This window comes from Saimiri boliviensis, chromosome 1 (assembly GCF_048565385.1).
Source record: "Saimiri boliviensis isolate mSaiBol1 chromosome 1, mSaiBol1.pri, whole genome shotgun sequence".
In the NCBI taxonomy this organism is placed as follows: Eukaryota; Metazoa; Chordata; class Mammalia; order Primates; family Cebidae; genus Saimiri; species Saimiri boliviensis.
Window position 1 is genome coordinate 282,345,094 of NC_133449.1, and position 144,179 is coordinate 282,489,272.

At 36.9% G+C, this 144,179-nt stretch overlaps 2 pseudogenes; both read right to left on the bottom strand.

Moving 5' to 3' along the window:
* Nucleotides 1-22,036: 22,036 nt before the first annotated feature.
* On the bottom strand, nucleotides 22,037-54,980 carry LOC101046610 (U4/U6.U5 tri-snRNP-associated protein 1-like; annotated as a pseudogene).
* Nucleotides 54,981-77,120: 22,140 nt separating this feature from the next.
* Nucleotides 77,121-109,352, bottom strand: LOC101046296 (60 kDa heat shock protein, mitochondrial pseudogene; annotated as a pseudogene).
* Nucleotides 109,353-144,179: the final 34,827 nt, after the last annotated feature.

Genomic DNA, 144,179 nt, shown 5'->3' on the forward strand with positions numbered 1-144,179 from the left:
CAAATGTGTGGGAAGGGGAGAGATGAAAGAGAGGACAAGCATTTTAGAATACTTCCCAAGCAATGCTGTTACAACCTCACTCCTCATCTCTGGACAATTTAGAACATTTTTAGTAGTCTGCTTCATAACAGGTAACAATTTTTCTTACCAGTGACCATCGTTATTGTCAATATGAACAATATTCAAATATTACACTCAAATGGGCTCATAGAACATTTGACCCAGTTATATCTACTATCCCTCCTTATAGGGAAAATAATTACATTATTTACATTATGCATTTCATATTTCTATTATATTAACAGTTAAACTAAGCTAGTGTTGCCTAGCTAAAATGTTTGTAGAATGATCAAGGTAATCCTTCCTTAATAGACACAGAATTGTTCCTTTGGCTATAGTAATAGCTGCTTGTCACAGATTGATAAGATCTGATTCACTGGTTAAGACTGAAATAACCATAAAATTGCAAAGTCAATTCAATTAATTTAACAATCCTAATGACTAAATCAGATTGCATTAATGTACGTATGTTGGGAATGTTCTAAGTCAAAGCTGTTGGCTATCACTTTTGTTTAGAGATGGAAATTAATCAGTTGTGGAAGATCCTCATATAAACAGGTCTATTGAGCTAGTTGGAGGTGAATCTGGTACTCTACAAAATTAAATGTAGGCTTTTCTCTGAGTTAGGAAGTTGAATAGTGGTGTGAGAACAATCCAGGTTTTCAGAAATTGAAATGTTTTACCATTTTTATGGATATTAGAAAATAATTCAGAAAAAATTGGTTATGTAAAAAGGTTCTCAAAGTGTCTATTTTCTGGAAATAAGATAGTAATACAGATTTTTGTTCCTGCTGTTTCCAATCAGCTGCTCTCAGTATCATAATAAAAATCAATCAGTAATGATAATGATTTATACAAATAAAACTCCTCAGATTGTGACCATTAAAATGAACATTGTCTTGTCGAACTGCAGCCCATGCTACCATTGGTGACAATGGGAGATTGACTAAGTAAAACTCAAATAAGCAAAACTTAATTAGAAATATGTATTTTTAAATTGTATTTTACCAATATTTTCAATGGATAATGATAAAGCTTTCTGACCTAACCAGAATTAAACTATAACATCTGTGATATCTCAGTCCCAACCCATGTCGAATGAGCCCAGCACTTAGAACATCTGTTCTGCAATAAAAGAAGGCTAATTACAGCAATCTCAATGACAGTCAGTAGAAATTGCCAGTTTTCAAGAGAGAAAGAAAAAGCAAGTTGGAAGAATTTAGCATTCCCTAAAGTAAAAAGCCTTTTTTCTCTAAGATTAAAAAAATAATAATTTTAGAGTGAATCATTTTATAATTTTCAAGTGTTCAAGCATACTTGGAAGGTTTATGCTCTTAATAAATAAATGAATAGATAAATATATAAACTGACATAGTTTGTGGATTTCTCAAAGTAGAATCAGAAGGCTGGGTCAGAGCTGGGTCACAAGCATTTCTGGAAATCTTATTCATGCTTTTCAAAGTAAATAAAATGTACATTAAGAAAATATTTTCAAGGAGGCATTCCTGATTCTGACATTCCCATGCTCATGTATGTAAGATCAAAACATCTGTTTTAGAATGTAGGTTTTATTTGTGTGTGTGTGTGTGTGTGTGTGTGTGTGTGTGTGTGTGTGGTCATGTGTTAGGAAACAAGAAAAAAGTGATGAGCATAAAGGAGCATAATATCTATAATTAAAATTAATTATATTACAGTGCATGGCCCCTTGATTCTGAACTTCCTACCATCGTTCTGTATACATCATGCTGTTTATTTCCTCCAGGTTTTCTTTTAAAGTTCTTCTGTGTGATTATCTGCCATTTTCAATTTTTGTTATCACTCATCCGTTTCTACAAAAAGAATGTCCCTCAACCTTTTCTCTGTAAAACTAATTGTAGTCATTCACATCTTTTATCCCATGTATATATGACTAAAATTGACACTTGCCATTCCCTATTGTAATGAAATGTAATAATGACTTCCCTCCCACCCAGTTGACTGCAATCTTTTCTTAGCGAAAACTGTTCTGTTGTATTTTGTAAATCTGGCACCTAGGAGAAAACTGTGCACTCAACATGTTGACTACATGGATAAATTCAATTCAGAGAACCCCCTGGTGTGCTGAAAAGAGTATAGGAGCTTTGGTGTTAGATTATTCTGGGTGAAAACATCAACCCTATTGGTTAACAGTTCTGTGGCATTAAGTAAGGAAGGTAATATTTCTCTGTCACAAGTATTTACACACTTGGAAAACTGGGCTAATGTTGAACATAACTGTGAGATTGTTTCTCTTTTTTTTTTTCTTTTGAGACGTGCTCTGTCACCCAGGCTGGAATGCAATGGCACGCTCTTGGTTCACTGCAACCTCCACCTCCCAGGTTCAAGTGATTATCTTGCCTCAGCCTCCCAAGTAGCTGGGATTACTGGCATCCGCCACCAAACCTGGCTAATTTTTTGTATTTTTAAGTAAAGATGCGGTTTCACCATGTTGACCAGGCTGGTTCCGAACCCCTGACTTCGTGATCCACCCACCTAATCCTCCCAAAGTGCTGGGATTACAGGCGTGAGCCACTGTGCCCAGCTGATATTGTTTCTTATAATAACAATAATTATTTTAGTGTAACAAACACGGAGAAATTAAATAAATATTATTTTTCTCTCTTCCCATTTCTAGTGTGATATCAGTTTACTGAAATTAAAAAGAGAAAACTATAAAGGGAGATCTGACCTTTTAAAAGTTAATTAATCAAAGTAAGTAACCAGTATCTATTTGCAGTTGCCTTAATTTGTGGTTATTTAATGCTTTGGACTCTGGTAAGAGGGCAGTTATACTTCTTATTTATAACTCAACTACATAAAAATTATAGTTTGTAGTAAAATTATACTTTTCAGTAAAAACATAAAATTATTTTAAAGTTTTCAATTTTAAGAGATTTACTTTATAATGCCCTTACATTTATGAGTATTTTTAGAAGTTTAGGTTTTGTCGCTGTATATATTAATTCAAGAGACTTTTTAAGAAATCATAATAATTTACAAAAACTGTAATATAAATATAATGAGATTTATTTTACGAGAAAGCCAAAGCAAACGTTGAAATTGAATTTGGTAAGGAGTGATCAAGAATATACAATTTTAGTCACAACATTTTTGCAATACTTTTTAAAGTTTGAGGCAATACAAAACTTTGGTCTAGCACATAATAAGGCTGTTTATAAATAATTTTCCTCACTGTTGGGTGCCAATAGACTCAGGATCACTCAGCCAAAAAATTCCAAAATTACTACCTTACGTGAGCATTTTTTGTCATTTAGGTTTTCAGAGAACCCGCAGTAAGTACAAATGCTATTTTGACAAAAATGTGTGTTTCTCAGAAGCCATCATCTTAAAACTTGAAACTCAGAATATCAGAGGTTTTTGTTTTTTGTTTTTTGTTTTTTGTTTTTTGTTTTTTTTTTCAATTTCAAAAGTAGATCATGATTATTCTGGATGACTAAAAATGTTTACATTATAAAGTTTCTTAAAAATTATTCTGCAGATGTTTCAGAAGATAAGTTTTGGAAGTTTTATTTTTCTGTAGTTTTACAGAAAGCAAATTGACTCATAAGAATATATTTTTGTTAAACATAGAGATAATAATATGAACCAGAAATTTCACTCCTAGATATCTACCCAATACAAATCAAAACATATCTAAACCAAACTTTTATACAAATTCTTATAGCAGCATTGTTCTTAACTGTCAAGAAATAGAAATAGCTCAACTATACACCAATTGATTAATACACAAAAAAATGTAATATTGTCACATGATAGGTTACTATTTATCAATAAAAATGAGTGAAGGATGTATGCGTGCCACAACGTTAGGGCATGTGAAAGGAGATAGTCACTGAAGACAACAAACCTTATAATTTGTTTTGTATACAGTTTCTAGAATTGACAAATCTACAGAGGCAGAATATAAAGGCATGATTTTCAGGAGTTGAAGGAATGGTGTTGGGGAAGGACATGATTATTAATCAGTGCAAAACATATTTTTGGGATGATGAAAATATTCTGAATTACAATGAATTAATGACTGAACAACTTTGAAAACATACAGAAAATCATTGAATTATATACTCAAAACAGATGAATTTTATGTTATAAAAATATCTCAATAAATATTTTAATACATATTTTGACATATATGTATTAAAAAGAAGAAAGCAACATATACTGTGTAGTATTATATTTTAATAGAAAACACAATGAAAGATGAATATTAGTTTCCAATGATAACAGTAAGTCACCTCCTCAGAAACTTTATTCTAAAATATTCAAGGTTTAATATTTTAATGAACCTATCTTTATAAATATTAAAATATAATTATGGTAAATAAAAACTAGTTATTAGTTTCAAATATATAGAAGTTTAAATGCTTGAAATATTACCTAAATCTTCCTGTTAACAGATGTAGATTTGCTTTTCTATTTTTTTAAATATTTTTTTCATTGTACTTTAGGTTCTGTGGTACATGTGAAGATCATGTAGGATTCTTGCATAGGTATATACACGGCAATGTGGTTTGCTGCCTCCATCCCGCCATCACCCACATCTGGCATTTCTCCCCATTTTATTCCTCCCCAACCTCCCCACTGCCCACTGCCCCTCCCTTGGCCCCAACAGACCCCAGCGTATGATGCTTCCCTCCCTGTGTCCATGAGTTCTCATTGTTCAACACCTGCCTATGAGTGAGAACATGCAGTGTTAGATTTTCTGTTCTTCTGTCAGTTTGCTGAAAATGATGGTTTCCAGATTCATCTATATCCCTACAGAGGAGACAAACTCATCGTTTTTTAATGGCTGCTTAGTATTCCATGGTATATATGTGCCACATTTTCCTTGTCTAGTCTATCATCGAAGGGCATTTGGGTTGACTCCAGGTCTTTGCTACTGTAAACAGTTCTGCAATGAACGTACATGTGCATGTGTCTTTATAACAGAATGATTTATAATCCTTTGGGTATATACCCAGTAATGGAATTGCTGGGTCAAATGGAATTTCTATACCTAGGTCCTTGAGGAAATGCCACATTGTCTTCCACAATGGGTGAACTAATTTAAACTCCCACCAGCAGTGTAAAAGTGTTCCTATTTCTCCACATCCTCTCCAGCATCTGTTGTCTCCAAATTTTTTAATGACCACAGTTCTAACTGGCATGAGGTGGTATCTTAATATGGTTTTGATTTGCATTTCTCTGATGACCAGTGATGATGAACATTTTTGTCATGTTTGTTGGCTTCATACATGTCTTCTTTTGAAAAGTGTCTGTTCCTAACTGTCCCCCATTTTCAAATGAGTTTGTTTGTTCTTTTCTTATAAATCTGTTTTAGTTCTTTGTAGATTCTGGATATTAGCCCTTTGTCAGATGAGTAGATTGCAAAATTTTTTTCCCATTCTGTTGGTTGCCAGTTCACTCTAATGACTGTTTCTTTTGCTGTACAAAAGCTCTGGAGTTTCATTAGAGCCCATTTGTCTATTTGACTTTTGTTGCAAATGCTTTTGGTGTTTTAGTCATGAAGTCCTTGCCTATGCCTATGTCCTGAATGGTTTTGCCTAGGTTTTCTTCTAGGGTTTTTATGATGTTAGGTCTTATGTTTAAGTCTTTAATCCATCTGGAGATAATTTTAGTGTAAGGTGTCAGGAAAGGGTCCAGTGTCTGCTTTCTGCACATGGCTAGCCAGTTTTTCCAACATCATTTATTAAACAGCGAATCCTTTCCCCATTGCTTGTTTTCGTCAGTTTTGTCAGAGATCAGATGGTTGTAGATGTGTGGCATTCCCTCCAAGACCTCTGTTCTGTTCCATTGGTCTATATCTCTATTTTGGTATCAGCACCATGCTGATTTGATTACTGTAAGCTTGTAGTATAGTTGAAAGTCAGGTAGTGTGATACCTCCAGTTTTGTTCTTTTTGCTTAGGAATGTCTTGGCTATGTGGGCTCTCTTTTGGTTCCATATGAAGTTTAAGGCGGTTTTTTCCAGTTCTATGAAGAAGGTCATTGGTAGCTTGATGGGGATAGCATTGAATCTATAAGTTACTTTGGATAGTATGTCCATTTTCACAATATTGATTCTTCCTAACCATGAGCCCATGAGCATGGAATATTTCTTCATCTGTTTGTTTCCTCTCTTATTTCATTGAGCAGTGGTTTGTAGTTCTCCTTGAAGAGGTTCTTTACATCCTTTGTTAGTTGTATTCCTAGGTATTTTATTCTCTTTGTAACAACTGTGAATAGGAATTCACTCTTGATTTGGCTCTCTGTTAGTCTGTTATTGGTGTATAGGAATGCTTGTGATTTCTGCATATTTTTTTGTATCCTGAGACTTTGCTGAAGTTGCTTATCAGTTTAAGGAGATTTTGGGCCGAGATGATGGAGACTTCTAAATATACAATCATGTCTTCTGCAAATAGAAAGTACTTGACTTCCTCCTTTCCTAATTTAATACTTTTTTTTTCTTGCCTGATTGCTCTGGCTAGGACTTCCAATACTATACTGAATAGGTAGTGAGAGAAGGTATCCTTCTCTGGTGCCAGAATTCAAAGGGAATGCTTCCAGTTTTTGGTCATTCAGTATGATATTGGCTGTGGGTTTGTCAAAAATAGCTTTTATTATTTTGAGATACATCCCTTCAATGCCTAGTTTATTGAGAGTTTTTAGCATAAAGGCTGTTGAATTTTGTCGAAACCCCTCTCTGCATCTAATGAGACGTCATGTGGTTTTTGTCATTGGTTCTGTTTATATGGTGGATTACATTTATAAACTTGTGTATGTTGAACCAGCCTTGCATCCCCAGGATGAAGGCCTACTTGATAGTGATGGATAAGCTTTTTATGTGCTGTTGCAATTAGTTTGCCAGGAACTTATTGAAGATATTTGCATCTATGTTCCTCATGAATATTGGCCTGAAGTTTATAAATGTATTTTTTGAGACTCTGCCATGTTTTGGTATCAGGATAATGATGGTCTCATAAAATGATTTCAGAAGGATTCCCTCTTTTTGAATTGTTGTGAATAGTTTCAGAAGGAGTGGTACCAGCTCCTCTTTGTACAGTTGGTAGAATTCAGCTGTGAACCCATCTGGACCTGGACTTTTTTGGGTTGGTGGGCTACTAATTGCTCCCTGAACCTCAGCTCTTATTATTGATCTGTTCAAGGTTTCAACTTCTTCCTGGTTTAGGCTTGGGAGAGTACAAGTGTCCATGAATTTATCAATTTCTTCGAGGTTTACTGGTTTATGTGCATAGAGCTGTTTGTAGTAATCTCTGATGGTAGTTTGTATTTCTGTGGAATTGGTGGTGATATCCCCTTTATCATTTTTATGGTGTCTATTTGATTCTTCTCCCTTATCTTTTTTATTAATCTGGCTAGTGTTCTGTCTATTTTGTTGATCTTTTCAAAAAACCAGCTCCTGGATGTATTGTTTTTTTGTGTCTCTGTCTCCTTCAGTTTTGCTCTGATCTCAGTTATTTCTTGTCTTCGGTTAGCTTTTTCTCCTCTAGCTCTTTCAACATTGATGATAGGGTGTCGATTTTTGTTCTTTCCTTGCTTCTCACGTCAGCATTTATTGCTATAAATTTCCCTCTAAACACTGCATTAAATGTGTCCCAGAGACTCTGGTATGTTGTGTTTTCATTCTTGTTGGTTTCGAATAACATCTTTATATCTGTCTTCATTTCATTCTTTATCCAGTCGACATTCAGGATCCAGTGCAGTTTCCATGAAGTTGTGCAGTTCTGAGTTAGTTTCTTACTCCTGAGGTCTAATTGTATTCCCCTGTGGTCTGAGAGACTGTTTGTTATGATTTCTGTTCTTTTGCATTTGCTGAGGAGTGATTTCCTTCCAATTACATGGTCAGTCTTAGAGTAGGTGTGATGTGGTGCTAAGAAGAATGTATATTCTGTGGATTCGGGGTGGAGAGTTCTGTAAATGTCTTTTAGGTTTGCTTGGTCCAGATCTGAGTTCAAGTCCTGGAAATCCTTGTTAATTTTCTGTCTCATTGATCTGTCTAATGTTGACAGTGGAGTGTTAAAGTCTCCCACTATTATTGTGTGGGAGTCTAAGTCTCTTTATAGGTTGTTAAGAACTTGCTTTATGTATGTGGGTGCTCCTGTATTGGGTGCATATATATTTAGGATTGTTAGCTCTTCTTGTTACATTGATCCTTTTAGCATTATGTAATGCCCTTCTTTGTCTCTTTTGATCTTTGTGGGTTTAAAGTCCATTTTATCAGAGACTTGGATTGTAACTCCTGCTTTTTTTTTTGTTCTCCATTTGCTTGATAAATCTTCCTCCACCCCTTTATTTTGAGCCTATGTGTGTCCTTGCAGGTGAGAGGGGTTTCCTGAATACAGCACACTGATGAGTCTTGACTTTTTATCCAATTTGCCAGTCTGTGTCTTTTGATTAGCCCATTTACATTTAGGGTTAATATTGTTATGTGTGAAATTTGATCCTGCCATTTTGATGTTAGCTGGATGTTTTGCCCATTGGTTGACACATTTTCTTCATTGTGTCAATGGTCTTTACCATTTTGTATGTTTTTGGAGTGGCTGGTACTGGTTGTTACTTTCCTTGTTTAGTTCGTCTTTTGGGAGCTCTTGTAAGACAGGCCTGGTGGTGAAAAAATCTCTCAGCTATTGCTTGTCCATTAGGGATTTTATTTCTCCTTCACTATGAAGCTGAGTTTGGCTGGATATGAGATTCTGGGTTGAATGTCCTTTTCTTTAAGGATGTTGAATATTGGTCCCCACTCTCTTCTGGCTTGTAGGGTTTCTTCCAGGAGATCTGCTGTGAGTCTGATGAGCTTTTTTTGGTGGGTTACCCAACCTTTCTCTCTGTCTGCCCTTTGCACTTTTTCCTTCATTTCAACCCTGGTGAATCTGATGATTATGTGCTTTGGGGTTGCTCTTTTTGAGGAATATCTTTGTGGTGTTCTCTGTATTTCCTGGACTTGAATGGTCATCTGCCTTGCTAGGTTGGGGAATTTCTCCTGGATAATACACTGAAGAGTGTTTTCCAGCTTGGATTCATTCTCTCAGTCACATTCAGGTATACCTATCAAACGTGGATTAGGTCTTTTCACATAATCTCATATTTCTTGGAGGCTTTGTTCATTTCTTTCCACTCTTTTTTCTCTAATCTTGCCTTGTTTTATTTCATTGAGTTGATCTTCAGTCTCTGATATCCTTTCTTCTGCTTCGTCCATTTGACTATTGAAATTTGTGTTGGCTTCATGAAGTTCTTGTGTTTTTCAGCTCCATCAGGTCATTTATATTCTTCTCTAAGCTGTTTATTCTTGTTAGCATTTCATCTAACATTTTTTCAAGGTTCTTAGATTCCTTGTATTGGATTAGCACACATTCTTTTAGCACAGAGAAGTTTGTTATTACTAATCTTCCAAAGCCTGTTTCTGTCAATTCATCAGACTCATTCTCCATCTAGCTTTGTTCTCTTGCTAGTGAGGAGTTGTGATTTATCTACCTATGGTCTTTGTAGTTAGTGACTTTCAGATGGGGTCTCTGAGTGGACGTCCTTTTTGTTGATGTTGAAGCTATTTCTTTCAGTTTCTCAGTTTTCTTTCTAATGGACCTTTCTGTTGCAGGATTGCTGGAGGTCCACTCCAGACCCCGCTTGCCTGGGGATCACCCACAGTGGCTGCAGAACACTAAGAGTTGCTGCTGGTTCTTCTTCTTTTATCTTTGTCCCAGAAGGGTACCAACCAGATGGCAGCCTGAGCTCTCCTTTAAGAGGTGTCTCTTTGGATATATGGGGGTCAGGGAGCTTATTGAGGAGACAGTCTATTTCTCATAGGAGCTCCAGTGCTGTGCTGGGATCTCCGTTGTTCTGTGCAGAGCTGCTGGGCAAGTACATTTAAGTCTGCTGCAGTGAAACTGCCCCTTTTCCCAGGTTCTCTGTCCTAGGAAGGTGGGGCTTTATTTATAAGTTCCTGAGGTGCTGCTGCCTTTTTTCAGAGATGCCCTGCCCATCAAAGAGGTAATCTAGTCACAGTCTGCCAGCAGAGATGTTACTGAGCTGCCACAGGCTCTGCCCAGCTGCTGTGTGAAATTCCTTACGAGTTGTTTACAGAGGTACCTTTAAAACTGCCTTGGTATTGGTGGACTGCTTAGTAGTGGCAGACTGTCTGGGTAGTGGTAGATGCCTGTTCCCCCCCACTGAGCTGGACCATCTTGGGTCCAGCTGCACTTGCTGTGAAACTCTCAATCCAGAGCATTTCAGATTGCTCGTTTTGTGGGGGTGGGACCCACAAGCCAGATCACCTGGCTCCCTGTCTCAGCTCCACCCCTTTCAGTTGAATGGGCAGCTCTGTCTCCCGGGCTTTCCAGGTGCCAGTTGAAATGGTTGTCCAGATTTGTGTGAATTTCTTTGCCAAAATCTGTGGCACCAGCCGAAACACCTGTGCTGGAAACTGATAGTGTTTTTCGGCCCAGGAATCTCCTGGTCTGTGGGCAGTGAAAACTCATTTGGAAATTTGGTAATTACTTACCCTACACATTGTTCTTGCTGGGAACTGTGCTCCAGAGCTGTTCCTATTTGGCCATCTTCTTTATTTTCTGCTTTTCTATTTTAATATACAAGAAGGTAATTTCTAAGTAGGTTTTTGCCTCATTGGAGTAGTTTATTAAAATAAACTAATATTTAAGGAATTACAATCGGTTATCACAAAGACTCTTGCATAGCAAAGGAAGCTCTCTATTCTTTAATAAAATCATATTTTATTAAAGATTTGCATTTACTCTGTCATAATTTTCTAATTCTTTCTTCCATTACAAGTTAGCCTCATTCCTATCACAACACTAAAGTTTATTGTGACAATATCATGGACTAGCTGTTCTTCCAGGTATTTTCAGTTTCTCTTGAATTGAAGATGTCCTTGCATCATCTCTGTCAGAGTCTGTGATACACTTCCATTTCCCATGAGGTCACTGTTTCTGGATACAGCTTAGTTCTACTTGGTAATACTCTGAGGAAAGCTCAATTTCAAGGACACCAGCTCAGCTTGTCAACTACATTCAGCTGGACACAGAATGGACTGCATCCTACCAGTATTCTAATCTCCAACAGCTCTCCTTCCAACAACCAATGATGTCAAGGATGGTCAAGTCAGTGTCTTTCTTTTCCAACGTTAATACATTCACCTAAGATTTTCTTATCTTTATCCTCAAACAAACAAATATTTTGTCCTTATGAACATTGTGGCTGATATTCTATCAAACCACTTCACTCTGTTCAGAATTTCTTATCCACTATGTATCTTTTAAAAAAAATAAATAAAATGTATGTTATAGGAATTGTTCTCACAGTAGGATTACAAAAGGCTGAAATACTCAGATATGGCACATAAGCCTCCCAGGTTATTATGACTAAATAACTTTGTGAGGAAATTTGTTTAAAACAGAATCTGTGTGGAAAACCTGATCTAATAAAATTTCCCTGAAATTTCAAAGAAGAGACTCTACAGTAAAAAGTTTGCTCTTTTTTGTGATTGCCTTTTAGCTGAGCTCTCTATTGATTTTTATACAGGATGAAAAAATGAAAAAACAAGGCCAAGACCAGTGGCTCACACCTGTAATCCCACCACTTTGGGAGGCTGATGTGGGCAGACCACGAAGTCAGGAGTTCAAGACCAGCCTGACCAACATGGTAAAACCCCATCTCTACTAAGAACACAAAACTAGCTGGGCATGGTGGTGAGTGCCTGTAAAACCAGCTACTCAGTAGGCTGAAGCAAAAGAATTGCTTGAACCCAGGAGATGGAGGTCACAGTGAGCAGAGACTGCACCACTGTACTTCAGCCTGGGCAACAGAGTGAGACCTTGTCTCACAAAAAAGAAAGAAAAACAAACAAAAAAAAAGTTTAAACTTTTGTCAGCAATCTCTGTGGAACTAAAGGCACAATACCTTAAAAGAGTGGAACACTAAGGCAAATGAGATATAAAAATCTCCCTGACTTTTCAGATTGACTATGCCTTATCTTTTAAATGACACTAATATATCACCAGAGATAAAACACACTGGTAGTTTTAGAGGTAAGTCTGTAGGGTAGTGAAAGTTTGGTGGGCAGATATAACAATAAGTCAGAGATATTAGGGGTTCAGTTTCAGACCATGACAATAAAACAAATATTGCAGTAAAGTGGGTCACACAAAATTTCTGGCTTCCTAGTGCATATAAAAGTTACATTTACACCATAGCATAGTCTATTAACTGTATAATAGCATTGTCTATAAAAGCAAGGTATATACCTTAAAAAAAAAAAAAAAAAACTTTACTGCAATAAAATGCTAGTGATTGATTATATAAACCTTCAATGAGTCCTAATCTTTTTGCTGGTGGAGGATGTTGCCCTGGTGTTGATATCTGCTGATGGATCAGGATGATGGTTGCTGACAGTTGCGGTGTCACTGGCAATTTCTTAAAATTTAACAACAATAAAGATTGCTGCATCAATTCACTTTTCTTTTTACAAAAAACTTTTCTGTAGCATGTGATGTTGTTTGATAGCATTTACCCATGGTAAAACTTTCAAAAAAGTAAATCTTCTCTTACCTTGCTCCTGCTTTACAACTAAGTTTACCTAATATTCTAAATCAGTTACTGTCATTTCAACAATGTTCCAAGAATCTTCACCAAGAGTAGATTTTATCTCAAGAAATCACTTCCTTTACTCATCTATAAGAAGCAACTTCTCATCGTTTGTTTTATCACAAGATTGTAGCAATTCAGTGCCACGTTCAGGTTCCACCTCAAATTCTAAGTTATCTTGCTATTTCCATCACATCTGCAGTTACTTTCTCCACTGAAGTCTTGAACTCTCAAAATTATCCATGAGGCTTGTAATCATCTTCAGCATTCCGGTTAATATTGACATTTTGATTCCTTTCCATGAATCACTAATTTTCTACATGGTATCTAGCATGGTAGATGAACTACTTCCAGATTTTCAATTTTCACCTGCACCCATTAGAGGAATCACTATTAATGGCAGCTAAATCCTTACAAAAAATATTTCTTAAATGAGACTTGAAAGTCAAAATTGGCCAGGCATGGTGGCTCGTGCCTGTAATCTCTGCACTTTGGGAGGCCAAGGCAAGTGGATCATGACGTCAGGAGTTTGAGACCATCCTGGCCAACATGGTGAAACTCCATCTCTACTAAAAATACAAAAAAAAATTGCCAGGCATGGTGGCGTGTGCCTATAGTCCCAGCTCCTCAGGAGGCTGAGACAGAAGAATAGCTTGAACCTGGGAAGTGGAGGTTGCAGTGAGCCAAGATTGTGCCACAGCACTCCAGCCTGGCCACAGAGCAAGATGCAAGACTCAGTCTTAAAAAGGAAAAAATAAAAAGTAAGTCAAAATTATTCCATGATCCATGGACTTTAAAATGTATGTTGTTTTGGCAGGCATAAGTAATACAACATTAATCATTCTATAAATTTCCATCAGAGCTCTTGGGTGACCAGATGGATTGTCAATGAGCAGTAATATGTTGAAAGAAATCATTTTTTGAGCAGTAGTTCTCAACAGTGAGTCTGAAATATGCAGGAAATCATGCTATAAACAAATGTGCTACCATCCAGGCTTTATTTTTCTGTTTATGGTGTACAGGAAACATCCATTCAGGATAATTCTTAAGCAGCCTAGGATTTCAGAATAGTTAATGAGTCTTAGCTTCATCTTCAAGATACCAGTTGCATTAGCCCCTAACAAAAGAGTCAGGCTGCCTTCTGAAGATGTGAAGTCAAATACTTCTTTCTATCTATAAATTTCCTACCTTACATCTTCTTCCAATAGAAGACTATTTTTCAAACATTGGAAATTTGTTGATTAGTGTGGCCACCTTTATCAACGATGTTCACTAGATTTTCTGAATAACTTGCTGCAGCTTCTATATAAGTAGTTGTTTCTTCACGTTGCACATTGAGATTAAGGAGATGACTTCCTTTCTTAATTTCCTGATCCAGCCTCTGCTAGCTTCATGCTTTTCTTCAACAGCTTCCTCACCTTTCTCAGCCTTGATACAATTAAGGAAGTTAGAGCCTTGCTCTAGATTAGGCTTTGGCTTAAGGGAATGCTGTGGATGATTTGACTTTCCATCCAAACAACTAAAACTTTTTTTTTTTTTTTTAATGTATCAGCAAAGTGGTTGTTTAGCTTTCTTATCATTTGAGTGTTTGCTTAAGTAGCTTTTCTAATTTCCCTCCATAGGTTTTCCTTCACATCACAACTTGGCTGACTGACACAATTGTTCTAACTTTGGACTTATCTTGGCTTTTAACATGCCTTTATGAGTCAGATAAATTATATCTCTCCTTTGATTTAAAGTGAGAGATGTAAGTCTCTTTCTTTTACTTGAACACTTAGTGGCCATTTGTATAGTAGTTATTTGACCTAGTTTTAATATTATTGTGTATCAGGGAATAGGGAGGCCCAAAGTGAGAGAGATGAGGAAGCAGCTGGTATATGGAATAGTAAAAAGATACACAACAGATATCAATAAGTGCTTTCTTACAAGGCCAGAGATTCACTGTGAAATAAAAAATTATGATGTGAACGTCAAAGATCACTGATAACAGTAACAACTGAATGCAGAAGTTTGAAATGCCATGAGAATTACCAAAATATAGCACAGAGACATAAAGTGAGTACATGATGTTGGAAAAATTGCACCAATAGGGTTGCTCAACTCAAGATTGCCACAACCTTCAATTTGTAAAAAAACTCTCCATTTCTGAGGAAGGAGCCAGGCTGAAACTTCAAGATGGCTGGCTATAGGCATATGAATGGAACTGAAAGTCATATTAAGTGAGATTAGCAGGCCAGAAAGACATATTTCATTCTTATTTATAGTTGAGCTAAAAATGTTGACCTCTTGGAAGTAGAGAGTTGAATGATAACTTTCAGAGGCAGGGAACAGAATATGTGTGTGATGAAAAGAAATTGATTAATGGGCACAAACATACAGCTAAACAGAAGTAGATTCTAAGGTTTGATAGCAGAGAAGGGTGGCTCTAGTCAATAACATTGTGTTACCTATTTTAAAATAGCTAGTGAGGAAATGTGTTCTCTTTCCAGGTCCACAAGGGGGCGTAGTTTCAAGGGCAAGAACTTCCCAGAGCCATGCCCCCACCCCCATCTCTCTCCATTCAGAAGATTTAATGGTTTCTGTTTAAATTTCATGGTGCGGGAAAGGATCAAACAACCGCTCCAGTGGAAGTTCTAAGGAATTCCTTTCATTGGCCAGAAGTCTTGGAAAAGGTGGGAATTCCTCCCAGGTTAAAAGTCCCCTTCTTCAACACCCCTTCAGACTCCACGTTTGGATTTCGGATCCCCTTCCACAAACTCTCTCGTGGAAGGTTTCTCTCTTCTCCTCTTTCTCTTTCTCTGCCTAAATAAATCACGTCTCTGCAAAAGTTTTTTGGGTCCGGTATTTACTTTACCAGTGCACCACGTCCGGGTGGTCCCCTCTATCATTCTTGGGTGAGTGAGAGACCAAGAACCTGAAAAAACATTCTCTTGGGGGAGCTGTGCACCCTAAAACCGGGTTACAAGACTGACAACCACGAAGGGATGAAGCCAGCTGTGCAGGGTAAGAAACTATTGCTTCGGAGGGGTGAGTGAGAATATCAGGCCTTTCTCACTTGCTTTCTGTCCTGTCACTTTAAAAACACCTGAATCAGCCACAGCCAGGTAGGGCTGAGGGAAATTGGAAACCCTGCAGTCAGCCAGGTTTAAATAAAAGCTCAGTTCTTTCCCTCCAAGTTGTCTCTCTGCTTTCCCTCTCTCTGTCTCCCCCCATTCTCTCTCTCTCTCTCTCTCTCTCTCTCTCTCTCTCTCTCTCTCTCTCTCTCTCTCTCCTTCTTCTCTGGGCAAAGCAGAGAAGAAGCACCTGTGGGAGATGGGGCAGGGAGATGCCATCTGCAGTTACCGGGCATGCTGGCGTGGCTGGCTGCTGCTGGGCTTGAACACGTAGTGGCCATTTGTATAGGGTGGGGGTTGGGGTGGCGGAGCAAGCGAGCCCTGTCCCTGGGCTTTTCGCTCCTTTCTGGCTGGGAACTGGGACCGGGGGGTGCAGTGGCCTGGCATAGCCCGGCAAGCTTCTCCAGCATTTCCTACTTGGAGACGGCAGTGTCCAGGGTATACACATGGTCCCGGCATCAGGGCGGAACGGAATGCTGCCGGGTGGGCCATGGTTCCAGGACTCACACAGCCTGCCCAGCCGACTTTTGAAATCACAGCGGCCAGCAGTTTTGTTTTTGTTTTGTTTTGTTTTTTCTCTCTCTCAGTCTGCTGTGAGAAGACAGCTGCTGGAAGAAAAGAAACAGCCTCTGGCTGTGGGTCCTGCCCAGTTTTGGGGCCAACACCCGGATTCAAATTCCAGGCGAAGTGAGCCATACAACTTCAGAGTGCAGCATGCTCAATCAAATAAGGCTTATGAAGGCTTTCTGCCGCACTGCAATGCAAGTGGCCTGTTAGCACACTTGATTAAGGTGTGGGGCTGGCAACTGCAAGGCTATTGGTTCAAGTCCCTGTGGAGCCCATTGTAAATTGGGGAAATTCAGAAGTTGAAGGCTATGGGACCTTGTGTTTGGTGTATAATTTGTCTCACTTAGAATTTGCTCTTTCTCTATAGCAGAACTTTTTCATCTAGAAGATCATAGTTAAACCGAGTCTAGGGCCCAAATTGTCAATGTCTCACAACCCTAAAGACATTTTCCTACAATAGAAAATGGGTTGGAGGAGAAGGCCCAGGTCCTGAGGGTGTAGTTCCAGCCTCAGCCACTCAGCCTGCCTTCTTTAAACTGTGTGCTTTAATGGCCCCTCCCTAGAAGTTTACCCTTCTGGGGCAGTTTTATAATTTGGCTTGTGTAACCTAAACTTTTGCTGGGGAATATTGATACCCATCTCCTGAGCCTCACTGGCCTCGTCAAGGACTCATCGGTAGGAACCACTCAACCCAGCAGCCCTTCCTGCCTCTATAGTGGTCACTGGAGGTCATGCAGACAGTGAGTAATTAATTCCCATGATGCTGGTAGGCATGATTTAAATCCAGTACATGGGAAGCCCCCCCCAAAAAGATGATCACACATTTTGGACACATGGAAATTTCGAGATGCTAACTGGAGACTGCTCCATTTCCAGTATCTTTACCTGAGGGATACCTCAGATCAAGCGGCTGTAATTATTAACTGGGGATACTGGCATCCCTTGTGTTTGATTTCAGATGGATGCTAAGCTTCCCAAACTCAAGTCCCCATTAAAATGTATCCTGGAGAATTGGGACTAACTTGACACACGACTTTTGAAGAAGCAGCAGCTCATCTTCCTCTGCTGAACAGAGTGGCTGAAATACCCGCTGCTGAGTGGAAAAATCTGGCCTCCAAAAGGAAGTATAGATGATGACACTACTCTACAATCAGACCTGGATTGTAAAAGTGAGAGTAAATGGTTTAAGGTCCCCTATGTGCAACGTTTCATTTCCTTAAGGACTAAGCCTCAGCTCTGTTGGGCCTGTACCCTATACCCTATCAGCCCTCCTCAAGACTACCTCCATGTGTGGGACTCCCTGCGGCAACTACCTCCACCAATGACAACCAGGGCTCCTCAGCTCCTGTACCCCAGCAGGAGCCAGGGAGGGCCAAGATGGCCAGGGCATCTCAGGCTACTGGGATTACCTAACTCTGCCACCTACAGGTAGTGGGAGAAATTGGTCCCACCAAAATAACTCTTGAACTCCGCTCCACTTGTCTCTTTCTAGGAAAAATGCAGCTATTTTGTAAACCAGTTAACCAGTTAAGTGCTGTTTTAAACATAGTTAAAGAACTCAGGAATCAATCAAACACAGGGCCGAAAAACCTTCAAGAAACAGTATCGTGAAGCTTGTTTAACAACTGACTGTCCTGGCTCTATTCTCTCCTAAGATCGTTTACATCCATTCTATATTTGTTGACCTCTGGGCTTTTCATCTTTAACCACCTTGCCACATTCATTTCTTCTAGAACCATAGGGTCACAAATAATCCTCCTGCTGGAATCCCGAATGTCCTTGGCTCATAAGCTCTATCATGGTCCTCGTGATCAACCTACACCCCTGAAAGGCTCCCCTCTGCAGGAAACCTCAACTGCAGGGCCCCTTCTACACCCCATTTCAGCAGGAAGATGTTAAAGAGTGATTGACGCCTGTAAGAAGTTGGGCTTTCCTGTTGATGGTGGAGTGAGGGAATGTGTTTCTCTTTCTGGGTCCACAAGGGGGCGTACTTTTAAGGGCAAGACCTTCCCAGTGCCATGCCCCCCTCCCAGCTCTCGCCATCCAGGAGATTTAACGATTTCTGTTTAATTTTTGCGGGCACTGGAAAGGATCAAAAAGTCAGTCACTCCAGTGGAAGCTCTAAGGAAATCCTTTTATTGGCCAGTGGTCTTGGAGAAGGTGGGAATTCCTGCCAGGTTAAAAGTCCCCGTCCTCCACACCCCTTTGGACTCCATATTTGGATCCCATTCTACAAACTCTCTCGTGGAAGGTTTCTCTCTTCTTTTCCTTTTTCTCTTTCTCTTCTTGTATAAATCACTTCTCTGCAAAAGCTTTTTGGGCTGGGTATTTATGAGTGCACTGCTTCTGGCGTCTTCCCCTCTCTCATTCTTGGGTGAGTGAGAGAGTGAGAACCCAAAAAAAAACATTCTCCTAGGGTAGCTGTGCACCCCAAAACCCGGTTACACTAGAAGAGAGGTCTTGAAATGTCTAATACGTAGAACTGATAGATACTTGAGGTGATAAATACCCTGAATTCCTTGAATTTATCATTGCACATTCTATGCACATAAAAACTCATATGGACTTGATTACTATGTACAGTTACTATGCATTAATTTAACAAATAAGTTCTGCGAAGTGCAATAAAGTGTAGAAAAATAAAATGAGATATTCCTGGAAAATGTTTTTAAAAAGGGAAATATTAATGCATTTGAGGACAAATGATACTTTTTGGCATTCATAATATGGTTGCAAAACATTCTGAAGAAGTTCTCAACACCCTCCAATAGAAAAGTCACAAATCTGTTCTTTGAAGTGCAACGATTGATCTATATTTTAAACTTAAAGGATGACTCTGTCTCCCCACACAAATATTGCAGTATCCATTACAACTGGCAGTTGAAGTACTATCCATTCTGCTTCCACAAATCACAGTGAGTTTTAAAAGTATTCCTTGAACCACTTTAAAAACATGAAACTGTATTTTTTTTCTTTTGTTTATGACTTCTGGTCATACAACAAAATTCAAAGACTCTGACAATATTTTATAACCTCTTGATGATTGCTACTAATTTTCTTAGGTTTTGAAAAGTGACTTTCTCTCTACATAAATAACACCACCATCTTGCCTTTGTTCTTTAATGATTATCTGGTAAATTTAACTGTTTAAGCCACGTTGTTGTTGAAGTAACAAAATCTCACTTACTTAACTAACACAAGTCTTTTGCTTTTGAGACTGAGTGCATTACAGCTTTTCTGAGCTCTGCTTACCTCAACTAAGCTCTTTTCCTTGGACCCAGGCTCAAAGAGTTGCTCATATCTGGGATGTGCTGATCTCACGGTCAGGTGCAGAAACAAAACGATGCAGAACAAAATCACACAAATGTACTGAATGCTTCTGCACAAGTGTGGGAAAAAATGTCTACTCATACACTATTGGACAATCAAGTTGTATGGTTAAGCTCAAAGTCAGAAAAATTATACTCATCATACAGGAAAATGTGGCAAGAGTGGGGAAAAAACAAAACCAGCGAATAATTAATACAGCTTACCACAGTGGAGAACGTTCATTCAAGTTGTATGGTTAAGCTCAAAGTCAGAAAAATTATACTCATCATACAGGAAAATGTGGCAAGAGTGGGGAAAAAACAAAACCAGCGAATAATTAATACAGCTTACCACAGTGGAGAACGTTCATTTTCCTCTAATGCAATTTCACTTCTCCTCTCAAAAACTCCAAAAGCTTCATCCAGTTATTCCATCAAACTCAATTTGTGGCCTTATGACCTGCATCAGGTTGGGATGCAGCTACACATGTTCAAAAATATGTTATCTGAAAGGATCAGGTATCTGTTTCCTCCGATCTCTCTCCCTCTCCTCCTCCCCCCAGCACACACACACGTATGGAGAGTACATAGAATGGTGGAACCGGAGCAAGACAACCACATATATTCTTAAATTCTCACATTTGGAAAGAATAAAGTAGTAGACAGATACAGGTCACTTGTGAATAGCAGTTTTGAAAATCTGGCAGAAGTTATGTTCTTGATAAATGAAATAATCTTTGCATAGGTTCCTGTTCATCCTAGGAGCTCCCCGAAGCATTGGTCTCTGTGGCTCCTAACTCAGTCCTGTATGGATTTATTTTTTATCAGTCTCCTTGGGTATATTTAAAGAGAAAGGAAGGATACATTTTTCTAAACACGCTTCCTGTACCTAGTTATTTGAGACCCTTTGGGGCCATTTTTTTCAAACCGTGGATAGTTAAAAATACTTTTTTTTTTTTTTTTTTTTTTTTTTTTTTTTTTTTTTTTTTGAGTCGGCGTCTCTCACTCTGTCACCCAGGCTGGAGTGCAGTGACATGATCTCGGCTTACTACAACCTCCACCTCCCTGGTTCAAGTGATCCTCCCACCTCAGCCACCAGAGTAGCTGGGACCACAGATATGCACCAGCACACCCAGTTAATCTTCAGATACTTTAGGCAATAAAACCCAGAATCAATCTTTTTTTAAATAATTGAATACAATTTGCTCCAGTTACTTATAGCCACGTGCCTCTCTGTATATGATTAGAGATATCTTTAGCTTCTCAAAATCCCATGAGATAATATCTTTGTTGTTTTTTTCCTTCCTGGAGCCTTTGTATTTGAAGAGAATTTCAAAGAGCAACAATAATCCAATCAGATATTTTAATAAAGGATGTGATGATCACATTTTTGATATTTAAAAAAATCTTTTACTACCTAGAATTGAGAAGAAGTAAATGTTCAAATCTGTCTTTCTAGTCCTGATTGTCTACATCCTCTCAATTTCTTTTTTAATCCGGATTACAAAAATGGGTTTCTTTCTGAGTTAAACTAATTTTTATACTATTTATCAAAGGCAGCTAATAATAATCAACTAATGCTACCAGTGTTCTATTTTGAGTAAAACCTTATTATCCAAAGCCACAAATTTATTTGACAGTTTCTGCTTTCCAAGTTGTTAAAGATTTTAATCATACGCAAAGATTTTATGATACATAATATGAGTTGACATCTTAAAAAACTGAGTGGTCTTTTCTTGCTAATTTGTACCAAGAACCAAAGCTTATGCTGTATATTTTAAGTGTTTGCTGTGACAGCTCCCCATTTTTGTACCCATCTCAGTATTATGCAACTCTGACCATGGAAACAAACGACACCAATATTTTGAGTGACATAAACAAGTATGTTTCTATCACTTGCATTAAACGATGGCTGCAGGTTAGATGTTGTTCTTCTGAGTTCTGCCAGCACTGCTTTTCTTCACAAGCCCTTCGTTCCAGAATGCATGCTGAAGGAGGAACGCCGATAGAGGACAGGTATGCATGGCAGAGGGCAGAATTTCAAGAAACAGAGGCAGAACATATGAGGGAATTAAAAGGTTATGACTGGGCAAGTAGCAGATTTCATCTACGCACACTCCGTTGCACAGTAAAATCTCATGGCCAAGGTGATGGTTAACTAGCAGTATTCTCAACCTAAAGGGAAGCATGTTATACGGTAGAGACAAGCAACAATTGTGAATCATTATACACGTAATAAGTCTCACCACCTACCGTGGGCTGAGTTGTGTCCCCACCCTATCCATACATTGAAGTTCTAACCCCTAGTTGTTGGGAAGGGCATTCATGCACAGCTTGGCCATCCTTGGATGGCTGCTTAAGGGTGTGCCATGAGCCTGGACCATGTTTTACACGGAGACATGAGCTCTGCGAGCCTTTGCTGAGTCGTGTCGGGGGAGCTCATCTTCCTCAGGAGCGCCTCCTCCTCCAGCTTCATCCGCGGCTCCGTCTTCATCTTGCCTGAGCCCTCGCAGAGGACACGGCGGGACAGCCGCGGAAGGCCTCCTTGGGCGTGAGTTTCCGGCCCGTCTCATCCGCACACTCAGTTTTCACATCGGGTTGGTAGCCGTCCTTCTCCCGGCAGTCCCGCCCGAAGCCTCCAGCCGGCTGTGCTCGTCATCCACGGCCATCGTGTCCTCGATGCAGCGCACGGCTGAGGGCCTCGACCCGGGCCACCACCTGCACGGTGGCATCCAGCAGCCCTTTGTTCTGACCCAGGAGCAGGGCAGCCTCCAGCCCCCGGTTCGCGATCGGCTCCTCGTCCAGGACGGGGGGTGCAGGAGGCAGAGACACCCTGCTGCTGCTTCCCCTGGTCCGGGTGCACGGCGCCCCAGCCGCCGCTCTCCTCCGCGGGCCCGGCGCTCCGCGTGCAGCCGGCAGGTGGGGCTCTCCCCCGGGGTGCGGCGGGACTCAGAGGCGGCGGGAGCGGCAGCCTCCTCCCAACCCCGACCGCGAGACTCCGGCTCCCTCGCCATCTCCACCACCTTCTCGCAGCGGCGCCCGGTCTCCAGCTGCTTCTGCAGCTCCCGCTCCGCGCGGTCCTCCTCCGGGACCTGCGGGGACCCCGCGGCGGAGCTCCACTGAGGTCCAGGGTCTCCGCTGGGTGTCGTCCCACGGCGGGGTCCGAGGCACCGGCTCCTTCTCCGCCTCCACCGCGGACACTCGGCGGTGTCCCCTGCCCCCCAGTCTGGAACCGCAGTCCCCACCATCCCGAGTCTGGTCCCCGAGAGGCAGCAGGTCATCCGTCCGCACAGCTACCTCCTTCTCCTTCTTGCGGATTTTCTTCACCTCCTGCTTGGTGGTTTTTTTAATTATTATTTTTATTTTATTTTTTTTTTATGAGACGGAGTTTCGCTCTTGTTACCCAGGCTGGAGTGCAATGGCGCAATCTCGGCTCACCGCAACCTCCGCCTCCTGGGTTCAGGCAATTCTCCTGCCTCAGCCTCCTGAGTAGCTGGGATTACAGGCACGCGCCACCATGCCCAGCTAATTTTTTGTATTTTTAGTAGAGACGGGGTTTCACCATGTTGGCCAGGATGGTCTCGATCTCTTGACCTCGTGATCCACCCGCCTTGGCCTCCCAAAGTGCTGGGATTACATGCCTGGTGTTTTTAAAGGTTGCCATCTCCTCAGGCGTGAGGTATTCGGAGGCCAGCCCTGGCGCCACCGAGCTCAGGGACACAGCCTGCAGCCGCAGCTTGACCGGGATCTCCTCCAGCTCCAGCTCCCGCAGGCCATCGGCCGCGCCGCCCTGCTCCAGGCGGAAGGAGTGCGCGGCTCCCTCTCCAGCTCTTCATCGTACTTGGACAGGGTAGAGCGAGGGTTTTGCTGCACCAGGTCATCCAGGCTCTCATCCTCCGCATAGGGCAGGTAGTCGGGCTGCTTCTTCCCCAGCTCCCCATTGTCTCTGCCTGCTCCTTATCCACCTGGTTCACATGCACCATCACGTCCTTCTCCTCCTCCTGCAGCACACCTTTGTCCTTGAGGGTGAGGATCATGGCCTCCCCTTCTTGGAAGAAATCAATGGCACGCTCCACGGTGAGGCCCTGCAGGTCCCGGGCACCATACAGGACCTGCCGCCTCTGCCCGAACTCCTTCTCCTTATGTGAAAATATTCTTTTTTTTTTTTTTTTTTTTTTTTTTTTTTTTCTGTATTGGGTTTGATGTGTATTCCTTCGTTCCACTTACAGTGTACATCATAGAACACCTAGTGAACTCCCCTGCTGTATTTCTAGTGGAGACGGAAAGGGCTCAAAATTCCTCTCCTGTGCATTGAGGCAGCACAAGAGGGCTGCTTGCAGACTATCTGTATGCACTGGTTGCAGTAACAGACTGGTTAGCTGTGGGGAACTTGCGCTCTCAATTGAAGCTGATTTTGCTGTCTCTTCCCCATGTGAGTTGAGCGGTGTTCCATACCATGCCTGTCTTTAAGTGTCTTGGAAATCCTGACACCTACAAATTATGCAGGGATGAACAACATAGAACTGATGCTTCTGTTATGTTCTTTCGCATCCTTCTTGTGATAAGACTCATCAAGCCCTCAAGAACAGGATTGCTTTTATAAATGGAACGGAGAGAGCTCCCTTGTACTTTCTGCCATGTGAAGATGCAGAGAGAAGATAGTTATCCCTGAACCAGAAAGCAGGCCCACACCAGACAGCAAATCTGTTGGTGCCTAGATATTGAACTTCCCAGGTTATAAAAGTGTAAGAAATAAATTTCTGTTGTTATAAGCTACCCAGTCCACGTGGGATTTTGTTATAGGAACCCTAGTAGGATAACAAGGATACCTCCAGGACCTTGATTCTTTCTCAATGTATGTAAAACATTGAAGACATATGTATTAACTTTCTTTCCTAATTAAGGAAATTGCTTTAGTGCAACATCAATGAGAGGAAACACCCAGGTTCCTCCTGCCTTGCCCTTCCATTGTATCTGCTTTTAATATGGCCAATGTGATTTACATCTGTCTTTGTGATTGGATGTTTCTAACACCAGAATTCTATTGAAATTAGTTTAAATAAAGAGACGATTAAAAGGAATCTCATGGCATATAGGAAGTAGAGTATTATCTTTACCCACACTGAAGTTGAGAGCTAGCTACTAAACTAGAATTGCCATATTCTACCTACTCACCTTATTTCTTTCCTCTCATTATTCTTTCTTGTCTTAGCCCACATTAGCACCTAACATTAGAATATTAGACACATTAAGGGAGGGTTTTGTCTGTTTCATTCATTGTTTTATTCCCTGTGCTTAGAATTCCATGAGGAATGTAGTACACACCTAATATAAATTAAAACTAGGCTAGAACAATGAATGTCTGGCTAGAGACATAACCTATAGCAAATATTACTGAAGGTTTCCAGTAGAGAGAAGTCAGCATTGATTATTGACCTAGACTAGACAAGCTGAAGACATCTTGCTGTTAGACCCACCAGGTACTAGCTTTTTATCTATCTTATTTCTTTATTTACCCAGTGTGTCTTACAGTTTACAAGCTGAATGATAAAGAGATCTGCTAGGACACAGAGAGAAATTATCTTTCCTCAACTCTCCCCAGTACAAAGGGCCAGTGTATGTTGTTGGACAAATTAATTAAAAACAAAATTTCCTGCTCATTTCAGAAACTTATACACAAAGATAGGAAATAAGGAAAATTGTTTTCTTACCGAGTAAACATTAAACAAGAATGACCATCATAGGCAGTCTGCTAAGACACTGCGAAGACAGAACCAAATCTTACCTGTTGATACATCCATGCAGATACCACAAAGTACATACATGTTATAAAGACTTGACAGCAGCATTTGTGACACACAATTCATCCTAAATTCACCTGGTAATTGGAGTGACCATTTGTTACCTAATGGCTTTGTCCAAATGAACGATAAATTTCCCATGTCTTTAGAGTGGGATGCCTAAGTTAGGATCCTGCCCTCCCTCAGAAACTGGAATAGGACCACTATTTTCTTTGATGATTATATTTCAAAGAGATGGTTTCTAGGTCTGAGAAAGATATCCCTGCCTCATAAAGCTGATGAGAAGCTTATTTAGCTTGTGAAAAGATTTACATCCATTTCAAAGAGTTAGAGAAAACTCTTACAATTTCAAAGAATTAGAGAAAAATACTACAATCATAGGTTTCTTAAGGTAAATGTTCTAACATTAGGAAGGGAAGGAGAAGTCTCTTCCTTTATTTTCAGCATAGGTACTTAAGCCTCCTATTTTTAATTTATACTTCCCTTTACAATAACAAACTCCTGCTATAAAAATGGCTGAGAGGTTAGGGGAAGCTCAAAAGGTAACAGTTTTGAGCTGATGACCTGGAACTAATCACATTTGGTCATTGTGTTTATGACGTAAAATTACTATAAGAATAATTCATGAACTTAGGATGTTTGCTGGGATTTTCATGGGGGAATAAAAGAAACGGTATAGTCACAACAGAGTTGAAGAGACACTGGGCTAAATCAATTGTTTTCAAAATTACATCTCTTAATTAAATAAAGTACTCAAGCCTACACCACCACCCCACACACACACATACACACACACACACACACACACACACACACACACACACGAGCATGTCAGAACATATCCTCAAGACCAGATAAAAAATATTTATCAAACAGGAAACTTGTTTCTATACTCTTTACTTGTTTACTATTTTACCAAAGGCAGCTGTCATTTTTTTTAATGTTATTGAAAAACAAGTTAAATGTATAAGTGTACATAGATGTGAAGACAATGAAGAAATAACGTTCATCATTATTCAATCAAATGCTCACCATTTCCCCTTCAAGATTCTTAAAAGAGAGGAACTATTCTTGCTTCTTGCCCCACCCACCTAGAAGAGCCACCCCACAGAAGAAGACATTGATTCCTAAATAAAAAGACAAAGAAGTGACAACTGTTTTTCTGAACTTTTTATTGTAAACCCTCAATACATATTCCATGTGTGTGTGTTTACATACAATCCTTCATCATGTTTGTGTGAAATCAGTCAAGTGAACACACACACACACACACACACACACACACACACACACACAGACACAGACACAGAGTTGCATATTGCAAATTTTTGGGTTTAAAACAGCTAGTTACCTAGGCATACTATCTAAGAGTGAATGCTAAAACTGAATGCTAAATGTTCTTAGTTGAGAAGCTGTATCTTGCTGATGATTTATGGAAGTAGATAAGTAGAAACAGACCTTTAGGATCTTAATAATAGCTTCTAAACCCAGGCTACAAATCGGCAGCTGTGATTGGAAATCCAGTGATTTCATATTCTTTCTGGCAGAAGAACTTGATGATAAACAACACAGCAATGCTTAAGGAAAATGCAGAACAGAACCTTGATACCTGGGTGTATTTCATGAACGCTGGTTTACTGCAGGGCTTTGGACTCACTTAGCTCGAACATGGGTTTCAGCTACCATTTTTAACCTAACTCAGTTCCCACTTCAGTCTCAAAAATGTAATAGTTATTTTATAACTACTCATGGTTTCCTGAGGACCTTCATCCTCAAAATCCTAGTAGTTCTTCATTCATAACAGTGATAGTTCTGCAATAAACATGTGCCTCAACAAGTGTACAACATATACAGATGTGAAGACAATGAAGAAATAATGTACAGCACTTTCTAACACAATCTGCTTAAATTACTAGGATATTATCTCCTCCATCAAAGACAATTTTATTTGCATAATAATGTCATGGAATTGTAAGGGATAATAGGAGTTACCTAGTTCCAATCTCCCTACAAGGCAATTCCTCTCTAATTTCTGCTAATTTCAAATGCAGAAACAATCTTATAACCTCTCAGGCTCCTTCACTTAGATATTACCTGCAGTTTTAGTATAAAGCTGATTTGCGTTGAAAAAATGCTGACTTCTTGTAGCTAATCAACACCCCTCATAAGTGCTATCTGCTACATTTCTTTAGTAAAATTGCTTTATAATAAGCTTTAATTTCAGTCTTGTCTGTTAAACTGATTTCAGATTCTATAAATAAAAACCTTTGTTGATCTCATTTCCTATGGTAATAAGCTCCAGTAGAGTGTCTCTCATATAGTAGATGATTAATAAATATTCTGATTTGATGAATTAATAGTTCTATAAAATTGACCATACCAAATCTACAGATATTTTTGAAAACAATATGGAAGGCCTAGGAGTGTACTTTTTTCTGAATTTTGTACCAAAAATAATGTTTTTACACACTTGATGTAATTAATTACAAAATTAATGAAATTTTTTTAATTTTAGGTTTGATTGTTGGAGAGTTTAAGATGTGGTTTACACATCAAATATGATTGTGTCTAACTTATTGATGAACCCAACTTAAACCACTTTCTTTTAATTTTTTTCATAGAAATTCTCACATGACTAATTTGAGGGATCTTAACATTAATAAGTGTAACAGATTATCATGAAGTACCTGAAATTCATTTTGGGAAAAAAAAACAAAAACAAAAACAAAAACAAAACAGTGAGTACATATGCATATTCAAGACAGAAATTGACATTTTTATTTCTAACTTATAATCAATAATACTTGCAAATCTAAATCTTGCTAATTGTAATATATTTAACATTGTTTAGATTCTTTCCCAAACCTCTTGTAAATTATTTAAATTACTTAGGTTTCAGCATGAGTGTAACACTAGAACTTTAATCAAACTTGGTAAATGTGTATTCCACAACATTAGGCCAATTATTCACACATATGTTCATTTAAAGGCATCATCCTCTCTGTTTTTATAATTTCTTCTTTCAATTCCTTATCTTTGGCCACTTTTAACAAACACACTAAGTATTACACATATTGCTACATATTTTTCAGAACTATTACTTATGTCATTATTGAAAGTCTGAAAAATACAAAGTGGCTTGATAAATATCTAGTAGAAAGTTTTGAAAAGCTGTAATGTAAGAGACACATCAGTTATTTTCACACAACAAAATCAAAGAGTCTTTTCTCTTAATAATTGGAATCATTTTTAAGAGCTTTTAAAATATGTTAAGGTCTTTTATCTTAGACCTTCAAAATATGCTATAAATTCTAGATTTCACACTTGTGCATTTATGCAAGATTATTTGATATTAGGCAATGTAATTCTTTATGTACAGGAAAATATTTAAAACTGAACAAAAGTTAATACTGATCTTTTTTAAAAGTATGGGTTAATTAGAGACTGCTTTTCCTGATAACAATAACAACAACAAAAAAATCCTCTTTCTTATCTAAAATATATTCTTTAGACATGAACTACAATTCACTAAAATCTTAGCTGGCTAGAGAATATATATAGTTCATTAACATATGTGCTCATATAAATACCCCTAACAACTTGCAAACAAAGTCCTTTAAAAAAAACAAAAACAAAAAAGCCTGTGCATAAAAATGTTATAAGTGCCAAAGGTCAACTAATAGACTAGATGCCAAATTCTCACTTATTTAACTAAAGAAAGAGTTTGTATAACAAAATAGTTTCAATAGTCCACTAATTTTTAATCTATGATGCCATGAAAACAGGTTGTTGGAGTGACTGTCTTAAAAGCTTCTCAATAAGAAGACTAAAATGAATTCTACTTTCATGATTACCTATCTGTTATCTGTTGAATTGTGTTCTCTCAAATTTATATGTTGAATTTTTGACTGTTGCTACCTCAGAAAAATACTTATTTGGAAATACAATCACTGCAGCTTTAATATGTTAGATAAGATCATATTGGAGTAGGGTGTGTTCCTAATCTATATGACTAGTGATATGGTTTGGCTGTGTCCCCACCCAAATCTTATCTTGAATTCTATCCCCATAATCCTCACATGTCACAGGAGGGACTTAGTGGGAGGTAATTGAATCATGGGATTGGGCATGGGAGTCCCTCCTATTCTCATGATAGTGAATAAGTCTCATGAGACCTGATGGCTTTAGAAAGAGCAGTTCTGCTTCAAATGATCTTTTTGTCTGCCACCATCTAAGATGTGCCATTGCTCCTCTTTCACCTTCTCCCATGATTGTGAAGCCTCTCTAGCCATGAGGATCTGTGAGTCCATTAAACCTCTTTTGATTTATAAATTACCCAGTCTCTGGTATGTCTTCATTAGCACTATGAAAATAGATTAATACAGTAAATTGATACTAGTAGTGGAGCACTGCTGTAAAGATACTCAAAAATTTGGAAGCAACTTTGGAAATGGGCATCAGGCAGAGTTTGGAACCACCTGGAGGGCTCAGAAGAAGACAGGAAGATGTGGGAAAGTGTGGAACTTCCTAGAAACTTGTTGAATGGCTTTGAACAAAATGCTGATAGTTATATGGACAATGAGGTCCAGGAAGGAACTTGTTGAGAACTGGAGTAAACGTTATTCTATTTATGTAAAGAGACTGGTGGCACTTTATCCCTGCCCTAGAGATCTGTGGAACTTCAAACTGGAGAGAGATTATCTGAAATTGGAACGTGTGTTTGAAAGGGAATCAGAGCATAAAAGTTTGGGAAATTTGCAGCCTGACCATGCAGCAGAAGAGAAAATCCTATTTCCTGGGGAGAAATTCAAGTTGCTGCAAAAATCTCCATAAGTAACAAGGAGCCATGGGTGAATTGCCAAGGCAAGCTAGAAAATGTCTCCAGGTCATATCAGATAACTTCATGCAGCCCCTCCCATCACAGGCCTGGAAGCCTAGGAGAAAAAACGGTTTCCTGGGCTAGGTCCAAGATCCCCTTGCTGTGTGCAGCCTTGGGACTTCATGTCCTGCATCCCAGATGCTCCAGCCTTGGGTAGAAGGGGCCAAGGTCCAGCTCAGGCCATTGCTTCAGAGAATGCAAGCCCCAAGCGTTGGTAGCTTCCATGTAGTGTTAGGCCTGCAGGGATTGTGGTTTGGGAACCCAAATCTGCCTAGATTTCAAAGAATGTATAGAAATACCTGAATATCCAGTCAGAATTCTGCTGCTGGGGTGCAACCCCCATGGAGAACCTCTGCTTGGGGACTGTGCAAGGGAAATGTGGGGTTGGAGCTCCCACACAGAGTCCCCACTGGTCTCTGCCTAGTAGAGCTATGAGAAGAGGAGCACCATCCTTCATATCCCAAAATGGTAAATCCACTAATAGCTGTCACTGTGCACTTGGAAAAGCTGCAGACACTCAACACAAGCCTATTAAAACAGCCAGGAAGAGGGCTATTCCCTGCAAAGGCATAGGGGTGGAATGGCCCAAGATCATGGAAATGGTCCTCTTGCAACAGTGTGACTTAGATGTGAGACATGTAGTCAAAGGAGATCATTTTTGGAGCTTTAAGATTTTACTGCCCCGCTGAATTTTTGACTTATATGGGGCCTGTAGCCCCTCATTTTTGCCAATTTCTTCAATTTGAGACAGGTGTATTTACCCAATGTCTGCACCCCATTGTATCTAGGAAGTAATTAACTTGCTTTTTATTTTACAGGCTCATAGATAGACAGGACTTGCCTTGTTTCATATGAGACTTTTGGCCGAACTTTTGAGTTAATGCTAAAATGAATAAGACTTTGCAGAACTGTTGGGAAGGCATTATTGGTTTTGAAATGTAATGACTTGAGATTTGGTAGGGACAAGGGGCAGAATAATAAGGTTATGCTGTTTCCTCACCCAAATCTCATCTCAAATTTAGCTTCCACAATCCCTGTGTCATGTAAGGACCTAATGGGAAAGAATTGAATCATAGGGGCGAGTTTTCCCTTGTTGTTCTCATGAGGGTGCATTAGTTTCACAGTATCTGATGGTTTTATAAAGGGCAGATCCCCCGCCCACACTCTCTTACCTGCTACCATGTAAGGTGTGTATTTGCTTTTCCTTCACTTTCTGCCATGAATTTGCAGCCTCCTCAGCCATGTAGACCTGACTCAAGAGTTTTTATTTTAAAAACTCTTTTTTAAAAAATAAATTACCCATTCTAGGGTATTTTCTTATTAGCAGCATAATGAATGGAGTAACATGTGAGAAAAGATGTGTTTGCTTTTCTTTCCACCATGACTGTAAGTTTCTGAGGCCTCCCCAGCCATTCTGAACTGTGAGTCAATTAAACCAATTTCCTTTATAAATTATCCAGTCTCTGGTATGTGTTTATTAGCAGTGTGAGAATAAACTAATACAACTAATATCCTTAGAAAATTGAAACAGACATATAGACAGGTAGACACATGTGAACGTAAAGTCAGAGCTGTGTCTACAAGCCAAGGAAGGTGAAAGATTGCCAGAAAATCACCAGAAGTAAGTGGAAAGGCATAGAACAGGTTCTTTTCTATAATTCTCAACAAGGAATCAACCCTGCTAACACATGAGTTTTGAACTTGTAGCCTCTAGAAGAATGAGTCAATAAATTTTTGGTATTTAAACTACCTATCATATAGCACTTTGTTACAGCAGTCCTGGACAATGAATACATAACGTGATTCATCATCTGTCATTGTTCTGCAGTAATTAAGCCACTGCCTACAGACAAAACACCAATGCACATTGATTATGTTTTTTCTGTTATATGTCTATTGTGATGAATTGATAATCATATATTTGCATAGTCAGCAACCTATTTATGTAGCTTTCACTTACAGTGGGTGATGTTTACAACATTCTGAGTATTACTGATATGTCTGTACCAATCCAAAGATATTCTGAAGTGTGTATACATTCTCAGTTTTGCTACTTCTGAGGCAAAATACTCTATGTTTTTTGAACATTATTTTTAAGATGAAATGCTTCTTAAGCTATAACTTTTATTGATTCAGTCTTCTTTGATACAGTTTTTTCTCCTTCTTTATTGCTATATCTGACCCAGTACAAAGTGGTTCTTGGAATAATACCAAGATGATCTACCTGTGCTAGAGCTTCCTGCCTCATCAGCTACAAAAATTAAAAAATAATAATAATTTAAAAATTATGTTTGCTATGGTTTATGATGTACAAAGGGATAGACTTATGAGGCTTTTGTACCTGCATGCAAAGTTTAAAGCAATTGATACCACATGTATGTGATATATAAAGGTGGGTATGCTTACATATGTCTATAAATAGATAGATAGATAGATAAATGGAGATATGGACCTAGATATAGATATAGATATTTTTAAATAGTCCCACAAGTTGCTTAACTATTTTGGTTTTACTAATCATGATATGAGAAAGGATTCTTGTTTATCTCACTTTGCTCACTTTCAGATGTTATGTCTCTTTGGTCGATCCATTTTTGGTGGCAAGCTATCTCTAATGAAATGATTTACTATCACACACTATGGGCTTCTTAATACCAGAGATAGTACAAATTCCAATATGGACAACATACTTAATTGCTTTTATTATTTTAAAGGGACATTTAATACCTATTGTTTTATATTATTTTTACACAATTTCTCAGTTGGACCATACAGTAAACCCTAAAGGATAGTAAGGAAAACAAACTATAGTTGTTTTGGCTGGAATTGTCTTATTTAAAACAATCTGTCAATGAATGATTGTCTAGTTACTATGAAAAGCAAAATGTTAAAAGTCAGTTACAGTACACCCTCGTATCACCTAGGATTCATGGATAATAGCTCTTCCCTTCACATAAGATGAAATCATCACTTAATTTATTTTGTTTCAATAACATAAAAATGTTCTCAGTATCAGTGAGCACACCTCACACCCAAATCTTGTTTCTAATACCATTCTCCAATAAAAGAATTTAGGCACCATAGAAAAATAAGTGATTCTAAGATTATAACATCTCCTACTGCAAGTAAATAAAAAGAATGCATGCACACACACATTCATATAATAATGGGAATATGTCAGAGAGTCACAGGAGCCAACTTAAAGAACTCCCAAAGGCCAGAGATGGAATAATTTGAAACTCAACATTGACAAAATAATATTGGATTAAAACTCTGTGTTAGTGTGATTGGGCTATTATAACAATATACTACAGGCTGGGTAACGGAAACAACAGAAATTTATTTTCTTATAATTCTGGAGGACAGAAGTCCCAGATCAATGTCTCAGCAGAGTTATTTTCTGCTGAAGCATCTTTCTGGCTTGTTTATGGCTATTTTTGCTGTGCCTTGTATTACTTCATTTTCACTCAGCTGATAAAGACATACCAGAGACTGGGTAATTTATAAAGAAAAAAGTTTATTGGACTTAGACTCACAGTTCCACGTGGCTAGGGAGGCTTCAAAATTATGGTAGAAGGCTAAAGACATATCTTAATTGGTGGCAGGCAAAAGACAAATGAGAGCCAAGCAAAAGTTGAAACCCCTTATAAAACAATCTGATCTCGTGAGACTTATTCACTGCCACAGTATGAGGGGAAACAGCCCCCATGATTCAACTGTCTCCCACTGGGTTCCTCACACAACATGTGGGAATTATCAGAGCTACAATTCAAGATGAGATTTGGGTAGGGACACACCAAACCATATCAGTCCTCAAATGGCCCTTTCTCTGTGTGCAGAAAGAGAGAGGGAGAGAGAGATTCCGCATTACTTCCTCTTCTTTTTATTTGCTTTTATTTTTCTTTTGAGAAGGAGTCTTGCTCTGTCACCCAGGCTGGAGTGCAGTGGCACAACTCAGCTCACTACAACTTCCACCTCATAGATTCAAGCAATTCTCCTGCCTCAGCCTCCTGAGTAGCTAGGACAACAGGCATGTGCCACCACACCTGGCTAATGTTTTGTATTTTTAGTACAGATGGGTCTCACCTTGTTTGCCAGGATGGTCTCAATCTCTTGATCTCAAGATCCACCTGCTTTGGCCTCCCAAAGTGCTGGAATTACAGGCGTGAGCCACCACCCCTGACCATCCTCTTCTTATAGGGACACAATAACAATTCCTAATGGATTGAAGATCACCCTATGACCTTATTAAATATCAATGGCATTTTTGATGTCCCAATCTTCAAATACAGTTAGGGATCAGGACTTTGACATATGAATTTTGGGAGACAGAAATATTCAGTCTATAGCAAACCTAAAATAAGAAATAAATGCCCATTAGTTTATATTGATAAACAAACAGGGAAGAAGATAGAAATCACCCATTCAGAAAATTTCAAACAATTTGTGTGGACACTTCATTCTCAAGGAATGTAACATAACTTTCAACTTTTGAAATGTGGGCTACAGAGTGGTTTCCCTCCGAAAAGTAAACTATGAAAAAAGAAAAAAGGATCAATCAATGTTACTATGGAGAAACCTGGCCATACTACCTCAGCAAGATGATAACGTTCGATATCATAAGTAATAATTGCAGCTCACAGTATGTTCCTTTGATGTGATGTGATAAGAACTGCAATTTCCTATATGATTTTCCTCTCCAAACTCTATAACCATAGTTGAGTAATGAGAAAAACATCAAACAAACCCATTTGAGGGATATTCCACAAAATAACTGGCTAGTACTTCTCCAAATTGTCCAGGAAAGTATGAGAAACTTACAGCCATGATAAGCCTAGAAGACATGATTATTACATGTGTTATTGAATCATAGATGGGATCCTGGAACAGTAAAAGGACATTATATAAAAAGTAAGAAAGTATAAAATCAGTATGTTGAAGAGATACCTGAATTTCTATGATCATGGAAGCGTTATCTACAGCAGCCAATATATATGATCAATGTGTGTTCATCAATGAATAAATGAATAAAGGAAATGTGGTATATATGCACAATGAAATACTATTCAGCCATAAAAAATGGACATCTTGTCATTTGTGATGACATGGATGAATGTGAAAAACCTTAGTTAAGTGAAATAAGTCAGTCCCAGAAAGACAGATACCACATATTGTCACTTATATGTAAAATCTCAAAAGAGTTTAACTGATAGAGAAAGAAAGTAGAATTGTAATTAACAGAGGGTAGGAGGGGGTTGACGGTCAAATGATACAAAATTCCAGTTAGACAGGAGGAATATTCAAGAGATTATTGTATAACATAGTAACTCTAGTTAATAAGTATTTACTTTGCATTCAAAAAATGCTAAGAGAGTAGATTTCAAGGTTTCTTATTTAAAAAACTAATGTGTACGGGGTAAGGCTTCTGTAAATTAGCTCAATTTAGCCATTCCGCAATGTGTGTATATATATATATATATATATATATAATATGTATATAATGTATATAATTAAAATTGCATAAAGACATGATGAGATGACATTTAGAATTAAATATTTTATATTGATCAGAAGATTGCTATGAACTAAGAGTAAACTGAAGCATTTTCAGTATCACATAATGCTTTCATTTTATTTTTTTAATTGCTCATATAACAAAGAAAATTTCTCAAAATTATCATCTATACAAAAGCTAAAAGTTGTAATAATCAAACTTGTAAAATTTTAAGATAAAAGGAAGGAATTTTTGACTGCCATTTTCACGGTTAACATTAAAGAGAAATAGATATAATACAATCAGGTGAAGAGATACATAACACAGATTAAGTGAGCACTCTCAGACTGGATTTCATTATACTTATTCATGAAAAATGACAATATTTTATTTACCCTGCAATGGAGGCAAGAAAAAGTCTACATAAGCCTCAAATTGTTTACATCATAAATCAAAGTTCTATAAAGTTGGAAAACAGAAAACTTGCCTTTCAGCATAGAAACCATGAAAAAGTCAGTTTACACATTTATCAATTTTTTGATGAGAATGTACATCATTCTGGCATTACAAATTCTCTCAAAATCAAGTTAGCCTCTTTTGGACAATTCTACTACCAAAATCAAACTGTTTTCCATGAAAAGATAAAAAATAATGTTACATAGGTTTTGAAATTTATTTCAAAAGGAGAGTGCCACAATCCTTCTGAAACATTGCACCATCGTTGGCTTTACATATGCTCTATCATGGAGACTTTTATGAAGATGATCATAAAAGTATTTGGAAGGAAATATTACAAGGGTATAGAAATAAAAGCATGATTCATAATAATACCTAATGATTCTACTGTGGAGATAAATGACATATACTAAATTTTAAATTAAGGATATTTTCTTTATTTGCATGCCCTTAATAAAGGGAGGAGAAAATACACAATCAGCTATACTTACTACCTTGTTATTGAAAATGTATTTTTATCTACACCTTTGTTCAGACCAAACATGTGGCACTAGTATGTCTCATGGGACCTGTTTCTGAGAATGATATTTCTCTTATATTGGGATTCTCTTATGGCACAAAAGAAATATGGGGTGGGTTACTTTGTGATACAGGGATAACTAGTATAGTGACTTGAGCAAACTCTGAAGGGCTCTCTCTGAGGACTATGTTTCAGTACTTGCCAGAGTGTGTGGTGTTACAAGATACTCTTACAAGACCACACTTAAACACATGGTCTAGGGATAGTAGTGAATATGTCTTTATCATTTCCTACTTTGTGACTTTTGAATTTCACAAGGTATGGATTTATTGGTAAAGGTTGGTATGACTTCAAGTATAGTTAAATTAGTGGCAGATTTAAGGAAAACAGACTTGGGTAGGCTCAGACTCCAAGGAACCCCCCATCCACCATCATATTGAAGCAAGAGGCAGTTGAGGTGGAAGTGGGCATCAAGGAACGGGGAAGAATAACCTCCCTTTAAGGCAGTGTTACACCGGGATAATTAAAAAATAAAAGCTTCTAAGAATTCAATGGGTGTATTTTCTTCTGATTTCTCAGTCCTTATCAGAAGTCCCAGGATAAATTTGCGTGTATCTCTCTGCATATACTGGAGAATTCCATGGTGGTTTTCATTCCATCTAATTTGGATTCCATAGGATAATCTTTTCTTTCTCTAAAGTGAAACTCTTAACAGGGAGGTGAACAGCTTTGCTTCTAGGCCTCTGAACTCAGCTTGAAAATGTGTTTTATTTTTTCCCTATGTAAAAGCCTAGCAATATAAACTGTAACTTTTAAGCTACTTTCGAATAATGTTTGATTCTTTTATGTTAAAAATTCCTGAGTATTAAATAATTGTTATAATTTAAAAATGTATGTGAGTTGTTGCAGTATTGTGTAAAAGACAAAATTTTTTTGTATCTTTTATTATGTAAGAGTATTGTGTAAAAGATACAATGTTTAACTTCTCATTCTATATTAGTTATATGATTGTACATTTTAAATTGGAATTACAAAGATATTGTTCTAATAGTCCAGATTTTCTAACATATTTATAAATATGTAAAAAAACAAATTTGTATTTTTTTCTCCTGAATGCAAAATTGTTAACACTGTGGGTCGTGTATCTTAAAGTTATGTTATCTTCAAACTTCTAAACCTGTGTACTCCCAGAATTTACATGTTTTCACCCAGGCAAATCACTTGATTCCACTTTAAACTAGACTTCAAATATGTAAATGCATTTGCCATTTAGTTCTAAAAATAAAACCTCTGAAATTGATGAGATATTCAGATCTATGAATCTCTTTTCATATATTTAAAGATTCATTTAAACCTGATAACATTTTTAATTTTAAAATATTTTTATTCACTTACACATGTTAAGAATTATTGAAAAGAAAATAGTAATTTGATGCAAAGTTCCACATTTCAAAGGAGATACCTTCTAGGTTATCTGATTCTAGCCTTTTATTATCTCTGAGCTATTTTGCATCTCTGAAAATTGTATGTAACTGAGAGCAATGCAAGATAATTCTTTTTCTTTTGATCCCTAACTTCTTTTATCATTTTTTATTTTTGCACAGTAATTCCTGCCTATAGACATGTAAATCCTGTCCTATTAAGGTTAATCTGTCATTCCTCTCATGCTATGAAAATAAGAGCTGTTTCTTCATTTACATATGCATTTTAATATTACTGGTCTATATACTTGTCTGTTCTTTGAACTGTCTTTGGAAACAGTTGATTATAACATCTGCCTGATTTGCTCATTGATTTATGAGTAGAATAAGATCTTTAACATATGTGCATTGTTATATCTGTGCAAAAGTTATGATTTTAGCCTTTTAATAGAATAAACTACAGATTGAACATTACATATTCACAGGCTTTGTCTTGTGTTTACAACTAATACATTATTCTATTGATATCCTTAGATCAGAAAATGTAATTCAACTGAGGCTCTCTTTAATTAAAGGAATTGAAAATATATCTTTTGCCACCTAATATTTGGTTTATTGCTAAGGTTTGTAAAACAAAAAGATTTTTTTTAAGAGAAAAGCATACACATTTATTTAGCTTAAACGTGACTGAGGAGACTTTGTAAGGAAATGAAGACCTTAAAGAAACAGGTAACCTTTGTACCTTTATGCTTAGATTTGATGAAGAGTGGACCATCCTGGAGAAGCAGGATTGGATAAATAGGAGTTTGAAATAAAGGCAACAAAACCGGAGAACCTAGGATGGCCTGTTTGTTCAGACTCTTCTATCTGTCCCACTCTATCTTATCAGAGATAAGAATATTCCTTTCCTCATGTCCCTGTGTCTTCAGAGATAAGAATATTCCTTTCCCCATGTTCCTGTGTCTTCAGAGATAAGAACATCCCTTTCCACAGACTATAGGAAGAATACCTTTTAAATGAGAGTCTTGTAAACTGCTTCAGGGAAGGAGGGCAGAAGAGGTCACAGAGTGACCTTCCTAGTTTTTATGACCCGATGTAGGGGAGAAGGACAAAAGGCATGTTACAGTGACCTTCCTGTTTCTGCTATTTTCTCAGATGCCAAGGTGTGATATTTTGGGGTAGCATAAGCTGAACCCCATTACAGAAACAGTCAAGATTACTAGTATACCATTAGCCCCGATATCACTAGAGGCTCCTGCGTGTCATGGAATCAAGGTGTTTTAGTCCACTATAGGCGTTATTCTCTTTCTGACATTCAAATTGTTGCAAATTTTCCAGTGGGAATTCACTTAATCCTGCATGCTTATGATAGGACATTATTATTTTGAATTTTCTCTATTCTGGCACAATAACATGCAAAAAACCCAACTTTAATTTTCCCTGCCAGGCATTTAAGTCATGATTTCTCCAAGGTCCCCAGTCCCTTTTAGTTGAAGGATGAAGATGGCATTAGGTCTTAAAATATAGATGAATACGTTGTATATTATATTTGTCCCATCTGAAGAGATATGATTCTGGGGATATTTTGGTAGGCAGACATAAAAAAGATAATACAATATTTTTAAAAATTTTATTTAAAAGCATAATTCACAGATATTTTAATCATGTTTTCCTATTTTGACATTTATGCCTAATATTTTTTAATAATAGCACCTGCTTTCTGTTTTTTTTAACTTTATTTTTTAACAAAGTAATTCTAACAAAATATCTCCCAAATTAATAAATAATACCAAGACAACAATACTGATACTAATAACAGTACAACTACTATTGAAGACATTTAAATGTTTTCTTTGCAGATGTGATTTGGTGTGTGCTGTTTTCTCTATGTATGACTCCCCTTTCATGTATCCCATACATTTGATTAAATAGATATTCTGTTTTATAATTATTCATAATGCTGCATGTCACATTGCTATATAAATACTTTTCTAATATGTGATTTTTACATTAAAAAATTTCTGTTGTTATCTGAGAGCTTAGTGGTATGGCTTTTCAGAAAATGATGCCTTTCACCTCTTGATTTATTGACCCAATGCAATATTGGAGAAGAATAGTAGAAATGCATTTAATTATTTGCCTTATTAATTAGCATTGAAGGATTGGGCAGAGCAGAAACAATTTAATCTCCAAAGTTTTATACAAGTATTTTAATTAGCTACAATTTGCAATAATTTTATATGTGTGTGTGTCTATATAAAACTTCATGTAGAAGATATATATACACATATTCTGATACCAAAGAATTGAACAGTAAAACTCTGCACTGTATTCACTTTATAGAAACACATATAATAGGTAGATTTATATATATACACACACATATATATATATATATATATATATATATATATACACACACACATTTTATTAAAATTTAGCTTTACTAAATTCTATCTTGACATTACAGGTCTAAAAATTATCCTTCTACTTTTTTCAACAGAATTATTTTATTTTCATTTCAGCATTTACATTTATTTGTCAACTTAGTTTTATCACAGCACGTGTACCAAGGGTTACAATGAATGTGTTCAATTGATCACTCAAGTTAGTATCATCTTGAAAGCAGCATTGTCTTAAACTTCAATTTTTCCTTAAACATACCTACTATTTAGAATGTAGTATCTTCTTACCGATTCGAAAGCTAAATTTCTTTTTGAGCTGCTATTTATGCTTTTAAAAAATACATATTTACTGATTTTTAAATTAATTTGTCTAATTTTAACTATATAAATATACATGTTTCCCTTCTGAAAAGATCAAGAAAGTAAATCAAATTTTAAAAATGTGAATAAGTGAGTAAGTGTCTTGAAACAAAATCCAGGGAAAATGGAGGAGCCATATTCCAAGAAATACTGCATTATCAATGCTCTCATTCTATCGTACAAAGAATCATGATTTTCTTTTTAATTTTAATGCAGAAATTAAAGTAGCCTTTTACAAACAATAGCATCTTTGATTTGGTAAAATTATAGCACTCTAAAATTTTTAATATGAAATAAACATTTATCTATAAATTAAAAGTGTCTTCAAAGGTAAAGTAGAATTGAATGTATATTAAAGCAAAAATTAGATATAAGTACTTGTGTGTAATGTGTGTGTGTGTAAGTTTAAAGTTTCTTTCTGTATTAGGTTTCTAAATAAATACAATTCCTCAACTCTCCAGTTTTTCCATGTAGGCTTACTGTAAGGAGTGATTTCATTTTTGATCTATTAATTTAAGCTATATGAAATTATTGGTATTTGGGCAATTCAGACCTACAAAAGCAGCAATTTCATAAGGTCCAGCTAATATTTCCTATTACTCAAACGTCTCATATTTGATAGAGCATTATATATAACTCTGTACATTCTGCATTCATTATTCTGGGTCTTTATAGGAAGAGCCTTATGGGTCTAAACCTTGCTCAATCAACGTGAGAGAGGTAATTCTCTCTCAGAGAGGCTACTGAGGACAGGGTGGCTCTGAGTGATGGAGGACAGAGACAAAAGAGGAAGGTGTGTCTCACTTACCTGCCCTTACTTAACTAGTTGTTTTAAATGGAAATGAATACATCTGTTTGAGAACCCATACAATTTCAAACCGTCCTTTGTATACCATTTCTTCTTTGGAAAAACCTATTTTTATGGATCAGAATCATAACAAAATGCAAATTGAGCAACACTGAAATTCACCTCCTAGAATGTAGGATATCTATGTTAGCTTGATCTAGCCTATGAAAGAAAACAAAGCATCCATTCTGCTGATGATATCTTGTAAATAAAATATTCATGGCAAAAGAGGAGTAACGGAGAAGCTAGACAGACAGACCAGCTCAGTTTAGGATCTCCACAGAATATGGTAGAGTTTTCTGGACTGAGCAGAGATCAGGATCAGGGGAAGCCACGGTAGCCCCACGCAAAGGAGAATGGGTGGCATGTAGTCACAGAACGCCAGGCGAGACACCTGACACGCCACGCTGTGGTCGCCTCCTGAAAACCTTTCTGCTGTCCTTGTGATGCTTCCTCCTCCAAATTTTCACAAGATCTTGCTAAATTCTTGAGAAATAGAGGCTACAGCCCCGACATCTAAAGTAAACTGAATCTTTCCCATAACTTGGCATGCAGAAAGGAGATGAGAATGTGGAGATTTCTGTCTGAGCACTGCTTGTCACTTTTCTCTCTCTTTTCTGCTTACTGAGATGAAGCAGCTAACAGAAAAAAATAGCTTAAATGGTTGCCATAACATAATGTGTCATCGGAGTTTAATTCTGGCAAGTAAGGGAGAGAGAGAGCAATATGGTTGGATAGTTTGAGAAAGGAAGAGTCACGAGTTCAGATGAGGACCTGTTTAATTCTATGTCAGTTGTTACCTGAAGAAATAAATGGTCAGCTTTTGAGAAGAAACAAATAATCGGGCGCATAATTAAATATGGGGCAAGGAATAGAATGTGTAGAAGTATAAAATGGATTAAAGCTGTTATTTAAAAGGTGTTTTAAACCAACACGGTTTTTATGGTTAATGTAGAAACTTAATTATAGACTAGATACTTTTTAAAGGCTTTCTGGGTTTTTACTGAAATGCCAAAGAGAAAGAAAGATTAAAAACAGCACAGAATATGATGAGAATTTCACTCACTGCAGTGAGGAAATATCATGCTGAATATAATAGAGAGTAGTATATTCCTCAGATGGAACCTTCCAGAGCTCAACCCAGAAAGAATAACTCCTCTAGGTAGGCTCTGAATTAGACAACACGTTAGCTAACATTTCTGACCCCAAAGCTAGAGACCAGCCCAAGCATTACAAGTACGTATCTTTCCCAGCGCATTATAAATCATGTAATGTTACTTTACGCTTAATAAGGTTAGGCTATTTGTCCCCTCCAAATCGCACGTTGAAATGTGATTCCCATCATTGGAGGTGGGCTTGGTAGGAGAGGCTTGAAACATCAGGGTGAATCTCTCATGAATTGCTTAGTGTGTCATGATGAGTGAGATTTTATTGTCTTGACACACATTTTAATTACTGCTGAACAAATCTGATGGTACCAACTGCATGCATATTTTTTAAACACAACAATGGAGCTTTACTTTCTTCCATGATTGAATACAATAGGACCTTGTTAAACGTTTCTGCAAAGAAATTTAATTTTATCTCTATAATGCCTTCTCTAAATAACAAGTGAATTATTGCTTTTTAGTATGGTATTAAGATCAATAATTAATCTTATTGATCAATCATTACATAAGGCTCTTAAAGTGAAGTAAGAGACTCGAGTACTCTTCTAGAAACTTGAACATTGTTAGGAACATTTAGCAAATTTTTGGAATTGTAATGCTTTTCCAGATCATTTATCTTCATCCTAATCCATGCAAACTATGCATCAAGATGATTATAGGTACTAGAGGCAATTACATGTGTCTAACTTATGAAAAGTGCTCTAAATTTCACATAAATTAAGCCTGTTTTCAAGTATTAATTAACTCAATGCATAAAAACTTTTTTATAATTTGGCCTTGTAGCATATGAAAAATTATTAATCCCTATAAATTATCTTCTCTTATTTCTTCTCTTTTATTAAAACTCTCTAAATACAGTAAAATTACAAATTATATTACCAAAAAGGATACAGTATAGCTCTTCCTGATCTGGAAATTATACAGTTTCTTTCCTTTCATAGCACCTATCACCCAAGAAAGTTGGCTAATGTCCAAAAGCCAAAAATTGAGGCAATAGTAAACAACACTTTAGAAATGGAACTTAATTTCACAAAAGGGAAAGTGCTATTTGTTTTCAATCTTACAATTATACATTTTGATCATACTTTATGGTTTGAAAAATGCTTAGTACAAGAATGTGAGGAGGCTTATAAAATGACAGTTTGCAAGAATATCTTCTATGCTTTATAAATTTGGAGTCTGGGAAACAGACCCTAAATTCTCTTTGTTATGGCTACTCAGTTTATGAGCAAGGCCACGTAATTGGCCCTTGTTTACATGAGAAAATTCTAAATGTGGGAGAATTTTAGTTTCTTTTATTTTTGGGGGATGAAAGGCACATGTGGGATCTGTACCTAATGGGTATTGCAGATCCATTAATTTCATGTTGGGCATATTTTCTATCTCATTTATTTATTTATTTTATTATTTATTTATTTAGGTTTTTTTTTTTCTTTTTTTTTTTTTTTTTTTTTTTTTTTTGAGACAGAGTCTCACTCTGTTATCCAGGCTGGAATGCTGTGGTGTGATCTCAGCTCACTGCAACCTCCACCTCCTGGTTTCACACTATCCCCTGCCTTAGGGTCCCAAGTAGCTAGATTACAAGCCTGTACCACCACACCTGGCTAATTTTTGATTTTTAGTAGAGATGGGGTTTCATCATGTTAGCCAGGTTGGTCTTGAACTCTTGACCTCAAGTGACCCACCTGCCAAGCACTCTCAGTGTGCTGGGATTACAGGCATGAGCCACCTCGCCTGGAGTATCTCATTTATTTATATTGAAAGCATCTGTATAACTTTCACAAGTCAGTAATAGATGAAGAATCTTATTCAAATCATACCACTTTAAATTTGTTTCTAAACAACCATTTTCAATTCTTATAACATTCATTTACATTCATTGTCAACATCTTACAAATGATGATTAGGCTCAAATAAAGAAAGCAGCATATCCATAAGATCCATCATTCAGAAATAACATTTTTAATAACTGTTGTGAGTTGAATTGCATATTTTCTCCAAAATGATATGTTTAAGCCTTAATCACCAGTACTTGTGAATATGATCTCATTTGGAAATAGATAGGCTGTATGCAGATGTGATCAAGTTAGGATGAGGGCATGATGAATAATTGTGGGTCTACACAGACAGAGAGGGAGAACCCTCCATGAAAATGGAGCCAGAGATTACAGCAACACATTTACAAGCCAACGAATGCCAAGAATTGCTTTCAACAACCAGAAGCTAGGAAGAGGAAAAGGAACAGTCTTTTTTTTTTGGATGCAGAACTGTCATAATCCTTCCAACACTCTGATTTTAGACTTCCAGCCTCCAGAATTATGAAAGAAAAAAAAAAAGTTGTTGTAAGCCACCCAATTTGTGGTTCTTTGTTAAGGCAACCCTAGAAAGCTAATAGTGCCTGACTTTTCGGCTGTTTGTGGACATATGCTATGTTATTTTACAGCTTATTTATCTATTTATATGTATATCATAAATACTAGTTGGTTTCATAAATATTTTTGATTGAAATAATAATGAGGACTATTATTAAACAAAAGAGGTCATTTTTCAGGTAAATGGACATTACCCATTGCTATGTTTAATTTTATCCTCATCTTGGCTGTGCCAAAGGGTGTTGATATGGTTTGGATCTGTGTCCTCACTCAAATCTAATGTTCAATTGTTATCTGTAATGTTGGAGGTAGGGCCTGGTGGCAGGTAATTGAATCATGGGGGTGGTCCTTCATGAATGGTTTGGCACTACCTCCCTGGGTGCTGTTCTTGTGATAGTGAGTGAGTGAGTTCTCATAAGATACGGTTATTTAAAAGTATGTGGGACTTCCCCCTTCACTCTTCTTCCTACTCTGGGCATGTGAATTGCCTCACCCTGCATTTACCTTCTATCATCATTGGAAGCTTCCTGAGGACTTCCCAGAAGTAGAGAAGTCACTATGCTTCCTGTAGAGCTTGCCAATTAAACCTCTTTTTTAATAAATTATCCAGTTTTAGATTTTTCTAAAAAATTATCAGTGAAAATGGATGAATACAGAACACTGGTACAGAGGAGTAGAGCATTGATATAACAATACTTGAACATGTGGAAGCAGCTTTGGAAAATAAGTAATGGGCAGAGGTTGGATGATTGTGAAGGTTTCAGAAGACAGGAAGATGAGAGAAAATTTGAAACACCCTGGAGATTGGTTAAATTGTTGTGAGCAAAGTACTGATAGTGATATGCACAATGAAGACTAGGCTGATGAAGTCTCAGATGAAGATGAAGAACTTATTGGGAACTGGAGCAAAGGTCAGTTTTGTTATGCATTGGCAAGGAACCTGGTGGCAATGTGTCCCTGCTCTAGGGATCTGTGGAACTTTGAGCTTCAGATTAATGATTTAGGAGGTGAAAGATATTCCTAAGCAGCAAAGCATTGCTGTAGCCATGTAGTAGCCTGGCTGCTTCTAAAAACATAGCTCATATGCATGGGGGAAAAAAAAAAGACGTGAAACAGATAATTATATTTAAAAGGGAAGCAGAATGTAAAAGTTTGAAAAATTTGCAGCCTGTCCATGTGGTACAAAAGCCCATTTTCAGGGGGAAAATTTGAAACTGGCTGCAGAAATGTGCATAACTAAAATAAAGACAAATGCGTATACACAAGACAATGGGATATAGGCCTTGAAAGCATTTCAGAGACCTTCGTGGTAACCCCTCCCATCACAGACCCAGAGGTCTAGGGGGAAGAATAGTTTCATGGACCGGACCAAGGATGTGTTGCCCTGTGCAGCTTCAAGACAATACTCCCCATATCCCAATCATTCTAGCTCCAGCCATGGCTCAAATGAGCCCAGGTACAGCTCAGGCCACTGCTTCAGAGGATGCCCCCTGTGAGCCTTGGTGGCTTGGCTTCCACGTGGTGTTAAGTAGTTGGGCGCACAGAATGCAAAATTTGAGGATTGGGAGCCTTCACGTATATTTCAGAGGATGTATCGAAAAGCCTTGATGTCCAGGCAGCAGCCTGCTGCAGGGGTGCAACCCTCATGGGGAACCTCTACTAGGGCAGTGCAGAGGGAGAAATGTGGGGTTGGAGACCCCATGCAGAGTGCCCACAGGGGCACTGCCTAGTGGAGCTGTGAGAAGAGGGCCACCCTTCTCCAAACCCCAAAGAATGGTAGATCCACCAGCAGCTTGCATCCTGAACCTGGAAAAGTGACAGGAACTCAACAGCAGCCCTTGAGAGCAGCTACAGAGCTTGAACCCTGCAAAATCAGTAAATAGTAAAGAAAAGCTGCTGGATAGAAGTTTGAAAGTCCCAACTCCACGACTTACATCAATGTGTGTAGAGGAGCCAGAGATTACTTTGAATCCCAATTTTTAGTGGGCTTTTCAGCTGAATATAGAGACCAAATTGACACCAAGCAGATAAATATGAGAAAAGAAAGTACACAAATATTACTGGTTTTACATGTACATGTGGATCTTTACAAGAGAGTGAATTCCAAAGAAGTTGCCAAAGCAAGGTGCTTTTATAATCTTTTAGACAAAGAGCAATATATTTGATGAGAAATGATAGAACAAAGAAAATCTGTTTAGGGTGGTAGAATTTTCTAGGGGAACCATGAGGAGATGTATTTGGGTGGGCAGAGGTTAAACAGGTGGAAGATAAAGGTTACTTAATTAACTATGCTTATTCCAGTACACTGCAGCCTTTGATTCCAAGCCTCTGGTGATCAGGGCTATTTTCTCACTGCAGTATGGAGAAGGTACTCTTCCCAGAGAAATCTTTATCATTTTCTGAATACAGGAAGAGACAGTTCAACTTATCTTTCTGAAACAACAATTCCTCTAATGTTTTCCACTTTACTGATCTGACATAATTCGGTCTGACCAAATCTTCACTTTTTCCAATGCCTCCCCTACTTTCCTGGTTTTCTGGTTCTCGGCACTTCAGCGTTGGATTCAGAGTTATTGGACTGGCTTCCCTGGTTCTTGAGGACAAATTAAAGCTGATTTACACCACCAATTTTCCTGGTTCTCCAGATTGCAGATGGCAGATTATAGGACTTTTTGGCCTCCAGGATCACATATGCCAACTCCCATAATAAATCGCCTTATATCTTCTCCTCACATATACCATATATACATCTATATACACACAAACACACGTACATACACTATTGGTTCTGCTTCTCTGGAGAAGCCTGACTAATACACCATTATTACTAATAAAGTCAACTGCATATATAGGACTACCTTTAAGACAAAATATTTTTCCTCCAATATTATAGTTTGTTTTTACTTTAATTTATGGAATATTTTTTATTAGCATGTACATTTTTCTGCTTCAGGTCTTCAAAATGCTTGTGTTTTGCTTTCATTCAGGATTTTCATGGCTTTGATATGTACATTCCTCTTTAATCTAGATTGACGATGATAGTCTACAGGTCGGAGGTTAAATCTGGCCCCCTGTTTATTTAGGTAAATAGCATTTTATTGGAAGGTAGCCATGCATATTTATTGCTGTATTTCTGTGATTGTTTACCTAAGAGTTGAATGGTCATAACAGAGACCATATGGGCAGCAAAGACTAAAGTATTTACTATCTGGCTCTTTATAGAAAAAGTGTTGCTGATCACCAATCTAAATCACTAATTAAATGTTGTACCCCTCTTCCTCTTCATTATACATAATAATTCTTAGAAAACAGAACTCTAAATTGCCTTGAACACCCATATGATTTTAATTTAAGGTTGTTACTATTTAAAAAAAAAATCTAGTTCTGTTTCATCGGAAGCAAGTATTTCTTTCTGAGAAATCCACATGCAGTTTTTTTCTCTATTGGCTAGCTATATTAGTTTGTTTGTACACTGTTATAAAAAGTACCTGAGAGGATGTAATTTATATTAAAAAAAAAGAGGTTTAGTTGGCTTACAGTTCTGCAGGCTGTACAGGAAGCATAGCTTTGGAGACCTCAGAAAACTTACAATCATGGCAGAAAGTAAAGGGTAAACAGCCACATCTAACATGGCTGGAGAAGGAGGGAGAGGGAGAGAGAAAGGAGGTATTCCATACTTTTTAACAACTATATCTGAATAACTCACTCTTGCCATAACATCACCAATGGGGATGGTTTAAAACCATGAGAAACCACACCAATGATCCAATCACTTCTCACCAGACTCTACGTTCAAAACTGGAGATTACAGTTCAACGTGAGATTTGAGAGGAGACACAGGTAAAACCATATCATTCTGCTCCTGGCCCCTACAAAATCTCATGTCCTTCTCACATTGCAAAATCTAATCATGCCTTCCCAACAGTCCCCCAAAGTTTTAATTCATTACATTATTAAGTCAGAAGTCCAACGTTTGGAGTCTCAACTGAGACAAGGCTAGTCTCTTCCACCTATGAGCCTATAAAATAATAATAATTTAAAAAAAGTTAATTACTGCCAAGGTACAATGGGGCTATAGGAATTTAGTAAATATCCCATCTCCAAATTGAAAAAATTGGCCAAAAGAAAGGGGCTATAGGCCCCATGTAAGTCCAAAACCCAGCAGGGAAGTCACTAAACCTTAAAACTTCAAAATAATCTCTGTTGACTACATGTCTCACAGCCAGGGATTGCCAATGCAAGGGGTGGGCTCCTAGGGGTCTGGGAAGCTCCACCTCTGTGGTTTTGCAGGGTTCAGCCCTTGAAGTGGCTCTCAAGGGCTGCTATTGAGTTCCTGTGACTTTTCCAGGAGCAGATCTACCATTCTGAGGTTTGGAGAACAGTGGCCCTCTTCTCACAGCTCCAATAGGCAGTGTTCCTGTGGGGACTCTGTATGGAGTCTCCAACCCCACATTTCCCCCTCTGCCCTCCCCTCATGGAGTAGAAGTTCTCCATGAGGGCTCCACCCCTTCAGCAGACTTCTCAGGTATTTTTTTTTAGCAGTGTAAAAAATTAACTAGTATAGCTAGCCTGCTGAGAGATAAACAACAAGTGGACCTCCCAGAAATAAATAAAGCCTAGACTATCCAGACTTTTCTATACATTCTCTGAAATCTAGGTGAAGGATCCAAAAGTCAGCTCTTGTGCTCTGTCCACTGTTAGGCTTAACATCGCATGAAAGCCACCAACACTTACAGTTTTCACCCCATGAAGCAGCATCCTGAGCTGTACTTGGGCTCCTTTTAGACATAGCTGGAGATAGAGCAACCAGAATGCAGAGTGCCATGTCCCGAAGCAGCACAGAGTAACAGGCCCTGAACCTGGCTTAAGTTATCATTCTTTCCTCCTAAACCTCCACGCCTGTGATGGGAGGAAGTGCTGATGAGGTCTTAAAATGGCTTCCAGGCATTTTCCCCCATTTTCTTGTCTGTAAGCAGTGGGCTCCTTTTTACTTAGGCAAATTTCTTGATCTGCCTAAATAAAGCCTGCTTGATTTCCTCCCCTGAAAATGAGTTTTACTTTTCTATCACATGGCCAGGTAGAAAATTTGGCAAACTTTTATATTCTGTTTCCCTTTTAAATATAAGTTCCAGTTTCAGGTAACTTCTTTTCTCATGCACATGAGATAGACTTTTAGAAGCAGCCAGGCTACATCTTTAATCCTTTGCTGCTTAGAGATTTCTTCTGCCAGATACTCAAATCTTCTCTTTAAAGTTCAAAGTTCCACAGATTCCCTACCACAGGGCCACCAGTCTTTTCTCTTTGCTAAAGCATAACAAGAGTGACTTTTAATCCAAGTTTTAATAAGTTTCCATTTCCATCTGTGACCTCCGCAACCTGGAATTTACTGTCCATTTCACTATCAGTATTTTGGTCACAACCATTCAACAAGTCTTTAGGAAGTTCCAAATTTCCCACACCTTTCTGTCTTCCTTTGAGTTCCCCAAAGTGTTACAACCTGTGCCCGTTATTAGTTCCAAAAGTGCTTCCACATTTTCAGATATCTTTATAGTAATACCCAACTCCCAGTACCAATTTTCAGTATTAGTCTGTTCTCACACTGCTGTAAAGAAATAACTGAGACTGTGTCATTTATAAAGAAAAGGAGTTTTATTGGCTCATGGTTCTGCAAGCTGTACAGGAAGCATGAACGGGAGACTTCAGGAAATTTGCAATCACTAGAGAAGGTAAAGGGGATTACATATCTGGAGTAGGTGGGAGAGAGAGAACAGGATGATGCTACACCCTTTTAAACAACCAGATGTTGTGATAACTCACTCTTGCCATAACAACACTAAGCGGGATGGTGTTAAAACATGAGATGGTGCCTCATGATGTAATCACTTCCCACCAGGATCTACCATCAACACTGGAGATTACAATTCAACGTGAGATTTGGGTTGGTACACAGATCCTGCCACTATCACTAGCCCTCCTACCTGTCTTATTTTTTCCTTTGCCTATTCTTGATCCTCATCAACCTTGAGGCTCAGGGTAAGCTAGTAAGGCAGCTTAACAAGCAAAGAACTTTCAAGCACAGGGGGATGTTGCAGGCAGCTTCTGCTGATGAGTTAAATAGTATACTATGCTTCTGGCCTTGCCATAAAGAAATATTGGAGACTGGGTAATTTATGTAGAAAAGAGGTTTAATTGGCTCACATTTCTGTAGGCTGTACAGCAAGCATGATGCAAACATCTACTTGGTTTCTGGGGAGGCATTAAGGAACTTTTACTCATGGCAGAAGGTGAAGTGGGAGTAAGGGCTGGGTAGATGCCACATATTTTTAAACAATAAGATATCATGAGAAGCACTCACTATCTTGAGGACAGCACCAAGAAATGAGCAATCCACCTCATCACCCAAAACAGTATCCCACCAGTCCCTACCACCAACGTTGGATATTATTAATTTGGTGCAAAAATAATTGCCATTTTTGTCATTACTTTTAATGGCAAAAACTACAACAGATTTTGTACCAACCTAATACATTTCAACATGAGATCTGACAGGGTAAATATCCAAACTGTATCAGATCAGATAGTCAGACAAAGGTGGAGAATTTCTAACCTGATTTAGGATAGACAAAGAAGTACTAACAGGAGGCAGGATTTTATGAACTCAAGATTTGTTACAGGCTTTCTGGATGTCACAAGGGATCCTTCATCTAATTCATGCGTACAGTGTTGATTGCAGTCCCTTTCCCCTTTCCTTCATTTCCTTCTGAACTTCCTTTGAATATCTGAAATGGAGAGGTGGTAGTTATAAAATAGAGTATTACTTATAGGGCTTTGGAGTTTACTCTCTACTTATAAGTCGTCAAATCACTTCTAAATGTATCATTAGAAAGTATAAGATTGGTAAAGTACATGACAAATAGTAGCACACATTTTAAATCAAGATAGTTTTGGGCAGATTTTATAAACTATAAAAAGTGCATTAGAGCAGAAGTGGGATATTATTTTTTTTAAAATTAGATAGAGCTGACAAATTGAAATGAGAGTGGTGATTCTAAGAAGATGGCTGTCCCACTGCCATGCCCAACTCCCTAACTTCCATCTCTAAGTCAACTACCAAATACCTGTCTCAGTAGAGCAGCTGCTAGGAGCAGGTGGAACCAAAGAGTTTATCCATGGTGTATGAGTATCTAGGGTTTTGGACAGAGAAAGTGAGTTCAGGCCTTTATTTTCTTTGTCATGAATGAGGAACTGGGCCAGAAATCCTTGGTGCAATGTTCAGAACGCCATAAAAAAGAGCAACCCACCTATAGAGATTTATGAACCCCAGACAATGATCTGTAGGTGTGGTTGTGGGACAGCATGCTCATGATTTCCAAGGACACAAAGACTCTCCAGGAGGCTCTTTAAACCTGCAGTTCAAATTCTACCCTCTCCCTTAGTTTGGAATAGCCATATGCTATTGCATTTAAAGAGGTTTAATTGCAATTAAACCTCTTTTAAAGCCTTATGCTTTACACAAATACATTTTAAGAATATAATGTAAGAATAAGTGTATGTTAAATATCAGAATCCAAAGATTAAAAGAATATCCAACCATAAACTAGAGATCTAGAGAGACCACATGGGACAGACACGCAGCATCACGTCTCAATGTCCTGTGATAAGTGCTGTGGTAATGGTTTCCTTAGGTATTTCAGAGTATTGACTTTGAGATTAGATCAAATCCGTACCCTTGCTGAAAAACATCCCATGGTTTCTTTAATTTACTTAATTTCCTTTGCCTGGGATTGAAAACCATGATAAGTTCTCAACTACACATTGCCTATTTTTCTAATAAAATAGAACTTAAAATTGTGACTATTATCTAAGAATACAAATGTGTTTTCATATATTTATCTTTTTACTTCATCTTAATGGGAAATTCTTTGAAGGATCATACTCTAAATATTTATTGTAACCTTAGAAAACCTAGCATATCAAGATATGAATTATAATTCACTAAATTATATATAAACCATTCTGAACAAAGGATATAATAAGATTATGTTTGGTGTGTTAGAAAAATTATGAGCAAAAATAAAAATAAAATTTCTGTGCCTGTTCTGGAAAGCCCAGAATTTAATTTAATATTTTGTTAGTGATGTCAGATACTTAACATTTTAATTAAATTATTTCTCAGGACTTGATTCATACAAACTAAAAAGAAAAAGATGGGATTGTTTTGACATATAATTTTTTCTGCCTATAAGCAACTAGTCAGTGAAGATATTAGATCAAAAGGAGAAGTTTCAAAACTATAATTTAAAACTAGAATAGAATAGGGACATTGTTTCTATAAGCTAGAGGATAGCACACTCTTCCTAACTGTTGTAAAGTTCTCAGTGGGTTTTAAAACTAAATAAAAACTAAATCTTTTTGGCTTCATAGCCTGCGGTGAGAACACATTGAACCTTAAATATTAACATTTGGTGTCATTTCTTGTTCTACTAATGTTATGATGAGACTAACTTTCACTAATTTATCTTCACACACTTCAATTTCACAGTATAACTGCAGACAAATGGACTAAAATAAGCTAAATATTCTGTACCTCATCTTCTTCTTTGCAATGATTTATTTCCCTAATAAAAAGCAACCAGTATTCTCTATTTTGAACAAGTACAATATAAATAATATAAAGTCTAAAAAAATAAATGAAAGAAAAGAGGCCAACATATTATATATAGGAAATGATTTTGGTAACATAGGTCTAAGAATCTAAGGAGCTAAAGTTCATTTCAATCTACACTTGGATGAATTGACTCAAGAACCCTGAAGGTAAAACAAAAACTTATTATTGCTAGAAAATAGAATTGGCTGCACTATTTCATTTTGGTGAGAGTTTGAGAGACATGATAAACTCTACAGCATAAAAAATTGTGCTGTCTTCATTATCAAGGCTATAGTTTTGCTTATTGTTTAAAACTGAACAAACAGAACTCCTTCAATTTAATAACATTTCAGCTATAATGTTAATATTAAATGTAGATTAATCTTAGAAAGTTTTGCATTGCATGCATTTTGCATTGTTGCACATAATATAAGCAAAATAGGCATAAGATGTTTGCCAGTTAGTGCTAGTTGGCTTTCATATTTTAATTAGTATTTTTCTTCTATCATTTAGTATATCATAAGCATAACATGTTTGCCTAAATAACCTAAATGCAAGTGTATTTATTTCTATTGCTACCATAGCAAATTACCACAAATTTAGCAGCTTAAAATGAAACTTACCTTATCCCCTAGTTCTGACATAGTATTTATAAAGCGAACATACTGACAGAGATGCATTACTTTCTTAAGGAGCTAGATGAGCATCTATTTACTTGCTCCTTCAAAGTGTTGGTAGAATATAGTTTCTGCAAGGTGTAGAGTCAAGTTCTCCTTTCCCTGATGGCTGCTCCAGGTGACCGCTATTCCCAGCTTCCAGAGGCCACTCCCATTCTTTGGCTTGTCCCCATCCCCTCCTTTTTCATCTTCAAACATGGCAACAGTGAGTTGAATGCTTACGCTTTGAATGTGTCTTGCCTCTTTCTCCATACTTGCATTTCTCTTATGGAAACTTCTGCATTCCTGCTCCCCTTTTAGTGTTCCATCGGATTATTAACACTGGGCCCATCCAAGCAATCCAGGGTAATCTTCTAACTCAAAGGAACGTAATTCTACCTACAAAATTCCTTTTGTCATTTAAAGACAGTTTCGATGGATTTGGATATGTACATCTGGGGAAGGGGCATTATTTCACCTACCAAGAGTTACTTGAAAATGTTAAGACTTCTTTAGAATCTAGTCATTGGAAGAAGAAAAAGTGGTCTTTTAACAAAATTTGAGAGAGTTGTTTACTTTCTCAGAGGCTCAATTTTTAAGCTGATAGCCTCTGTTCTCTACCCTCTAAGCCCAAAGTAAAATACTAGGCACCCTGCCAACTGTCTGAATGGACCCCTCCTCTCAGCCATTGGTATTCCAAAGTTAAAGTGAAAATGTAGTTCAGGCTAATATAGGAAGGGAGGGTCAGACCACGTTAATACCCTCTTCTCTTTTAGAATTCAGGAAAAACTGACCAGCATTAACATCAATACAGATATTACTTCTGATAAGAAATACAATCTATTCTCTCTGAAGCCTGCTACTTGGAGGCTTCATCTGCATTATAAAACCCTGGTCTCCACAACCCCTCATTGTAATCCTCTGCCCCGACTTCGATTTGTCCCTCCCTTCCCAATCAAACGAATGTCAGTCTTACCTGCACTGATTGATGTCTTATGTCTCCCTAAAATGTATAAAAGCAAGCAGTACCCTGGCAACGTTGGGTGAATGTTGTCAGGACCTCCTGAGGCTATGTCATAGGCACATCCTTAACCTTACGAAAATAAACTTTCTAAATTGATTGACACCAGTCTCAGGTACTTTTGGGGTTACAACCTCATTGAGGCTTTTGGCGTATATGGTGGACCTAGTCAACCAGCTTTCCCATAGCAACTTTTCTCCTTTGGTCCAATTTGATTCAAAGATGAGCCACAGACGATGGTTGATGTTCAGGTAGCTTATTCTGGTAGTGACCTTACAAAATAATAAGCAGGTACAAGCTGGTGGCCCTGGCCAAATACACTCAGGGATCAAATTGTTTCAGAGAGACTATCTCAGTCTTGAGGTTATTCTCAGATTCTTGGAGGCTTGTCCTCCTATTTTATTTCTGTACTCAGTCTGGATCAGTTACCAGGTGTTTCTTTCACAAAGGGAGTTTAAGCTATTCTTGTAAGGGGAAGCTTTATTTTAAGGATCATGAAGTTCCATCTGTGCTGAGATGGCCTTGTCTCTAGGGCAAACAGCTTATGGTTAATCCTATTGTCATGGAGACTTGCTAATTCTTGGGCCAGGGTTGGAAATCCCTAGGCCAGGTTACATCATATTGTTAAGTGACACATGATGTAGACCCTGCAAGAAATCTAAGTGTGCCTTATGATGATCATTAATCTTATTGCCAACATATGCTCATGTAGGGTACAACACCTGTAATATGGGTTTCATTATAGTAAATACTTTGCAATTCGTAGCTCAGCATGGCAACACAGAGTAAAAGAAAGATATTCATCATCTTCCTCTATTCTTTCCTTTATTTATTCTTTAATGTTTGTTGTATACAGAAAATGGCCTTTCTCTTTCCTCTTTTATATGCTTGCAAATATCTCTATCCAAATGCATAAATTCCAGAAGATGCTTGATATGGTTTGGCTCTGTGTCTCCACCCAAATCTCATGTTAGATTGTAATTCCCAGTGTTGGAGGAGGGGCCTGCTGGAAGATGATTGATTCATGGGGGTGGACTTTCCCCTTTCTCTTCCCATGATAGAGTTCTCATAAGATCTGGCTGTTTAAAGAAGTGTGGCACCTCCCTACCATGACTCTCTTAATGGTCATGTGAAGATGTATTTGTTTACCCTTTGCCTTTCATCATGACTGTACATTTCCTGAGGTCTCCCCAGAAGCAGAAGGTTCTGGGGACATGCAGGTTCTACAACCTGCAGAACCATGAGCTAAATTACCCAGTCTCAGGTATGTCTTTACAGCAGTATGAGAGTGGACTAATACATGGGTTGATCCCTACTAGATGTCCCATAAGTAGGTAAAATTTATATATTTCTAAGAGAATACATATGTTTAACCTCCATCTTCCCACATCTACCTACTTTGTGTGTTTGCTGCTTAATTAGTGACATTCACTCAATTGACCAAGGCTGATGCCAGGGACTATGCTTGACATTTTCTCATTTATAACCAGCTTCAGTCATTTGTTCAGGTGCCACTACCAAATAAGATCTCTCAAATATACTCATTTCTTATATCAGGCTTAATTCTGGTTCTTTAGCCCCTTATTATTGTTCAGTAGCAAAAGTCAGTTCAAAGGATGCTTTTTAATGCTTGAGCTACTTGACCTTCAACAAGTTTGAGCATTTTTTCCTCCAAGGACTCATTATTTGTCTCTGTGGATTAAGATATCTTTTTTCCTTCTTCTATTATCGTGTGCCCTTATGAGGGTTAATTTTTACATTTCAGTTTCACTAGATTAGTGCCCAGCTGTTTGATCAAACACCAGCCTAGATGCTACTGTAAATATATATATAATTTTAGATGCAATTAACATTGAAAATTAGTTGACTTTAATTAAAGCAGATCACTCTCTACAATATGAGTGAGACTCACCAAATCAATTGAAGGCCTTAAGAGCAGAGAGTGAGGATTCCAAAAGAAAATGAAGTTCTGTCTCCAGACTGCACTATAGAAATTCTGTCTGAGTTTCCAGGCTTTGAACTCAGGATTGTAACATTCACTCATACCTGAATTTTCAGCATCCTGGCTGCACTGTAGATTTCAAATTTGCCATCCTCTAAAATCATTTTGAATCAATTTCTTAAAGTCTCTTTCTCTCTGCATGTATGTATCTGTGTGTGAGTATATATAATATATATATGAAATAATAGGTTTTATTTAATTCATAAAAATAATAGCAGAACAGCAGATTTAATAAGATTTAATCTCATTACTGCTCTAAAATGTAAATTTTATATCTGGGTATCATTCTTCAGACCTCATGTTTCATTGAACCCTTCTCACCTTGTCTACCTCACACTCAGCATGTTCGAACCTGAGCTCAACATCCCTCTTGTATCTACAACTCCATAATTAGTTCTGCTCCTCTTCCAATCTCAATCAGAAAGAAGAAAGTCAAACTTTAATCCTTTCCAATTTTAATGAGTTACCAATTTATCTTCTTGATGATTTCAATATAACAGTATCTTTACCTCTTCCCTTTACTTCAAACAAAATCATTGTCTAACCCAGTCCAAACTTTTAATAAACTACGCTACAATCCTTTATTTTCTTTAATTTAGCCTTCCTGTAATAGTGTTATTTTCACTTTCGGAAAAATTATCAATTCTTCCCATCTTATTTCTCCGGTTTCTTTTCTCATTATTTCCCTTCTCACAGTATGATTCTGTGGATGCTGCTTATGTCTTTCTTTAAGTGCTTTTCTTGTTCTGTAGGCAAGAAAAGACACTGGGACATTCTTTTTCACTTCTACCAGTTTTATTTCTACCTATACTTAAATCTCACTGTGCCCATCTTTTATATATTTAGATAGGTCTTCAAGTTACTGTACCATGCTCTCAGTGAACTCTTCATTTCTGTTTGTTTTTAGCATTCATCAGACTTAATCTCACTAGTTCACTGTCTCTCTGCCTTTCTCAACTGTAGACCTTTAAAGACATAGACTGAGTTTTTGTTCTTCATGGTTGTATCCCCATGGCTAGCACAGATTCTTTAATATGTCTGTTGCTCAATGAATCTTTGTTCAAGAAGGAGCTAATTGATATATGCATGAACTTCTCCCTATTTCTTGTGTGTTTATTGATTGTCAATTCTTTCTTTACTCAGTTGTTACATTCACTTCCCTAAAATATAAAATATACCATACTGGCCAAGAATGATTTCTCATTCCTGTATTCCCAGCACTTAGGAAGGCTGACGCAGGAGGATCACATAAGCCCAGGAGCTGGAGACCAGCCTGGACAACCTAATGAGACACTATCTGTACAAAAAAATAAATAAATAATAAAAGTAAATTAAAAAAATAAAGATGGACCATCAGTCATCTGCTTAAAACTATCCCACGGACTTTCATCAATTTTAGAATAAATATACATACCTTGCTACTGTACATTAGAACCTTTTTGCTTAAATCAGAAATCTTTTAAAAAGTGTAAATAATGAGGAGCCCTACTGCTCCATTTTTCCTTATAATCTCAATAATGAAAAGGCAGACAACATAGAATTAAAATCAGAAATGGCCTGGTTTCTTAATCAGTTATTCTGAGCTCAAACAACTTCCCAGAGCACTGAAGACCCTGAAAAGTTCCCAGTTCTGAGGAATCAGAAGACAGTGAAAGTTTTTTCTTTGTCTTATTTTCCTTTTCTTAAGTTTTCTACCTCTCCTCTACAGAGCCACATCCATTTGCCAAATCAGAAAGAAACAACTGTGAATGAAACATAGCCCCAGATATTTGCACATCATCACATCCTGGCTTCTGTTACTGTACTACTGCCTGAGCACTGCAGCATCAGCTTTAACTCCTGGTCCTCTTTTCAGCAGTATCAAAATAATGGCAATTGCTAAAATTCATCATACTCTGTCATTCATTCCACAAAATATTCATTGAATGCTTATCACACATTTGACAATTATCTATGCTTGAGAAACTTCAGTAAATAAAACAGATCTCCACTATATTATGAAATTTACGTTGTAACATCATGCATTTGTACCTTCCATAGGCTAGTAAACGTAAATAAAACAGTTTCCTAATTTCTGTACAAATATTCCAACATTGTCTTCAAACTCATTTTGAGCATTATCTCTTATGAGAAATCTTCCACATCTGTTTCCTCAATCCTATGCAAAGAATTATTACATCACATAATCTGCAAAATTGTAGTGTGGGTACTCTGTCATCAACACCTTTAAATCTACAAGCTCCATTTATGACTCAGATAAGGTTTTGAATGGAAATGCTAGACAAAACTGTCACTTTTAAATGCTATGTTTGCACCTAATAAAGGCCATGGGGAAAAGAGAGTGGGGCAGATCAGTCTGAGTTATGGACTACTACGGGAAATAACAGTGGGTGCCTGGCTTGAAGGAAAACAGTGACAGAATTATCTTTGATAAAGACTTAGTACAAGCTGTATTGCAACCATATTTGTTCTAATCTTATTCTGGCTGCTTATGTGTTTGTACTGAAAGAGAGAAAGTGAGGTCAGTCTCATCGGATCTTCTGGCATTTGAATAGACTAACTGACTTCTAGTTTATCTTAGGTCTCTTATGTCAGAATCATAATACTGTAAGTTTAGATTCACATTTTGGTTTCTGTAGAAACGTCCAGCTATGGAACTGATAGTAGCATGCACGTTGCAGGAGAGGCAGCTCCTGTCTTTTCCTTTATTATTCACTAAGCCTAATGAAATTGAGCATTTTGGATGCTCAGATTACTAGATCGCACTTACTTTTTTTTTTCTTTCTTTTTTTTTTTTTTTTTGGCAAACAATAAATCAGCATGCATTCTTCATGAAATTAATTTAAACAGACCTTAGTTAGACACCATAAAAAAGAACTTTCCTCTTTATTCCTCTGGTTGGATGCCTTTATAATAAAAGGGTTTTTTTCTTTTCTTTTTCATTGATTCCTATGTCATTATTCTTATCATAAACTATTAGACCATCTGGACTGGACTCTGTTGAAATTTTTTCTCAAGCACTTGAAGGCTGAATTAAAGACCCTCTTTCTAGTCATCTCCCTAATGAGCAGGGAGATATCTACATAAAATAATCCCTTAGCTGACTCAGTTTTCTAAGTTCACAATTTTGTTTTATGGTTTCTGAGAAGAGGTTAAGGAATAAATTAGTATGATAGAGAGGGCAGAAAGCTTGTGGGTGATTTCAAGAGGATTTCACTTTTATCCTTCCCAGTGGTAGAATTTGTTTATTCATTACTGGCTAAATTATCTATGTTTGCTATCAAACTATAGTTCAGCTGATAAACTTAAGTCAAGAGATCTGTAATCTGAGGATACTGTGCAGAGTAAAGGATCAAACCATGTAATTATTCCAGCTCACTGTGGCTTATCAATATTCATGGATTTAGGTCATCCTTATTATTTCTTGATTTGTGCAAATTGAAAAAAATTCATTGTTCCACTAATTCCCCACCATCTAGTGAAAGCAAAGAGATATTTTTAGTTTATATTCTCATACATATTTAGATATTGTTTGCCCTGCAGATTATCCATCTCAAACATATAGCTGAATAACAACGTTGACCTTTTGTTAGTAAGATAATATACACATCAAGAAGAGTATAGCTGCCGTTGAAGGAAAAACTTCAGCTGAAATAAACGCTAAAAATGTTTAACTGAGCAATGAATGATTCGTAAATGAGGCAGTTCTCAGAATTACAGCAGATTAAGTGATACCCCAGGGATGCCTCGTGGTCAGAACAAATTTATAGATTAAAAAAACGGAAGGATGTACCGAAATCAAGGTGAGGAGCAGAAACAACTGGGTTGGTTATAGCTTGGCATCTGCCTTATTTGAACATAGTTTGAACACTCGGAAGTATGTGACTGGTTGAAGTATGGCTGCTGGGATTAGCCAAGACTCAGCTCTGGTTACTGGAACACACTCCTAAGTTAGGATTTCAATCTTGTCTGCATATTATGTTATATTGCAGTTTGTTCATAAGGACTCAAATATGAAAGTACAGAGTTCTTCTTAGGTCACATTTAGTTTGCTTTAACACTGCTAAAAACACAAATTGTAGAGTCAGACTGACTGGGTTCAAAACCTGGTCCACCCCATATAGGTCACAGGACTTTGCACACATCACTTAGTCTCCTTTGACTTCATTTCTTCAGCTATAAAATGGTGAGAATAGTGAAACATCTATCACAGAGTGGAATAAAGATTAACATAATTGATGGGAAATGCACAACACAATGCTTGACACAGAACATGGCACAATAAATTTAAAACTTTATGGTTTATGCAATGAATATTAAAACAGAATTCAAGTTAACTTGGAAAGACAGAAATAAGAGACACCAAATCTGCCTAATTTTCTAATATATAATGGTATGGCGTTGCTTGTAAAATGTCCATTACTTAACAATTTCTCTAGTAAGAACATAGCCGTCACTGAGAAAAAAGGTGTGTATGAGACCCTTTAGAAGAAAATCAAATCTTATTGATGGTGATATGATTTGTTATAAGTAGTGTGACTGTACATCCTCGTCTGTCTGACAGAATATTAATTTAAACCTGTCATGGTGTAATAATTAATAGCATCCTCTTACTCTCTCAATATGATATTGTTTGCCTAACAAATTATATGTTCAAACTAATTTTAAAACATGGACAATAAGTTAAACATTAGATAAACAAGATCGAGGCCCTCAATTAATTTCTTTTGCTCAATTCTATATTCCACAGGTAAATTGAAACAAACTATAAGAAAATTATGTGTTTGTTCACCAATCAACAGTTCGATTTGTCTATGTGACCACTGAAGTTTATTTGATAATAAATTATAATCCATTATATTATCATTGACAATCTAATTTCCATAAGGAGATTCCAAATCAAACATTCAGAGTCAAAATACTTCCAGCTCTTGAACTCACAAAATACAGCAAAAATTCCAGCTGGGTGCAGTGGCTCATGCCTGTCATCACAGCAATTTGGGAAGCTTAGGCAGGCAGATCACCTGATGTCAGAAGTTTGAGACTAGCCTGGCCGACATGGTAAAACCCAGTCTCTACTGAAAATAGAAAAAAAAAAAAATAGCTGCGCATGGTGGCAGGCGCCTGTAATCCTAGCTACTCAGAAGGCTGAGACAGGAGAAATGCTTGAACCAGAGAGGCGGAGGTTACAGTGAGCTGAGATTGTGTCACTGCACTCCAGCCTGGGCAACAGAGCAAGGCTCTGCTTCAGAAAAAAAAAATCCATCGATTTCAAAGCTACTCCACCAACAAGGGAAGTATTTTCTTTTTGATGCTAGAGCTGTAGTATGGAGATTGACATTTCAAAATCACATTTCTCTGATAACCAGGCCAACATATACATTTAATATGAAAAGCTCAATATCTAGGGTAGTTTTAAAAAATTTATGGGTTACACTGCCATTGCTCTCCATCAAATCCTCATGTTTCAATGTATCTTTATTTGTAAACACAAGTTTTGTGTATTAAACCAAAGAGTAAGAGGACTATAATATATATTGGGAAACAATTCTCAATGAACTTCTTGCATTTCTGGTTAGTAGATATTGATGGTGTTTTCTTGGCCTATCTATCCACGAATATTTGTATAACAAATAGCATTGTAAGATAGTGATGGCATCTCCATCCAGAACAGTGTGTTGGTGTGTTAATGTTTAATTAAGATAATGTCTTCTCTCTGGGCAAAGTTTGGGCAGATTTTCTGGCATCTCATTATGAAAGTTTAGTGTTTCTTAAACTCAGGGTTCCTCAGGGTGATGTAAATCAACATTTACAGCGTCTGGCTAGGCCCACCTGCAGTGCTTCTCTGTGATTTGTGGTGCATGGAGAATAAGCATGAATGCGAAGCTCACATTGCCTGTTCTGACATAATAATAAAGTTCTTTGCCATAGGACTTGAATCTTTTGCTGGCAACCATGAAACCATTGCAAGCTAATGAGTTAGTTTGCAAGGTAGTAAGTTTTTTCTATTAAATTGCAATAAGAAACTTATTAGTATTATTGATGTAACATTTAATTTTTTTTTTTGAAACGGAGTTCTGCTCTGATTGCCCAAGCTGGAGTGCAATGTTGCCATCTTGACTCATTGCAACCTCAGCTTCCTAGATTCAAGTGGTTTTTCTGTCTCAGCCTCTTGAGTAGCTAGGATTACAGGCCCATGCCACCACACCCAGCTATTTTTTTTTTTTTTTTTTTTTTTTTTGTATTTTCAGTAGAAATGGGGTTTTATCATATTGGTTAGGCTGGTCTCAAACTCCTAACCCCAGGTGATTCTCCTGCCACAGCCTCCCAAATTGCTGGAATTACAAGTGTGAGTCACCGTGTCTGGCCCACATTTAATTTTTATATGTAATTTTTACCTATGTCTGCTTAGGAATACACACTACTCTGTGTGTGTGTGTTTGTGTGTGTGTGTGTGCATATTTGCAATATATACTTTAAAGTAAACTATATTACTCAATAAGAAATTCTATTTCACAATTATAGAAAATAGGAAATTATGCCTTTACACAAATATAAATCCGATCATGTTATCAGAAAAAGTCATCCTGATTAAATAACAGTAATTTTTAAGGTCCAGCACAAAGACAATTTCGGGGACAAAGACTATGTCTTTGTGTATTAGTTTGGTGTATTAGTGTATTAGTGTAACTATGTGTATTAGTTTGGTTTCATGCTGTTAATAAAGACAGATCAAAGACTGGGTGATTAATAAACAAAAAAGGTTTAATTGACTCACGGTTCAGCGTGACTGGGAGGCCTCAGGAATTTTATAATCATGGCAGAAGAGAAAGCAAACATGTCCTTCTCCACATGGCAGCAGCAAGGAGAAGTGCAGAGTGAAGCAGGGAGAAGCCCTTTATGAAACCCTCAATATAGGGTCCAGCCCTGCAGGGTTCTGTGAGCCCCTCCCTGCTGGTGCAGAGACGAGAAACTGTAGAAATAAAAGACACAGACACAGAGGTAGAGAAAAGAGAGTTTGAGCTCAGGGGTCCACTGCCAGCCAAAGAGCAGAGACCTGCAGAGGCACAGAGCGCCTGGACACCCTGACATTTACTGAGTACAAAGCAGGGGGCGGGGAAGGTAGGGTGAGGTAACCGTGGTCTGTAATAGGGTCAGGTGAATCTTGTGTCTTGAAGACGGGGGCCCAAGACTTTCAAGTAGCTGAAGTGAGGAGAAAAGCTAATGCATCAGCGCTCTTTGCGTATTTGTCAGAAATATCAAGGATGCTAAGATTATGTTACTATTATTAATTCTTATCTGTTAAGAAGAAGAGAAACCAGGTGCAGAAGCAGAGCGTGAGAGTAGCCACGGAACGTGACCCCTGAAGCGCAGCCTCACATGGAGACAGTGAAGCACCCGATGCCTGCGGGTTTCCCTGACAGCCGTCAGGTTTTGCCACAAGAACTTGCAGAAGCGGAGTTTTCTCCTACCTTCTCCAGGAAGATAACTCGGTCATTTTGGACATCTCCTTCCCTAGCTGGCTAAACAGCGGGCGCTTTCCCAGCACTGGCGGGGCCGCACAGCCGAGGCGCCCTCCAGCAGCCCTTATGTGGCGTGACAGAGGGCTTAGAGCATCTTGCCTTAGGATCACTTTGTTCACAATGTCACCTCACCTCCATGCTTCATAACCCGATAGTCATTAGTAAAATTAAAGGTTATTTTGAGTACCTATCTTTATGATTATAAGTAACTATAAGATTATATATGATTATATTAAGGAATGACTATGTACCTACATTTCTAATTCCTTTCGAAATCAATATTTATATGGGAACAGGCTGAGGCTTCAGACTTTTGCCACAGCATTTGTGGGGTTCCCCCCTACACTTCAGATCTCATGAAAACTCACTGTCACCAGAACAGCATGGAGCTAACCACACACATGACTCAATTACCTCCCACTGGGTCCTTCCAATGACACATGGGGATTATGGGAGCTAGAATTCAAGATGAGCTTGGGTGGGGACACAAAGCCAAACCACATCATTCCACCCCTCCCCCTCCCAAATCTCATGTCTTCACATTTCAAAACCCAATCATGCCTTCCCAATATTACCTCAAAGTCTTAACTCATCCCAGCATTAACTCAAAAGTCCTACTTCGAAGTCTCATCTCAGACAAGGCAATTTTCCTTCCACCTATGAGTCTATAAAATCAAAAGCAAGTGAGTTACTACCTAGGGACAATGAGGGTACAGGCACTGGGTAAATACATACGTTTGAAATGGGAGAAATTATCCAAAAGAAAAGGGCTAAAGGCCTCATATAATTTTTAAATCCAATAGGGCATGCATTAAACCTTAAAGTTCCAAAATGATTTCTTTAACTCCATGTCTCACTTGCAGGTCGCATTGATACAACAGGCTCCCATGCCCATGGGCATCTCTGCCCCTGTGACTGTGACTTTGCAGGGTATAACTCTCCTCCTGGCCATTTCATGGGCTGGCATTGAGTGTCTGCAGCTTTTCCAGGCACATGATACAAGCTGTTGGTGGATCTACCAGTCAGGGGTCTGAACAAGAGTGGTCCTCTTCTTATTGCTCCAATAGGCAGTATCCCAGTGGAGACTCTGTGTGGGGCTTCAACCCCACATTTCCCTTTCATAGTTCCCTAGCAGAAGTTTTCAATGAGGGCCCCATGCCTGCAGCAAATTTCTGCCTGGACTTCCAGGTATTTCCATACATACTCTGAAATCTAGGTGGAGGTTACCAAACCAAACCTCAATTCTTGGCTTCTGTGCACCCTCAGACTCAACATGATGTGGAAGCTGCTAACACTTGGGGTTTGTACTATCTGAAACCATGGCCTGAGCTGTACCTTAATCCCTTTTAGCTAAGGGATACAGGGCACCAAATATGCACACAGCAGTGGGGCCCAGGAAACCATTTTTTCTTCTTAAATCTTCAGGCCTGTTATGAGAGGGGCTGCTGTGAAGTTTTCTGACATGTCCTAGAGACATTTTCTCCATTGTCTTTTTGATTAACATTCAGCTTCTTGTTGCTTAGACAAATTTCTATAGCTGGCTTCAATTTCTCCCAAGAAAATGCGATTTTCTTTTCTTTCACATAGTCAGACTGCAGAATTTCTAAACTTTGATTCTGCTTCCTCTTGAACACTTTGCAGCTTAGAATTTTTTTCTGTCAGACACCCTAAATCATCTTTCCAAGGTCAATTTTCCACAGATCTCTAGGACCGGGGCAAAATGCTGCCCGTCTCTTTGCATTGCAAGAGAGATCTTTACTCCAGTTCCACCAAATTTCTCATCTTCATCTGTGACTACCTCAGTTGGACTTTACCGTCCATATCACCATAAGCATTTTGGCCAAAGCCATTCAACATGTTTCTAGGAAGTTCCAAATTTTTCCATACTTTCCTGTTTTCTTTTGAGCCATCTAAACTGTTCCAGCCTCTGCCTGTTATCTGTTCCAAATAAGTTGCTTCCACATTTTCATATATCTTCACAGCAACACCTCCCTACCTGGTACCAGCTGACTGTTTCAGTTCATTATCATGCTGCTAATAAAGACATATCTAAGACTGGGTAATTTATAAAGAAAAGAGGTTTAATTGACTCACAGTTCAGCATGGTTTGAGAGGCCTCAGGAAACTTACAATCATAGTGGGAGGGGAAGCAAACGTCCTTCCTAACCCATGTTAAGTGTTCAGGGTAGCAATAAAACATGCAGAACAAGGGGGTGGGGAAGCCTCTTATAAGACCGTCAGATCTCCTGACAATTCACTCACTATGATGACAACAGCCTGATGGAAATAACCAACCCCATGATCCAGTTACCTCTTACTGGGTCGCTCCCACAGGATGTGGGGATTATAGGAATTACAATTCAAGATCAGATTTGATTGGGGCACAAAGACAAGCCATATCACCATGTTCCTAATGATTTTCTGTAATAAGCATAAAAATAAATATATATGTTTGTGTGTGGATGTATTTATATATATTCCAATGTTCATTTCATTCATTTATCACCACTACAATTAATGGATAGAAAAATTACCTTTAAAATTTTAAAGAAAAGCAAAAATGTGCCTGTACACCCAGCACTGTGGGAGGCCAAGGTGGGCATATCACCTGACATTGGGAGTTCAAGACCAGCCTGATCAACATGGAAAAACCCCATCTCTACTAAAAATATATAATTAGCCAGGCATGGTGGCACATGCTTGTAATCCCAGCTACTCAGGAGGCTGAGGAAGGAGGCTTGCTTAAACCCAGGAGGCAGAGCTGGCCATGAGTCAAGATTGCGCCATTGCACTCCAGCCTGGGCAACAAGAGTGAAACTCCATCTCAAAGACAAACAAATAATGAAAAAAAAAAATCCCCATTGCTCGAAGAATGTGATCCTACTCTACAGCTGGAAATCCATGCTTTTCCTTGAACTGCCTCTAAACTAGTTTAAAAAAATCTATCACACTTTTCCTCTGAATCTTAAACACAAATCTATTTTCAATATTCCTCAAGTTAAATCTTTTCTTTCAACTTGTCAGCTTTTGCTGTGGTACTCCCCATCACCCTTTCCTCCATTTGTCCAATTCTAAATATTCTTTCTAAATTCTGCCTCCTCTTGAAAATCTCCAGGAGACATGAGAATAATTACTAGTTCCATTAGCTTTGTTTCCACATGACTCTTTGCATTTATTATGTAGAAAAAGAGTATAGAAACTCTGTTTTCTCATTAGATTTTGAATCCTTCATGGAAGATGGTAATGCAGTATTACAGACCCTTGCACTTAATATTTATTTGCAGATTCTCTCTCAGTAAAAGAACCAATAATATTTTTCTTCAAATATCAACTTGCCCTGATCAAGTTGTTCAGATAGAACATTATACTTTTATATATGTCCCATAAAAGTAAAATCAGTAAGTACAAATAAACTTTTTAATTATAATCAAAGGCAAATATAGAAAATATGGGATGAGGTATTCAGGTTCTCTCTCCTCATAAAGATTCTCCACTTTTACAAACAGATGTCAAATGTTTCTCAAACTTGTTTCTTATTCAAACTTAATTAGATTTTACCTGACATCATTAGCTAGCTGTATGATACTTGCAATTATTAGGCAACTTTTTAAAATTTATGAAATCATTGTGAATCAATAATTTCTATAATCTATCAGGGAGAGCTCTAAGACTACCCCTGATATGTCTGTCTCCTGGCAAAATCCTCTCTAGTATAGGTGAAAATCTGACCTCCTTCCAACAGTATAATATGGCAAAATGATGGGATATTGTTAAGTCTTACATTACACAAGACTTTGTGGTAGCAGAGTAGAGACAGAGAAAGTCTCCTGCTGGCCTTGAAGAAATATCCTCTAGGCTATGAATAGCTTATGGGGAAGGCCACGTGGTAAGGAATCTCAGCTGACATTTAGGAACTGAGAGCCATGGCCAAACAGTGACAAGAAATAAAATTTGCCAACAAGCTGTGTGAGTCCAGAAACAGATTATTTTCCAGGTGGGCCTCCAGATGAGGTTGCAGCCCAACTGAAACCATAATTGCAACTGTGTGCGAACCTGAGCAAAGGACCCAGCTAAGCTGTGCCTGGATTCCTGACTCACATAAACTGTGGGAAAATAAATCTGTGTTACTTTAGGACGTTAACTCTTGTGGTAATTTGTTACACAGCTTTAGAAAACTAATTCAGAACAACAACTGAACTCTAATACGAATAATAATGGCTGCTAAATTTAGGCACATGGGTAATGTAGAATCATTTTAAACACCATAGTAGAAATTTCTCAGAATACAAAAAAATCTAGAGACTATTCATGGATTACTTCAATTATCTTTAATTCACATTTGTATATTGTTTAAATATATTCAGTTTTGACCACATTCATTTCTGTCTCCTGCTTATGAGATTTCTCTTGTTTTTATATGTCTTATTGTTCTTGACCCTTCACCTCCTGGAGCATATTTATTGTGAAGTTAAACGATCCTAGCATTGTGGTCACATTTTATTAAAACATGCATGTTTAACGTATTTTAACCACAATTATTTAGAACTACTGCTTCTAGCCTGCATACTTTTCCTCTTGTGAGAGATTTTGAAATGGCTAGAGTTATTTCTGTGATCCAGCTAGGGAAAGATGATTTGGGATACATTTAGTTAGAATTTAGCATAATATATTCATGTTCAGAGTCACATCTATATATTTTTAAGTTATTGCCAACCTTCCTGATGTTGGGCTGTCTTCCAGAAATACATTTATGACCTGGACTTCTGACTCATATAAAGTCGTGACACCAAGGATTTGTATAATATGTGCTTTTACGGGTCTGAATCTAATCAGGGAAAAGGCTACGTCCCTACAACCTAAGTTCGTCAGCTCTTACTACCTTGCAGTTTCTTGTATACTCTTATTTCAAATTCAGCTAGCTGCCAATTTGGATTTTTTTTATAAGTGTAATGAGATAATCTGCCCACTTTTAAAGCTGTTCACACTTTGCAATATGGGTATAAAATCATTTTAAGCATTCTAAAACATATTTTCAAAATCTCATAAGTGGAATCCAAACACAAATAAAATGCTAAATTTTATTCAGAAAGTTTATGTGGCTCAAAAATGTCATTCAATTGCAATTTGAAATACATTTCAGAATGCTTTAATAAAACACACGAGGAATAACAGATGCCTGATTTGGACAGTTACAGAGGGTTTCATTTCTGTTGGATCAATTTTTTTCTTGTTGAAGAGCTGAGAAAAAAAAAATTTAGATTACAAAATAGGTGGACTGTGAGGAAATAGTGATAAATATGTTATTAAATCAATAGAAATATTTTGATATTAAGAAGCAAGTTATAAGCAAAATTTTCAGGTAATATTAAATGTAGTAATGGATTAAGAGGAAGAAGTAAGTTTTGATAAGAATTGATATACAAGGTCTTAGGTTTTGCTAATTCATTTATCTAAAATATCATAAGCACATATCTTGAAAATGTACATTTCTTGTTGTTTTGAAACATAATACCAATACAGTAAACATAAAATAAAGTATTATTTCCATAAAGATATTAAAGACACCCTAGTTGATAAGTTAATACTTAAGATCAGTCACTGCAGAAAAAATTTTGAAATAACCTGAAATCTTATAGTTCAAATATCATAAATATTTGATAGAGTTTCCTCACATTTGACAACATTTCTAAAAAGTTATATGGCATTAAAAATTGATTTTCAAAGATACTTTCCTAAACCATCAATATTAATAATAAGAATATATCAACTATACTAGAGGAAAGGCTAAACATTTTTTTCTCTTTTTTAAAGACACATAAAATATTTTTATATTAGAGCATGATCAGAGTATATAACCAAATATAAAAATTTTTATGGGGTTAATTAATTAATAAATATGTTTTTTATGTAGCTTATTAATTTGTGAGCCTTTAAAAATTTATAATGTAATTTATTTTCTTATATTAATATATAGTCACTTTTATAATTTATTTTATAGTTTTTTTTACTAATTTTTTTTTAATTAAAATGGATCACTAGAAATGCATAACCCTGAAGCCAACCTAACTTTAGTGTGGAGAGTGAAACAGTGTTTTTCAAATAATTTCATTACTTTTCTAGTGAGAGGTTAGTAATGTTTTTTATGTTCAGACTTTGAGTAGATAGAGTTAGCATTTAGAACATCCAGTTTGGGATTTATATGTTCTTTGAGACAGGTCAATTCTATTCTCTAGCCTCACATTACACAAAAGCCTGGAACAATGTTTGGATACAGGCTTCTCAACTTGGCAAGTTTTTAATGTTCCATCTCTTGCAATAATGTAAAAGATGACAGATAACCCAGGTGAGATGGAAGAGACCTAATGATCTACTTGAACATAATGCTTAAGAGATTGTCTTTCCTTCTTTCTTGATCTTTCTCGCTCTTTCTCCTTTCGTTTTCCTTTCTAAGAAAAAGTAAATTTCTGGTGATTGCTAGGGAAGCTTAAGTAAATTTCAAAGTCAGTTTTGCAAAAAGTTTTGCAAAACTAGTGTTAAGGTTATCATTGGTAAGTTATCTAGACCTTGGCTTACCGAGAGCTAAGATACAAAGCAGTCACCTACTGAATGTGCCTAGATCTATGCGTAACATTTGGTAACCTGATCTGTCTCAACTCTCATTTGCTCATCTTCTCTCCTAGATTTAAGATAATCCATTTTCTTTTACATGTTTTAGGAGACATGTGATAAGAAAGAATGCCGTGAGACATTCGCCATTAGAAGAGTCAAATGTAGTCATTGCAAAAGCTGTGGCCTCATGGATTCCCAGGGAATTAGAGGAGACAAAGGCTTGTTGGTGCTTATTGATTTCATGGTGTTGACTAGTGCAAAGCAGATTTCCATTCAAAAGGAAACAGTGAGCCACAGCAACATATTCATATGCTCCAGATTATTTTAAATTTGATAAATGAGATTTTAGTATACACTTTTGTAAATAATTCTGCAAGCATTGCAAAAGCTTTAAAACCATGCAACTTGCTTAAGTTTCCAAACACTGTTTATGAGTTTGTGATATGAGACAACACCAACTTAGGTTAGCATTTCTCATTGTTCTTTAAAGATTCCAGGTTACATATATTTGAACTGTCAATAAAGCTAAGGATTTTCAATCAGGGGAGACCCATTGTTTGGGGCTCAAACAAGAGTGATAGGAAAATTTTATCTTTCACCCACTAATCATACCTAAGAACTAATGTGAGATCTTCAGGTGAAAAAGAGAGGAAAGAACAGAATCAAATGCACTCTACTTGTTTGAGGCCATTCCAACTCTGTTTGAATTTTATAACTTCTTATTATTAACAATAGTCGTCTGCAGAACAAAGACACTTGAAATTTAATATTCATCAACCCATTTCTTATCAAGTCTTTTGAGCACAGTTTTTCTTACATTATTCATGTCTACTTGAAGATTCTTGTGAGAAATTCTTCCTGACTCTTAGTTTTAAAAAGCATAATGCTACAGGGCAAAGAGTTTTATTTTCATCTTATGAATATGGTGAATTGCATGAATTATAACATTTCTGATATGCTTGCCAGAAAGCCTAGAGCTAAGATACAAAACATCCACCTACTGAATGTGCCCAGATGTATACCTAAAATTTTGTATGCTGATGTGTTATAACCCGTATTTGCCCATCTTCTGCACCTAGATTTAAGACCAGCCATTTTCTTTTATGTTTTAAGTCACTTAAAATCTATTTTAGAATAAAGCATTATATAAAAAAATTATTAATAATCAAATAATGAATGCAATGAAAGCTGAGTCATGACATAAGCCTGGCTTTATGAGTTTCTCTCAGTAGTTTCCTGGCATAGTTTTGAAGTTGAGATAATTTACCTTAATTCCATTGTGCTATTTTTAAAAGCCCAAAGCTTCTCTAATCTATTTTAGTTAGAAATGCCATATTACCCAGGGTTCTGGGATTTTCTTTGCTTAAATAGTCATGTCACTTCACATATTAGTTTCTATGACCTAGATTTTTTAAAACCTTGTTTGATTGATTGATTGATTGATTATTACAAGTATTGAGGTCTTTTCACTGCATACTCAATACTCACCTACCCAGAATTAATCTTGAATTAATTCTGAGGAATACTTTAAAGATTTTGACTACAGCTGTGGAATGTTTACATTTAAGTTATGATTTCAAAGATCTATGTATATATCCAATGTTGTTAGATTAAGGTTTTATATCTATGTTCTTATCAAAGTTTTGCTTAATTTTCTAACTCATTCAATTTCTGTAAAAATTAAAGCCATCTACTTCAGTTCAATCTTTTTTGTTACCCTGTCTGACCTTTGCCAGGACATTCTTTTGAAACTAGACCATTTCCCAAACTCTTAGCTAGTAGTTAGATGGTTTATCTAAACAAAAGAACCACATCTTAACACATGAATAATTACAACAGGAACCCTGTGTAAAACCCCATGTTTGCTTTGTCCAACAATGATGGATGGTCTTTTATCATCAATTGAGTCACAAGATAAGAACTTGCCACTTGGCCTACAAATAGGTTCATGCTAGTAGCCAATATTGCATTTCTTTCATTGCCTGTTCATCTTCAAGGAGCAGTGCTGGCTGCTAAGTTTATAGCAAGGCCACAGAGTTATGACATCTCTTTATTCTCCTTCCTATGGGGAGAATGAAAAATTGTGTTTTTTTTTTCCTAAGGATGGAAATTTCTGTTTCGAAAGCGAGGATTATTTCCATGCAAAATGGGCAAGGAACACTTACTAGTTTAAAGAACCTTCTTGGTGTTTTGTTATGTGGTTTTTTTTTTTTTTTTTTTTGAGATGGAGTATTACCCTATCACTCAGGCTGGAGTGCAGTAGCACCATCTTGGCTCACTGCAACCTCCATCTCCTAGGTTGACATGATTTCTCTGCCTCAGCTTCCCTAGTAGCTGGGATTACAGAGACCCATCACCATGCCCAGCTAAATTTTGTATTTTTATTACAGACAGGGTTTCATCCTATTGGCCAGGGTGGTTTCAAACTCCTGACCTTGTGAACTGCCCGCCTTGGCCTACCAAAGTGCTGGGATTACAGACGTGAGACACTGCACCCTTCCAACCCTCATGTTGTATCCTGAAAACTCTGATTAAGGGCTCATGATGTGGCTCCAAATCTGGTTACAGGGCTCAGCTGATTATCTTTTTGTTTTATTTTTCCCATAGCTGAGGACAAATGATGATGACAAGTTTTTTCCAAGACTCTCTTTCTTTGTTTTCTGAGTCTTTTTTTAAAGGAACATTCACTCTTCAAAAAAATCAAAACATAGCAGTAATGTTCTAGTCCAACTTTTTCTAAACTTTCCTGTAAAAAGAGGCACATTTCTTCAGTGACATCTCTGCTTGTGCAGAATCTCTGTCTATATTACACAAGAAATTTGGAAATGCTCTCACCACCAAATATTTCCACAATTTAGTCTGTTAAATTACATATCAAACTTATTGATTTTTCAGAGAGAAAACAGCCTCACTGGAGGCATACTTGTTACTGTCGAGTCAGATTTGTGTGCTTTTCTACTAATGGCTAAAAAATCAGGGTCCCTGTGCTTTAGAGACTGAACAATGAGGGCGAGGAATGGAAGTGCTCCTGACTATGAAGGCAGATGTACTGTAGGTAATGGCTGATCATATTTCAAGAGCTGAGCAAATAACACACAGAGACTGATGGATTCAAAATCTGTCACAGACAGATCCTTTAGACAGTTTATCTATTGAACATTCTGTGGCATTTGTGTACTACGGATCACTAAAATCACCGTATTAGTCTGCTGCTATCATAGATGTTTTTCATGATTAATGATCAGAAACCATTGTAATAGATAAAGCATGGAGAAGGATATTCTCTTCAAGGTTTTAGAAGACATTATAGCTCAGTAAGTACTGGGATGGCAACAGACCTGAAAACAACCTTGTGTCATCACCATAATTTGTTCTGGATGTTCCATCATAAACATTGTCCTTTATAAAGAATGCCCTTTGTGATGGTTATGCTTTATATCATTTTAGCAACAAAATTAATACTTGTTGCAGTATATTGAATCTCAACACAGTGGGGGCCCAAGAGTGTGGAAGACAAATTGTGAGACTGCAATAAATCTTTTGGAATTGATCCATTTGATTAATCAAGATATACTAGGCTATATGCAAAAAGATATATCAGTGTCTCAGTTCAGCAAAGGGGTATTTCTAGATTTGGTAACATTCTAGGTAGGCACCTTCCATGTTATACTTCTATGGTACAGCTGCTTCTACCTTGCTCTTCCTCCATCTCAGATATGTACTCTTGGACACCACTAAGGAGAAATAGACAGGATAGATAATTCACACTTTTCTATTAAATGGCTTGTGCTGCAAATGGCACAGGTCACTTCTGCTTGCAGGCCATTAGTGACTACTGAACATATGTTCCACTCACTCCAAGAGTCCAGGAGGGCTGAGAAGTATAGGCTACCCAGGTGCCCAGAAAATTGATTACTAGAAATACCAGCTACATGAATAGACAAGAGATTGAGATAATTTTCTAAATGAGGTCTTATGGGCAATAAGACATCGATTCTGTCTAAATTACTGGGTTATTTTTGGCTGTCATAGTTTTGCATTCTCTTTCATAAGATAATAAAATGTTGAATCAATCCTGCCAGGAACTGTATTACTCTCTGATTGGAATTTAGGTGATTTTATATATGCATTGAATTCTTAGTCACTAAGTTTAATAATTACTGATATTTAAAAACTATACAATCATATATGATTGCATTATACGCTATTTAGATGTCAAGGCATCTTATGTTTAATTTCTTCAGATCCCAAATTTCTATACTGTATTTCCCACCATGCATTCTACAGAATTGGAGCAGAATTAGGCATCTAATAAGGAGGCAGTGACAAACTAGACTTAGAACTTGTGTGAGGCAACTGTCCTTTCACTCTGCAGTACGTTATTCTCACACCACCACCAGCACCACCAAAGCACTGTAAAATCTGCTAACAAGCAGCAGCCTTGCAATCTTGTTTCAGGCATTCACTATGAATGCCATGAGGATATCTATGCAAAATTGCAAGCCTCGTTTCAGATTTCCTGACCAGCGTCACTGTTCACTCATTCACTTTGAACATAAATAGAAAGATAATTAATATGTGTTATCCCATTAAGGAACATATAGTAAGAAACTTCTATTCTTATATTGAATACCTTTATGGTATCTCATATCAAGAATTTGAGGTGTTATTTGGATTCCATGAGATTCCTTATAGGGAAAAAATATTCTAAAATTCTTTTAATTACTCTTTTCTCCTTTTTCATGACTATAATATCAATCTTTAATTGATTTAAGTAATCCAACGCACATATTTTTTCTTTGTAAAATTTTAATCAAAACAATTGTATATATGTATAAAGTACAATGTGATGTTTCCATATGTGTATACCTTGTGTGATGATCAAGTAAGGGCAATGGTTTAGGGGTGGTGTGTCTGTCTGATGAGCATGCACTCATCTGGACACAACTTCTCTGGGCAGAACTGCTTGTTCTTCGGGACAGGGGACCATGTGGGCTCCAGTTCCAGATTGCTGGACCTATGATCCCTGCGGCTGGGGTCTGCAGTCTCTAGCATATGGACGACGTAGCGCCTCCTAGACAGCTTGTTCTCTAGGTAGAGGAAGCTGTAGCAGCTCAGTGAGTGCACTATTATGTGTGAATGTGGTGTCATGCTAGCATGGACTCAGGAATGGAAAGATGTAGTGGCTACTGGCTCCTGAAGCAGGATGCACTTGAGCTGTGACTCTGGTTTCAAGATGACACCGTACAGCTGCAGCTTCAGTCATGGAGTGAGGAGCGGGGCACAGCGTAGGCTTCTTCTCCGGAGCAGTGCAGCTGTGGCTGCATGACAGCTCCCAAAACTAAGCTGAGTGCCTGTGGAGACCACAGGATTCTCCATTAGCAAAGACTGCAGGTGTTTGCAAGTTAATTCGGCTGCTGGGAGCCTCCTGCCTACCTTTACCTTCCTGGGGAAAGTGCCTTCTTTCTCTGAGCTGAACCCGACTGGGAAGTAGATGTGGCAGAGGGAGGGCATTTCCTTTTCTTCATCAGACTCTCCCTAAAGGTCTCCTTCCTCTGTGCGTTTTAGTTTTCCAACACTGTCCTCCATCACTCTCCCTCAAACACTCCAGTTTAAATGTGGTGGTTTAATTGTTGTTTTGGTCCTTTAGATGGGGGTAGGAATGTCAGGCTCCTCCATTCAGTCATCTTGCTCCAACTATGTAAATATTATTTTTCTTCGTTTTGTTGGAAGGATTCATTTATATTTTTGTTGAAGAGATTTTTTGGCCCAGAGAAAATTCAGGCAGTTATTTAAATTTATTCCATTTTGTGTGTATTTGGCTATGAAATTAGTATTAAAATGCTCATAAATCGCATAAATTATTTGTTTGCTTATGTATTTGTTTATTTATTTTGAGATGCAGTCTCGCTCTGTCACTCAGGCTGGAGTGCAGGGGCACAATCTCAGCTCACTGCAACGTCCGCCTCTCAAGTTCCAGCGAGTCTCCTGCCTCAGCCCCCCGAGTAGCTGGGACTACAGGCAAATACCAACATGCCCAGCTAATTTTTGTAGTTTTAGTAGAGATGAGGTCTCACTGTGTTGGCCAGGCTGGTCTCAAACTCCTGACTTCGAGTGATCCGCCTGCTTCGGCCTCCGAAAGTGCTAGGATTACAGGCGTGAGCTACCATGCCCGGCCTGATGGTATATCAAATGTTTAGTTAGGAAAACGTTAATGTAGAAAGAGAAAAAAATATATAAAAGAAATTTAGATTTTTTAAAAATTACACGTTTTCAAATGTTTGGTTGGTATCTCTGACATACCAGATATTTGTTTTACTTTTTTTATCTGAAAGTAAGATATGCAATAATATGACCCATTTTGCAGTTCATGGGTTATTTTTCTCAATTATAAAGACAAATTCACCTTAATGTCGAATTTTCACTGGATTCTTACTAGGCTCAGCCTTTTCCAAAAGACTTGGAAATATCTCTATTGATTTCAAATTTGGATAAGTTCTTCTCCTTGAGAAGCTAATATTGGTGCTTTAATTTCAGATTATTTAATTGTTCTTTCTGATAACCTAATAATGATTCATTTTTATAATAATGTTTTTTAAAGCTTTATTTGAATATATTTGGCCTGATATATTTTTTTTTAAATTTCTTCTAAAAATACAAAAACGGGATACATATGCAGAACGTGCAGGTTTGTCACATAGGTATACATGTGCTGTGGTGGTTTGCTGCATCTCTTGACCTATCCTCTACCTTCTCTCCCCTCACTCCTTACCATTCAACAGCTCCTGGTGTGTGTTGTTCCCTCTCTGTGGCCATGTGTTCTCAATGTTCAACTCCACTTATGAGTGAGAACATGCAGTATTTGGTTTTCTGTTCCTGTGTTAGTTTGTTGAGGATGAGACTTTCAGTTTCATCCATGTCCCTGTGAAGGACATGATCTCATTCCTTTTTATGGCTGAATAGTATTCCATGATGCATATGTACCATAGTTTCTCTATCCAATCTATCATCGATGGGCATTAGGTTGGTTCCATGTCTTTACTATTGTAAATATTGTGCAATAGACATACACACGCATATAACTTTATAGTAGAACAATTTATATTCCCTTGGGTATATACCCAGTAATGGGATTGCTGGGTCAAATGGTATTTCCATTTCTAGATTCTTGGGGAATCACCATACTGTCTTCCACAATGGTTTAACTAATTTATGTTCCCACCAACAGTGTAAAAGTATTCCTATTTCTCCACAGCCTCACCAGCATCTATTATTTCCTGACTTTTTAATAATTACTGCTCTGACTGGCATAATTAACATATTTCATTGTGGTTTTGATCTGCATTTCTCTGATTATCAGTAATGTTGAGCTTTTTTATATGTTTCTTGGCTGTGTAAATGTCTTCTTTTGAGAAGTGTCTGTTCATATCCTTCACCCACTTTTTGATGGGGTTGCTTGATTTTTTTTCTTGTAAATATGTTTAAGTTTCTTGTAAATTCTGGATATTACACCTTTGTCAAAAGGGTAGATTGCAAAAAATTTTTCCCATTCTGTAGGCTGCCTGCTCACTCTGATGCTACTTTCTTTTGCTGTGCAGAAGCTCTTTAGTTTAATTAGATCCCATTTGTCAACTTTGGCTTTTGTTGTAATTGCTTCTGGCATTTTCATGAAGTCTCTGCCCATGCCTATGTCCTGAATGGTATTGCATAGGTTTTCTCCTAGGGTTTTTATGGTTTTAGGTTTTACATTTAAGTCTTTAATCCATCTTGAGTTGATTTTTTATAAGGTGTAAGGAAGGGGTCCAGTTTCAGTTTTCTGCATATGGCTAGTCAGTTTTCCCAGAACAATTTACCGAATAGGAGATCCTTTCTCCATTGCTTGTTTTAGTCAGATTTGTTGAAGATCAATGGTTGTTGATGTGTGGTGTTATTTCTGAGGTCTCTGTTCTGCTGCATATGCCTGTTTTAGTACCAGTACCATGCTGTTTTGGTTACTGTAGCCATGTAGTACAGTTTGAAGTCAGGTAGGGTGATGCCTTCAGCTTCGTTCCGTTTGGTTAGGATTGTGTTGGCTATATGGTGTCTTCTTTGATTCCATATGAAATTTAAAATGAGTTTTCTAATCTGTGAAGAATGTCAATGGCAGTTTGATGGAATAGCATTATGATCATTTTCATGATATTGATTTTTCATATCCATGAAAATTGATTTTTTTTTCTTTTTTTGACATGGAGTCTTACTTTGTTTCCAGGCTGGAGTGTGGTGGCATGTTCTTGGCTCACTGTGGTCTCTGCCTCCCAGGTTCAAGCAATTCCCCTACCTCAGCCTCCCAAATAGTTGGGACTACAGGCATGTACCACCATGGCCAGATAATTTTTTTGTATTTTAGTAGAGATGAGGTTTCACCATGTTGGCCAGCATGGTCTCAGTCTCCTGACCTCTTGATTTGCCTGCCTCAGCCTCACAAAGTGCTGGGCCACTGCACCCAGCCAAGGATAGTTTTTTTTTTTTTTTTTTTTTTTTTCCATTTGTTTGTATTATCTCTGATTTCCTTGATAAATGGTTTGTAGTTTTCCTTGAAGAGGGCCTTCACATCCCTTGTTATCTATATTCCTAGGTATTTTATCATCTTTGTAGTGATTGTGAATGGGAGTTCATTCTTGAATTGGTTCTCTGATTGTCTGTTGTTGGTGTAAAGAATGTTTGTGAGTTTTACACATTGATTTTGTATCCTGAGACTTTGCTGAAGTTGTTTATCAGTTCAGAATGTTTTAAGTCTGAGATATTGGGTTTTTCTAAATATAAAATCATGTTTTCTGTAAACAGAGACAAGTTGACTTATTATCTTTGTATTACTAAGGTTTACTGATTATTTTGATTATTGATGCAATTACTTTAATTTTAATCAATGTATCATTCCTATTTCTTCTTTCATCTCTTTTTGAAGGTTAATTTTTTTGTAGATATGTTTTTATTATGTCTAGATTTGCAATGTTGGCATAATTTATCCTATTCTGTTTATATTTTAATACCTGTAATGTCTGTTAGTCAATAGATGTGCTAATACTAGTGATTGATTTTAGTAACAATGTCTTTTTTATTCTTGATTTTTTTGTAGTTTTGTTCTGTGTCTCTGTCTCTCTTTTTCTCTTTTGTATAGATTTGACATTTTATTAGTTTTCTATTGAATAAGATTCGACTTTGTTAACATGTATGCTCCATTACATGTTTATTTTCTGTTTTTTACTTTCTATTAATTTTTGACATTTACTTTATTCTAATCTCTGTTTTTGTGGTATTACTACTTTTGCTGTTTTTTTAATCTAATCCCTTAAGAATTATAGTGACCTAATTTTATGAAATTCATTTCAAGATTTCATACTAAAAAGATACATGAGGATATTATTCAACATATTCTTACTTTGTAGAAAGTTTTGAGACAATAGGTTAGATTAAGGGTCAAACAAAGTTTTAGAATAAAAGGTAGATGCAAATTTCATATAAGGCTAAGCACAGTGTCACACCTGCAATCTCAGCACTTTATGAGGCTGAGGCTGGTAGATGGATTGAGCTCAGGAGTTCTAGAGACACTGAGGCAATATAGCAAGACCCTATCTTTACACAAAATACAAAAATTATCCACATGTGGTGGTGCATTCCTGTAGACCCAGCTACATGGTAGGCTGAGGTGGGAGAATCACCTGAGCAAGGGTGGTTGAGGTTGCAGCATGTCATAACACTCTGGCCTGGGCAACACAGTAAGACCTTGTATTAAAAAAAAAAAAAAAAAAAGAAAGAAAGAAAAAGAAAAAAAATCCATGTAAAGTGTTAATCTTGCAGAGATACATGGATAAAAAACACTTTCAATGCCATCAACTTAAAGTAAGAATAAAATACTTCTATTTTTTTCAATGGGAATTTTATTTTTTACCTAGTATATAGATCCTAACAACCAAAAATGTTGTAATAATTAACTTAATAACATACAAGGAGATGAATGTCTTTATAAATTCCATGATTAACTTATGAAAAATCATTTTTTATAAATTAAGTTGAGGATACTTTGATTCAAGCCAATAAATGTTTCCATCAACTCCAGTAGAAACAGAGCTAGACTTGAGAATAAGAACTGTGTTTAATCTCATCACCAAGAGTGTACTGAAAGTCAGTTGTGTCATAAAGATTACCAAAGTCTCAGTGGATGGATTGTTTTTGTTTTCATTTCAATTCTGGACTTCATGTCTAGTATTAATCAACAGGAGTGAAGAAAGGTGAAAACAACTCTCTGTTTAGCTTCTATTAATCATTTCAAATCATTTTCCTTTCTCAGTTTCCGTAGGGCAACTATAGGTTTGAAACAATGTAGGATTTCCCTTACACTCTCTCCTATATATTATTATTATTATTATTATTATTATTATTTTTATTTTTATTTTTATTTTTTTTGAGATGGAGTTTCTCTCTTGTTACCCAGGCTGGAGTGCAATGGCGTGATATCGGCTCACCACAACCTCCGCCTCCTGGGTTCAGGCAATTCTCCTGCCTCAGCCTCCTGACTAGCTGGGATTACAGGCACGCGCCACCATGCCCAGCTAATTTTTTGTATTTTTAGTAGAGATGGGATTTCACCATGTTGACCAGGATGGTCTCGATCTCTTGACCTCATGATCCACCCACCTCAGCCTCCCAAAGTGCTGGGATTACAGGCGTGAGCCACCACATTATTTGTTCATTTTGAGGTAGAGTCTCACTTCATCACCCAGGCTGGAGTGCAATGGCACAATCTCAGCTCACTGCAACCTCTGCTTCCCGGATTCAAGTGATCCTCTTGCCTCAGCCTCCTGAGTAGCTGGAACTACAGGTGCATGACAGCATGCCTTGCTCATTTTTGTATTTTGAGGTAGAGATGGGGTTTCACTATGTTGGCCAGCCTGGTCTTGAATTGTTGACCTCAAGGGATCCACCTTCCTAGGCCTCCCAAAGTGCTGAGATTACAGGCCTGAGCCACCACACCCACAATACTTTTATTGGTAAACAGTTGAAATAATTGACAGCTCACATGCTTTTTAAAAGAAGATAGTAAATAAAAGCAACACACTTTCAACAGACCATCCACTGTTCACAAACATCACAGAAAGCCATCCTAAACTTGAAATGATGGCTTAAGGTAGGAGTAGCTTATCTCTCAAGTTTTAGTGAGGGAGAAACAATATTTTATATCTACTTGAGAAACAGCACACATTTTAAAATAATATTAAAAGAAAGCTTAGAGATCTTAATAAACACAGTATGGGTATGCTTAAATGCTATTTTCTATCTTGTAATTATATATATTTTAAATATTTCAAAATAAATAATGATGAAATATTGTCTATTGCCCCCATGTTATTGGCCTGTTTTTATTCTCATCTTCTGAGATCTTTCTAAGATGTCTATTTACCTGAAGGGGCCATTTTATTAAGGAGCTATAGCACATTGTTATTTTAGTAAACTAACTCATAAACAAAAATATTTTATTTCCATGTGAACCTAAAACTATTAAGATTTAGGACATGAACTTACTCTTTTCAATTAAAAAATATTTGGTCTTTCCATTAGGCCAATATACTGCTGAACTGAATGCATTTTCAAAATACGATTTAAATGGCTCTTTTATTGACACAGTGTTTAAATGATGCATGGTATAGATGTCAGAGTTTGTTGTGAAAATTAATTGCATACTTCTCAATGTGTGATTGCTTTATCGCTTTCATTCCTGTAAAAATGAGATGTTGATTTTTACTGAATCTTCTTTGATATTAAATCTTTAGCATAAATGAATCAAATTCCTTGTCATCTAATAGGGGCTTAATCTTTAATACCCAAGACAATTTTTGGAGTCAAAAAATGTGATCTAGTGAACTTGGTATAGTGATCTCTTCACTTTAGTACACTATGACAAATTTACATTTTAGTCTAAGTAGACTTTCAATTTCTTTCTCTTCTTTCAGTATTTTGCTGTAGTAGCAAAATAGTTTCTTAGCAAGGGAAGAAAAAGGATTAACTTGACTAAAACCCAGTTAAAATGCAAATGAAATGAATTTCCGGACAATAAAGTATGCATTAAGCTGGAATCCTAATGAAGATAATAGTAAAAAGCCTCTGGAATATTTTATGCACCTCTATCTACTTCATCTTAATGCTCATTCAGATGTAAGACTTCCAATAATTTTAGAGGCTTTGCATTTCTGTTTGCCACAAACATGATTAACAGCTTTATTGCTCCATTTTATCCAGAGATATTCTCAGACCTACTTCATTTTACTCACTGAAAACCAAACCATGAAAGCAGAAAAAAAATCGTTTTGGATCTAAGATTTATGTTCATTTCATAGGAATTGCTAAAAAATCAATGCTAGTGGTAGTATATAAATTGGATAAGTATCATGAAGTATCAAATGAATTTTACATTGAAAACAAAAGAAAATTTAATGTTTATGTAACATTAACATCTGAATTATTAGGATAGAGATAAGAGGAAATGGTTTTGTCAGAGGCCTTTGAACCAGAAGAACTCCATCTTGAGTCAGGGCTGGGTAAAATAAAGCTGAGACCTGCTGAGCTGCATTCCCAGTGAGTTAGGCATTCTAACTCACAAGATAAGATAGGAAGTTGGCACAAGACACAGGTCTTAAAGACCTTGCTGATAAAACAGGTTGCAGTAAGGAAGCTGGCCAAAATCTACCAAAACCAAGATGGCAATGACAGTGACCTCTAGTCATCCTCACTGCACATTATATGCTGGTTACAAGGCATTAGCATGCTAAAAGACACTCTCACCAGTGCCATGACAGTTTACAGATACCACGTGAACATCATGAAGTTACCCTAGATGTTCTGAAAATGGGAGGAACCCTCAGTTTCCGGAATTGTTCAACCCCTTCCTAGAAAACTCATGAGTAATCTACACTTTGTATAGTATATGATCACGAAATAACCATAAGAATGGACAACCAGCAACCCTCAGTACTTCTCTGCCTATGGACTGGCTACTCTTTGATTTCTTCACTTTCTTAATAAACTTGATTTCATTTTATGGAATCGCCTGGAAATCTTTCTTGCACAGGATTCAAGAACGGTCTCTTGGGGTCTGCATCGGGAATCCTTTCTGGAAACAGCTTTTTCCTATAAACAGAGAGCTTGATCCCTGTTATCACCCTGTAGCTAGAGCTTGGCCATTTGTGGGCTGAGGAGGAGAGTCTTTTTATATTGCTGATAGATTTTGCCAAGCCGGGTACCCCTTCTGAGGAGACAAACCGCAGTTTAAGCAAACTGAACAAAGTCATTTCTTTTACCTTGTTAGACCTATTCACATTTTGCTCAAAGGCTTTTTAGAAATTCAGAGGATTTTAATATATTATCCTATAAAATAATTTTGTAATCTATTATTACAATAGATCATAAAAGAGTATGGTCATTATGGAGTAAGTACTATTCCAGAATCATAAAATGTTAATAAGTGGTCAAGGTCAAGAAAATATAGGATAGGTTGAGAATTAAATCTACAGAAGCTGGCACATTGTGAGTTGAAATAGCTGCAAAAGATTCATGAAGTCTATTCTATGCCAAGAACAGTATCCCTGAAACTAATTTAAATAATTAGTTTTACTATTTTCATGTTCATCCGTTAGAAAGCATATGGTATAGCCTCGATGATTATAGCAATAAAAAAGGACCATTTGCTAGTCATAGCAATGCTGTGACTATGAGATGTAAGGTCAAATAGAGCACAAGAAAGTACTCTTGAAACTAAAAGCCATAGAAATATGTCATTTAATGTGCATCATCCACTTTTATATGCAGTATGCTTTTGATATTGAAAAAAAGTATTTTGGCCTTGACTATACATATTCCTCTATCTCTTAGAGAGGAAAAAAAAAGTCATTGATTAGCTGGGGCAAATGAATTACTGAGTGGGTGGCCCCATCTACTTATTCTATTTGATAGACAATCTGTAGACTCTCTCTTTCTGAGGACAGAAGGTTAACTTTGCTAACTGCTTCATGGATCAAAGATCCTTTGTCAAGTACATGCTCTGTCCTTTAGGAAATAAAAAGTAGATTGCTGTCTGTTGACTCAAATAGTGGTTTAAATAGCTGAGGAAATGGAACTCTTTTATTATCCTAATTAAGTTGTTCTTTCTTCAGTTAGAGTTGAACTATTATTCTACCATAAAATATGTACCTATATACTCGTTTATATTCATATAATCATGGAAGGCTTAATCTTAGCTTCTTTGGAACAATTAACTAATTGTTAACTAAATGTTAGAATTGTGCTGGGGTCATGCTCTTTACTGCTGTTTCTATCTGCTCCATGTCTACCTTCTTTCTGAGTCCTTTACAATTATTATTATTTTTTAATTAATTAATTAATTTTTTGAGACAGAATCTTGCTCTCTTGCCAGACTGGATTGCAGTGGTACAATCTCAGCTCACTGCAACCTCTGCCTCCTGGGTTCAAGCGAGTCTCCTGCCTCAGCCTCCTGAGTAACTGGGACTATAGGCATGCACTACCATGCCCAGCCAAGTTTTCTATTTTTAGTAGAGACAAGGTTTCACCATGTTGGCCAGGACAGTCTCAATCTCTTGACCTTGTGATCCACCTGCCTCGGTCTCCCAAAGTGCTGGGATTACAGGTGTGAGCCATCGCACCCAGCCTCAGTTATTTAAGAGTCCTAACATGAATAGGACCTTATTGTGCTTACCCAAAGCAGCAGGGCTTTGTCTCTGTGAAATATTCCTACTTCGAATGTGTAATGTATCTTTTATTCCTTATGTTCCTCTGCTATTTCATTCCTTAATGGTGGTGGCAACAAGTGACCTTCTTGGTGAATTCTTGGTATGTAGGTTATTGGCTTGGAGACCAGAAGTTAGAGCACTTACCCAAACAGCACCATCACTCCTGATTGCCTCTTTTTCCCACTCACATCCTTACATGTCTAGTCACTGTACTTGTTGGAGAACTTCTGTCCTTTATTCAGCGTTAAATATCCTTCTGCTAAACAGTCCAATCAAGGTGCCAGTATCATCACGCTCATCCTCTATGGTGCTAATCAGTTCAGGGATGAGCATAGGATCAGGCATAACCATTAAGACAAAAATCGATACATAGAGTTTGAATCAAAATATATCTCAGGGAGCTTGTAGCAATGTGTGCAATTCAATGCAGAGGCTTTGGGCATAAAAGGATAAAACGTTACTTAAAATTAAGATACAGATAATTCTTTCAGTTAATACAAATTGAGTAATACTTATAATTTGGTAAGTTCTAAAAAGCAAAAGAGCGCTGTTCTGCTACTAACTTTTTCCTTGCCACAAGGTTTTCCACGTTTGAGATTTTTAATGAACACTAGATTTATTTAGGTCAATTGTTTTGAGATTTCACTATATTTTCTAAAATATGTGTTAATGGGAGTAGTTTAAAAATATTATGATAACAGCAATAACAATCAGCTTATAAAATCATCGTGGTGATTTAAAAAATTCCTAATCAATTTAATTACTCAATAGCCAATAAAGTGAAATTTAACACGGACATACAATTTCAAATATCTGATATAAATTATAATGCTCTGCTAATATATGAGATAGAAATTAAAGCCTAAGTAATGTGTTTAATTCAAGGTATTCCGTGCAGCAATAGTATGTGAGTGCCAAGGAATCCCATTACAATTAACAACAGGAAGATTTCATGTCCCTATCAGAAGAACATGGGAATTGTATATGCGAATCCTGAGCTGCTTGTAACATTCTCAGACCCATCCCCTGCCTCCTCCATTCACATGCTTTCTTCCCACACCCATCTGTGCATAAGACCTGATTCAGAGCCTTCTGCATACACCTATCCAAACAATACTGATGCCTGTGACAGGGGGGCTTTTTCCTAATAGTCGCAAGGTCAGTGCCTTACAGTGCCCAGCATCATGGGAAGTCCAGACATCTTCACTGATGCATTTTGTCTTCTCTTTTTTTCACAGCTACCTTCTTTTCCCAGGCGTTTCAGTCCTCCCCACAGATAAAGTCTGCATCAGATTTTCAGGCATCCCAAGGTTTAAAGCTTCTACCTATTATCCACTTAGATCTCGATCACAGTGGGAGGATGGAATCTTTTCTTCGCAAAGCCCACAGCGTAGGGTGGATAACAATCCCTGAAGGACGCTCATCTTCCTCCCAACATACCTGAACTATGGGAAGGATCATTCAAACAATGGAGTGACAAGGAGGTGAGGATTGTCCAGGAAGCCACTCAGGCCAACCTCATGAATATAAACACGTTTTTTCAAACCCCTCGTTCAGGGACCTGGAAGAGAAGCCACGTGTGAAACTGTTCCAAATTTGGCAAAAAGGTGAGCTATTTGTATGCCTCCACTGCGAGAGAAAATTTAAATGGAAGAAAAAATAGTTCAGAGGCTTTCAGTGTATAAATGAGTGAGTTGTATAATAATGGGTGTTGAGACAACCTAACAGAGTTAATATTTTTAAGGAAAGAGACAAGAAATAAGCCTAAAATGCTTGGCGTCAAATTATAATTGACACCATCAGTGCAAACATTGATATTTTAACACGTGGTTAAGATACTCAGGGGAGAAATCCAGGTGCTTCTTCCCCACTTGCTTTGATTCTGACTTTTCCCTTGACTCTGCGGCAACTCTCTTTTCTTATCCCTTACACTGTTTTTCTGCATTTATTCCTGCCTTCACTCTCTCCCATGGGACTTAGCTAACAGCCTCAAGAATGTCTTCTCTCTAGGAAATGTGTCTTTTGATTTTAATTCATTTGTGTTCTTTGTGTTAATATGTCACTTACATCATTAAGGGTGATAATTTACATCCTATATTCTAGATAAGATGTATGTAAGTTGTTACCTGAAATCATTTGACTGCATAGTGGCAAAGGATAGTGAAAGTCTATATTTAGAAAGATTTTATAATAAGGAACTTTCATTTTTAATGATTATTAAAAGAGAAAAAATAATATTCTGATTCCACCATAATACATTTAATTGGTAAAAACTTACATCATGTAATATCTTCAGATTCCACTGATGTTTGTGTTTAAAGTGCAGGATTTAGAATGTACCTACTCCACTCTCCTATAAATAAGGTTTGAGTCATGGTTGTAATAGAGATAGAGATCTAACTTTTTTCTGTTTGACATATATAGTATTGCCATGTGCTAAAGTACCAAACGATGTCTGGAGAGATCTTCTGACTAACAAATGCTTTTGGAAATTTTAATGATAAGATATAAATTATGGAGTAACAGAATTTTTAAGAGAGCTGATAACTTCTAACATTTAATCATATAATTTGTTGCTTCCAAAATAGGATAAAAAATTCTTTGATTTCATGGGCAAGTGAATCCTAGTCAATTGTGCTTGGTTTACACAGAACCATCCAGGGTGGTCCAGGAGATGAGAATTTTCTCCTCTGTAAGCATTCTTCTCTGCCATGCTTGCTTCTACATGGATATTTGTAGAAACATTTTTATTTTAATTTCTCTCTTTGCTTAAATTTTCTGTTGTGTTTATTTTCAGAAGTAGAATGTTAACATTAAACAAATAATCTAATAATTTTGGCAAACATACAATCAAAGTAGGGGGATTAATACTATATTTAGTTGTCAGTATAGAATTAAAGTATGGCCATAAGAATACAATTTAAAAGGTGATATTTTATCTCCTTATTCATATTCATCATTTAACACTGATTAAATGTAAACACAATTAGTCCCACAATTTGTAATATATAATTTTGCGCTCTAGTTCTATAAATCTGGAGGAATTTCACTCTTTTGTTTAATGTTATACATTTACAAAATAAAAATTTAAATTGGTAGTCTGGCTGAATTATTGTATTTTTTTAACATAACACTATTTGAGAATATAGTCTACTCATAAACTTTTTAACATTGTACAAGGTTTCTAAAAAAAAATAATGTCCTTCTTTTGTTCTCATTTAACCTGCTATCTTTCTTTGGTGTAACTTATTCTAATGTGTGTAGAAGCTATACTTTCTAATAAAATCTTCCATGTAGCCATCTTTCTTCATTTTTATTCACAGGTATTTTGAATAAGAAAGTTCTTTAATAATGCGTTTATGGCCGGGCGCGGTGGCTCAAGCCTGTAATCCCAGCACTTTGGGAGGCCGAGGCGGGTGGATCACGAGGTCAAGAGATCGAGACCATCCTGGTCAACAGGGTGAAACCCCGTCTCTACTAAAAATACAAAAAATTAGCTGGGCATGGTGGCGCGTGCCTATAATCCCAGCTACTCAGGAGGCTGAGGCAGGAGAATTGCCTGAACCCAGGAGGCGGAGGTTGCGGTGAGCCGAGATGGCGCCATTGCACTCCAGCCTGGGTAACAAGAGCGAAACTCCGTCTCAAAAAAAAAAAAAAAAATGCGTTTATAACCAATGGAACAGAACAGAGGCCTCGGAGGAAACGCCACACATCTAAAACCATTTGATCTTTGACAAACCTCACAAAAACAGGCAATGAGGAAAGGATTTCCAGTTTAACAAATGGTGTTGCATTCTCAGCAAACTGACACAAGAACAGAAAATCAAACACGCATGTTCTCACTCACAGGTGGGTGTTGAACAATGAGAACACATGGACACAGGGAGGGGAGCATCACACACTGGGGTCTGTCGGGGGAAATAGGGGAGGGACAGCGAAGGGTGAGGAGTTGGGGAGAGATCGCATGGGAAGAACTGCCAGTTATAGGTGACGGGGAGGAAGGCAGCACATCACACTGCCACGTGTGTACCTATGCAACAATCTTCAATGTTCTTCACATGTACCCCAAAACCTAAAATGCAATAAAAAAAAATAAAATAATAATAATACATTTAAATAACTGTTCCACTTCATCCATCCTACTTGGAGAATGCCTTGGGATGAGATTTAAATTTATTTTAATAAAATATTGATCATATTCATCCTCATATAATCCAACTCAGTTTTTGGTTCTGCAATGTAGAAATCTGTAACTTAATGCCACTCTATGGGACACCTATTTTGTACCATTTCTGATGTCCTTTTTCCTCTCACTCTCTTAATCCAAATGTTGCTGTAGTAAGCCAATCTACGAGGGGTCCAGCCTGCTTTACCAAGTCACCACCTGACATGCCTTGCTACACTTCAGAGTCCTATGCTTCTTATTCTAGAGTTTATTTCAGTTGAGAGTTCTGAAATGCATTTTATGCAGGTTCTTTTGGACACAGCAATATATTAAACAGCTCAGCATTGTATCACTGACCTTTACTCTTCCTTGGATTTTTACATCTTAGTAAAAGAATAGCACATAAGTCCTCTACTTCACACTCTACTTTGTAGATAACCTATGTGAAGAGAGTTAGAATCAGAAATGGCCCTAGAAAGTTGATCCTAAGGATCGGAGTCCACACATGAATTACTAAGAAGCTGAGCATTAAGGATCTCAGTGAAGGAGGTAAGTGTTTGGTGGTAAAGGCTGGCATTCAATGGAGTACAACTATTGTGACTTTTACTTGGGCTTAATAAGGATGGTGTAAATAGGAAAGTAAGCCATTGTAATGCCCATTTGCTGGACACTTGACCTGTATGGGAGAAATAAGTAAAGATGACAAGCTGGCCTTCTTTAATTGGAACATTTTTAAAAAATTAAAATGTTAGGCTCAGAGCAGCAACATTCAGCTAAATGTATATTGAGGAGCACATAAGGTCTCTTAGGTAACTTTTTTTTTTTTTTTTTTTTTTTTTTTTTTTTTTTTTGACGCGGAGTTTCGCTCTTGTTACCCAGGCTGGAGTGCAATGGCGTGATCTCGGCTCACCGCAACCTCCGCCTCCTGGGTTCAGGCAATTCTCCTGCCTCAGCCTCCTGAGTAGCTGGGATTACAGGCACGCGCCACCATGCTCAGATAATTTTTTGTATTTTTAGTAGAGACGGGGTTTCACCATGTTGACCAGGATGGTCTCGATCTCTTGACCTCGTGATCCACCCGCCTCAGCCTCCCAAAGTGCTGGGATTACAGGCTTGAGCCACCGCGCCCGGCTCTCTTAGGTAACTTTTAAGCAGATTATGATCTTCTGTAGCTACAGAAAAGTCTATGCTGAAAATCAAGCCAAGGTTCAAAATAGAAAAGTGGTAGACCTGTGAAGTCTTCACAGATCTCCTATGTCAAAGTCGGGGTACTCTGGAAAAGAAATGTGAGACTCAAACTTGGAATGGGGTTATATGAGTGACAAGCTGAAGAAGCTTAAATTCCAGGCGTCCCTTGGACATTTCAAGGAATATTCGAAATAGGCATATTTAAGGTCACAGTAATGAAGAATTCTGTCTCTTGTGAGATTAAGGTCTTAACATCCTTAACAGGCAGCAACTCAGACTAAACTAATTACTCACCAAATCTGAGGGTATATTAGTCAGGGTTCTCTAGATGGACAGAACTAATAGTAGGATGGATGCTTATACAAAGGAAGTTTATTAAGGAGCATTGTTTCACATGATTACAAGGAGAAATCCTTCAATAAGACATCACCAAGCTGAGGAGCAAGGCAGCCAATACAAGTCCCAAAGACTCAAAAGTAGGGAAGCAGGCAATGCAGCCTTCAGTCTGTGATCAAAGGTCCAAAAGTCCAAAAGCTGAAAAACCTAGAGTCCAGTGTTTGAGGGCAGAAGCATCCAGCAAGTGGGAAAGATGTGGGCTGGAAAACTAAGCTAGTCTAGACTGTCCACAGTCTTCTGCCTGCTCTTATTCTGGCCTTGCTGATAGCTGAATAGATTGTGTGCACTCAGATTGAGGTTGGGTCTGCCTTTCTTAGTCAACTGACTCAACTGTTAATATCCTTTGGCAGCAGCTTCACACACACACCCAGGAACCGTACTTTGCATCCTTCAATCCATCAAGTTGACACTCAGTATCAACCATGACAGAGGAATCTAGAACTTGTAGAAAAGGAAGAAAAAGATGATGAATATTACTACAATCTGTGACCAGTTGTAATGATGGGGAATGTAGCCTGTCCCCACACAGGATCCCCACTGGGGGATGACCTAGTGGAGCCGTGAGAAGAGGACCACCATCCTCCAGACACCAGAATGGTAGAGCCACTGCCAGCTTGCACAGTATGCCTGGAAAAGCAGCAGACACTCAGTGCCAGCCCATGAAAGCAGCTGGGAGGGAGGTTTTACCCTGCAAAGCCACAGGGGTGGAGCTGCCTAAGATCATGGGAACCCACCTATTGCATTAGCTTGACCTGGATGTGAGACCTGGAGTCAAAGGAGATCATTTTGTAGTGTTAAGATTTGACTACCCCACTGGATTTTGGACTTGCATGGGGCCCGTAGACCCTTTGTTTTGGGTAATTTCTCCTATTTTGAATCACTGTATTTATCCAATACCTGTAGTCCCATTGTATCCAGGAAGTAATTCTTTTGATTTTGATTTTAAAGGCTCATAGGCAGAAGGGACTTGCCTGGTCACAGATGAGACTTTGAACTATGAACTTTTGGCTTAGTGCTGAAATAAGTTAAGACTTTGTGGGAATATTGGGAAGGCATGATTGCTTTGGAAATGTGAGAACATGAGATTTGGAGGGGCCAGGGGTGGAATGATATGATTTGGCTTTGTCCCCACCTAAATCTCATCTTGAATTTTACTTCCATCATTCACCCATGTTGTGGGAAGGACCCTATAGGAAACAATTTGAATCATGGAGGTGGTTTCCGCATCCTGATCTCATGGTAGTGAATATGTCTCACGAAATCTGATGGTTTTATCAGGGGTTTTCATGTTTGCATTTTACTCATTTTCTCTTGCCACCTCCATGTAAGAAGTGTCTTTTACCTCCTGCCATTAATCTGAGGCCGACCCAGCCACATGGAACTATAAGTCAAATTAAGCCTCCTTTTCTTGTCAGTCTCATGTATGTCCATATCAGCAGCATGAAAATGACCTAATACATGTGTCGTTTACCAACGGAAGAGAAAAACCAGTCGATAAATCCAACTCGCTTTCTTCTCCATGTTGGTGTTCTGAGATGTACTATATATGGCTAATATGGTGCATATCTGTGACTTCAATAACTGGTCACTTAGTGCTGGGCCTTCATCTTTTAGCCTTGTAGTCTTTTGACCCATCTCTGTATTCTCTAGGATTATGTGATTAGTGCACTAATAGCCCTGAAGATCTCTGCCTCAGATTTCACTTTCTGGGAAACTCAAAATATCATCCAATAAAAACAACTAAATAAATTAACAAATAATGACTATTTTGTATTTTGAAAATAGACTTAAAATGTGTCTCACTTTTTTCTTTTATTAAAATTAAGTTTTTTTTTTTAAAAAAGTATTTTACTGTTTCTAAAATTTTCTTGTCTGCTGTTCCCTTCTTTGAAGAGCAATTTGGAAATATTTACTTAAACCCCTCTCTCAGGCATTGTGCTTTCAACAAATTATCCAAAGGATCTAATCTAAGGTGGCTGCAAAACTTCTTTTTTACTAAACTGTAACCAATTTTTTTTCACACAAAGGTTGTCACCTTATCATATATTTCTCTAATGTAGACACCATTGTTCTTACTGTCTGCAGAAAAGCTGCTTCTCAACTTCCAGACTAATGATGGCAAGCACTGACATCCTGACTTTAATGGAATAGCAGTAAAAAGGCTGCAGTAATTTACATTGAAAGCAATACATTGGTACATGGCTCTTGCACCCAATATTGGGAATGCACAAATATATTTTTATTCAAAAATTCAAAATAAATTATCTTACAGACAATGACAGCAATAGACCATTATATATTGTCAATGAAAATGATCACTGATGGTTACAGTGATTTCTTAAACATCAGCCAGCCTTTTCTCCTATCATTTTCAACTGACTTATCTGAAGTTATTGGTGAGGAACACTAAGCTTTCTGTCACAGTTCATTCATAATGGTGAAGTGCTGTTCTAGAAGTTAAAACACACCACCTCTTTTACCACTTCCCATTCCTACCATTGCACTCATATCTGGGTCCTTCTCTTTTTTTAGGTGTTTCTGTCACTACACCCTCTGCTGTAGTCAAAGCATTTCAGCAGCTTCCAGTAAAGTGGTTCTCCAATGATTCCTTTTCCCACCATATTCATAAAATCCCAAAGCATAGTGTCATAACAAACATCTGAAGATCTTTGCATCATCTTAACTTTCAAAGATTATTCAATACCTGCATTTTTAGCCATAGCCATTGTAGAAACTTTGAGTAGTCTTAATACATATATACCAACGTTTAATAATATATATACCAACGTTTGTTTTGTTTTGTTTTGTTTTTCTGAAACGGAGTTTTGCTCTTGTTACCCGGGCTGTAGTGCAATGGTGCGATCTCGGCTCACTGCCACCTTTCCCTCTTGAGTTCAAGCAATTCTCCTGCCTCAGCCTCCCAAGTAGCTGGGACTACAGGCACGTGCCACCATGTCCAGCTAATTTTTGTATTTTTAGTAGAGACGGAGCTTCTTTTCTTTTCTTAAAGATATGGCTCCTGCTGTTGGTGATGAAGTGTTTGAACAAGAGGGATTGACCCTAAATCTTGCTCAGCCTCATGATTAGAATTGGAGAGGTCACTGTGACCAAAGATGATGCTATCCTCTTAAAAGGAAATGATGACAAAGCTCAATTTGAAAAGTGTATCCAAGACAATCAACCAGTCCGATATCACAACTAGTGAATACAAAATGGAAAAACTGGACTGAGTGCCATGGCTCACACCTGTAATCCCAGCACTTTAGGAGTCTGAGGCAGGTGAATTACGAGGTCAGGAGATTGAGATCATCCTGGCCAAGATGGTGAAACCCCGTTTCTACTAAAAATACAAAACTTAGCCGGGCATGGTGGCATGTGACTGTAATCACAGCTACTTGGGAGACCGAGGCAGGAGAATTGCTTGAACCAGGGAGTTGGAGTTTGCAGTGGGCTGAGATCATGCCACTACACTACAGCCTGGAAACAGAGCAAGACTCCATTTCAAAAAAAAAAGAAAAAAAGAAAAAATTGAATGAATATCTGGCCAAACATTCAGATGCAGTAGCTGTCCTGAAGCTTGGTGGGACAAGTGATGTCAAAGTCAATGAAAAGAAGGACAATGTTACAGATATCCTTAATGCTACAATAGCTACTTTTCAAGGAGTTTATTGTTCTGGGAGAGGGTTGTTGCATTGCTTGGCGCATTCCAGACTTGAAATCACTAATAAAGATCAAACATTGGTGGCCTGGTGTGAGGGTTTACATCTATAATCCCAGTACTTTGGGAGGCTGAGGCTGGTGGATCACAAGGTCAAAAGATCAAGAACATCCTGGTCAACATGGTGAAACCCTGTCTCTACTTCGGGAGGCCGAGGCAGGCAGATTACGAGGTCAAGAGATAGAGACCATCCTGGCTATGGTGAAACCCTGTTTCTACTAAAAATAAAAAAAATTAGCTGGGTGTGGTGGCACACACCTGTAGTCCCAGCTACTCAGGAGGCTGAGGTGGAAGAATCACTTAAACCTGGGAAATGGAGGTTGCAGTGAGCTGAGATTGCACTACTGCACTCCAGCCTGGCGACAGAGCAAGACTGCGTCTCAAAAAATGAGACAAAACATTTTCAGCAACTATGACCAAGGTCCTATAGTGAGCATTGGGTGATTTAAAGACCAGGCATGATGAACTGGACACTGGAAATTTTCTTTTCACCCAGTAGAACACACACATTTTGAAATTCACATATTATTTCACATAGTGTAATACACCTTCTGATGCATCAATAAAGGAGAAATATAGCCTTGATCAAAACTCATGCCATCAATAATTTCTAGTTCAACATTCAATGTTTTTCCATTATTTACTGTGATGACACCCTTTCTTCCAGCCTTATTCATTGCATAAGAAATACGTGGCCAATTTCTTTCTCTCTGTTTGAGGAAATCATAGTGAACTGAGCAGTTTCTTCAAGAGTTGACACTGGCTTAGACTGCTTCCTAAGTTCCGCAATTACAGAATCAACAGCTAACATAACCTGTCTCCTGATTTTCACTAGTTTAGCACTTTTGCTAATTTTCTCAAAGCCTTCCTTGACAATAGGGCATGCCAGTACAGTAGCAGTCGTGATGCAATCCCCAATCTCTTCATTTCCGTTAGTGGAAACATCTTGAACAGGTTTAGCTCCAATATTTTTATATTTACCTTCTAAGTTCACTGAGTGTGCAACAATCACTCCATCTTTTGTAACTTTAGGATTTCCCCAACTCTGTTTAATAATCACTGTTCTTCTCTTTGGCTGCATTGTAACAGCTACAGAATAGGCTTAAAGTCATATACCTTGAAGCATTAAGGCTCAGGCTTCTACACCAAATTTCACATCTTTAGTGTAAGCTCAAGTGACAGGAGAAGCTAGTACCCTGGACACAGGTCTTATTTGGTGAGAGACTGTGAATAACCAAACAATTTCTGTAGGGCAGTGGTAGAGGGTGTGCACATTGAGGTAGGTGACTATCAACGAGAGATGGTCCAAACCTCTTATAATTTTAATTATGATGTTATTAGTTATAATAGGAGAAAATCTTTGGAAACAGATGTGTAGTGTCAAGATAAGTTATTTAAATAAATTGCGATAATATAAAAAAGAACATTATGCAGTGCTTAAAATTAACATTCTGAAAGCTATGTACATATCCTTGATATAATCTTAGAAAAATCTGTTAATTTTGGATATAATGTATGTTACCTGTTTGAGAGATATACAAAAATATAAAAAATAGAACATTTTCTTATTTTGAATATGCTTTCTATTTTTAAGTTTTTTAAATAAAAAATTATTACATCTAAATAAGATAAACAAATAGCAGAAAGCATCGAATTCTATGTATAATATTTTATCTTTGGCAACTAAAATATTTTTTCAAAGAAAATAATTATTTTTTCTAATAGTTCACAGTAGATATTCATGTTCTTTCCTAACCAAGTAGTGGCCAAATATTTTTTCTCTTATCAAGTAATGTTTGTAACAGATTGCATCAGAGATCTGCAAAAATATTGGTGTCTAGTCTTAGCAACATTTCCAGAATTTGCAATGGAAGTCAAGTGGCATATTTTAAGAAGAAAACACCTAGTTGGCATATTTGTAGAGTTATTATTAATGAAATAATACTATAATGTGAAAAATAATCTGAAGACATTGATGTTACATTTACTTTACATATTTATTTACAAAGCAATCTAAAGTTGCATTCAAATGATATGGGCAAGCATTCAATTGAATCCTAATTTAATATCCCCATCGTCCAGCCTCCTCCTTAATCTTTCAATTAATATCTTTATCAGATGTCATTTTGCACTTAAAACACAGATATTTTCTCCAAAGTGCTCTTCCAACCCTTAATATTTTCTGTCTCATTTGTGGCAATATTAGACAATTTTGCAACAAATCAGATGTAGTATTGCATGGGGAAAAAAGACATTTTTTTTTAATCGTTGAAATGACATGTATAAGATATCAAAAGTAAGTCCAAGATCTCTTAATTCCCATGTATTCCAGATGACTATGACTCTGTTAGAAGAGGCCTGCTTCGCCAGGCTCGGTGGCTCATGCCTGTAATCCCAGCACTTTGGGAGGCCGAGGCGGGTGGATCACGAGGTCAAGAAATCGAGTTCATCCTGGTCAACATGGTGAAACCCCGTCTCTACTAAAACTACAAAAAATTAGCTGGGCATGGTGGCATGTGCCTGTAATTCCAGCTACTCAGGAGGCTGAGGCAGGAGAATTGCCTGAACCCAGGAGGCGGAGGTTGCAGTGAGCCGAGATCGTGCCATTGCACTCCAGCCTGGGTAACAAGAGCAAAATTCCGTCTCAAAAAAAAAAAAAAAGAAGAAGAGGCCTGCTTCAGCACATACCCAAATTTCTACTTCCTGAGAAAATATCTGTATATGCCTTTAAGCATCAAGAATAAAGTCCTGTGGTAGAGATAAAATCAATTTCTAGAAATTATGAGGACTATCTAATGCATTAAATTTTGTTTCCTAGCATCTTTCTAGCTCTTTCTCAGCCAATAGAAGAGCCACAATTTATAGCAATGTAGACATTTTTGACATATTTTTTCTATTGTTTATGGAAATGCCATGGTCAATGGCAAGTAAACCCAGATAAATCATTTCCTGAAGTTCAGGCAATAGGAAAATTAACTACTGGTAACTGATTTGAAAAACAATATTATGTGCTTCCAACAGATAAAGACATGAAATATATATTGTATGCAAATATCTTACAAAGAAACAGATCAACTGAAGAATTATCAGATTAGGCATTGATTGATATTTCAATTCTACCTATTGATTAGCAAAGCCATAACCACTGTTATCTTTAATCACACATTTTGAGATCAATTTCCTAACCAAGGATGACTGCAAAGGCTAGTATCACGAAACAATGTGTTCTAGGCACAATATTGACAAGACCAGAAGTGTTTTACCTTTAGTTTTCTAGGTATTGTTTGTATGTTACAATATAAATGTTATAATAACCTGTTAAGTGTTTTTCTAGTCTACTTATAAAGAGTTGAGATTTTATTAATAGAGAAGCAAAACAAATGGTTACACATATTTCCGAAGTTAGGATATGGATGGGTGCATCACTGATAGGGTCTGGCTCTGCGTCTGCATTCAAATCGCATCTCGAATTGTAATCCCCACATGTTGAGGAAGAGAGTTGGTGGAAGGATATTGGATCATGGGGATGGTTTCCCTCATGCTGTTGTCATAATAATGAGTGAGTTCTCACAAGAGCTGATGGTTTTAGAAATGTTTCGCAGTCTCCTTCTTGTGCTGTCTCTCCTGCCTTGATGTAAGACGTGCCTTGCTTCCCCCTCATCTTCTGCCATGATTGTAAGTTTCCTGAGGCTTCCCTAGCCAAGTAGAGCTGTGTCAATTAAACCTCTTTTGTTTAATAAATTACCAACTCTCAGGTAGTATCTTTACAGCAGTGTGAAAAGGGACTAATGCAAAAACACTTTTGGAATGTCTAATGATTACAGTAATGAGCCACATTTTCCCAGTGATTATAAATAGAAGTATTATTGTTACTGATAGTACTAATGACAATATGTATCCAGTTCAGTTATCAAAATACATATGCACCATCTCTCAAAAATCTCATTTAAGTGACAGTAATCTATCCATCTGTCTATCTTAATGGATATAGAACAAATCTATAAAATGTAATACACCAGAAAGATTTTGTAATTCCCCAGATAAAAAAGGAATTGTTAAATTTCTCAGTTCTGTCATTACATAGAGAACTCCAGAGCTGCAAGCATAGTGTCTGCCTTGACTATTACTGGACATGAAGGAATGTCCTGCAGAGCCAACTGGCATGTAGCATGCATGTTGAGGACTTTCAACTTGGGAGATTTGTTGGTAAGTCTTTGAAGTTTATTTATAGATCTGTTTGCCACCCATGAGAAATTGTAATGCAGTTAACAACTTCCTAGAATTTACCTAAATGATTCCTAGTACCTAAGAGAATTAACAAACTTATTACAAATATTGATTACATAAATCCAGGTGTGGGCCTAGGCATCTGCATTTGACCAGAAAAATACATGACTTTTACACAGGCAGCCTAGTGTCCACATAAGAACTTAGACCTAGATTATTTTTTTTCTACATGGTTTTGTCACACTTCTCAACTTTTTAATGAATTAAGTTATTTTTATTTTTAGACAGGCTCTAGTTCTGCTGCCCTGGAGTTCTGTGCAGGCTGAAATGCAGTGGTGCAATCATGGCTCACTAATTGAATTCCTGGGTCGAAGTGATCCTCCTGCCTCAGCCTCCTAAGTAACTAGGACAACAGGCATGCACCAACATGCCTGGCTAAATTATTGTATTTTAAATGTTTTTGCAGAAACAGTGTCTTGCCATGTTGCCCAGACTGGCCTCAAACTCCTGGTTTCAAGTGACTTTCTTGCCTTGGTCTGTCAAAATGCTGGGATTATAAGAGCAAGCCACATACCCAGCCAGTTCTCAACTTTTTATGCTTATATTTTTTTTTCCTAGCCAGATTGAAAATCTTTATCGCTATCTTGCATTTCTGGATGACTTTTAGCACCGTGATTGAGAAGGTTTGTATTCAGAGATATTTCTGATTGGAGCTCATCATCTGTATATGGGACTTGCAATTAAGTTTTTCTGAAGTGAAGCTGATAGCAACTCTGCCAGGTTAGTAGAACAGAGATCAGTCTCAATTTTCATTGAAAAAAATAATTACTAGACACATAAAATAACTACTTACAACTTGATTTACATTTTTTATTACAGAAATATATTTAAATATATGCTGTTGAAGTTTTATGTCTAAAATTGTTTAATTAATACAAATTTTTGTTATTGGTGGGCAGAATGAAAGCCTCATGAAAGTAGATACTATTATATGGATAGCTCTTTGTGCCTGATTAAAAAGCAAGGAAGAAAGAAAGCAAAATAATAAAGCCAAGAAAAGGGGAAGGGAGGTAAGAGGAGGGAGGGGAGGAGAAGAGGAAAGAAGAGAAGATGAAAGGAAAGGAAAGGGTAAAGAAAATGAAAAGGGAAAGGAAAGGAGAAAGGAAACACGGAAGAAAAGGCAAAGGGGAAGAAAGATTACCAGTGCCGCTAAGTGTGTAATTGATTAAACTAAAATATCCCTAGGCAATTTTTTCCCAGCAGGAAAAAGACATTTAGTGTAACTCGTGTGTTTCAGTATAGCTTTATTTTTTTTATCCCAATGCCTTTTCCTATACTTAAAGAACCCTGGACAGCTATTTATTTCCCCTAATACTCAATTGCGAAGCTCTTTCCTCATCCTGCAGTGAATTTGAATGAAAGTACCATATGCTATTCTGAAGAGCGTGTTTCTATAAAGTGTTCATTACAATCATGGGCACTCTTTTTCAATTTTTGTCGCTGCTGTGTGGTAAAGTTGGAGCCAAACCAAATTGACGTGAAAATGAATGTGTGTGTTTTTATGAGTGTGCATGCATGCATGTTTTCTTGACCTATAGCTGTGTCTATCCATATTATTCTATTTTACTGATATCAAATGTGTATTGCTAATACATCAATTTGTTTAATTCAAATGATCGATCAAAGTGAAATGTAATATAAATGTACAAAGCTTGTAAGAATCAGATATGTAAATGTAGCACTTTAAATCCAACTAATGTGTAAAAGAACAATGTAAAAACATATATTTGTAGGCATATTAAATCTTCTACAGTAACAAATTAGATTTTATACGATTTTTAAAATATTCCTTATGTGTGTATGTAAATCAGTTGTCCCTTTTGACTTCAAAGAAGTAACATTTTCTTTGCATTCATTTGTTACTATATGATCACATATCACCCAGAGTTGCTTCCTTTTTTGCTGCAAAAATTAGCAGGTGCTTATTCATAGTAAAAGGAGTTATAGTAACATTACTGTGCTTAAAAAATTATTTATGAATCTTGAAAAATGTTTAGGGTGTGAAAATGGCTTTTGAGATTTTATTTTATTGAACATATAAAAATACATTTTTTAATCCACATAATCCAAATGTTCTAAAACTCTGATTCAAAGCTCTCTAAACAATTCCTATGAGTGTTTTTCTCAGATAGAGTATAAATACTTTGGTGTAGCAGATATTAAATGTGCAGTGCAACTGAATAAATCTGTTTTATCTATGGACTCTGTGAATCTGTAAATATATTTCTAGTCATGAACCAAACTGAAATTGTAGGCTGGAGTGAGTAGGGGAAAATAAAATAAGTATGGACACTTCTAGAGTATGATCATCTGTTGTATTTATCTCTATGACCTCTTCAAAATTCAAGGTGCCCTCCCAACTCAGCAGCTAAAGAAGTAGGTATGCCTTATCTCAAAGCTTGAATTATTTCCTCCACTCTAAATAACACAAGGACTTCTACTCTTTTTTTTTTTTTTTTTTTTTTTTTTTGAGACGGAGTTTCGCTCTTGTTGCCCAGGCTGGAGTGCAATGGCGCGATCTCGGCTCACCGCAACCTCCGCCTCCTGGGTTCAGGCAATTCTCCTGCCTCAGCCTCCTGAGTAGCTGGGATTACAGGCACGTGCCACCATGCCCAGCTAATTTTTTTGTATTTTTAGTAGAGACGGGGTTTCACCATGTTGACCAGGATGGTCTTGATCTCTCGACCTCGTGATCCACCCGCCTCGGCCTCCCAAAGTGCTGGGATTACAGGCTTGAGCCACCGCGCCCGGCCTAGGACTTCTACTCTTTAGGAGTAATCAAAGCTGTAAGTCCCAAAGACCTATCACTTAAATAAGAAGAGAATTATTATTTTTAAATGAAAGATATTTTTTTACAAGCAGTCCTGAAAGATTCTGATTCAACTCCAATAGCAACTTTATGCAATTTTCATTGTTTCTAACAAAATACAAATTTTCTGGTACAATAAAAACCATGGTCATATATTCAATAGTTGGACTATTTCTTCAATGGCTAGTAAAATTAGCTTTGTAAAAACATTAAATGGAAAGCAAATTTTTGTATCGGCTGCTGTCTTTAATATAAGACTGTTGAACCAGTTAAATATTGGTTTAAAAGATAAAAAAGTAGAGGGGTTTTCCCTTCTCTCTGTCTCTCTCTGAAACTTACTAAAATGAAACAATATTAGAACATGGTTAAAACTACCTAAACATTTGAGCAATAATATAAAATATGGAGGGGTAATATCATTATTGAATGAATTTATTTCTATCCCAATCTGCATGGAATATAATATATATATATATTTTTTCTTGTCTTACATGTATAGATAGATCGATAGCTAGATATGTATTTTAATACACTATATATCTTGTCTTAAATATATGTAGTTATATATGTACTTAAATATGAATATATAAGGCAAGAAAATACATACAGTGTATTAAAGCATATATATATATATATGTATATACATACATATATTAAGACAAGAAAAGAGGGTAGGAAAAATGAGAAATGAGAAAAAAAATGCAAGGCAAGCATTTGTAATTTTTTAAAAGAAATGCAAAATATTAAGGCAATACTTTCTGATTTTTTCCAGTCTTTGAAAAATTTTATAAATTTTGTATTTGTAAATTTATTTTAGCACAATTGATGGTGTGTGTGTGTTTGTGCCAGTGGGTGTTTTTTGAAATCTCTGTTGAACTAGTTGTAAGATATTTCTTGTTCCCTTATTAATTAATAAGTTAACTAAAACTTTTGACATTTGTTCAATTTATATTTGTATAAAAATCAGGATTTTAATTTAAACAAAATATATTCTTTAACAACTATCTGTTAACACAGACATAAACATTGTAAAATAATCTTAATTTTGATAAAACCACAACAGGAAATAACAAATGAGCTGAGCTGAGTGTATAGAAAATAAATTTAATAATCATAAAAAGCAGCTGTGATTTAAATCACATCAGAAATAACCATAATTAAATCATTAGCACCAAAAACATATTCAGTGAACCAGAAAACTGAATAAGAAAATAATAATGCAAAAAGAAAAAAAAATAATTAGAGCAAATAAATGAGATATTTGGAGGGAAAAAAATTATGTCAAATATAGATATGACTTAATTTCAGAATGGAATTAAAGAAATAGGCCAAATGTGATTAAAATACTTTAAGAATAGAAGGCGCTTTCTTGCTCTCAGGTCTAAAAATCACATTTCCTATAACAGCAGGAAAAATCAGAGTGGCTTCATCTTTGATACACACAGAGACAACATCAAATCAAAAGACAGGAAGGGAGAAGTTAGGAGAAAGGTATAAAATATGAAGCAATTATTGGTTTTTAGAAGAAAGTGACACCAGTTTCCAAATACAACTATTGATGAGGATATTGGATAGGTGGAAGTGGTGTTAGCCTAGTTTTTAATCTTTTAATCTCCCTAATTTTCCCTTATCCCACCCCAAAACAGTAACTAAGATAATTATGCAAACAAACAATCAAAATAACCCCCTGACAAATAAGTGTGTATGTTCACTGACCTCAAAAGCTGCAAGACCTGCATGGTATCAGAATCTGTGCAGAAGAAAGAAGACTGAAGTAAATGGGCAAATTCTACACTTGCAGGTGGGGAAATCCTGCAAGATCTAACAGGTACTCATTGGAAAATGGGGGTTGCTTATTTAAGATCTGCAGTTGATATGATGAGGGATTCTGTACACTCCAATGCATTTGTGAGTGAGTACAAAGGAAATTTTGAGGATCTAGTAAAATAACTCCTCAGCTCTAGGATCGAATGCAAAACAAATAAATTTTCAGGAGAATTTCATTATAAAGAAAATAGTGTTGAACATGAGCAGGACAGGGACTACGAGGGCAAAGAAAAATAAAAAAAAAAAAAAACAAAAGAAATCTTTTAGATGAAAGGAAGGAAAAGAGAAGAGAAACTCAAAATACGTTAAGCAATATTTTTGAATCTTGCAAGCAACAGGAAAATTCCTAGCATTGCAAAATTGACAATCTATCATTAACTGTGCTCACATGCAACCTACTTCCTTCTACAATTTGAGAACATTACTTTCATGTACAACAAACAAGAATAAAAGGTTGCATTTACGTCTCATAAAGCTTTTGTTGTTGTTAGGGGCATAATTTTTTTAAAAAAATCTCTTTTGATTCAGAGAAACGTTTCTAAAGACAGAAGAAAAAGAGAACATGCAGAATTTGGTTTTCTGTTTCTGCATTAATTCTCTTAGGATAATGGCTTCCAGCTGCATGTATGTTGCTGTGAAATTCATGATTTCATTCTTTTTATGATTGTGTAGTATTCCATGGCATGCATGTACCATGTTTTCTTTATTCAATCTACTATTGATGGTCAACTAGTTTTTTGTTTTGTTTTGTTTTCATGTCTTTGCTATTGTGAATAGTGCCACAATGAACAGATGAGTGCATGTGTCTTTCTGGTAGAACGATTTGTTTTGTTTGTGTTGTATACAGAGAAATGGGTTGCTGGGTCAAATAGTACTTCTGTTTTGTGTTCTTTGAGAACTCTCCATGCTCCTTTCCTCTGTGGCTGAGTTAGTTTACATTTCCATCAACAGTATGTAAATGTTCCTTTTTCTCTGCAGCCTCATCAACGTCTGTTACTTTCTGAGATTTTAATAACACCCATTCTGACTGGTGTGATGTGGCATCGATTATGGTTTTGATTTGCTCTTCTGTGATAATGAGTGATGATGAACATTTTTTCAGGCTTTTTGGTCACTTGTATGTCTTCTTTTGAGAAGACAATTTTTAATGGACTTACTTGTTTTTTGCTTGTTCGTTTGTTCAAGTTTCTTTTAGATTCTGAATACTACCTTAGTTGGATGCACGGTTTGTAAATATTTTTTCTTATTCTATAGATTGTCTCTTTATGCTGTTGATAGTTTCCTTTTCTGTGCAGAAAGTCTCCTTTAATGAGTTCCACTTCTCAATTTTTTGCCTTTGCCATTGTTGTCATTGCCTTTGAGTATTTAGAATATTCTTACTAGCCAGTGAGATCTAAATATTGGGTACAATTGGACATAAAGATAGAAACAATAAACACTGAGAACTACCAACAGGGGGAGAGAGAAGGGGTGTGAGGGCTGAAAATCGACCTGTTGGATACTGTGCTCACTACCTAGGTGATGGGGCCATTCATACCCCAAACCTCAGCCTTATGCAATACCGCTGTGACAAACCTGCACGTGAACCCTCCCATCTAAAATATAAATTGAAATTATAATAAAAAAGAAGAGCAATATGTCGTTGAATAAGGATGAAGCCAGAATGTGATGCATATCACAGACAAGTCACAAAAAGATGACAAAGATAGAAAAGCCTGTTTTTCTATAGCCAAGCAGATACAACCCACTATATACATGCTCATAAGATAAATAATAACAAATCCTTGTTAGGGGACTTGGCAGCAAAATTTGTCACAGAGGTCATCTCAAATTCACTTGGCAGCTGAGATGACCATCTACGTTAGCTAAAAGGCTTTATACAATGGAAAAATAATTTTTTCCTACCTTTATAACAAAATGTAGCCCTGCAACTTGGAAGAGAAGCCTGCTAAAGTAAATGTATGCTCTTACTTTCCCACATAAACTGAAAGATACAGAAGCTATCTTCCTTACTGGTTACATTTCAAAGAGTTGGTTGATGCACTACAAAAATACATTTCTGGGTCTTAAAGCTGGTAGAAGGCTTAATTAGATTTTTAAAATGTTTACATTTTAAAGAGACAGAGACGGAACTCATAATAACTTATAATACAAGTTTTCTAAAGTAAAAGATCTGAGAAAAAAGAGGAAGAAGACACTTCTTTCATTTTCTACAGTGAGGATTAATACTCTTTGTTTCCTTATATTTTTCTTCCTATTATTATTTTAAATTCAAATGAAATTATCTTCACATGTAGAATCAAAATAAAGAGTGTCATCTTGCATCTTTATTTATAACTATTACTACACTTTCCAAGATGAAAAAAATTGGTGAGCAAATGTCCCTGTCAGAATTTTGCAATTCTTGTAAATGTCTGCCTTGATAGATAATTACTGAATTGTCATATCTGCTTCTACATTCAGCCTGTGGCAAAATACTATTATGATAAGTACACACGAAGAAAATTTAGCCATATGCATGGAAACATCTGCATGAATTCGTATTTAATGGTGAAAAATATTTTCTGAAAAATACTAGAAATTATGATCAAATCAGCAGCAGTGAACAACCCAACCATCAAAATTTAAACATTTCCTATGCTTTAATTCATCAGTTCATAAGGAAAAAAAAATGGTAACAAATAAATCACTATTGGAGTGTTCTCCCTTCTCATTTTCAATGATACATCTCATTATTTTGAAAACTGGTGATAGAAAACTTAATTTTTACTTGGTTCCTTTTTTAAACTGTAATTCATAATACCACATAAATTAGTTACATATGTATACTAAAACTTCAGTGCCCAAATAATACATAAGGAGTTTATCTTTATAGAAGTATTCCTGTGAGTGAATAAAGAAGAAAGAATATAATTCAAGTATTACCACTTTGCTACCCAAAGGCATAATAATGTCTGGAAATTGAGAACAAATGGTGGCAAACATCACAAAATACAGAACTGAGAGCTGGCTAGAGAGTATGTACCTCCTGAACATACAACCTATGTAATCTGAAAGAAAAAAATTCATATGCACTGGTTCAACATATTATTTTAAATTAATGTCTTTGTCTGCTATAACTAAATACCATTGACTGGGTAACTTATAAAAATCACAGCTCTTCATGCTGGTTGTTCATGATGAATGTATTGGTAGATTCGGTGTTTAGTGATGGCCCCTTTTTTCCATAGAAGTTTGCCTCCCCATTGTAACTTCACACAGCTGAAGAGGAAAACAATGTCACATAGGACACTTGTGTAAGGGTACTAATCCCCTTCACTTAATCACCTCCTAAAATACTCTGCTTCCTAATACCATCACATTGAGAAATAGGTTTCAACACATGAATTTAGTGGGGTGGAGGAGCAAAAATACTTAGACCATCACAATCAAATTGCTGGTTTACCAGAAATACTGAGGGCACAGAAATGTGGTTAAACACACCATGCAAATGCATTCAGCAAAATCCAGATTACGAGATTTTATATAGGAAAAACAATTTTGTTTATAACACAGGGACATCCCATTTCGAATGGAAATTTATACACTAAGGAGATTTACAAGACATATAATAGGTAGCCCTCATTTGGAACAATTCTGAAAACAAACTAAAAAATTAATATGGCTTTTGTTGAGGCAGTTGGAAATTTGAACGACTGTTTGTGGCAATTAAAACACAGAAGTGTTCCTCACCTACTCAAGTGGCAAAAGACTCAAATACATCCAAGTTTCAGTTTGAGTCTGAACCCATGCAGGGTTCCTGGCAGGCAGGAAAAAGGAATTTCTCTTTACTCATGGGAAGATCAGCCTTTTCCTTCTATTCAGACCTTCAATTGATTGGATGTGGTTCACATGTTAGGAAGAATAATCTGCTTTATTCAGAGAACCAATTCTATTTTTTATCCTTTTTACACCTTTTGATTTTGACAAAATTGTAGATTCACATGCAGATGTAAAAAATGAAACACAGAGGCTTCATATACACTTGACCCAGTTTTTCCTCAATGCTAACATCATTTTCACGTAAAGATACAGGACAGTTTCGTCCAAAGTATCCCCCTGCATCCTTTTACAACATCACCTCACTTCCTCTCCACACTTTCTATATCTAATACCTGACAACCATGAATCTGTTTTCTATTCTAATCATCTTATCATTTCAAAAATGATATACCTACTAAAGGTGAAATGTTAATGCTGTCCAGAAACTCTCACAGACACACCCAGAATCATGTTTGAAGAAATGCTTGGGCGGTCAAGCTGACAGATAAAATTAGTCATTACGGCAGCCAACCATCCATCCACAAGAATTATCAAATGAGTTCTACCTAACCAAGGAGTAAATATTTGCTCTTTTCTAGCAACTGATCAAGAACAGAGAACATTTTTGGAAACTGTCAAGCTGCTTTTACAAACTAGCTCTATATTAAAGGAAAAAACCTTTGTGAATAGTGACATCTTTAACAAATTTTAACAAATATCCATATGTATATATGTAATGACTGAATAAATATGACAGCAAAATGTATAAAAACTCAGTATGACACACTATTGTCCCAATTATGCAGCGTAATGAACAGTTTTATTCAATTTATTCTGTTATCTAAGAGTGCTTTGTCTGTGATGTCCACTCAGTAAATATTTGATGACTAAACTAGTAAGAAAAACAATATCGTTATCTCAATAGCTATGAGAAGTATCCAACACCTATTCATCTAAAACAGTAAACTAGACATATAAAGAAACTTTTGATCTGTAGTAATCTTGACAAAGGATATTTACCAAAAACAAAAAAAATTAACCACACTGACACAATTAATAGTAAACTATTGGTGTAACTACCGGTAAAATCAAGAAAAAAGCAAAGAAGTTTCTCACTATTATCTCTTCTCTACACTATTAGCATCATTAGCAAAGCAATGGGGTAAGGAAAAAACATAATGGCGTATGTATGTATGTATGTATGTATAAGCAAGAGGAAAATCTCTCATTATTTAGAAAATAAATGATTACATGTAAAATCAAAGAAAATATTTGGCTCAATATTAGAAAAGTTTAAAGCACCATATAAAATATGTATAATATAAAAAGTTAATATTCAATAACTTTGGTAAATAGAAAAAGTCCCAGGTGTGGTAGCCAGCTTTCAGCATAGCCCACAGAGATCCTTGCCTCTTCGCATTCGCGTACTTTTGCAATCCCTTTTAATGAGTGAGGGCTTGATAAAGCAATTTCCTAAATTAATATAAAACAAGTGATGTCTGACTCTGAGACCAGGCCATGGAAGAGGGAGTGGAATCTTGAGCATTCGCTCCCTTTCACGCTCTCATTCACTCTTACTCCTATCACTTGCTCTGGGCCTGAGAAGCCACACGAAAAGGCTGACAAATTGAGGGACTGAAGACTCTGGAAGACAGATGAGCAAGTTCAGAAGCTGATAATGCAGCTCCAGTCCAGCCTCCAATTCATTGCAGCCAACATCTTGGCTTCAACCTCTAGAAGATCCCAAGACTGAAAGACTCAGTTAAATTGTTTCCACACAACGTTGCCCATTGTGTAACTCTAATTAAATAGAAAAATGAACTAGCTATAATGTTGATAATTATATGAATCTCAGAGTTAGTTTGAATCAGAATATCTGCCTTGCTGCTCAAATTATTTCATATCATAAAATTAATTTCTGAAACTTCACTCAATCATAGATAGTACTTTTCTGTCATTGATTCAAATCATCCTTTATGTATGATGGAACATTATATACAAAGGTATAGATATCTTTATAAATTTTATATATTCTCATGTTTGATTCCTTTAATTCTTACACACACACACACACACACACACACTCCTACATATACATACATATATATTCATATACATATATACATACTCATATACTGGTACATATCTATATATACACACACATATATGTGTGTGCATAAGTATACATGTATATACACATTTACCCTACATATATGTAGGAGTTAAAGGAGTGAATGAGGAGCACCGAAAGAAGAACAGCACGGAGATATACACTTTTGTCATAAAAATTTTAAGCATAGCACTAATGGTAATTAATGAGACCATTTAATTGAAGATATCCTTCTCATTCAGTCACAAGACAAGTATTTATTAAAATCAATAGAAAGAGAAAGCAACAGAACAACCTGACTGTATAAAGAAAAGAGAATGTTAGATAAGGAAGTTTCAATTCTTGACTACTGAAAAATAAAAAAAAAAAAAAAGGGCACAGGAGTCATTTAATCAAGAACAGATGTTAGACCCAGGATAGCACTGTGAGAAAATAGGGTAGGTATGTAGGTTTGCCTATAGAGAGAAACTGAAAGAGAGAAAAAATTTTCTTTGCCTAGGGATTTGTTTGAGTGTCTGGAATCCTCTTCTCGTTTAGTGCAAATCATGGACTTTTAAAACTAATTCCAATGCTATTGCATCACACCACTTGAAACTGAAGATTTGCCAGAGTATTGACAAACACACATTTCTAGCTAAGAATCAGAATGGCAGCCACAGCCATGGTTCTTCTGTAGTCCAAATTTAAGAAGCCTGGTAAGAACATGTAGTGGAGAGACACTGGCACTGTCAAGTGTGCAGTTGGGAGTTTCCAAGCGCACCTAGGATCACATTAGAGTTTGTGCAAATTTAAGTGTGGGGGGGGGTCTTTTTTTTTTTTTTTTTTTTGAGACAGAGTCTCACTCTGTTGCCCAGGCTGGAGTGCAATGGCACGATCTCAGCTCATTGCAACCTCCACCTCCCAAGTTGAAGTAATTCTCCTGCCTCAGCCTTTCAAGTATCTGGAACCTTAGGTGAACGCCACCATGCCCAGCTAAATTTTTGCATTTTTGGTAGAGATGGGATTTCACCATGTTGGCCAGGCTAGTGCCTGACTCCTGGCCTCAAGTGATCTGCCCACCTCAGCCACCCAAAATGCCTTGTTACAAGCAACCACCACACCCGTCCAAGTGTGAGATCTCTTGATCTCCAAGCGATATTCAAGTGGGTGAGTGGGAGAGCTTTCCTGGCAACAAATCCCCCCAGTTGATTAATTCTCCCTAAGTTTGTTTCTGCCATATTCCCAACTTCTTTATGTCATCTGTGATCAGTGGTATATGTTTCTGTCTTCTCATCAGTATGAAAAAAAAATAACTGTCCAAATAGAATATTACCTAATACATTTATTTCAAAGCCTTAGAGTCTAAGAATTATTGCATGTTAGGCTGAGTTTCTGAAGATAGGAATGTGTGTGCAAATGTAATTGGTACAATTCGTTTTTTTTTTTTTTCCTTGTTTTAGCAATTTGTGTATTTACGTGTAGGAAGATGATATTACTGGAAAGAAAATAATAAAAAATTGTATGCTAATGTTTTTTGTTCAGGAAATGTAGTACCATTGACATCCACACTAGAAGTGGCATTCACTGGTATAACTCCTTTACTTTGAAAACTCACTGTGGATATTAAAGTAGGGGAAAATATTTCAGAAATACTAGAGACATATTAAAGATTATAATGATTATACTATTTAACAGTGAAGCACTCAATGTCTTAACTTCATTGTGAAGAACATATCCATACGGTTAAAAAGTGACTGATTTCTTGCCACCTGTGTGTGTGCACATGTGTGTGTGTATTTCACAAAATATAATATATTGATTATCCTAATAATGCTACTTTAAAATGCTATTTAATTTTATCTATTCAGCCAGCATTTAATAAAATGTTTTCCTTATGTAATTTGGTATTTAGCCTCCAAACGAACTATATAAAAAAGCAAAAGTCGTGTTTAAACCTGTCTTTCCATTGTTAATATTTTGTTTTCCCTTTTGATTAATTCACATGCAGTGCCAGTTACATTAAAAAAAAAGACTACACTGCATGAGTATGTTATAAAATATCAATCACATGTCTAACCATAAAATTTAAATAATGTGAATTTCACACAAATTAGTTTTGCCAAACATTAAATTTTGGCTGGGTGTAGTGGCTCACACGTGTAATCCCAGTGTTTTGGGAGGCCAGGATGGGAAGATCACTTGAGGCCAGGAGTTTGAGACCAGCTTGTGAAGATTCCATCTCTACAAAAAAAATTAAAAAATAAAAAAGGTGGGGGTGCATGTCTGTAGTTCCAGCTACAGAAGAGGCTGGAGACTGAGACATTAGGATCGCTTGAGCCCAAGCCTTTGAGGTTGCAGTGAGCTATGACTGCACGGCTACACTCCAGCCTGGGCAACAGAGTCAAACCCCATCTCTGAAATAAAATTTAATTTTTTCAGGCTCACGAAACTGCATGTAGTTTTTATATTGTTGCCACATGATACCACTACTTTAGCAGAGAAAGAGAAATATCTGACATACTTCATTAGTCTAAGGCTTGAATCATAAACATTTTGAATTAAGGAAACTATTCAGGCTTGCATTTCTCACCAAAATGCTATGGCCTTCAGTGTATTTCTGTCTGTTTGTTTTCACGCTGAGTCAGCCCTCTGTACCTGTGGGTTCCCACATTTGTGGATTCAACCAGCCATGGGTAAAATATATTTGAGAAAAAAAAGACTTTTTTTTTCTGTTGTCACTTTTTAAACAATACAGTAAAACAATTTACATAGCATGTACATTGTATTAAGTATTATAAGTAATCTAGAGATGGTTTAAAGTATATGGGAGGATATGCATAGGCTACATGCAAATACTATGCCATTTTATATCAGAGCCTGGAGCATCTACAGATTTTTGTATCTGAGAGGGATTCTGGAACCAATACCCCAGGAAATCTAGTGATGACCGAATACACTATTGTATCAGTGGAACCTCAGTCAACTCTCCCTGAAGACCCCTTGAGATTTATCAGATAGTTAATTATTGTTAGCATAGAAGGTGTTATGTAAAACTGTAAATATTATCCAAGATACACAAAGAACCATTGTACATATTTTAAGGAGGCATAAGGGGGCAGATATCATGATGTGTTTGTAAAATTCCTGTGAAAACTCACTTGAGAATATAAGGTGCCCTGTCCACTGAACCTGTCTCAAGTAGTTTAACAGAGTTATGATATTGGATAGCCCTGCGGCCCACTGCTATGCCCCACTGAAAGTAATAAATGGTCTCAAAACACCATTTACAGAAACCACCTGGTTGTGAACAAAGAGCTGGACTATGGATCGCTAGTAAATCTTCTAAAAATAGAGTGAGCCAGGCTTTCTTGTGCTAAATTGCTTAGATATGTGAACAAATACTATCATTAACCTCTGACAAAAAAATTGTAATGTCTATGTGTCACTTGACATTTTCTTAATAAAGGAAAATCAAAAAAATAAAAGAGGGTAATACAGGTACACACATACAAGAACACGCAGCCTGCAAACCTTTCAATTGGACTTCATTTATGTATTCTTAGATGATGTTCTTTCCATTATGTTCTAAAGAACAAGTAGAAACATAGAGAGTTGATAGATACGTATTGTTAAATAAGTCAGTTGTTATTGTTGTTGTTGATGTTTGAGACGAAGTTTCTGCTCTGTTGCCCAAGCTGGAGTGCAATGGAACGATCTTGGCTCACTGCAACCTCTGCCTCCTGGGTTCAAACAATTCTCCTGCTTCAGCCTCTTGAGTAGCTGGGATTACAGGCCCCCACCACAACACTTGGCTACTCTTTGTTTTTTCAGTAGAGATGAGGTTTCACCATGTTGGCCAGGCTGGTCTTGAATTCTTGACCCCATGTGATCCACCTCCCTCGACCTCCCAAAGTGTTAGGGTTACAGGCATGAGCCACTGCTCCTGGCAATAAGTCCTAGAAATTTTGGCAAAGTCATGATCTGTTTCATCATTCTGCTTTGTTCATTTAATCATTTAATAGTACGTCATGACCATTTTATTTGTCCTAAGTAATCTGTGACAATCTGATGTAATCAGATTATATATATCTGGTATAACCAGATTAATATATGACCCCATATGTATTATAAAGTCATTTGTGAGAAACTGTAACAGATTATGCATGAACATTTCTAGAGTGAGATAACATAGATTGAAGTCTGGAATTTGCTACATATATGATATATCAAACATATAATCTGAATAGGTCTATTACATAACTTGAGACCGATTCAATGGACAGGTCATCTTATATTATCTAGCCTGAATAATAAATAAAAAAGAAGGATAATTTCTAGACAAGAGTGAGTTTTCAGTGTAGTTTTCATGACTACTACTACTAGTACCTCTATCACCACGTGGAACAGTATGTCACTTTTCTCTCCTTAGGTCAAAGAGACTGACATATAGAGGGGATATAAAATTTGTCAAGGTCACATATCAAGTAAGTAGAAAATTTCAGATTTCAGTTCATATTATATCACCCCAGAAATACTCCCTCATAATCACTGTAACAGTGTCTCACAAATGACTCCATAAAATTCTGTAATGAAGATTTATCAAAATTCACTTGAATGGATATTTAAGCATATTTTCAAACGGAGCTGTGTAAATATGTTGCATATGATCATTTTTCTTTTCTTTTCTGTCTTCTTTTTGTTTTTAGAAAATAAAACTAAGTTACTGCAGATTTATATTCCAGCATGTCAAGCTTTATCTGCATTATAATTTTCCCATATTTTATTTCATATGGGCTTTCTTTTAAAGCAGTAAAATGCTTACTTCACGTTGAAATCTTTAATTTTTTGTTTTTGTGGGTACATAGTAGGTGTACCTATTTATGGAGGTACATAAGATATTTTGATAAAGGCATACAATGCATAACAATCACATCAGAGCCAATGAGGTATCCATTACCTTCTTTCTTTGTGTTACAAACAATCCAATTTTTTTAAAGTTATTTTTAAGTCTATAACAATTATTGTTCATTGTAGTCACCCTTTTGCAATATCAAATACCAAAACTTTTTTTTTTTTTTTTTGAGACAGAGTCTTGCTCAGTCACCATGCTGGAGTGTAGTGGTGCAATCTAGGCTTCCTGCAACCTCCCCCACCTGGGTTCAAGTGATTCTGCTGCCTCAGCCTCCCTAGTAGCTGAGACTACAGGTGCCCGCCACCATGCCCAGAATTTTTTTTTTTTTTTTGTATATTTAGTAGAGAAAGAGTTTCATCATGTTGGTCAGGATGATCTTGATCTCTTGACCTCATGATCTGCCCACCTCCGCCTCCCGAAGTGTTGGGATTACAGGCGTGAACCACTGCACCAGGCCTAAATACTGAATCTTACTCATTCTATCCAACTATATTTTGGTACCCATCAGCCATTCGCTCTTACTCCTTCCCCCAACCCCAGTACCCTTCCCAACCTCAGGTAGCCATTGTGCTGCTCCATGAGTAGCACATTCAACTCAATCAGTTCAATTGTTTTAATTTTTAGCTCCCACAAATAAGTGAAAACATGCAATGTTTGTCTTTCTGTGCCTGGCTTATTTCACTTAACATAGTGACCTCCAGTTAAATGCATGTTGCAAATAACAGGATGTCACTTTTCCATAATTGAATAGTACTCCACTGTGTATAGGTACCACATTTTCTTTATTCATTTCATTCACTTATTGATGGAAACTTCGGTTGCTTCTAAATCTTGGCTATTGTGAATAGTGCTGCAATAAACATGGGAGTGTAAATATCACTTCAATATACTGAGTTCCATTCTTTTTTATATACCTAGCTGTGGGATTGCTGGATCACAAGGCAACTCTACTTTTTGCCTTTTGAGGAACGTCCAAACTTTTCTCCATAGTGGATGTACCAATTCACATTCCTAACAAGAGTGTACAAGGGTTCTGTTTTCTCCACATCCCAACTAGCATTTGTTATTGCCTGTCTTTTGGATAAAAGCCAAAGTGGGGTGAAATGATGTCTCATGGTAGTTTTGATCTGCATTTCTCTGATAATCAATGGTGTTGAGCACCTTTTCATGTCCCTGTTTGCCATTTGATGTATTCTTTTCAGGAATGTCTATTCAAACCCTTTGCCTATTTTTAGCCAGATTATTAGTTGTTGTTTTTCTAAAAAGCTGTTTGAGCTCCTTTTAAATTCTGGTTATTAATCCCTTGTCAGACAGATAGTTTGCAAATATTTCCCCCTATTCTCTCTGTTGTCTCTGCGTTATGTTAATTATTTCCTTTACTATGTGAAACATTTTTAACTTGATGTGATCCAATTTACCATATTTTTGCTTTAATTGTCTGCTTTTGGGGCATTGCTCAAGAAATCTTTGCCCAGTTCAATGTCCTGAAGAGCTTCTCAGATGTTTTCTTTTACTAGTTTCAAGTTTAAGATCTTAATTTTAAGTCTTTCTTCCATTTTGATTTGAATTTTGTATATAGCTAGAGATAGAGGTCTACTTTCATTCATTGACATATGGTCTATTACATAACTTGAGACAGATTCAATGGAAAGGTCATCTTATACTTTCCAGCCTGAATAATAAATTAAAAAAAAAAAAAGACTCTGCTGCTTGTGGAAATGGAAGAGAAGAGTGGGAAGAAATTTGTCTTGTGGTGTGGGTGCCAGCTCAGCTACAGTAGAATAGAGAATCAGGCAGAATCCTATCCAGGTTTTCCAGTACCATTTATTGAAGAGACTGTCCTTCTACCAATACATGTTTTTGTACCCTTGTCAAAACTGAGTTCACTGTAGTTGTATAGATTTTATTCTGGGTTCTTTGGTTCACTGTAGTTGTGTAGATTTGATTCTAAGTTCTCTAGTCTGTTCCACTGGTCTGTGTGTCAGTTTTTATGCCAATACCATGCAGTTTTGGTTACTATAGCTCTGTGGCATAATTTGAAGTCAAGTAATGTGATTCCTCCAGTTTTGTTCTTTTTGCTCAGCATGGCCTTGGCTATTCTAGGTCTTTTGTCGTTTCACATAAATTTTAGGATTGTTTTTGATATTTCTGTGAAGAATATCATTGATATTTTGATGGAGATTGCATTTAATCTGTAGATTGCTTTGGGGAATATGGACATTTTAACAATATTGATTCTTTCAATATCTGAACATGAAATATCTTTATTTTTTGTGTTCTCTTTGATATTTTTCACCATTGTTTTACAGTTTTCATTGCAGACATCTTTTACTTCTTTGGTTAACTAAATTCCTAGATATTTTATTTTATCTGTAGCACCTATTAATGAAATTACTTTCTTGATTTTTTTTTCAGATTGTTTGCTGTTTGATTATAGAAATGTTACTAATTTTTATATGTTGATTTTGTATCCTGCAAGTTTACTGAAATCATTTATTACTTCTAATAAATGAGTTGTTGCTAGAGTCTTTAGGTTATTTCAAATGTAAGATTATATCGTCTGTAAACAATGATACTTTGACTTATTCTCTTTCATTCTGGATGTCTTTTATTTCTTTCTCTTGTTTGCTTCTCCTGACTGGGACTTCCTGATGTAGAACAACAGTGGGAAAAGTATGTTTATCAAGTTCTATGTATTAGAGCAAAGGCTTTCAGTTTTCCCCATTCAGGGAGTCACTATCTTCCTGGGCTGAGCTTGCTGGAGTTGAGGGAAGAGTGACACAAGCACTTCTGTGGCCATTGCCCCTGGGATTGTGCTAGATCAAATCTGAAACTAGCACAGTACTGGGTCTTGCCTAAGACCTACAGCAATCACTGCCTGGCTACCACCTATGTTGACTCAGGCCCTAGGACTCTATACTCAGCCAGTCATTATTGTGTCTGACTGATCATTTCCACTGGCTCTGGATGAGTCCAGAGATATGTCTAGGATCCAGGGTCTGGAGCTGGAAAACTTGGATTCTACCTGATTGTCTGTTTTACTGTAGCTAAGCTGGCACGTACACCACAAGAGAAAGTTCTTCCCACTCTTCTCTTCCCTTTCCATAAGGAGCAGAGTCTCTCTCCCTGGTCACCACCACACCAAGCCCACAACAAGTACTGCCTTGTTATTGATGATGATCAGTCATGGTCCAAGGATGCTTCAGTCAGCTTGGAATGAACGCTGCCAGGCCTGGGACTCTACCTTCATGGCAGTAACCTTCCCTGTGGCCATGAGAAGTTCCAAAAAATGCTGTCTGAGAGCCAAAACCTGAAATTTGGGACCTCAAGGGCCAACGTGGTGCTCTTCCTCACTGCGGCTTTGCTGGTACTTAATGCTGCATGATAAAGTCTCCTTCACTCTTCATTCTGCTTTTCTCAAAGAGAAGCATTCCCTCCCCATAACCACCACAGCTGGGAGTGTGCTGAGTCACACCTGAAGCCAGCAAATCTCAGAGTCTCAATCAAAGCCTACAGTGGCTTCTACCTGAATACCACTGATTTTGCAGAGACAAAGAACTCTTTAGTCCACAAATGATGAATCCTGCCAGAAGTGGGTCATTAACTTCAAGGGAGCAGATCCCTTTTTGGCCCAAGGTGTGTCTAGAAATGTCTAGAAACTAGGGCCTGAAACTGGATCCTCATAACTCTGCCCAGTTCCCTGCTCTATTGTGGCTGAGCTGGTATCCAAGATGCAAGACCTAGTCCTCTTTATTCTTTCTTCTCTCCTTAAGCGGAGGGAAGAAAGCTGGCCTGGAGCTGTGAGCTGCACTGCCTGAGTTTGAAGCAGGAAAGGCACGAACACTTTCTTGCCCACTGTAATAGGTGTCTCAGTAAGTCATGTTCCCCCCATGTCTGCTGGCTCAGAGTCCAGCACAGAATTAAGACTTGCCCCAAAATTGCAGTCTCTGTGACCTCCTAAACTGCCTTTCAAGTTTATTTAGGACTCTAGAGCACATTGGCCTGCAGTTCCGGGGCTTGCCAGAAATCAGGTTCTGAACATTGACGTGGATGATTCCCCTGTTGCTAGGGTTGGTCTAAATGCACCCCTACATGGGCCCCAGCTGAGTTCTGCCTGCTGTTGCTTTCTGCTGTGACAAGGCAGCCCTGACCTCGGAGAGGGATAACATGGGGAGAAATGTCAGATGTAGGTGACTGGGGGATATGCAAAGTCCCATAATCACTGTGTTCTTTCTCCCTCAAGAACAGATTCTCTCTCTGTGCTATGCATCCACTGTTTGGGAATGTGAATGGGGTGGTGTAAGCGATTCAACACTCATTCCTACACTCTTTGATGCTTCTTACCACAATATGATGTTAAAACCAGGCACTGTGATTGTTCATCTGATTTGATGTTCCTTTATATGGTTAGTCGTCCAGCTGGGTGTTCTTGAGGGGAAATCAATCAGTGACCTAATTGGCCATCTTGTTCTGCCTCTACATGCTTTTGTTTTTATTTTAAAATTTAATATGTTTTAGGATTGCATAATATTTTTAATGAGAATATGAAAATTGCTTATTTTTTATTATTGTTAACATCAATAACATTGATTTAGGACTAAACACTTTAAATTAGACAACTATTCTCCTGTGAAAACAGTAAATGTGGAAGCAAAATATATTACAAGGAAAACCTAAGACTCACTGGAAATGGAATAGGTAGAAAATTAGTATCCTTTTTACACATTAGATTTTTGAGCTTACACTGATTTTGAGTATTTTTGTATCTTAATATTAACAAAACGCCTTTTGACACTGTTTCTTAATACATTAAAGGAATATTTATGATCAGAAACAAATTTTTAACAGTGCCTTTACTATGTCTGAATTCTTATTATTCAAGAGATAAAAGGGCATAAAAAACAAATGTCCAAAGGCATAGACAAATATTAAGAATAGAAATGTATAATTGCAACCTCACTAGATACAGTAATATAACATTTTTTCTTTACACACACATACAAAGCTGAGAATAATTGGTAAGATCTATCTTTTCCTTTGTTCATATGCTCTTGAATATTGATTATTGTTTACATGTTTATTCATTTTGTACATATTTCTCTTTTGTGGCTCCTAGGCTATAAAATACCAGACTATCTGATTATTGAGCAATTTTTTCTTCCTAATTCACTTCTCTCCGATTCCTGCACTTAATTTTTGTTCAATTGTATCATGTTACATTATGCAATTATTTTAAGTTTGAATGCTTTCAGACAGTCAGATTATAAACCAATATTCAACCCTCATGGAGGAGTCATCAACCACTACCTCAGTTCAGAAAGTCTCAATTACACTGCGTCATTTATAGGTGCAGGAAGAGGTATGAGATACCCATCACTATCCCATTAGATTTTCAGGATTCAACTCCCTCTTCCTTGCTAATAAAGGGACTTGGGAGCATTGTGTGTGGAAGCATGCATTTTAATGACAGAAAAGACAGGAAACGTATTATTCATGCTCTGTACTCAGATAAGTGACATGCTGATGCTTAGGATAAAAGCCACAATGGAAGGGATGTAGCTAGTGTATTCCTCGCATTAGGCAATGGGTTATTCTTACTGGAGTAAGATTTGGGAGATTTATGTATGCTGACTCAACCACCAGTTTGCTCTTGGGCTACAAAATACCACACGCTTTCTGATTATTGGGGATTCTTTCTTTACTTTCAAGTTTTGTTCTCAGGCTTATATGCCCCCTACCAGCTCAGTGATAAACCCTCCACATCATCTCTCCTTTTATTTCTTTTACCCCATTTAATAGATTTTTTTTTTTTTAATTGTACTTTAGATACTTGGGTCCATGTGCAGGTCATAGAGGATTGTTGCATAGGTACATACATGGCAATGTGGTTTTCTGCTTCCATCCCCCAGTCACCTACATCTGACATTTCTCCCCATGTTATCCCTTCCCGACCTCCCCATCCCTCTGGTGTCCCTCCCTTGCCCCGCCCCCTGCAACAGACCCCAGTGTGTGATGCTCCCCTCCCTGTGTCCATATGTTCTCATTGTTCAGCACCTGTCTATGAGTGAGAGCATATGGTGTTTGATTTTCTGTTCTTGTGTCAGTTTGCTTAGAATGATGGTTTCCACATTCATCCATGTCCCAACAAAGGACACGAACTCATCGTTTTTTAATATGTCTTCTCTTCTCAGGGTTTTTTTTATCCCCCAAAGGCATTTTTCTCCTGCTACATTCTCTTTGATAGCACTTTGAGGTTTGTGTTTTTGTTTTGCCTAAGTTAATTCCTCCATCCTTTTCCCCTGGAGAACCCAACATTTTTGTAGTATGAATTTCTCAAGTGAGGAAATATAATAACCAGTTCAGGGAGAGTACAATTGGTAAAAGCTACTTATTTGTCTCAGATTTACATGAACTTTTTACACAAATTTAATTCCCCAGTTTGGGCATAGTGTCTCATGCCTGTAATCCCAGCATGTGGGAGGCCAAGGCGGGCAGATCACCCATAGTCCCAGCTACTCGGGAGTCTGAAGCATGAGAATTGCTTGAACCTGGGAGGTGGAGGTTGCAGTGATCCATGATTGTGCCATTGCACTCCAGCCTGGGTGACTAAGAGAGAGAGACTCTGTCACAAACAAAACAAAACAAAACAGGAGAGAGATCCAAGATGGCTGATCACTAACAGCTCGGGATTGTAGCTCCCACTGAAAGCGCAAAGAATGAGAGGACGCCACACCTTCACATGAATTCTTTTTGCTCACGCACCAGGAGATTCCCAGCGGAGGAGCCCCACGGGTCGCCAGCGCGACTCTTGTGACTGGCGAGGTGGTTTTGCCGTCGCCTTGGAGCGACGGTTCTTGGTGCAGAGTCGGAAAAGCACCATCAATCTTTTTTTTTTTTTTTTTTTTTTTTTTCTTTTTTTTTTTTATTGCATTTTAGGTTTTGGGGTACATGTGATGAACATGCAAGATTGTTGCGTAGGTACACACATGGCAGTGTGCCTTGCTGCCTTCCGTCCCCTCACCTGTATCTGTCATTTCTCCCCATGCTATCTCTTCCCACCTCCCCACCCCCCGCCCCTCCCCCATTTCCCCCCAACAGACCCCAGTGTGTAGTGCTCCCCTCCCTGTGTCCATGTGTTCTCATTGTTCAACACCCGCCTATGAGCGAGAATATACGGTGTTTGATTTTCTGCTCTTGTGTCAGTTTGCTGAGAATGATGGTTTCCAGGTTCATCCATGTCCCTATAAAGGACGTGAACTCATCGTTTTTGATGGCTGCATAATATTCCATGGTGTATATGTACCACATTTTCCCTATCCAGTCTATCATCGTTGGGCATTTGGGTTGGTTCCAGGTCTTTGCTATTGTAAACAGTGCTGCAATGAACATTCGTGTGCACGTGTCCTTGTAGTAGAATGATTTATAATCCTTTGGATATATACCCAGTAATGGGATTGCTGGGTCAAATGGGATTTCTATTTTTAGGTCCTTGAGGAATCGCCACACTGTCTTCCACAGTGGTTGAATTAATTTACATTCCCACCAACAGTGTAAAAGTGTTCCTATTTCTCCACATCCTTACAGCTTCTGCACGGCAAAAGAAACAGTCAGTAGAGTGAATCGGCAACCAACAGAATGGGAAAAAATTTTTGCAGTCTACCCATCTGACAAGGGGCTGATATCCAGAATTTACAAAGAACTAAAGCAGATCTACAAGAAAAAAACAAACAAGCCCATTCAAAAATGGGCAAAGGATATGAACAGATACTTTACAAAAGAAGACATACAGGAGGCCAACAAACATATGAAAAAATGCTCATCATCACTGGTCATTAGAGAAATGCAAATCAAAACCACATTGAGATACCATCTCACACCAGTTAGAATGGCGATCATTAAAAAATCGGGCACCATCAATCTTAACGCTGCTGATTTGGTCGGTGCAGTGGGTTGCTCAGATTTCGGCGCTGAGAATCAGTAAGTTGGACGTCCACTCAGAAACCTAATTACAAAGACGGTGAATTCAAAGACCACAGATGGATAAATTTATAACGAAGGGAGGAAAACGGCCAAAAAAGGCTGAGAATGCCCAAGATCAGAACGCCTCTCCCTCAGCGGGGGATCCCAGTTCCTCATCAGCAACGGAACAAAGCCTGATGGAGAACGAGTGTGTTCCAATTACAGAAGCAGCCTTCAAAATGTGGATAATGAGAAACTTCTGTGAATTAAAAGAACTTGTTTTAACCCAATCTAAAGCAACTAAGAACTTTGAAAAAAGATTTGACGAAATGTTAACAAGAATACACAATTTAGAGAGGAATATAAGTGAACTGATGGAGCTGAAAAACACAATAGGAGAACTTCGTGAAGTATGCACAAGTTTTAACAGCCGAATTGATCAAGCAGAAGAAAGGATATCAGAGGTCGAAGACCAACTCAATGAAATAAAACAAGAAGACAAGATTAGAGAAAAAAGGATAAAAAGGAATGAGCAAAGTCTCCAAGAAATATGGGACTATGTGAAAAGACCTAATCTACGCTTGATAGGTGTACCTGAATGTGATGAAGAGAATGAATCCAAGCTGGAAAATACGCTTCAGGACATTATTCAGGAAAATTTTCCCAGCCTAGTAAGGCAGGATAATATTCAACTCCAGGTAATACAGAGAACACCACAGAGATATTCCTCAAGAAGAGCAACTCCAAGGCACATAATCGTCAGATTCACCAGGGTTGAAATGAAGGAGAAAATACTAAGGGCAGCCAGAGAGAAAGGTCAGGTTACCCACAAAGGGAAGCCTATCAGACTTACAGCAGATCTCTCAGCAGAAACCCTACAAGCCAGAAGAGAGTGGGGGCCAATATTCAACATCCTTAAAGAAAAGAACTTTCAACCCAGAATTGCACATCCAGCCAAACTAAGCTTCACAAGTGAAGGAAAAATAAAGTTTTTTGTGAACAAGCAAGCACTCAGAGATTTCATCACCACCAGGCCTGCTTTACAAGAGCTTCTGAAAGAACCACTACACATATGAAAGGAACAAACAGTATCAGCCTTTCTAAAAAAATTATCAAAAAGAGCATCAATATAATGAAGAATTTACATCAACTAATGGACAAAATAGCCAGCTAATGGCAGTATTAAACTCACATATATTATTCTTAATTCTAAATTTAAATTGACTAAATCCCCCAATCCAAAGACAGGCAATTTGAATAAAAAACTAAAACCCATCAGTATGCTGCATCCAGATCCATCTCACATTCAAGGATACACAAAGACTCCAAACAAGGGATGGAGAAAGATTTACCAACCAAACAGAGAGCTAAAATAAATAAATAAAAAGCAGAAGTTACAATTAAGCAACAAAGATCAAAAGAAGCAAAGAAGGACATTATATAATGATAAAAGGATCAATGCAACAACAAGAAGAGCTAAAGATCCTAAATATATACGCACCCAATACAGGAATATGCAGACATACAAGACTTATAAAGAGACTTAGACTCCCACATAATAATAGTGGGAGACTTCAACATTAATATTAGACAGATCAATGAGACAGAAAGTTAACAACGATATTCAGGACTTGAACTCAGATCTGGAACAAGTAAATGTAATTAACATTTATAGAACTCTCCACTTTAAATATACAAAATATACACTCTTATCAGTACCACATCATATCAACTTAGAAGTTTAAAAGAAATCTTGGTTGGCTCCTTGTTTGCTATTCTCTTCCCTCATTTTCTTTCATGTCTCCATTATTAAAGACAATTACAGGCATACCCATATTTAGACTGCATTCTAGCCCGGACAATAAAGCAATACCCCCATCCTCTCTCCCTCTTCCTCTTTCTCTTTCTTCCTCTTCTTTATTCTTTTTCTAAAAAAAAAAAAAAAAAAAAAAAAAAAATGACTGAAGGACCATTTGAGGAAGGGACATGGAGTCCTGCTTGTTTCCCAAAACCTTCCATTGACACTTTCTGATAAGATCAAGAAAGCCCCTGGGCAAAACCTGCGGAACAGGAGTAAAAAAACAAAACAAAACAAAACAAAACAAAACAAAACACAAAACAGATATAATTCCCCAAACCCACTCCACAACAAACTCAGAATTTATGGAAATCTCTTTACTTTTTATAATAGTCCCTCAAGTGATTATGATTTTCTGTGGAGATTAAGAAACATTACCTTATGCCAATTATTTCAGTTCCATTTCTCTTGCCACTGAATGTCTCATTTCTCTTGCTACTGATTGATTTGGGCTGAAAAATATGAGCATGCTCCATAATTCTGACAAATAGGACATGAGAAGAATTTTTCTAAGGGACTTCTGAGAAATGTTTACTGACACTTCAAACTTAAAGAAGGCAGAGGCATACTTAATTTTATTTGAATATTCTCATGGCAAGAGATAAGCCCTGCAATTTCTGTAGTCATCTTATGATTGAGTAAGGATAAACCTGAAAAGCTAAAATGTGTTAACATAAGGTGAAAAAAATGTGGCTGTTCAATATTTTTGACCTAATTACTTGGTCAGTCAAGAAGCCAGGACTTTTTCATATAATAAGCAATTAATTGGTTAAGGTATTTTACGTCCGATTTTTGATGTCTTGCATCTCATTTTGTGCAGGAGGGGTCTAACAAACCCAATCCCTGTATCAATGACAACAATTTCTTGTTTCTCATTTAAACCCTAGAAGTTATCAAGAAGAAACGGATATATTATATGTCTGCATTCACAAATAATTGGGAAAAATATATTTATATTTTGTATTAATATAGTCTGAATTTTCCATATTTCACTTAGATTTCATTTGTCACCTAAAACAATTGTCTTCTAATCTCAGCTCACACTAATTTTTTCACTGAAACTGGAATACTGGGAATTCCATAGGATATACAAATGTGTTAGTATGGGGACTAGAAAAATGAGATAATATTTTCTGAATATAGTACATATGTAAATAGGATACATATATAATATTAAGTATATATAATATATATTATTCTTTTTTGTGAACCATATGGCTCTGAAAACCTTAGAAAGTCATTATTCCCTTGTCCCAAGCTCCAGCATGTCTCTCCTAACATTTCATAAATTATTTAATCATATTTCCTCTGGGTGAGAAAATAAAGGGTGTTGACTGGGTATGTGTGTTTTAAGAGATGTAAACACTATAGAAATAGCAGTTCATATGCTTGGTGGAACTGACTTGAGTGTTGACAGCAAACCAGGAAGTTAAAATTTATAAAAAACAACTTTGTAAATTGTATTATGTTGATTTGTTCTCATGATTGCTTCATTGATCACATATTATCATTCTCTCATCCATCAATGACAAGGCAGAATCACTAACTACAAAGTCCACCAATACAAAACAACTGTTTTTTTTTGGTTATGAAATATTTCTGGGATTTTTCATGTGCAAAGAACAGATGTTAACAGAATTCCCACAGAACTGCTTTAAGGTAATCATAGGTCTGTAAAATGTAACAGGTAACAGGTAATATGTACACATAAAAGAACACGTAATTACAGCAACTCAAAGACTTAGGTTTTCAGTTAACATTAAATGTCATTTTTCTCCTGCTGACATGTCCCCATATAGATGCTTGTGGGTGCAAAGCTTTCAGTTTTATTATTGTTCATGGAGAAGTCAAAGATGACACAGGTTTTGGATTGAATTTTCCCTAGCTTTATCAATAACAGAATGGAATAGGCAAGATTTATCCTAAATAGAGAAGTTACAAAACAGCAGTAAGAGCAATAAAAAGTAATCAGCATATAGCTTTATATATGGCAATACACAATATATTAAACAACGATTGCTTGTGTTTTTAACAGCAGTACATTTAAAATACAAAGAACACAAGTGAGTTTACTTCTCTCTGTGAAGAATATTAAAATCTCTTTGCACTAGTCAAAGTATAGAATATTAGAGCTGACAGATTTTCACCAGAAAATTATATAATGACAATATTCTAGATCCCTATAATAATAATTTCATAATGCTCAGTTTTAGCATTATGGTCTTTGCTTAATTTTGAGAAATAATTCTGAGATGATTGTCTTTATCCACGTTTTGACATAATGCTTACACAGACACTATCAATTTTGTTATTTCATGTCCCTATATGAAAATTTCACTCAGACTTTATTACTCTATGAAAAGCTGTGTCTTTCCCTAATGGCATGGTAAGCATCCATTTATAGGATAATTAGACTCATGAAACTCATCGTATTTATATACTTGCTTTAGCTGTCAACAAGCCTAGCACAAAGATGTGTGCTCATGTCTCCTTGCTCCCCACAGGCTAGGCTCTCCAAAAAACATTTTCTCCTTACTCTATTTCTTTTTTTTTGCCTTTTCTGTTCTAACTTTATTGAGGTATGGTTGACGATTAAATTTTATATATTTAAGTCATAGCACTTAATGATTTGATACACCTATCATTGTGCAGTATTCACCACAGGCAAGTGAATTAACATGTTCATCAACTCACATGCTTACTTTGTGTGTTTGTGGTGAGAATCCATAAACTCTTAGCAAATTTCAAATTCCTAGTATACAATACAGTACCATTAACTATAACAACATTGCTATACATTAGCTCTCTATAACTTCCCTTCATAACTTCATATCCCTTGACCAATATCTCCCAATCTCTCCTGCCTCTGTCTGAGCCTGGGTGAGATGTGGTGATTCCAGCTCTGGGGATGGCACCATTACATAATTTCAGTGGAGTAAAGAATGCCAAGTCTTTACAGGTCACACCTGTAATCCCAGCACTTTGGGAGGCCGAGGTGGGAGGATCACAAGGTCAAGAGATCGAGACCATGCTGGCCAAGATTGGTGAAACCCCGTTTCTACTGAAAATGCAAAAATTAGCCGGGCGTGGTGGCAGGTACTTGTGGTCCCAGCTACTCAGGAGGCTGAGGTGGAAGAATTGCTTGAACCCAGAAGGCGGAGGTTGCAGTGAGCCAAGATTGCGCCACTGTGCTCAAAAAAAAAAAAAAAAAAAAAAAGGGGGCTGTTGAGTCTCTTAGTGGTGGACCCTGCTAGAGTACTCTTGTTCTCTTGGGTGAAAGTCACGGTCAAGGAGATCTCTCTTGGTGCACGGTCCCGGATGCAGGTGCACTGGGACGGGCTGTGGCACGAGTGTGTGATGTGTGGGTATACTGCAGAGGAGATGCGAAGCCAGTGTCTGGAGCCTGGGGCTGCGTGGAGTATCACCGGGGCGCTGGTGCTGGTGTACAGAGCCTCTGTGTGTCCAGCCTGCGGCACTGGTTTCTGAGGCGTCAGTGCTTGCCAAGCGGCTTTGGAGCCAGGGTTTGGACCATGTGTGTACACAGAATGACTGAAGCTCCAGGGCGAGGGCAGGGGCGTGTTGCAGAGGGGAAGAGGTTTGGTTCAAGCTTAGGGTGGCGTCATAGCAGTGGCCCCTTTTTTAAATGGCCCACAGCAGCTGCAATAGCGGTTGAGGTCCCCAGTGGTGAAGGCTGTTGGTGTGCTTAGTAGCGAAGGCCACTGGGGACCCCAGCACTCCTCAGATTGCTGATGCTGACAGCCCCCCTCCTTCTTTGCTCCTAGGCAACTCGGGACATTTCAACTCTGCTGGTCTCCTGGGTGGACTGGGTGAGGAGAAACCGAAGAGCATGTTTTGGGTAGCAACCAAAAGTCTGGGGAAGCTGGTTGCTCACTCTGCTCGTCTTCCTCTCCCAAGACAAACTAGCAGCTCTGGAAGTTTCCTCTCATTGCTGAGCTGTGACAACAGGCGGAATGGGGTGATTCAGGACACAATAAATCTATTCTTCCTAATCTTTTTTTGTGGTTATTTTTTGTTTTTTCCAATGTGCCTTTTTTTTTTTTTTTTTTTTTTTTTGATACAGAGTCTCTCTCTGTTGCCCAGGCTGGAGTGCAGTGGTGCGATCTCAACTCATTGCAACCTCCGTCTCCGGGGTTCAATCAATTCTCTGCTTCAGCTTCCCGAATAGCTGGGATTACAGGCACCTGCCACCACGCCTGGCTAATTTTTGTATTTTTAGTAGAGACGGGGTTTCACCATCTTGGCCAGGTTGGTCTTGAACTCCTGACTTCGTGATCCACCCGCCTCGGCCTCCCAAAGTGTTGGGATTACAGGTGTGAGCCACTATGCCCTGTTCTGCTGTGAACTCTGCTCTCCCAGACATGTCTTCATTTGTAAATAGCTGCCTAATTGCTATTTTTGTGTAGATAGGAACACTAGAATTTCCTACTTCACTGTCTCGCTTTCATCACTCCCCTCTCCATTCCTTTTGTAAACAGTTATTTTTTCTTTAGCTTTTCCATAATTTCATTATAATTATAGCTGTCACTACAAGCTTCCTTAAATAATTTGACTATATGCTCACTCTGCGTTGGGCTTTACCTCATTTAATCTGAAACACATTGCTTTGCTACAGCTGTTCTTTTATTTATATATTCATTTTATGTACATTAAAGATATGAAAATTGAGAGTAGCAAAGTTAAATAATTTGTCTATGCTTGCACACCAAATACATTTTCTAGGTATGATTTGAATTTTAAATTTATGACACTAGACACTACAACCCAAACTCTATTAAAGGTCAGAAAAATAGAATTTGTTCTGGTCTAAAAGAGTAATCTGTCCATTTTCTCTCTCTTTCTTCAATCGTTTTTCTTTCTTTTCTTTTCCGTCTTCCTTTCCATTCTTCCTCCCTTCCTTCTTTCTTCCTTTCCTTAATTTTGTTTTTATTTCTCTTCTTTCTTATTTTATTCTTTTAATCTTTCTGCTATGGTTTGGATATTTGGAGGAAAATAAAGAAATGACTTTTTGTGCTCTGTTAGCTCTCAGGAGCTTCAGAGAACTGGCTGTCAAAAAGACCGTGTCTTTTGCTTCCTCTGTTTGCATGTGATATCTGGTACCAACAGGTTCCTTTTCACTTTCTGCCATAAGCGGAAGCAGCCTGAAGCCACAATCAGAAGCAGACACTAGCATCAGAAGCAGTTATTGCTACCATGTTTTTTTTTTTTTTTTTTTTTTTTTTTTTTTTTTTTTACAGTCTGCAGAACCATGAGCCAAATAAGCTTCTTTTCTTCATAAGTCACCCAGATTCAGGTATTCCTTGATAGCAACACAAAACTGACTCAGACACTAAGAAAGTATCTTAGTCAAAGATTCATTCTTGCCATGGGATCTGACTAACAGCATAATAGACAGGGTATTATATGGTTGTTAGAATTTTTAGTTGTTCTAGCCTGGGCAACATGGCTAAACCCCATTTGTACAAACAGGAAAATATATTTCATATATATAGCTGGGCATCATGGCACATGCCTGTAGTCCCAGCTACTTGGGAGGCAAAGGAGAAAGGATAGCTTGAGCAGAGAAGGGGAGACTGAGGCTGCAGGGCACCGGGATCAGACCACTGCACTTCAGCCTGGGTGACACAGTGAGACCCTGTCTCAAAAAAACTTGTTTTTGGTTGTCACATTAACCTTCCCATTTTTCTCTTTCTTCATTGAAGCCTAAATAGGAAAATTTTCAAGCATATAAAAACTTGTTATTTAAAAAAACAGCTGTACGTTTCATGTTCTATTTGTAGACTGTCATTTCTGAAAAATCCTGAAAACTATGAATGAAGCACTTTGTTCCACATTAATATATCTAGTTAAACATTCATTATTGTTTTGTGATTACTTATAAGCTTTTGGTGACTTCTTTCTCTCTCTCTCTCATTTTCTGAGTTATTTATTTTCTATCAGAAAGCACTATTTTAAAAACTGTTCTTTTAGAATATCATTTAGGTTTTGACAGCTCATCTTTAATTTTCTAGATTCTCTATAAATGGTGATGATGTGTTTTCCAATACATTACTAGGAATGTTTGATTTAGTGTCATTTAATGATTTTAAAATAAATGGCCTGCTGCACATTCTTAACCTCTTCACATGGAGCATAATTTAAAGTTATGTGTTTTGGAGTTCTCTTCAACCTTTTGCACATCATTTTTTATTACTAATCTAAAACATTTAGTCCATTGTATTTGTAAAAAGCATTAAAATATTTATATATGTATCATATTCTATGTATGATTATATTTTACATATTCTATAATTCTATATATATTCTACATATGGGATTTATTCTCTATATAGGATATTTTCAAAATCCTATATAGACAACATATAGGATTTCTTTCTTTCAGTGATTTGTTTTTATTGAACACTTTAAGAAAGGCTCATATCTCTAGTAATCGAAAGTGTTAATAAAGATATTATTTACCTAATGTTTTAAGTATTTTATGTTTGTAACTCTGACAGAGTGATGTTAAATATAAGGCAGGCAATTGGTAAGTAGAAGGCAAGAGAGTTTCTTTCTAACAGAATTCACTTTCATTGCCAGGCTATGCTAGATATCAAAGTGATGAGACTTTTCTAAAGTGCAGTGTTAGATGTCTATGTCATTTCAGTTTGTAAACACACACGCACAATTATGAGACAGGTATTGTGATTACACCCATTTTACAGATGCAGACACTAAGGCTTACTGGGACGACTATCTTCTATGAGTAGTAAATGGAGCTGGGATTCATAGAGAAATTTCACTTTCTTTTGTACTATGTTGCCACACAGATTACAATCGACAGACAGATTAACTTGTTGAAAATCCCATGTTACAAATGATTTAGAGAAAAGTAAGAATACCACTCTAATTGTTGAACACACAGATAGGTTGAGTATTCAGTTTGCTTCTACATAGTAGATACATAGGATAATATGGAACCACGACTATAGATAGAATACTTTTTAAATTAAGTCTTCCTTTGTAACTGCAATTTTTTTTCTTCATTGAATGCTGTTTTATATGTTGATCATTTTTACCTTGGAAAAGGCTTGACAAGATTAAAATAGATATATGGCTCTACAGAGGAGGTTTCTATAGTAACAGAAAATACATAAAATAGAGAAGCACAAAATTGCAATGCTCTATTTATACTGAAAGATGTATTTTATTCTATTTATAAATCTAATACCATGTTGGATTCAATGTTAATTTCCATTTTAACATTTTCCAGTTAATTTGTCTTAAAAGCCCATATATTGTTGGTTTTTAAAGGATAATTGAAGTAAAGATATTTGCATTTTCTACCATGAAAGGGAAATAGGGACATCTGAAAGAAACAATGTTTAGACATGTATTTAAATCTTCATATGCTTCTCTCAGAGCCCCTGCCTATATCTATCCCTCCTTCTCCCACTCACACACCAACTTCCTAAGGATTCTACATTCTGCAATACACCCCTGAGCAGAGCCCACGAGGCCATTTATACCATTTGCCATACCTTTGACTAGACTCCAAGTCTCTTTTCCCGGTAAAACTTTTATGTATCTTAGTTTAACTTAATCTAACATGCCCACCTTATCCCAAATGATTTTCCATCAGCTCCTGGAATTTTTAGCCTTTCTTAAATAAAATTCTTACAATGGTCTCTATTTCTTTCCTTACTCTTTTAAATTTTGCTTTTATCAAAACCTAGTTATTTTCTAATAACAACTCTTCCCCTTTTTAAAGCCTTCACTGTGTGTTTGAGTGGGTTGTGTCTGAGTGTATGTGTTCTCATTTACCATTGTCTGAATATAACATAGATAGTTTTCTTACAATCCATTTGCTATTTTTTAAAAATATTTTTATCTTTGAGACTCCCATTCTCTCTAAGACTCAATGTCAGAGTGTTTATGTACTTGTATACACACACTCACACACACATATGCACACAATCTCTTATTGCAGCAAAAATATACTATCTTACTAAGAAATTCTTCCCTTTCACGAAATATTTGATGCCTTGATTTACTGTCTTTATCTTCACAACTACTTTTGTCCACTTGGATTTGTATGTATTCTACATAATAGGTCCAACATTTAATCGTATATACTTAATCCTCTATTCTGAGTGGTTTCTCTTGATCTTCCACATCTCCATAAATGGCATCGTGATTTAACTAGGCAGGTCAAAATCCAAGAGTTTTCCCTGATTATGCCTTTTCTTCTTATGCCTCATTACCTGCCCACCATCAAGTCCTATAACAGGTGGACATGTAAAGACATTTAGACCACAGTAAGAAATATGAAACTTTTTATGAATATGATTATAATTCACTGGTAGCCTTTGGATTGGATTTGACTGTTGAACACACCTCTATGGCTAATCCATATAAAATTGACTGAGGTGGAACACTAGTGGAAATGGGAAGACCTGTGGGAGGTTATTTCAATATCATAGTAAAATAAAATATTAGTACACACTTGGGTGATTGCAATAGAGTAAATAGAAAGTAGTTACCCTTCCGGATGTTTGTTCCAACAAGGCTGCACAGTTTCCTTGCTGACACTAGAAAGCCAGGAGCTCACTATTGTCACAGGCTTTGCTTCTAAATGTTTCCCGTTGTTTTTTTCCATGCCTTTGATGACATTCTCCAGTTGTTTGGCAGGCATCATTTCACTTCGTTTTAGTCTGTTCAAATGTCACCTAAGAAAAGGAATATTAATACACTTTCACAACCTATCAGTTGCAATCTGTTTCATAACCTAATTTTATCTCATATAAATTATATATACAGTATTAAATGCTGTGTTTCCCATATGTGTCCATAAACAAATGTGTGGGTATATATATATATATATATATATATATATATATATATATATATATAATGAGTATATTATGTCATGTATTTATTTCATAACTTTCATAGTTGAATGACTCAAACTCAAGGTTTTTGTTGTCTTTTCAACCACTCATCTTTAGCACTTACAATTTTTCACACAATGATTGACTGAAAGAGCATAAATTTTGCCAAATTTAGAACTTAGAGGAAAAGTGCAGAATATATTTAAATGAGGAAAACTTACAGATCTTCTTTAGTTTATAGGTAAACAGATCTAGAGAAAGTAAGCAAAATATTTAAGGCTATAGTCAAATAATTCCAAAGTTATTTTAGTACCAAGTCCATTCTTCTTGCAGAATGTAGTCAACATATAGAAACAAATATACATGTAAGTGAAAAACAACAAGCTATTAAATTAAATGCATCTGATTTACATTTCACAGTCATATTTTCCTAAAACTCTGTGATCTTGGGGAGGATAAATATTTTGGTATCAGTTCGTTAATTTGTTAAAGGACTCAGGTATTTCCTTTGCAAACCTGTGGCTGGAATTATGAACCCTTTTTGGGAAGTACCCAACAGTGGACACTTCTCATCACAAACTTAAATATTTGACAGTTTTTTTTTTGGTGTTGCTGATGAGGCTGATGGCAGTGTTATTGGTTATCATTGCAAGTTTGAGTCCATGAGACGATAATTTGAAATGGTCAACTATGCTTGTGTAAATAGCTCTTTAAAAGTGAACCACTATATTTCTCATCATGGCTATCTTGACAAATTTTGCCAAAAATCAATTACATTATTTATAGAAAAGGCACTAGAATGTTTCTGTTTGTTAAAATAAATTATACTTTTGCTTCTAAAGTACATAATCCTTTTGTCAAGAAATTAAGTCAAATCTACCACTTTTTATTGAAATTGTATGCCATGGACATATTCAATTATATTAATTTCTACTGAATTCCTATTTTCTTTATTTTATTTTATTTTATTTTATTTATTTATTTTCTTGAGGCAGAGTTTCACTCTTGTTACCCAGGCTGGAGTACAATGGCGCAATCTCGGCTCACCACAACCTCCGCCTCCTGGGTTCAGGCAATTCTCCTGTCTCAGCCTCCTGAGTAGCTGGGATTACAGGCACGTACCACCATGCCCAGCTAATCTTTTGTATTTTTAGTAGAGATGGGGTTTCACCATGTTGACCAGGATGGTCTCGATCTCTTGACCTCGTTATCCACCCACCTCGGCCTCCCAAAGTGCTGGGATTACAGGCTTGAGCCACCACGCCCGGCCTAAATTCCTATTTTCTAGTCCTAAATCAATTTTTTTCTTTCACTAACATTTTACATAAGAGTATACTATTATTATGTTTCCAAACAATTTGGATGCAGAGCTTATTTATATTAATGCCATATTTTTCTCTAACTGGAAGTTCCTTCTGTGCAATATATATTTAGAGCATTTATTTTGGCTTTTTTACTGCAGAGATCTTCCCACTCAACTCCAACTGTCAAGAAGCAGGCACTTCATTGTGTGTGGGAGTGTTGTCTGACAGCCTAATGGATAAATGACATATTTAAACAATTTTACTATATTAAAGATTTCTGTCTAAAGTGTTTTGGGGTTACTTTGTTCACTATAGTAAATGACATATTTTAGAAACTTAAAGCTAATGTTCCTTATTTAACCTGCCAATTTTAGTTTCAGAAACTGCAGTGTTCAGAAGTTAGTGTTATAAGCATAGTTTTTTTTTTCATATTTTGCACATTAGTTCTGGTTTCTTGAATTACGAATTTATAAATTTCTACCACACATTTGTGCCTAAATTAAAAAGTAATTTTTGATATTGTATTTCTCCTTAAGGAGGTCATTAATAACAAGTTAAGTCAAATACAGCCTGTGATTGACATTTCTTATTAGAAACTCCAACCTCTTTTGGTTTTTCTGGTTCTACAGTTTTGCTTTTCTTTTGAATGTTGCAACTGACTTTTCTCCTGATTGGCTTTCCCTTCCTTCTCTTTAAAGATTGGTATGATTCAATATTTAATCTTCTCTTCTTTATTCCTTGTTATATGCATTTTTCCCACTTCCCAAAATTATGTCTGTGCTCACACGTTTAGCAATCACCTCTGCGTGAATGGAAAATCTTTTACCAGTAATACAAAGACTAGGTTTTCCAGTCCATCTCAGAATGTTGTTTGATACTCCGTATTGAATTACTCTTGCTCAAAAAGGGAAAGGTTCAATTTTCTAGATAGAATATTTCCTGGAACAAGTACTAGAGCACAAAAAAACCTGACTCTGGTCATTCTGAACTGCGTGTAAAGTAATCATGGTGGCAAATTCAGGAAGCAAGTGCTTCTGTGACCTGTTATCAAATTCTTTTAGTAGAATTGTGCTCACAGTCTCTCTGTCTCACACAGTATATAAACATATATTCATGCATATATTTACTATCTGTCAAGCACATGTGTATATACTTTATCTCATCAAATGTAGGATGCTATTGATTTTAAACTATGCTTTGGATTTCTGTATTATTAAGAAAAGTAATAAAAGTATAGTGTGTGAATGATGGTGTATTAACTGTAATACAAATTTTAATTTTTAAGTTATTAAATGTGAAAAACTCATGGAGTCAATAAAATAATATTGTACACACACACACACACACACACACGTACAGTAAGGTGAAATATTAACAAAGGAAATAAAAGCTCTTCATTAGCTCTAAAGTTAAAGAAGAGCGCTCTGGAAGCTGACTCTTCCAAGTATATATGGAGCAAGAATAAGGCAAAACAGGTTAGGCAATTATTCCCACCAGGATACACAAAAAGTGACTAAAGAACATAAAACCTAGTAGGAGGTGTTATGTCTACAAGATGGCAGAATAAAAAGCCCAGGGCCTTTCTTTTCCAGAAACGATTTCAATGACAAAACACATATACTTTTTTTGTGTGTGTGTGCATGAGTAATCCAGAAACTAGTTGAGAAGATCCTGCACCTGATACAGGGAAACCAGTCACATTCACCTTCCAAGAAAATTTTAGATACATTTTTGTCACCACCACTGCTCCAAGTAGAATGCCATATAATCAGAATGAAATCAGCACCCTGATTTTTTCATGAAAAGTTTTCCCTGTTAAATTGGACCACAAATCCAATGTTTCAATTTTTTCTAAGGACTGTCCAAAGTAGTGGCTTCTATCTCACCTGTCATGGAGCACTAACAGGACTGGGCATACTCTAAATGACTAGGGCCAATGAGAACAAAGATGGTAGTTTGCACCAGAATGAAGGCTTGAGGAAATCTGCAGAACATTTGGACAGGCTCATTACCAGGGTCTTCTCCTATGTTAGACCCATCCATGAAGACTGGGAGAGGTGGCTGTTTTTTCTAATTCAGATAGCAGCAGAATGAGTCAAGAAAACTGAAGAAACAGGGAAATGTGTTTCAAAAAAAGAAATAAGATAGATCTTGATGAACCAAAATTAGTAAAACAGATACATAATTTCAATGTGAGAGAATTGAAAATAATCATCATAATGTTGCTCAACAAAGTCTGAAAAACAACAAATGAACAAATGAACAAAGAGAAAATTTCAACAATATAGAGACTATTAAAAAGTATCAAACAGGTATCTTGAAGGTAAAAAATTCCGTAACTGAACTGAAAAATTCACTAGAAGGGTTCAGCAGCACTACATCAAGCAGAAGAAAGAATCAGCAAACTTGAAGGAAGGTCATTAGAAATTATCCGCCCAAAGAAGCCAAAAGAAAAAGAATGAAAGGAGTGAAGAAAACTTTAGGGACTTATGGAACACCGTCCATTAAAGTTACACACTCGTTATGTAAGCCTCAGGAAGAAAAAAAGAGAAAGTAGAAGAAAGCTGATTCAAATAAATACTGGCTTAAAACGTTCCAAATTTGGAAGATAATGGAAATTCAGATTCAAGATGCCAAATGGGTTCCACATAAAAGGATTCCAAAGAAATCTCTGTACTGAAACCATTATAAACAAATTGTCAAAGTCAAAGATTTTTGAAAAAAGCAAGAGAAAAGATCTGTATAAAGATTATGTATAAAAGATCTGCCTTAAGACTGTCATATTTTTTTCAACAGAACTTTGCAGACTGGAAGGGAGTAGAATAATATATTCAAACTGATGAAAGAAAAAAATAACCTGCCAAACCAAAATGCTATACGAGCAAAAGTGTCCTTCGGATATGAAAGAGATGAAAGAGATATAAAATATACACATATTAACAACTATAGCAGAACTTTATGTAATTATAATAATTAAAACATTAAACACTATAAAATATGTTAATTAATACACAAAATAGATGTAAATTGTGACATCAGTAACATAAAGTGTGTGTATGTGAGCAGGTTTAAATATATAGTTTTTTAAATATGCAATTTAAGTCATTCACAACTTAAACTGTTATCATTATAAGATGTTTTATGTGAGCTTCAAGGTAACCATAAAGAAAATATCTATAGAAGATACACAAACAAAAAAGAGAAAGGACTCAAAACATATCAGTACATAACCATCAATTAAATACAATGATAATTTGCTAAGAAAGAAAAGAAGGGAAAAAAGGACTACAACACACATAGAAAACAATCAAATGAGAACCGTAAGTTCTTTCCTATCAATCATTACTGTTAATGGATTAAGTTTACCCTATTAAATGAAGCAGTGGTTACAGGACTGAGGTCCTTGAGTCCTTGCTGAGTATGCACTGGAAGTCATTTTCAGCATGTAGAAGCCACCCATCCATATTCTTTGGCTTATGGACTCCATGATTCTGTCATCAAAGATGTCACTTTTTTCAGCCTCATTACTGTAGTCTCCAGCCACAGAAAGTTTCCTGCTTTTAAGGACTCATGTGATTAGATTGGGCCTCCTTGGGTAATCCAAGGTAATGTCTTTATGTTTTAAGGTTCATAAAGTTAATTATGTCTACAAACTATCTTTGCCACATAATGTAATGTATTCATGTTTCAAGGATTATGGTTCAGGCATCTTTGGGAGGCTCATTCTGCCTACTACATACATATACATTGTGAAAAATGTTTTAAAACCAGATGTTACTCAGAAATACTGGCTTAGTCTGAGTTTAGTAAACACAATGTGTTTGAGCATATTGTTTCTTCTCTTAACTCAGTAATTGGGGTTCACTTCTCATTCTTTAACTGCTAATATAATTAAAATTATAATTTTTCTCTTTTCTGTACTTCATTACCTGCTCTGGAAAGCCAAGAATGAGCATCCAAAAGAGTATAAATCATGTTTGCCTATGCCTGAAGAAAAACCATTCACTTAAACTCACTTCATATTGCATAATTAGGGAAATAATGTATTTTGGGATGCTTGTCATTTTTTTCTTACCATCTTTTTAAAAATTTTAGATTGAGGAGGTACGTGTTTAGGTTTGTTACATGGGTATATTGGATGATAGGGTTTGGGCTTTTATTGAACTCATCATCAAAATAGTGACTATACTACCCAATAGGTAGTTTTTAAAAAAATTGCCCCCACCCCGCCCCGCCTTTTCCCCTTCAGAGTCCACAGTGTCTATTGTTTCCAATTTTATGTTCATGAGTAACCATTGTTTAATTCTCACTTATAAGTGAGAACATGAAGTATTTGATTTTCTGTTTCTATGTTAATTCACTTAGGTTAATGGCCCCCAGCTGCATCTGTATTGCTGCAAAGCTCATGAATCCAATCTTTCATACAGCTATGTAGTTATTTCATGGTGTATTTCTCCATGTTTCTTTACTCGATTCAACATTGATGGGCACCTAGGTTGATTCATAACTTTACAGTTGTGAATAGTGCTGTGATAACTGTATGAGTCTTTTTGTTAAATATTACTTTTCCTTTGAGTAGATATCAAGTAGTAGGATTGTCAGGTTAAATGGTACTTTTATTTTTATTTCTTCGAGAAATCTCCAAACTGATTTCTAGAAGGGTTGAATTAAATTTCCACCAAAAATGTAGAAGTGTTTCTTTCCCATTCATTCTCCCTACCACCTGTTATTTTTCTACTCTTTAATAATAATAGCCATTCTGGATAGTATGAGATGGGATCATGGTGAACTCTAGTCAGCATTTCTATGATCATGAATGATGATGAGCATTTTTCATGTTTGTTGGTTGCTTCTGTGTATTCTTTCTTTCTTTCTTTCTTTCTTTCTTTCTTTCTTTCTTTCTTTCTTTCTTTCTTTGTTTTGAGACGGAGTTTCGCTCTTGTTACCCAGGCTGGAGTGCAATGGCGAGATCTCGGCTCACCGCAACCTCCGCCTCCTGGGTTCAAGCAATTCTCCTGCCTCAGCCTCCTGAGTAGCTGGGATTACAGGCACGCACAACCATGCCCAGCTAATTTTTTGTATTTTTTTTTAGTAGAGACGGTGTTTCACCATGTTGACCAGGATGGTCTTGATCTCTCGGCCTCGTGATCCACCTGCCTCTGCCTCCCAAAGTGCTGGGATTTCAGGCTTGAGCCACTGCGCCCGGCTGCTTCTGTGTATTCTTTTGAGAAGTACTGCTCATGTTCTTTACCTACTTTTTAATAAAGTTATCCATCTTTTTTGTTGATTTATGTAGGTTTCTTACAGATTCTGGATATGAGTCCTTTGTTGGATGCATAGTTTGCTAATATTTTCTCCCATTTTGTATGTTGTCTATTTATTCTCTTGATAGTTTTCTTTTTTTAAAATTGCACAGAAGCTCTTTAGGATGATTAAGTCCTGCTTATCTATTTTTGGTTTTCTTTTATTTACTTTAGATGTCTCCCTGCCTAGGCTAATATCCAGAAGTTTTCCTAGGTTTTACTCTAGGATTTTCACAGTTGGGAGAATTACATTTAAGTCTTTAATCCGTTAAGTTAATTTTTCTATATGAAGGAAGGTAAGTGTTCAGGTTCACTCTTCTACATATGGCTAGCCAGGTTTTCCATCCTCATTTCATAAATGGGATATCTTCTCCATTATTTATTTTTGTTGACTTTGTTGAAGATCAGTTGGTTGTAGTTGTATGGCTTTATTTCTGGGTTTTCCATTCTGTTCCATTGATCTGTGTGTCTGTTATTGTACAAGTATCATGCTGTTTTAGTTAATATAGTCTAGTAGTTTAGTTTGAAGTCAGGTAATGTGATGCCTCTGGCCTTGCTCTTTTTATTTATAATTGTTTTAGCTATTTGGGTTCTTTTTTTATTAGATACGAATTTTAGAATTGTTTTTAATAGTTTTGTGACAAATGATGGCAATTTTATAAGAATTGCATCAAATCTATAAATTGCTTTGGGCAGTATGGTTCTTTTAATGATATTAGTTCTCTAATTCATGTGCTTTGAATGCTTTTCCATTTGTTTGTGTCAACTATGATTTCCTTCAACAATGTTTTGTTGTTTTCCTTGTAGAGATCTTTCACTTTCTTGTAGATTTATCCTTTTTTATTTTATTTATTTGTGGCTATTGTAAATGGAATTGCATTTGGTTCTCAGCTTGAACGCTATTGGTATATTGAAATAGTACTGATTTTTACATACTGATTTTGTATCCTGAAAGTTTACTGAAGATGATTACTAGCTCTAGGAGTCTTTTGAAGAAACGTTTATGTATTCTAGGTATAGAGTCATATCATCATCAAACAGAGATAACTTGATTTCCTCTTTTTCTATATGAATGCCTTTTAGTTGTTGCTCTTGCCTGATCACTCTGGCTAGGATGTCCACTACTATGCTGAGTAGAAGTTAGAGTTGACATCCTTGTCTTGTTCTAGTTCTTAGAGGGAATGTTTTTAACTTTTGTCCATTCAGTGTGATGTTCACTGTGAGTTTGTCATAAATAGCTCTTATTATTTTGATGTATGTTCCTTCCATGCCTGTTTGTTGGTGGTTTTTATCATTAAAGTGTGTTGCATTTTACGTAATTCTTTTTCTGTGCCTATTGAGATGATTACATGATACTAGTATTTGATTCTTTTTATGTGGCGAATCACATTCATTGATTTGCGTATGTTGCATATCACAAATAAAGACCACTCAATTGTGATGAATGATCTTTTTGGTATGCTGCTGAGTTTGATTTGCTTTTTTTTTTGAGAATTTTTATATCTATATTCATCAAGAATTCTGCCTTTTAGCTTTCTTGTTTTATTATGCTCTTGCCAGATTTTAGTATGAAGATGAAATATGTTATGGGCAAGGTACAACAGCTCATGCCTGTAATCCCAGCACTTTGGGAGACCAATGTGGGTGGACCACAAGGTCAAGAGAAGGAGCCCATCCTGTCCAACATGATGAAACCCCATTTCCACTAAAAAAATGCAAAAATTAGCTGGGCATGGTGGTGTTAGCCTATAGTCCTGGCTTCTCAGGAGGCTGAGGTATGAGAATCACTTGAACACAGGAGGCAGAGGTTGCAGTGATCTGAGATCATGCCCATTGCACTCCAGCCTGGCAACAGAGTGAGATTCTGTCTCAAAAATAAATTAATTAATAAATTTGTTATGTACAATAAATTAGGAAAAAAATCCCTACTCCTCTATTTTTGAGATTAGTTTCAGTAAAATATACTAGCTCATCTTTGTACATTTGGCTGTGAAACTATCTAGTCCAAGGCTTTTTTTTTTTTTTTTTTTTTGTTGTTGCTATGTTTTTTATTACTCATTCTATTTTATAACTAATTGTTGGTCTCTTCAGGGTTTCAATTTCTTTCTGGTTCAAAATTGAAACGTTGTGTATTTTTAGTTATTTAACCATTTCTTGCACAATTTCTGATTTGTGTGCATAGAGATGATTATAGAAGTCTCTTACGTTCTTTTGAATTTCCGTGGGATCTGTTACAATGTTACCTTTGCCATTTCTGCTAGTGCTTATTTGGATCTTCTCTCTTTTTTCTTTGTTAATTTAGCTAACAATCTATCAATCTTGTTTTTTTCCAAAACCAAACTTTTGGTTTTGGGACATTTGTATAGGTTCCCAGGTCTCAGTTTCACATAGTTCTGCTCTGCTCTGACCACCAGATTTCTTTTCTTCTGATAGTTTTGGGTTTAATTTGTTCTTGCTTTTCTAGTACTTTTTTTTTAGTTACAATGTTATTTGTTACTTTAGATCTTTTTATATGCATTATTTAGGCATTTAGTACAATTAACTTCCCGCTTCGCACTGCTTTTGCTTTATTCCAAAGGTTTTGATAAGTTGTGTGTCTCAATTTTCATTTTTTTCAAATATTGTCTTCATTTCTGCCTTAATTATATTGTTTACCCAAAAGTCACTCAGGAGCAAGTTGTTTAGTTACCGTGCATTTGTGTTACTGTGAGAATTCCTCTTTGTATTGATTTCTAATTTAATTCCCCTATGGTCTAAGAAGATGTTTGGTATGATCTTTTTTACATTTATTAAAATTTGCTTTGTTACTTAGCATATAGTCATTCCTAGACAATTGTCTCTGTAAAGGTGAGAGTGTATTTCCATTCTCATCTTCGGTGTTTTTCAGTGTTGTATTCTATATATATCAATATGGTCCATTTTGTCAATCCTCCAAATTATGTCCAGAAATTCTTTGTTAGTTTTCTTCCTCAGTGATCTTCTAATGCTGTTAATAGAGTGTTGAAATCCCCCACTATTACTGTATGGCTTTCT